This window comes from Callospermophilus lateralis, unplaced genomic scaffold (genome assembly GCF_048772815.1).
Source record: "Callospermophilus lateralis isolate mCalLat2 unplaced genomic scaffold, mCalLat2.hap1 Scaffold_52, whole genome shotgun sequence".
Taxonomy (NCBI): domain Eukaryota; kingdom Metazoa; phylum Chordata; class Mammalia; order Rodentia; family Sciuridae; genus Callospermophilus; species Callospermophilus lateralis.
In genome coordinates this window covers 2,281,170-2,425,348 of record NW_027514454.1, presented here as the reverse complement: position 1 = coordinate 2,425,348, position 144,179 = coordinate 2,281,170, and the positions used below count along the sequence as shown (strand labels likewise).

Sequence of the window (144,179 nt, the reverse complement as noted above, 5' to 3'; positions counted from 1 at the left end):
TGTCCTTTTTAATATTTTTATTGTAATATGCCATTTTTGGGATTTAATAGGGACTTGCAAGTTTCTTTGCTTCAAGATTCTATTGCTATGGAGAAAAACTGAAGGCATTCCCTCTAAAATCTGGAACAAGACAGGGATGCCCTCTCTCACCACTTCTGTTCAACATAGTTCTCGAATCACTGGCCAGAGCAATTAGACAGACGAAAGAAATTAAAGGCATAAAAATAGGAAAAGAAGAACTCAAATTATCACTATTTGCAGATGACATGATTCTACACCTAGCAGACCCAAAAGGGTCTACAAAGAAACTATTAGAGCTAATAAATGAATTCAGCAAAGTGGCAGGCTATAAAATCAACACGCATAAATCAAAGACATTCCTGTATATCAGCAACAAATCCTCTGAAATGGAAATGAGGACAACCACCCCACTCACAATATCCTCAAAGAAAATAAAATACTTGGGAATCAACCTAACAAAAGAGGTGAAAGACTTATACAATGAAAACTACAGAACCCTAAAGAGAGAAATAGAAGAAGATCTTAGAAGATGGAAAAATATACCCTGTTAATGGATAGGTAGAAGTAACATCATCAAAATGGCGATATTACCAAAAGTTCTCTATAGGTTTAATGCAATGCCAATCAAAATCCCAACGGCATTTCTTGTAGAAATAGAGAAAGCAATCATGAAATTCATATGGAAAAATAAAAGACCCAGAATAGCAAAAACAATTCTAAGCAGGAAATGTGAATCAGGCGGTATAGCTATACCAGACTTCAAACTATACTACAGAGTAATAGTAACAAAAACAGCATGGTACTGGTACCAAAACAGGCAGGTGGACCAATGGTACAGAATAGAGGACACAGAAACCAATCCACAAAACTACAACTATCTTATATTTGATAAAGGGGCTAAAAGTATGAAATGGAAGAAGGATAGCATCTTCAACAAATGGTGTTGGGAAAACTGGAAATCCATATGCAACAAAATGAAACTGAATCCCTTTCTCTCGCCATGCACAAAAGTTAACTCAAAGTGGATCAAGGAACTTGATATCAAATCAGAGACATGGCGTCTGATAGAAGAAAAAGTTGGCTATGATCTACATACTGTGGGGTCGGGCTCCAAATTCCTCAATAGGACACCCATAGCACAACAGTTAATAACTAGAATCAACAAATGGGACTTACTCAAACTAAAAAGTTTTTTCTCAGCAAAAGAAACAATAAGAGAGGTAAATAGGGAGCCTACATCCTGGGAACAAATCTTTACCCCTCACACTTCAGACAGAGCCCTAATATCCAGAATATACAAAGAACTAAAAAAATTAGACAATGAGATAACGAATAACCCAATCAACAAATGGGCCAAGGACCTGAACAGAAATTTCTCAGAGGAGGACATACAATCAATCAACAAGTATATGAAAAAATGCTCACCATCTCTAGCAGTCAGAGAAATGCAAATCAAAACCACCCTAAGATACCATCTCACTCCAGTAAGATTGGCAGCCATTAGGAAGTCAAACAGCAACAAGTGCTGGCGAGGATGTGGGGAAAAGGGTACTCTTGTACATTGCTGGTGGGACTGCAAATTGGTGCGGCCAATTTGGAAAGCAGTATGGAGATTTCTTGGAAAGCTCGGAATGGAACCACCATTTGATCCAGCTATTCCACTACTGGGTCTATTCCCTAAAGACCTAAAAAGAGCACACTATAGGGACACTGCTACATCCATGTTCATAGCAGCACAATTCACAATAGCAAGACTGTGGAACCAACCTAGATGCCCATCAATAGACGAATGGATAAAAAAAATGTGGCATTTATACACAATGGAGTATTACTCTGCATTAAGAAATGACAAAATCATAGAATTTGGAGGGAAATGGATGGTATTAGAGCAGATTATGCTAAGTGAAGCTAGCCAATCCCTTAAAAACAAATGCCAAATGTCTTCTTTGATATAAGGAGAGTAACTAAGAACAGAGTAGGGAAGAAAAGCATGAGAAGAAGATTAACATTAAACAGGGATGAGAGGTGGGAGGGAAAGGGAGAGAGAAGGGAAATTGCATGTAAATGGAAGGAGACCCTCAGGGGTATACAAAATTACATACAAGAGGAAGTGAGGGGAAAGGAGGGAAAATATAATTGGGAGAAATGAATTACAGTAGAGGGGGTAGAGAGAGAAGAGGGGAGGGGAGGGGGGAGGGGGGATAGTAGAGGATAGGAAAGGCAGCAGAATACAACAGACTCCAGAATGGCAATATGTAAATCAATGGTTGTGCAACTGAAGTGATTCTGCAATCTGTATATGGGGTAAAAATGAGAGTTCATATCCCACTTGAATCAAAGTGTGAAATATGATATATCAAGAACTATGTAATGTTTTGAACAACCTACAATAAAAATTAATTAAAAAAAAGATTTTTTTAAACAGTTTATATGTGATATAAAGAGTTTGTATGTGATATGCATAATATATTCATCTCCTTAGTTTGTAATAATACAAGTTATATTGAACAGACTTTAAAGTTCTACAACAGAAGAAATCTCTAATAAATTCAGTATTTCTGACAAAAAAAAAAAAACTAAATTAGAATATTAAAAAAAAATCATATGTGTTCTGTGCATCTAGCCATACATATCAAAGAAACCTCAGGCATTTAAACAACTGTGTAAAAATGACCACTCTGCACATTAAATCCCAACTATGAAAAAAATGAATGCAAAAAATAAATTATACCCCATTTGATTCAAATGTATGATATGTCAAGATCGTTGTACTGTCTTGTGTAACTAATTAAAACAAATAAAAAATATATTAAAAAAAAAAAGATTCTATTGCTTTCATCTCCAAATGCCAATATTTTAACTATGGAGTGAGATACTGAGATCGCTGCTGATATTTATGGTTATAATCATTATGATTTGGACTACTTTCAAGCAATTCTAAAGGTACAAATTTAAGAATAATTATAGCTATCTATCTATATGGTTTCTGTGGAAGTAAAATACAGTGAAGTATGTGGATGAAGCTGGCTGTGATACAGGGTGAAGGAGTTCATTATGGCACCAACATGGGGTCCCTACTTGACACCCTGCACCCTGAACCCTCATATGGTACACCACGGCTCAAGGGTTAAGGCCACTGTACTTAGCAGGCCTAGATTCCGTGTTTCACCATGCCCTAGCCATGTGGCTGGGCATATTATTTCTTAGATTCTGATCTATAAGGGTGGATAATAGACTCTATTCATAGGGTAATTACTAGAGAGAGAGAGAGAGAGAGAGAGAGACAGAGAGAGAGAGAGAGAGAGAGAGAGAGAGAGAGAGATTGTGTCTGGCATATGAAAGGTGTTTAATAAATGTTGAACATGGGTTCACATGTTTAGTGTAACCATATTCCATATGATTTTATGTTAATAAGGAGAAAAGAACATCTCCTTCAGGCTTCCTTCAATACAGCCAGAGGTACCTAATGGCATACATGTTGGTATTATTCTTTTCTACCTTACGAGAACAATAATATTAATATTATTGGTTAATATTCAATAATATTAACCTCTGCATTCTTTCTAAATTCAGTCAGTACAAAACCTCAGGTTCCTTCTCAACACATGATGGACAGTTACTATTAATCCAATCCAGTGCCCAAGAGACCAATTTGCATACTAACATAATTCTTAATTGCAGCTCATCTGGGGAGTTAAAGTGGAGGAAAGATGGAGATGTTGGCTAAGGTGGCTAAAAAGGACAATTGACTGCTATGATGCCAAGTAAGTTTATCCCCTGTGGAGAACATTTATTTTTCATTTACCCAGCATGCTGCTTTACAGGACCTTAAACTAGCTCATTTTGTAAATTTGCCAATGCAAAAATCTAAAAAAAATATGTCTCAGATTCATACAGGTTGGTTCTTTAAAATGAAAAAGGAGTTTATCTGTGCAAGTTGTGGAGGGAATAGGCAGAGAATGCCAGCTGGCAATTTTCCTTAATGAGGTGGGAAATATCATGAAATTTATTCTTAGGAGGTGGTTGATTAACTCTCAATGCAGATAATTACTGGATTAATTCTGGCTTCACATTCAAGGAATGGGATTTGGTGCACAGCCTCCAGCTACACTCCTTGATCTGAACAGGATGTGGTGGGAAAACTCTTTTCTGGTTCTCCAAGAAAATTCTTAACCCAAAGTAAAAATAAAATGTTTTCTGATTGGAGTTGAAATTTGGAAAGAACGATAGAAAAGTCTGTCACCCTCTCTTTCAGAAAGGCAGTGAATATGACTATATGTTTTTTTCTTTCTGACTTGGATCATTTCTTGTCTTCATTATATCCACCCCCATCAACTGATTGCAACAAAGTCAACAAGTGAAAAAACCTGCCAGATGCTAAGTTTGCTCTGTAAAGTGGAAAGCCAAGGGCCACGTTTAGCTTTTGTCCCTTTAAGCAACTCTTTCTTATTGCCATTTTGTAGTATGTGCTTGTTCCCAACAGTCTCTGTGACCATAGGATAAAACTGACCCTCTGGCTTTGTCTGACAAAACATTCTTTGCACCTGTTGTAGATGAGTCATTGATGGCTTTTATCTGCTTGGTGTTTTGAATGAAGACTTAGAAGATGGGCACAGTATGTGCTCATGGGAGGAACTGTAATATATGCATTTAAGAATTGCAGGGACCCATCTTCTGCAGAGATAAAGATTCTGTAACAGAGAAAAGGGAGAGAGAGGGGGGGAGGGGGGGAGGGAGGGAAGGAGAGAGGGAGAGGAAATAAAAATGTCCTGGTTTCATGAAATTTTTCATTTTTCAAGATCTAGAAAGTTCTGGAGTCTGGCTGCATGTTTAGTCAGGATAAGTCAGATTGATTCTGACAGAGGCAAACACTACTGATGAAAGCAATTATTTAGTCCTTTCTTTTTTTAAGCTTGCTTTTCCTTTTATAAAAAATTATCACATTAAAGGGTGTTGGCTCTCAACACTCACCAGTTGATGCTGTTTTTCACTATCTTCACCCTTTAGACATTAATCTCACTTTTAAAGAGTTTTTCTAAACTTCAATTAACAATTCACAGCAATTTCTGCAGCTCCTGATCAGGGATCTTTATGAGCACCACACATTTTGACTCCAATCTTTCTAACCTAAGTCAAGATGAGACACAAGATGGACTCATTATCTCTCCATACTTTCCTTCTATAATCCTTTTCATGATTAAGCTGCTCATTCTGAGCATCAGGAATAATTCTCATGGGTGTCCCAGGGTGGATTTTATTAATTCCATTTTTCAAATGAACACACAGAGGTTCAGGAAATCTAATGCAAAGAGCTGGCACATTGAAGGCTTGGATTTTAGCGGAAGACTTCCTGTCATCCTAACCAAAGCTCTTTTTAGGACCCTATCCTGCATCTTGCTCTCCCTTAGTGTAAGGTATTAAAACTTGGATTCATTATTCCTTTAGGATTTTTTATAAACATTGCCAAGAATCATGTTAGGCACTTTTGTGTTTCACTCTTTTCTGATTCTAGAAGGAATACATTTATTCACATTTTAAAGATGAGAAAACTTCACTGTATTAGTCATTTCCATTGCTCTAACAAAATAACTGAGGATGAGAACTTTATAAAGAAAACAGATTTATTTAACTCACAGTTTTGGAGGCTCAAGAAATTTTCCTGGTCTCTGCTCAGCTCTGGTTAAGGCCTCCTGGCAGGTGGCATCACAACGTTGTGAGCACATGGGAGAAGGAGAGTTTGCAGGGCAAGACAGGAAGCCAGAGTGGGCAGGAGCCAGTCTTGCTCTTTGGTAACAACCTTTTCATGACAGCTAACCGGGGTTCCTTAGAACTACATCAAATGCCCCCAGTGACTTAGCTACTTCCCACTAGGCCATATTTCTTAAAGGTTCTGTCACCTTCCACATAGCCACATGGGATCAAGCATCTAACTCATGATATTTGGGGAACACACTCAAACCACATCCAAACCATAGCACAAATCCTGGACCTTGTCAGAGTCATAGAATTTATACATGCAAGGTAGGGTGGCACAACCTGGATCTGTCAGGGTGTCCTCCCAATTCACAGAAGTTGCTCCAGAACTTCTTTATTTCCCAGCCCAAATCAGCATGTGTCAAACTGGGACATGTGGCCTAACTTTATGGTACTCTCAAGGCCACATGATTTGATGCACTAATTTAGAAAAACAGAATGGAGAATGAAGGGTGAGAGAGAAAGAAAAAGGTACCACTACTAACAGTTTACAAAAAGACCTCACAATTCTTGTGGTAAACAAGAAAACTTCAGATCAAAATCATCTCCCAGTCCTAAGAAAAACTCATTAGGATGGCCAGCTTGGCAGTTCCCTTTCTCTCCTGATCATGCTAAACTCCATCTCCCAGACTGAAATTACTGAAATAAGAGAATGGCTTCAGCTCTTACTCCCTCAACACAGGTGATGTTCATTTCAACCTGATTACACCTGACTGCAAGTCAGATCGCTGCAGGACTGATTCATAGGTCCCAAGATTTCTTCCTGTCCTCCCTGCTCCTCCCTTCTTGACAAGCTCGCCCTTCCCTCCCTCCCTCCCTCCCTCCCTCCCTCACTCCCTCCCTCCCTTCCTTCCTTCCATTTATTCATTTTCTCCACCACCAATCTCATTCGCTCCTCCCTACTCTTCTTTTTCCCTAAATGTCTTAAATGAGAGACAGAAAGAGGGGGTAATAACCCATTCCTTCTTAAGCCTTCTCATGCATTCCTTAACATCCTATTTCTGTAATAAGAAGTGACCTTACCAGAATATTGAAGGACACTGTGAAACTTCTAACTGCAAGGGAGAATCTTTGTTCAGACCCAAAGATATCAAAGAGATGCAGTTTCAGATGCTATTGTTTTTTTTTGGTCTCCATTCTACCCCCCCCCCCCACACACACACACATCTACCTGGTCAGAATCTCTTTCTATTCTGTGAATCACTTTCTTCCAGGTACCTGGCTTGCTCATTCCCTGTGCTTCAGTGGCAGCCCTTATATCCAGGATAGTGGTGGAACCCTTTCTTCCACATAAGATCTGTTCACATTTAATTGGAAGCTTTTCTCAGTCTCTCTGCCCCTCTGTAATAGTGATGAGAGCACCTCCAGGATTCACTGTGCTCTGAGGACACTTGAGAACAGTTGGCCCTCAGCAGAGACCTCCAGTTTCCCACTCGCACAATCTCTGAAACATTTTCTTGTCACCATTCTGAGTTCTGTCCCCACTGAGCTTCAATAAAGATCTCTTCCAAGGAAGCTTATTTATGTCCTCACAAGTCCTGAGACCCTCCTTTAATTACTGCCTACACAGAGCCCAAGATCTGTTGGGAATGATAAAGTGTCATTCTCATTATAAACTCAGATTACCTCTCTTCCACCCATGACATCAACTTTTATTAGTCTAAGTTATGACCATGGGGGGAAAAAAAAGAATTGATGAATAAAGGTTACTTTCATTTAAGATGTGAAAGCAGGAAAATCACTGCCTTTTGTTTTGGTGTGGGATGAGTAATAGAAATTGTCACCCAGCAGTCATAAAAAATAATTCAAACCCTCTAAGAAGATAATTTTCTAGATCACCTATCATTTACCCAGTTCATCGTTAGAAGATTCTCTTTGTGAGATAAAAACTAATGAGGAAGTGAAGGGGGTGGGCAATAATCAGGCAATGTGAGTGATTGATTGGTGAAGGTATGTATGGAAGGGATGAGAGGAAGAAAGAAAGCGGAGGTAGCTGCTCTCTTGAAAGCAGCAGTAAGTGAAATTACCCTGATAAAAGAAACAATAAACCAGTAGTGCATGTTAAATAAATGTTGTTTTGCTATTGAAAAATGCATCTCTTGCTAGTTTCTAAGGCACTTTAATGTTTCTAAACAAGACAAAGTAGAAGAACAGTGATTTTGGATGTTTTGTAATAAATATTGGTGTTCTTTTGATTTACCTTTTATTTAGAACTCCCTAAGTCTTTTGCTCAGTGTAAACAAAACTACAAAATTTCTCTTTCTAGGGGAAAAAAAAAGAAGTTAAAATTATTCATCTGGAAAGTGTCATATCCACTGCTTGCATGAATTCATCAGAATCATGTCTACTTCTGATTCTTGGTGCCTGGATTTTTCCTCAGCCTGATTCTGTCCCCTGGTGGTAGCACTCTGATTTCTACAGCTGCAGTCCTTAGTGGTCTTCCATATTCATCAACACCTACAATATGACCTGCTACAAAAATATGTTTAAAATCATTCTATGTTTTCTGAAATACATCAAAAAAGATCCGTAGCAAATTGCACACAGGTTCTAAATTCCAGAGACAGCCAGAATTAAACCTGGAAAACCGAAATTCCAACATCTTTATTTATGGGAGTTGCAAATGACTACTAAAAACTCAGTCACCAATATGCATGCATGACTCTAGACTATCAGTCTCATAAATTACCTCTCATTGAAAAATCTCCACTGGTGTCCATCTTCGTCCCAACCCTGTAAGAAGTCTATTTAACAAGGTTGACACAGAAGGAGACAGTACAGACAGAAACCGAAGGGAAAAGGTGGACACTCTTAGAAAAAGTGGCCAAGTCAGCATGCTCTGCACTCTGAGCAGAGTGATGAACACTGAGTGACACAGGCTGGCTATGAGCATAGGGAACACCCCAGGTTTTAGAAGTTCACGCTCAGTTAATATATGACTGATGATATATATTTCATGGAGTACTGTTTTCTAACCATCAGTTAGAAGAAAGCTTCAGAATATTCCTTTTATAAAATCCATCTTTTCAGGTTATAGAGAAGTCCTGCTTTGCTATGGATCTAAAGTAATTTTAAGTTATAGTTGTGCAAGGAGAATCACTGTGATAAACTTAGTGCCAAAATACCCCAATTTCCTGACTCACCATGCAATCATGATGTTTGCAAAGTGATTTCAACTTGCCTGTCTCTACCATGCTGGTGGAATTTATTGCCCACCTTTTGTCCTTATTATGCTTCTATCTCTAATTGGTTAATAGAATGCAGCAGAAGTAACAGCATGCCAGTTCCAAGCCTTGTTCTCAGGAGGCCTTTCCTGTTCTCACTTTAACTCTCTGACCCTTGAATTTGGCACGTCTGAGTTGATCTATTGAATAGTGAGGGACTTGGAGCAGAACAAAGTTATGTCAGACAAAATCATCTTAATCCTGTTACCCCAGACCAAGGCAACCTTAATATTTCCTTCAGGGTTATACAGGTTTCTTTCTGGTTCTAGGTTCCTGACTATCCTTCTTTTAGCACATTCTTCAGGAAATACATAATTAAATTATTTTTCTGTAACTTTGACATATAAACCTTTTTTAAAAAAAGTCTCTTGCCAATTTTATAACACAAGAATATCATCCTCAAGGAAATAAGAACCAAACCTTTGAAAAGTAATTGTCAGGGAACACTGAACTCCTAGCTCCCAGTCTTTGTAGCCTAACTTTCTTGTCACCTACTCAAAAAGTACCTGGAGTCATAAAGAGTAAGCAGTTTATTTCTCCTTTCGATAAAGCCAGTAAGCAAACACAGCTGACTTGTGACTTCCCCTTACCATCCTCCAGTATTTTCCATTAACTCACCACAGAGCTTAAAATTCCTCCCACACTTTAGTAAAGTTGAGTTTAGACTGAACTCTTCCTTTTCTCCTCTGTTGCAGTAACCTTGAACAAAGTCCATTTGCCCTTTGAGCATTTTTGACACCTCCCAAATGACATACCACCTGACTATAGATCACAGATAGGTGAAGATCAGATTAAGTCAATTGAGCCTGACATAATTTAGCAAGACCTCCTAACCAACCTACATATTCATAAGTAATAAGAAACTATTTTTGTTTTGAAACTAGAATCTGAGGATTTTTTGTTATGCAGCAATAGTTAACTGAGATCGAAAATGGTAGTGTTCTGTGAGATCCCTCCATGAGTAAATAAAATACCTAGTAATGTCTTTGAGTCCAAGCAACAAATATGGGCTGGGAATATGATGAGAAAATTGCTATACATGGTGGGAAATATGTCATCTTATGTTGCACAGTAGTGAAACTATTGGCAAATCAATCATCTGCACTAACTTAGCAGGCAGAAAATTTATTTAATAATCTTATGGACATGAGTCATAAAAAATTTCAGGAAAGGATATGAAATATATGAGAAAAACATGAAAATATGAAAAATATTAATTATAAAAGAAAGAGATGAGCTAATAAAGGAATTATTGAATTTGTAAGTGGAGTTTAGAGGGAGCATAAAGGAGATAAAAATTCTTTTGAAAACAAACAAAAAAACTGTATGCCCTCTTTCAATATTGTACTTGGGAAAAAATTCTCCAAGTCTAATGAAGACTGGGAGCCAAAGATTAAATCAAAGATACGACTGAAGGGTTGTTTTTTACAACTTATTAAATAATTAACATGTATCTAATAAACACCTGAAATGTTGATTTTATGTCAACTTGGGTGGGCCAAGGTATCCACATTAGTAGTAAACATTATTTTGAATGTTTTTAGGGGGGAACTTTTTGATGAGATTAACCTTTAAATCAGGCATCTTTGAGTAAAGCAGATTGCTCTCCATACTGTGAGCAAGCCTCACCCAATTACTTGAAGGCTGACAGAACAAAACACTGACCTACCCAAGCAAGTGGCAGTGGCAGATGGCATTTGAACTTGAGTGAATAAACAGCTCTTTACTGAATCTCCAGCCTGCTGGCCCACCCAGCAGGTTTGGGCATTTCTGGCCTCAATTATCATATGAATCATGATTCTAAAATAAATTCTTTCTCTGCATATGTATTTATCAGTGTTCTATTGGTTATGTTTGTTCCTCTAGAAAGCCTGGATTCATACAATACTTTGGGAAAAAAAATCCTTTATAAGGGAATTTTTCTATAGCATCTTGTCACATCCAAGGTATTTACAATATGTTGGAAGTAGGTTTAAAACATAGCCCAAAGTATATATTATATTATAAAATACCACCTTCATAAATGACCAGAGAGGATGAATAAGGAAATTAATTTCAGAAGGCACAGCCCAAAAAAGTGGGATGTGTACCAAAACACTGAGTATCAATGGGATACATAACACTTGCAGGGAGAATAGGGCCTGATCAAGCAACACTCTTAGTCCCAAGAGTCAAGGTATCTAGTAACAGCTGGATGATTTTGGAATTGCTTTGAATTATGATCTTCTCATCCTCCATTTTTGTTCTTTCTCAGTGGTATCATCTATTGTACACACCTTGCCCCAGCTTCGCACTGAGTTTATATTGGGCATGGAGTAGAGGAACCTGTGTTTTGGACTCATAGCTCTTCATTAAGAGACACCATACTCAGATGTGAATTCGATCAAAAAGTGCTGGATTTTGAGTCTGATCCATGACTGTATTAGTCTTTAGGGTTCTTTGAGAGTGGGTAAGGATATATTTATGTGAGAGAATGTGAATAACTATGATTGATAAGTTGATTTATTGCTAAAATATTGCAAGTTCTCCACTCATCTCTGTATATCCATGTCCTTTGGAGTATGATTTTGCAGAGGTCCCATTAAGCAGTGAGTTCAATTTCCCCACCCTAAGTCTATGCTGGTGTTGTGAATTTTGCTGGCCTCTAGAATATGACAGACATGACAATGTGCACCTTCTGGAGGCTGTGCATGCTTCTGCCTTTTTCCTTGGATAGCCAAGAGGAGAAAGGTGAGCTAACTAGACTGCTGGAGGATGAAAGATGACTCAGAACACAGCCAAGTTATCTTAGCAGGTGCCATCCAAAATATCCAAGGCATTAACCATCTTGCCAGCTGACAGAGACTCATGAGTAAGCCCAGTTGATATTTGCCAACCCTAGTTTAGACTGGCATAGCTGCTCAGCTTAGGAGATTCGTGAGAAGTAATACATTGCTGCTGTGTTCAGCTGCCAGTTCTCAGAAGGCCTCTCATATAGTAGTGGCTAACTGATTTAATTATGTATCATATTTCTACCATGAGAATATAAGGCCATCTCTAACTCACTGTCATGTCAGGGACTATGCTCACCACCTCCTCCAGCCCTACTGGCTGCCTGGCTTTTCTACAGCACATTGGGCATGTTCTTGCTCCTGGCCTTTACTATCTCCCAGATTGGTTTCTCCTTTACTATTTTTTTTTTAGCAATTTGCTCAAATATGTCCAAGTGATAACATTCTTGACCACATTATTCAAAATCTTTCTCTCTCTCTGTTTTCTCTGTTTTACTTTCCTGCATGATCCTAATCATTGTTGAACATACATCATGAGACACAGAGTCACATGATGCTAAAATGGCTGTATCATAAGGCCAGAGATTATGTCCTGTTTACAGGGATATACACAAAGTAAACTACACACACATAATAAGTAAACTTTTTTAAATTAGGTGGAAAATAACTTGAGAAAATGAAGAAGAAAAAAATGAAAAGAAGGAGGAAAGAGAAAAGACAAACAAGTCATCATAAACTATCAACATGTAACTCTAAGATATAACTTATTTATTCATGCATTGTAAGTATCCATTTCTGCAGTTCATTTCTATGAGTTGTGGTGGTAAAATTGAGGTTTTGATTGTGATAATAATAATAATAATAATCTTAAAAGGGTACTTTTCTTGAGAGGCACAGAGGAGGGAGGGGCTGAGATTTAGAAAGGCTTCCCAGAAAGGTAACAACTTGATTATATTACACCAGCCAGGGAAGGTCATTTCAGACAGAACTTAAAACACTTACAAAATCAGAATGTATCAACAAACAGGTTATATTTGGGAAATAGAATATAATTGTAATTCTTGGTGGTTATGTCAGGTCAAAACAAAATCATAAAAATTTTCATATAGGTTGCCAGAATTTGGAAAGTAAGCTACAGGCAATATTTAGCCAAGAAATATTTAATCATGGGGGAATATTTTTGATCCTATTTAAATCTAATGTCAATTTGCAATGTAATCCAGTTTGGGGAGAATAAGTGTTTCCAAAGAAACAGATTATTTGGAATTTGATACAAAGGGGGTGTAATTCTTCTGATGAAGCCATTTAATTAAGTCCTACATAGAGCAAGAGAAGCAATCAGAATGTACTCTTTCAGTTGTTTTGGGAATCCAGGTTCTTACTGTAGCTGAAAGAGGGCTGGGGGTTCTGGTCAAGCCTCCAAAGCACCTTGTCTGTCTGACCATGCATGAATCATGCTCTAATTTCTAGTTGTTTTTACTTTAGAAATGACATTCCTGAACTCACCATGAATAAATCAGAAAGCTTAAGTCCCCTTTCCAGTAGGATAAGTCCTTAGCATTAACCTAAATATGCTTTCTCCATTTATTCACAGAGTGACAAAGTGATGACACTTTATGAAGTGATGGGAAAAAATTTAAGTTGCAGTTCAAGACCTTGGAGGAAATTAATTAGGTCACCTGGGCATGGAACCCTTTGCTCCACACTGCCTCAGACCTCAACCATATGCCACTCAATAGTGTGTCTGAAGCAGTGTTCTTCCATTCCTTTGGCTGTAAATAGGTAGAAAAGTACCCGATCAGGCAGGAACGTCTAAATTTTCCCTATTGCATAGGTTGTAAGCAGCAGAGTGGACAGAGACTGCTCCTCTCTTTGAGATTTAAGATAGAAATGTTTCACGAGATCCTGAAAAACTAATCCATTTTCAAGTCTCAGCCTAGTGCCCTAAATATTAAAAACAAAAAGTTCTGCTACACATTTTTAGCAATGCATCCTTTTTCTCTTCCCTGAATCTTTCTATGATCACTCCATGGATATGTTCTATTAGTTCCATGATGAATTGAGCCGCCACCTTGCCTCAGCCTATCTCTCTGTGCCTCCCTGGTAGTTGACAAGAGGCATCCATGAGGTTCCGATGACCTCAGGAGGCCTCCCTTGCTGCTTGAATGCCCACATGTAAAAAAAAAAAAAGCAGCATTAAGGGACATCGATGAATGAGTGATTTTTCCTCTGTGAGGGTCCTGTGAAGAAATAGAGCACCTCATAGAGAGCACTGGAGACTGTTGCAGCACTCAGGGAAGATCTCAGCACTTGGTGAACAGAGGTAGATGTAGGGGCTAATGGTGGGTTTGTAAAGGGGTAGGAGAACTAGGGGTTCCTGGCAGAAGGGCGGTGTGCCCTGTTTCAGGTGGCAACTGGGGTCAGGGAGCACACAAGCACACAAGTTTTACTTATGAAAATGGACTGGGGCATAAAGCTGAGAGGCCTGAATCATGGAGTAGAGCTTTGTTTCTGTCTGCCCAACATCCGATCCTGTTAATGGCAATTGCTTCTTATTTATTTATTTATTTTTCAATGAACCACCCCTACCCCTCAATCCACATTGCTGAGATGAGGGTCTGGTGTCTCCCACTCAGCTCCATGGTTAGAAATGTAACTGAGATTGATCATAACAAGGTGTGGATTTTTATTTGGTGGAGAATACAATACAACCCATCTAAGACAAGGAGACAAAGAAATCTAAGTCCACATCTTTTGTTAGAATTGCTGAGAAAGAGTATCTTTTTTTCTGCTGAACTTGAGACTGTTTTCCTATAAGCAGGCCATCATGCACAGGAATAATCTTCATGGTTAAGCCACCAAGGAAAAGAAGCAGAGCAGGAAGAGGAGACATAGCCTATGACTATTACAATGATCTAAGCCCCTGGATCCACACTTGCCTGGATTTATCAGCTAATTTGGCTAATGAGTCACTTTGTGTGTATAAACCAGTTTGGGTTAGATTTCTATAGCTTGCAGCAATCACTGTGACTTTCACAAAGCATCAGGATGTTGGTTTTAGGCTAACAAGCTCCCAAACGTCACACCTACATGCCCAAAATAAGGATGATGCACTGGAAACCTATTCAGAAAATCAGTGAAAAGTGAAAGAGAGAAGAAGGGCAGACAAATCTAACAGTGGGTCATCGAGTTTATCACCGCTGTCAAAGGGGGCTGGATCCCATGAGGAATTTTATGAGAAGTCACGTAGAATGAGCTTTATATTATATTACAAGGAATAGAAAAGGAGGATATTTACCCATTGGCACCTGCTCTGATGAGTCATGCATTGGTCCACATTCAGACATGTGCAGACACCAGAAATGGCTGAGTGTATCCCTGCATGGGTTCTACTAAGCAGGGAATAGGAAATACCTGGATAGTCCTTTTGCTTGGGCAGCTTAGGTCCATTTGTGCACCCATCATGCTTAATTCATAAAAAGACTCTTAACCCCCAATCTCTTCAAAAGATCTAACACACCAGGGTTAGAGAACAAGCTACACAGTACCTTTGTCTCTGAAAGTCACCACTGAGGAACCAGCTAGAGTTGACATTCTCTCAGCATAGGGCAATATTTTTAAACCAACACTCATTATATAGCATTGTGAAGCCAAGAGCTAGATCCCAATATATGAGTTTTGGATCTACAGGATGAAGACAGGTGATTCCCAACATACCTAGCAAACACCTTCTTCCTAAGGAGGAAATACCTTTATGAAGAACAATGTGATAAATTTGTCCTAGGACTGTCTAGGACTTAAAATCAAGAATCCAGTCTCTCAGAATCCCCTTCATTTCTGGTCAAGCTTCGGTGAGTGTTCCTCTTAACCAGGAGATATAACATGAATTTCACTCACCTTAAAAATTGCAGCTGCACTTGGTCACTTTTGTCTTCTAATGGCAGCAGATCAGCAGGAAAATTAAAAATAAATTGTCATATAAGCAATTGTAATTGACACTGATCCCCAAAAAGTACAGTGTGCTTCCTTGTCAGGACATGGTAGACTCTTTGACACTTGATACACTGGGATGTCTACTGGCACTTTCATGTCCAATTTTAACAGTACATTACCATATCCTAATGAGTGCATGTAACCAGGGACCCAGACCACTCAGGAATAAGTGCCTGGGTTACTCATAGGTGTATATTTTCTGCAGAAACACAAATCAAAATTGCTTATGTGTACAATGTAACAAACTAACCTAATTAACTGATGAATTTAGGAAACGTGTATGTGTGACTCGAATGGCTTTATGAGTAATTGGCTTGTTTCCATATTTTCTTTGTTCTCTGATGGCTTCCTTTAGAAGCGGGTTCAACTGTATGATGACTGTTTCCTATTACAGGTGTCCAGCAGGTAGGTCAAGCTCAGAAGCAAGCAATACAACTTTTCTCCCCATTAATTTATTAGAAAATTTAGAAATGACTCTTGGTTTATATAGTTTATTGAGGCATTGTTTAAGCTAGATTCCTCTCTGAAAGCATAATCTGAAATGAGGGCATGTATATAGATGGTTCTTTGGAAAGTAATCCCATAGAAAAGGAATGAGGACTGGTTCTGTCTCTATAGGCTGAGACACAAATAGTAGGTCTCTGCCAGGTGCTATATCCCAATTATGTACTCAGATGTGAGATGTGTCATTAAACTACTGATCCTTTTGCAAGATTAATTTATGCCAGTACTCCATTTAGGATTGATCATAAACCCACATTCTAGGTTCCACAATACCTCTACTAGAGCACTGGTATCAATATTGATTCAGAGGCCTTAACAACAACAATTGCTAATGGTGGATATATATCTCTCTCTAGAGTACAAATTTTTTGGTAAGCACCCAAAGGTCTGATAAGGACCTTTCTGGTTAAGGTACCTATGGCAAAGTGATGGGATATTATATATTAAGTGTGTAAGCAGTGGTACTGTGGAGTACTTCCTAAAGGGGACCCTGCCTTGCTTTCAATAAATGAGACCTCAACTACATTAGAAAACTCAGTGAGAAAGCATGGTTTTTCACTGTGGCACCTGCTATCAACCTTCTGTTCACTTTTGTCCATTTCCTACGCAGCCTTACATTCAGCCTCACTATCAAATACCCTCAGACTCATTCTAACATAGTATACTCTGCTTTCTTCCAGTAAATAATCAGATAGCTCAAAATATGGGGGAGGGATGTATACACTATTTTCTCCTACAATGTGCATTGTGTTTCTTTTCTTGGATTGTGTTGACGATAGTTATCATCATGGATGCAGTGAGGGAGGTTTTGGCCAATATTTTGATCAGATATCCCAATTTAGATATATAAATTGGGAAATATTGACCATATCTCAAGGCCACTACTTACAAGAAGGCTGCCACTTCTTCTGGATGAGGGGTTTAGAAGATTAGAGCATTCAATTTACTTATGCTGATAAATTCAAAGTTCCCCTTCTCGAGTCTGAGGATATCACTTGGTTCCTCCCATAATACTAAAGGTATTATCACAGATTTTTTTGAGGGTTTGCATTTACTCAACATTGTAGCTTAAGTAGTTTGGGCTCAGCCCTGAGTTTGATATTCAGCACAAACACCCTGTGGATATTGGCATTAGGTGTCTATTTAAATATGTGCAGAGAGTCATTCTAACTCTTGTATTATGCCTTGAGTTGACAGTTGCCTAACTCTGAACATGCCATATTCATTTCTCAAGGCCTCTAAAGCTACCAGTCAACTTGATATCATTTATAATTTAATTGCCCAGATATGGTTTAAATATAGCTATCCTGTATAAGCTAATGATTCAACTTCCTACTTTATCTTATTCCATTGTACTATGTGACAATTCCATGATGCTTTTTTAAGCCAAGCACTGTCTACCATCACTCCATTTACCACCAGTGTTACGAGATTTATAGTGTTTCAATATTACCAAAGCACTGCTTTCTAGAGCACTTACCATTCAAAATTCAAAGTTTGGTCCCCATTAAAACTGGAGCTAAAATGAAGTGTGTGTGTGTGTGTGTGTGTGTGTGTGTGTGTGTGTGTGTTTCCAGGAGGAAACAGGAAAGAGTGGCCCCAACAAATTTGCGATGGGAATTTCTAAGAGTGAAAAAATGGAAAGAAAGCTAATTGAAGGATAAATTACTAAGTTTATCTAAACTGTGGATTAATTCCTCTATAGATCCTTTGAAGTGTCATGTAAAACAAAAGTGAGAATTCTTGAACCAGGGTGCACAGAGGGACTGTTATCCATCGCTTCTCTTTCCCACCAATTGCAGTTTCTCATTGGAGTGTTAAATCCCTTCCAAACAAGTTGGAAGAAATGAATATGGCATGCATCAACTGGTTGAGTGTGTGTCTATAGGTATCCAATTGAGAGTCAGCAGAACAGTTTTGAGACAGAAACCTCAAAGATGGTGTTGTCAACTCAGACCTTGATGCATTGGTAACAGGAGCAATGCCTAGAATATAAAAGCAACTAATAAGTGGTGAATTGGAGTAAAAGCGATATCCCATGGAGCATATCTCCATTCTGTGTAAAGTAGTGGGATAGAAGCCTTTCCCTTGAGGTTCTTCATAAATGAAATCCTCAGTGCCTCCTCGAGAAGTTCACAAATGCCTGCATGGTTTGAGATCAAGAACCACTCTCTTGACTGCAGCCTGAATTTTTCGTTTTTATTTTTCTTAGAATATCCACTCCTTTATAACTATTGGCTTTTTCTCTAACCAGTGTTCATTTATCCATAATGCTTTGTTCATAAGTTATTCACAATGAATGTTTTCTGTGCATTGATGTTGAAGTAATTCAGCAGAGATCAGCTAGAGACATACCTTACTTTCACAATACATTTGAAAGAAAATAGTATTGGCACTTTCATAATTTTCATGGTTTCCTCATTATTAATTCTAGAAACAAGTTTGGCATCCTTGACTTATAGGATACTACTTTGGAGTTTTAGGGATTAAATCAGAAAATAATGGTGTCAAGAATGAAATGGGGCAAATTTATTCCATGCATGTATGATTATGTCAAAACAAACTCCATTATTATATGTAACTATAATACACTACTAAAAATATTTTAAAATAAAGAAATAAAGGCATGTTTTAGCATCTCAGGGGTCTAATTAAGTCTAATATACACTAGACTCTTGATAATAAGTTGGAGAAAATTTCCCAGGTATTGAAGATAAACAAAATCTGAATTAAAAAATCTAGGTCCTTTGTGAGAGTAGCAATGTAGAAGAAGATCAGGAAACAAACAGTCTTGAATAATTTTCCTTTTAATGATAGATACATGTAATTTTCAGAGGTTACATTGGAACTTTCATCTCTTTTCAATGGTTTTAAAAGTCTAATAGTGATTTATATGTTTTGAGACAGAAATTTGTTTGCCAAATATTAATGGCTGTTCATGAGACAGAAAAATGAGCTAAAAAGTAGACTCATCTATTGCGAAATGCCCAATGAAACAAGAAAGAGCACTGCATGGAGAATGTTAGAGGCTTTAGTTTTTCTTGAACTTACAAAAGGCAGTTGATCCCAAGAATGGAAATGAAGGGCTGGCGTTGTGGCTCAGTGGTAGCACGCTCGCCTGGCAAGTTCAGGGCTATGGGTTTGATCCTCAGCACCCCATACCATCAAATAAAGGTACTGTGTCCAACTAGAACTAAAAAATAAATACTAAACAAAAAAAGAAGGGGGATGAAGACCTTTTTTGACCCTGGGTGACCTCTGGCAGAGATCAGAGACCTAAGGCAAGAAAGTCTAATATGTGCCAAATAAAAACAGGTGATTAATCTACCTTGACCTCGTACCAAAAGGGTCTGTGATGCCTAGAAGGTTATGGGTTAGAGTCAGAGATTCAATATTTCAAATGGCAATAAGGAAAATGAGTCTAATACATATGGGAACACGTGGCACATAAAAATCTTCCACTGTCATCCACCACAATGCCTGGACATTACTATCACCCCAAAGAAGACACAATGAGAGGAGAAGAGGAAAAAAATCTGTGAATACATATCTGGAATTGGAAATTCTGAGGAGCTCACAAACTTGGGTGTGGCAGAAGAGATCCCAAAAGTAGAGGACAGGGTAAACATTCCACAAACATGGAACTTTCCTGGCCTAATGACTTCTTGACTATCTGCCTCTGTCATTCGTCCACTAGAAATATAGCTTTGTGTTTTAGCTTCCTTTGTAGTGAGATCATGAAAGCTTGGTCTGAGTCTATGTGAACAGGAGGACATGGGTTCATATTTTCCAATAGGAACAGGAGGCAGCAGAGCTGAATCCTATCTATGCAGGTAACTGTGGCCGTTGGGGTATGAATGACTCCCTGGGTGCATTGTGAAGCCTTTGGCTCAAAGCCCAGTTTTAATGGCATTTCTTACAGCTTCCCTGGAAAATTGGTGTTTGTTTTTGAAATACTAAAAGGTCAACCAGGACACAGTGCTGGAGGGAGATCTGCCACGTGGGGTGAGTCAGGGTCTGAAGGCAAAAATACAAACTGGACTGCTACCCCATATATCTTTCCAACTTGAGCGTAGCAACTTGTTTCTGAGCATCGCACCAAATCCTCTCCTTACAACAACATACCTTTATATTGTCGGGTCTCCTGGCTGCACCTTGTCAGTCACATGTCATTTGGAAGCCAATGACAGAACCACAGGGGCCCCGCAACAGATGTTGGAGCACTCCATTGCTCCAGGCCCAGTTCCCTGCTGGCTCCTACTCACTAGCCTCTCTGTTCTTCAATGGTCATGAATTCCGCTCAGTCAAAAATGGCACTCGCTGGTTCAGTCATGATGAGCAACAGGAGATCTAAAGGTTCTCCAGGGATTTCTGGTCATGGGATTCTCAAAAACTTCATGGTATTGGCCTAGCCATATTTCAAGAATGAAGAAGTGGACACTGTGGGTTTTAATTCATTCAGGAGCCATTGAGTGTTGAGGAATCTCCTTTCAGTAAAAGCTCTGGAGACCGCATGCAGGCAAGGTTCCCAAGGAGTGGCGAAAGGTCACAGGAATCCAGGCCCATTAGGGTCTAAAATATGAGGTTCCTCTGAGTTTTGGCTCTCAACTATAGCTGAGAAAGCTTTAATAACAAAATCATGTGAAATCCTGGCTGAGATTCCCAGTGCTGTGGAGAAAGCCACCCTCGGCCTAGATCTCAGTTTCCAAAGGCTCCTCTAATGCCTGGCCTTCTAAAATCCCAACACAATTCATGGCAATAGTTCTCTGAGATCAGTTCCAAAACTCAGTCTCTAATGGCATCACATCAGAGTTCAAGCTGAGGTGGACCCAGTCATCTTTTCCAACCACCACACAAAAGACCACTATTCTAACAAAAACACTCCCACATGGCCCTCATCTTCTTCCATACAGACACTCATCATAACATTCTGGATGGGGGTTTCAATAGGATGAGCAGTCTTAGATGGTGTGCAAAGAAAGCTCTCATGCCCATCATATGCCAAAGGTAATGGTGGCCTGGACACCCTTCCTGAGAAACAGGATAGATAAAATGGGCCTGTAGTTAATACTTCTCTGCTTGTCAAATTAGAGGCCTCCAGCCTGCCAGGGGTATATTCTTTATGTGTACTGGACTCATGAAAAAACCCAAACACCTGTGTGCTAGTTACTGGAGGGCTTGCAACAACTCATTAGACCCAGAGGATCCCTGTTCTGACTTCATAGGGGTCAGGAGCCTGACCAGAGGAAGGCCAGAGACTTCATCCAATATTACACTTATTTTTCATCCTTTTAGATTGGGATGGACACATGGGATTTTTCTTGAGTTTCCTGGGTGCTAAGAATGTAATTCACAGCCACACAGGGCCAAGAGTCTGATTCAGACACAACTTTTACAAAGCACTTTACTTCAAAGGCACAGATTAGGCCTCTTCATTTCCATTTGAAACTGTTTTCTTGAGGAGTCCCAAAGGAGTGCCCTAAGGCAAACACGTCCCTGACATTCAGGGGATCAGAACAATAGGGAAGAAAGAAGCCTGGAGAAAAACTTTTTTTTAATTGAACACTGTGGCACTGACAGCTCCTGATCATGCTACTTGGGTTACTATCTATCCAAGCAGGGATTCTCCAGAGAGATCCTTACCAGTCCTGCTGAGATGCTTGGCATGCCCTTCAGCAATCCAGTTCATGGCCATGTCACAGAGCTTGAATGTGGTACACATCTTGGACAGAAAACCTTGAACCCCTTCAGAGAGTGGCCAAAATTCAGGAAGAATACAGGAACTTAGGATCTTGGTAGGTGTTGCCCATCTGCAAGGCAAGCAGCAGTCCATTCATAAATTGGTCATGAGGAGTCCTGCAAAGATTTCCACTAGACTGGACACATTCATGGCTGCATTCTTCTCTCTACTCTCTTTAACCACAAACCCAGTGGGATCCACTGACATAAAAAGGCTCACTAGTTAACAGTCCATTTCAAACCAACAACAACAAAAACAAAAAAACAAAAAACTTTTTTCCTTCATGTTCTCAGAACATGAGACAAAAGGACAAATTGAAACACACACCCACTGAGACACACAAACCACCCCTGTATTTGGTCTGCATCTATCCACTCTGTCCTCTGACTGGTGGGTGAAAATATGTTCCTCAGCAGTGGCCTGTCCTGTCTCAGCTCTGGTCTCCTTGGCCATCTCTGTGTAGTTGTCAGGAGCCAGCAATGAGCCAACACTTCTTTCTCAGGAAAGGCCCCTGTTGAGACCATTCAAGGCATTTGGCTATACACACATCACTAGGTACCAACAAAGAATGACTCTGGCCTTGGTACAGACAATCAAGTGAGCCCACTGGCAGTGGAACTGCCTCTGGATGCCTCGCCTCCTGGATTCCACGTTCAGAGAGTTCCATCACCAAGGAAGTGAGGTGAGGTCACTTCCTTCAGGGAAGTGAATGAGGTCACTGCCTTGGCAACCACTTTGTCCTAACAGTTGTTTCCATGGGTCCCATGAGATGGAGGCTGCCCCACCTTCCTGTGACATTTTCACAAGACATAAAGGTCTATATACCCTAGAAGCCCGGGATCAACATTCCACACAGACCTGATTGTGTCCATCTTCCCTGCATTGAGAAGAAAGAGGCTGATTCAACCTCATCCCTTTATCCTCACTGGGTTTTTGGCCATGGAGGATGACTTTAGACCTCACAGGTCCTACCTAGCTGCCTACATTTGCTCCAGGGATCATTTCTGCATCTACTTTTGAGCTTCTCAGCAGCTGTAGGATTCCCTACATAGCTGTATGGCAAGATCAACTCAGGACCTGCTGTTATGTGAAAATAGATTGAGGGAACAGAGTATGGTTAAGGGACATATCATGTTCGATTTGGGTTAGGAGTCATTCTGCTGGATGAATACAGGTATTGGGCAACTGGGATATTTATACGAATGTAAAGTGAAATGTAAGTATAAAAATAGAAAACTAGGTAAGATCTGAAGCACACACGTTTGTTGGGCCCTTGATTTGGATACATAGTTTTGAATTATGTTCTGCAGAGATGAATCCTCTAAATCCATAGACAATGGCCTAAGATCTTGTACCTGGGACTACTGAATGTAAAAGAGAACTTGCAGTAAAATAGAGAGAGTAGGCAGGATTCCTGTAGGGTAAGGATGAAGAGTGAGTTTAGGATTTGGACCAAAAGCCCTTTTTGCAATCCAATGAATTTCTATTAAAGTGTAAATGGGAATGTCAGCACATGAACTTTGTGTCATAATGTATAAGAAAAGCTGCTTCCTTACCCCAAACCAGACATCATTGGAATAACCTTGTGTAGTATCAGCATATACAAGTTTAGAGGAGGACTTTTGCATCTTTTCTTTTTTACTTCCCATGTACAACATGACTTATTTTTCATAAGCAAATTTCTATGCTTGTTAAACCTCTCACACATCTCAGAATTTACTAGGAGGGATCCATGACAATCTAGAAACAAACGCATCAAATATGGTTGTTAAAGACTTTTTGGAAACACCGAAATTTATTGTAGTAATTTTACATTGAAAAACGATTAGCAAAAACAATTCTAAGCAGGAAGTGTGAATCTGGAGGTATAGCGATACCAGAGTTCAAACTGTACTACAAAGCAATAGTAACAAAAACAGTGTGGTACTGGTACCAAAACAGGCAGGTGGATCAATGGTACAGAATAGAGGACACAGAAACCAATCCACAAAATTACAAATTTCTTATATTTGATAAAGGGGCTAAAAACATGCAATGGAGGAAGGATAGCATCTTCAACAAATGGTGCTGGGAAAATTGGAAATCCATATGCAACAAAATGAAACTGAATCCCTTTCTCTCGCCATGCACAAAAGTTAACTCAAAATGGATCAAGGAGCTTGATATCAAAGCAGAGACCCTGCACCTGATAGAAGAAAAAGTTGGCTCTGATCTACATATTGTGGGGTCAGGCTCCAAATTCCTTAATAAGATGCCCATAGCCCAAGAGTTAATAACAAGAATAAACAAATGGGACTTACTTAAACTAAAAAGTTTTTTCTCAGCAAGAGAAACAATAAGAGAAGTAAATAGGGAGCCTATATCCTGGGAACAAATCTTTACTCCTCACACTTCAGATAGAGCCCTAATTTCCAGAATATACAAAGAACTCAAAAAATTAAACAATAAGATAACAAATAACGCAATCAACAAATGGGCCAAGGACCTGAACAGACACTTCTCAGAAGAAGACATACAATCAATTAATAAGTACATGAAAAAATGCTCACCTTCTCTAGCAGTCAGAGAAATGCAAATCAAAACCACCCTAAGATACCATCTCACTCCAGTAAGATTGGCAGCCATTAGGAAGTCAAACAACAATAAGTGCTGGCGAGGATGTGGGGAAAAGTGTACACTTGTACATTGCTGTTGGGACTGCAAAATGGTGCGGCCAATTTGGAAAGCAGTATGGAGATTCCTGGGAAAGCTGGGAATGGAACTACCATTTGACCCAGCTATCGCCCTCCCTGGACTATTCCCTGAGAACCTTAAAAGAGCATGCTATAGGGATACTGCCACATCAATGATCATAGCAGCACAATTCACAATAGCCAGACTGTGGAACCAACCTAGATGCCCTTCAATAGATGAATGGATAAAAAAAATGTGGCATCTATACACAATGGAGTATTATGCAGCACTAAAAAATGACAAAATCATGGAATTTGCAGGGAAATGGATGGCATTAGAGCAGATTATGGTAAGTGAAGCTAGCCAATCCTTAAAAAACAAATGCCAAATGTCTTCTTTGATTTAAGGAGAGCAACTAAGAACTGAACAGAGGGAAAGAGCATGAGGAAAATAGTAACATTAAACTGAGACGAGTGATTGGAGGGAAAGGGAGAGAGAAGGGAAATTGCATGGAAACGGAATGAAACCCTCATCCCCTCATCGTTATACAAAATCACATATACGAGGTTGTGAGGGGAAAGGGGGGGAAGGGAGAGAACGGAACAACAACAGATGAGGTAGAGAGGGAAGATGAGAGGGGAGGGGAGGGGGGATAGTAGGGGATAGGAAAGTCAGCAGAATACAACAGTCACTAATATGGCATTATGTAAACATTGTGAATGTGTAACTGATGTGATTCTGCAATGTATATTTGGGATAAAAATGGAAATGCATAACTCACTTGAATCAAATGTATGAAAGATGAAAAAAATAAAAATTAAAAAAAAAGAAAAAGAAAAACGATTGTTACCTTTAAACAAAACTATTCATTGCAATACATTTGAAATAGTTCTTTAATATTGCAGAACAGAAAATTGGTGGCATTATTCACTGAATGCCAATATTTTCAAATAACACCCTAGGGGTACTTAACAAAATGGATAGATAATTAAAGTGTGAAATGAGACCCAGAAACAACTAATTATAGTAAAATTTATTAGTAGCTTATTTCAAATACTAGTGCACCCTTTTGCTTTTTTTCCCCAAAAGTTAATTTTTTTAACCTTTTGGTATGATATTTTACTTCATTTATATAACATGATAAATAATATGTTTTTTTCATATGCACTCTCTGATGCATCCTGAATATATTTGCATACCTCAACACCTTAGCAGATTTCTATATACCTTATTCACTAGAGAAACAGTAGTTACTTCTGAAATCGATATTGTCCTTTTCAAATGAGGTCTTGCAGGTTTTTTTTTTTAAATATCTGAAATAATTAGTATGAACTTAGTTCTAATTAGCATATAGTAAATTCCTGATAAATATTTGTGAAAAGGATGAAGAAATAATACGAGAATATATATAATCTGTATAATATGATATGTGGTATTTCATGTTTTTAGCTACAACTTATTGAATATTATAACAATCTTACTATGTGGGTATGATGAACCAATAATAAATAAAAATTGCATGCTGCATTGTTAGTAATTCACCAAACAATTTTTTTCGAAAACATACACTCTGATGTGTGGTTTTTATCCACTATTATATTATGAATGAATGAAGTTAAGTAAATGAATAATTGGAACTATATACTTGCTTAGGGTGCCTATAATTCATTGTTAAAAAACCTTTAGCTATATAAAATTTTAATACTGTATCTCACATTGTGATTTAATGGAATTTTGATAAAATGTGCATTAATAATGCTGAAGTCTTTTATTGAATCTTACATCAGTTTATGAAATAAACATGCAATATGTGACTTCCTCAATTCTAAGTGTCTTATGTTTTAAGAAACTGTATGGACAATTCAAATTAAAGTTAACATACTAATATCAATAGCAGAAGCACCACAGGAAAAAAGAAAACAAAGAATTGGGAGATCCCACCATTATAGAAGTAACTTTCTCAGCATCTTTTCAATGTACTTAACCCAGTATTGATACCAAAATTAATGAGCAACCTCTTCTCATGCTGAGTGTGCATGATGCTATTATATAAAATGAAAACAATTGCAAATGTTTCAGATATGCATTTTACAACAGTATCTCACTGTGTTTGACCACAGCAAATACCTTCTCAGTGTTCAAATGGGTAAAAATTTAAAAAAAATTCAACTAAAATTTATGTTAAACAATAACAACTATTTTTCATAAGAAAACTGTCAATTTTTAGAGAGAGAAAGAGAGAGAGATGAGAGAGAGAGGAGAGAGAGAGAGAGAGAGAGAGAGAGAGAGAGAGAGAGAATTTTTTAATATTTATTTTTTAGTTTTCGGTGGACACAACATCTTTGTTTTTATGTGGTGCTGAGGATCAAACCCGGGCCACAATCATGCCAGGTGAGTGCACAACCGCTTGAGCCACATCCCCAGAACCCTGTCAATGCTTTTTTGAAAAAACATGACAATAAACTGTGCCCTATGACATAAAGGAAAGCAATATTTCTTCATTTTATTCTTTGAATATGCCAAATATTCTTTGGCAAAATGCCACATATATATTTTTTTAAATTTCACAGGTGTGAAGTACATCTGATTTTCTCTAAATTGCTACTTATTTAATATAAATTTGTTGAGAAATTATTTCTGCATGTGCTGATTAGTGAAATATAGTGAGGAATGGAAGTCATTTAAAACTCTATGAATTGCAATCTCAGAATGGTAGGAGGAAGCTGTATATAATCATCAGAAACATATTGATTAATATTAATTTATTCCAGATATTTATTTCCCTTAGTATCCACTTTTCACATAAACTAGTGATTTTAAATTGAGCTATTAAATATCATAGGAAAAGCCATCAGAGCAATCAGAATAAGAAATTTTAAAGAGAATCAATCAAATCTAAACATCTGGTTGAAACAGCTAGCCAATTGTTGAATCTTAGCTTTTGACTTTACTAAATTTCCTCCTATTTTTTGATGATGACTAAAAGAAAGGTACTACTATTAAGAGCATGACCAGAACAATTTATGGCAATTTGTTTTTCTGAAACATATAAAACTGACTTTCTAACTCAGAATACAATCTATTGAGTATATTTTTATGGTAAAAAAAATGTATAACTACACAACATGAAGATTGGCCTTTTGAAAAAAAAAGAATGTGATGGTGAAAACCAATTTGGCAAGGTAGTATTGAATATTTTATAACAAAGAAAAAGCAGGGATATTTAAAATAGTTTTGATTATTAGATTTGTGTAAAAAAAATAAAATGTAGTGTCCAGGCTTGATATGGTGGTACACACCTGTAATCTCAAAAATCATAGTGTCTGAGGCAGAAGGATCAAAACTTCAAGGCCAGCCTTGGTAACTGAGACCAGGTATCAAAATAAAATACTGAAGAATTCTGAATATATATGAGTTATAAATCACCCCAGGGTTCAATCCCAAAGACTATATAAAACAGTAGTTTCCAAAATTTACACCCAAATCAGTAGCCTCCACTCTATCTGCAACTATGTAAAGTTCTAAAAGGCAACTAAATTTAGCAATACCTACTACTAGTTTTCTGATATTGATCATAATTTTGAAATATATACATAGAAGACCCTTCACAAAGTATTAAGGATTCCCATTATTTTCTCCAATTGCAATGAGAGAGGGAGGAAAAACAATTTAGCTTATGGGGTCATTTCTTCTCTTAAGGTCAAAGAGTCAAATATTAAAAGGCTTTTTAAAATTTTATCGTTTATGAAAATCTATTTTTATTTATCATTAAAGGACAGTCTGCTTCAGTTTAGAATACCAGATTAAATACTAGTTTTCCTTTAAATCATGAGGTTATTCTGTATTTATCATTTATAATCCATCATTAGTGATAAATACTTGGGTTCTATTCTTGCTTTCTTGAAGCTGACCATGGTTTTTCTTTTCAGGATATTCTCTCTTTTTTTTTTTTTTAAGCGTAGCTACTTGAGAAATTCTGGAGATATATTTAGCATATTTAAATTTTATTTTCTTGAATATAGCATTCAATCAAAGTGGAATATTTCCAGACCTGATTTTCTTTCCAGTATATACTTATAGGAAACTGGGTAAAATATGGAAAATACTATGTTTATTTTTCAGACACCAAAAAGTGGCATAGCAGGGGAGTGAAGCCATAGCAAGTGCAGACTGGTGAAGTGAACTATAACTATATTTTTAAAAATTGTTCTTAATAAGTGCAGTTTGATAAAATGCTGTTAAAACTTTTGGGTAAAGGGGAAGTAAAAATAATCAAAGTATACCACTGTAACAAAAACTTGAAGTCTGGCACCTGAAAGCAGATTGTGAGGGAAACTTCATGTTATGATACAAAAGAATCCCCCACTTTCCCTTCACCCTCTCACCCCCTTAACCTCATCAGAAACCACAAAGATACTTAGAATAAAAGGTTTCAAGTTCAAGAGTCACACTCTCTTCAAATACAAAAAGAAGTTAAAATTCAACTAAACACAGAATCTTATGGAGATCTGAAACATTCTTAAAAAGTTAGGTTAAAGATGATTCTGTGTTGTTGGTTTTTTTTGTGTGTATGTGTGTGTGTGTTTTGTTTTGTTCTGAGGGTGTGGCTATTCCTTGGTCACCTGAACTCAGCAAAGAAACTGTTATTTTGATGAAGTATCAGTGGCTGAACCACATTAAATACAGACAAATATTTTTAAAATATTTAAAAAGCCTAATTATGAAAAAAATGTTGCTGCTTTCTCCCTGCACATTTTATCAAAGTATTTCTTAAAGTTTTTGATTTTTTTAGTCTTAAAAAATAGTGAAAAATTTTGTAGAATTTACAACCAACTGCATAAGGGTCTGGGAAGCTGAGAGGCTGGAGGAGGGCTGGGAGGAGTAGCCAGAAAAGGGTCTTTCCCTTAGTTACTGGAGGCCAACTATAACTAAAAAGAGACAAAAATCCATAAGTGTTTGTAAACCAGGAAATGATACAGATTATCAAGTTAGTATCAGTTATAAAAAATCATATAATCAAGAAAATAGAGAAATCATGAACAGGATTAGAAAAAATAGGTGTAAATTGTATTTTTAGAAAGTTATTGGTGATACATAAAAAATAAAGATGAATTTTATATTTTGATTTTAAATGGAAGGCAGATATTAAAGTCAAAAACCTTACTTAAGTTACAAAGGTATAATCAATTGATAGTTCCTACTTATTTTACTGTATATCTTCCTTGGCATTTCCCCTGAGGTCACACTTGTAGAGTGTGACCAATAACTAAGTAAATAACTAACCAAGATGATAGTCACTGAAGTTACAATCTTTTTCAGAAAACCCCAATCAATTTCAGAGCAAAGAAATGGTACAACACCTATTCATTTCCTTCTTTGGAAAAAGGTCCCTTTTGCAAATCAGATAGAAGAGGAAATTGGTGAACCTTTATAAAAATATTACTAGAAATAAATATGAGTTTTCTTCATTTAGAAGTAAACTGAAATAAAATAAGACCATTGTACAGTATCATTCAGGGTTAGCCTTAAAATATGAAAAAAAATCGTTCTAAAGAGCAGAATACTTGGCAGCACACTTCATCCTTAATTTTATGTGGATAAAGAAGTTACCTCAGGTAATAAGGTACATAAACTAATAGGAAGAAACAAGACTTGATCAAGGGTCTAGAAGAAACTTTTGATGACTATAAAATTTGGGGGCTACAGTAATAAGGAGAGAGACAATGCAGTGTAAATCATGGGATTTCATGCTATCACATACGAAAGCACATACATCATGGACATTGAACAAGACAGCCAAATTGACAACTTGACTTGGCTAGTTATTTTTATCCAGCCTCGGATGCTGCACAGGATGAATGAGGACTGAGTACCATAATGGTTTCCATAACTGCATTTTATCTATCAAATACCTCTTCCAAATATCCAGCCAGCTAGGAGGAGAGGTCTATCTCTAGGTTCTTGTTACAGCATAATTCTTTTCATCATTCTCTCATAATAAATTAACAAGTGGACCTCTTAATTGAGAAATAATTTTAACCAGAAAAACTCAAACTTTTTTTTTTTACATTTTGCTTTTAGAGACAATAAATGCTAAGCAAACACCACTAATAAAGTGTCAAGAGACTATGCCTAAAATTCAATCAGACTACACTTAACAAAAATAAAGATATTACTATTGGTCTATGACCATGGTATCAACTCTATTATCATCTACAAAAGAAACAAAAAGCTACTGGCATGGTAGAATACTGGAATATTGAGTTCTAATTAGGGCTCCCCAGGAGGTAGATTAAGACCATGACTTAAATTTCATTATATCAGTTTGTGCTACCAAGAGATAGACTACATACATCCAGGAGCCAGAAAGTCAAAGTTGAAGAGTCCTCACTCACGATCATTTCCATTAACCAACTGGGCAATTATATTTTCTTACACCATTCTTCTGCATCCTTTAGTTTTAGAAATTCTAATTATTTAAGAAGACACTTTTCCAACAGGATGTCTATCAAGATTCCAAATAAAATTTAAACTGCACATGAGAACTCTAAATTCTATGTACTAAGAAAACAGAAAGGAAGAGAAGAAATTACAATCCTAGCTAGGTCACTTCATTCTCCTTAACAGAAGGACATTTATTCCATGTTGCAACGAAGACAAAGATCAGATAATGCAATCTGAAAACAGATGATCCTATTTTTTACTTTTTAGTACTCACTTGCCCTACAGGAATGGTTAAAAAAAAGAGTAGTAGTTGTTTCTTGAGAAAATTATGGTGAGGAGGCTCAAATAATTTGGGGAAGAGTATAAGTTTCACTCAATCAGCTAAGTTATAGAGATCAAAAGAAATATTTTTAGGGGATTTAAAATGAACAACAGAAGAGACATAAGATGACCATTAGTATGACATTCAATTAACACAGTTGTCAAAACTGTAATTAATTGCACTCTTTTCCCTTCTTATAAGTTTTCTTCAGGAATAGAGTCTCACCAGTACCATGAACTAAGTACAGAACTTCGACTGAAAAGTGAATTTTTGTGGTGTCACTATAGGGAACTGTGCTTTATGGCACCATTAGGACTGAAGGACTCATTTGCCAGACAATTGCTGAAAATGGTCTTTTAAAAATACTTTCATCAGGAGAAGAGAGTTTTGTGGCTATGACCATTCAAGGCTTCCTACACTCAAGACTGTTTGGAACTCATGTAAATCACACTCCATGTCTCAATGTAGGAACAAATATGAGAGCGCAAGACAGCTCCAAAATTTCACTTTGAGTAAGCAGAAGCCTCCTTTGAGATCAGACTGAAACCCCAGATTCTGTGCACCCAAATGTGCTTCCTTCCCTTTATTTCCATTGTGCTGATCTGAAGCATACTCATTCATGGACTTCCAAGATGCCTAGTCATGGTCTTAGTCTACCTCCCTGGGAGCCCTAATTAGAACTCAAATGCATCCTTAATCTGCCTCCAGACTTTTTTGTTTTCCAGAAGTACTTTGAAGTCTTTTGTCACTGGAGATCACCTCCTCTTTTCATTGTAGATGTTTATCTCATTTTATGTTTCTCTTTGACTGTTACTTTAATTCATTGTGGGTAAAATAGACTTGTATATTTGAAGATCTGGGTCATTAAGTAAAATACTTAGCTTAGTTTATGGGCTTATAATACACAATCAAAAATGTTCAATACATTTTAATATAAATTTAGATCCATGATTAAAATTGAGGAAATAAAATAGGCTTTATAAGGATGTAATTCAGCACTACAAAATTATCATTGTTTTTTACAAAGGATAAGAATTTTGGAAGATAAAATGGCACCAAGAAAAAGAATCACTATTTTTTATATATGGTTGTGCTTGGAAGAGAATAATAATGTCACCATAAATTGATGATATAATATAAAACAAAAAGCTTTATGAACAATTTCTGTTTATTTTTGACAAAGTATATTTGAAGCAAAAATTCCAAAGCCATGAATCTACCCAAAATACTATAAAGATACAGTGAATAGCATTTCTACACAAATCATGTAATTTTTGTTATATTATATAAATTTTCTAGACATAGATGTAGAAGCAAAATACACTAATATTCTTTCTCAAGGCACATTTATAAATCTGCAAATATAATTAAACTTTTTTTATTATACACAGATCAGTACATCAAAAATGACAAAATACCTGGAAATAATTCCTTTGACATATTCCTATTTCCTAGACAATAAGGTCAGCTTTAATATAATATATCTTCTACCTTTTCAGTGACACATAATTTTAAGTAAACTTCTCCTTTAGGCTCAAAATTCACCATATAACTATGGTACTAATACTATGAGTGATGGATGTTAGAAGAAAAATTCTTAGTACTTTTTAGAGATTTGTTTGAAATGAAACACTAGATCAACACATGATCCTTCAAAAAAATTATAATAATGCAAGCACAGCAATAAATTTGAAATAAAGATGGTATAGACATTATTAGCTACAGGACTTTGAAACCTCATGCTTTGGACCTAAAAGGCAATTATTTTGCTTTGTAATTACAGCACTTTCACGTAGGCACTAGAACACTAATTATGCCCTGACAACCTCTTTATGTCCTATTCCTCTTACTACCCTTCGTAATCCCCAACTGTAATGACTACTTTATGTTTTCATCTAATACTATTAAAACATTTTAAAGAAATTGACTCCCTCTTTACTCATTAATAGGAAAGCCCCCCCCCCCTTATAATTCTCCTCTTCCACTTCTATATTTTTCTCTCTTTAGCTTGACTTTCTTTCAATTTTCTTTCTATTATTCAGATCATTTTTACTAAATAAACCATTGCTATCTGGTCTCCTCTATGTGATGTTTGGGCCATGTTTGGACTGGTGTGAAAACTGAGCCTCAGTGTACTGATCAAACCTCTTGCATTGTAGGGTGTGGTGGTAGATGGAGAAAATTTTTCAGTTGGTAAATGTGGCAGTTTTAGGGGCAAGTTAGAGCATTCTCATAGAATATATATATTTTTTCTCTTCTCTTCTGTCTACAGGTAGAATTAAGTGTTCATTGCGTAAGCCTGAATAGATAGCATCACACCATGTTGCAACATTGCTCTATCTTTAACCTTAGCACAGCAAATTCGACAATTTTTGTCACTTAACATCTCTGTGACCATTAGTCTCTTTTTGTGTATGTTTATTTTTTTACAGTTTGGTAAATATACAATATTCTCTTGGCTTGAATTTTAACTTCTTTAAATAGTATAGCTTTATAGTCACATATTTATTTATTTATGTATTTATTTTTCATTTAAATATTTTCTCTTCTTTGGAATATTTTTTGAAACTTCTCTTCTGTGTTGTACTCTGTTGTGATGTCTTTTTCCCCCAAAGAAATGAATAGTACTTCATATATTATCAACTATAAGCACTTTATTAGAAGAGTTAACTAAGTATATCTCCCACTCTAGATCTTACCTTTGGACTTTGGAGACACACTGACTTATAAAAACAAAAGTAGATTTTTTTTGACTGGGGATTGAAATCAGAGGCACTCAACTACCAAGCCACATCTTCAGCCCTATTTTGTATTTTATTTAGAGGCAGGCTGTCATTGAGTTGCTTAGTGCCTCACCATTGTTGAGACTCATCTTGAACTCATCATCCTCATGTCTCAGCCTCTCAAATTTCTGTGATTACAGACATGTGCTACCATCACTGGCACCAAATTAGGATTCATGGAGGCAATCTCCTAAAAATTTACCAGGTTGAATTTAGAAAGAATGAAATAACTAAATGAAATACCTGAAGTATATAAGAACCCCCAGAGATGTTATGAAAAGGCACATCATATTGGGATTAGCAGGGACATCCACACAGGTTGAAAATGATCTTAGTTGGGGTGATCTAGTCAATATTCACCTAGGAAAGTTTCTCAAAGTCAAGTTAAATACATAGCCAATACCTGCTATCTTAACAGGGCTGTATCCTCTGCTGTGCTTTTGAGTTTGACTATGTCCAATGAGCATATTTAGGTTTGATGATCTCTGGATTTTTTAATATTTCACAGGTAGTGTTCCAAGCAGCTCCCTCTTCATTCCATATTTTTGTGAATCTGTTTCCTGAACTGCTTCAGTTTGAAGGCCCATGGTGCCATACCTTTCTTCCTTTTATTGTCCTTATAGCTTCATTTTCTTAAATTCTGGCAATTACTGTAAGCAAAGACAAGCTCACAGGTATCTGCCATCTTCTGTGCTAGGGACATAGACTGTGTGAGTTTTGATGGTAGCTGTTTGTGTACCATCATGTACTATTATGTTATTTTTTAGTGTTACATCAGAACAAAAACAAGAAAATATTTTATGATCATAAGCAGAGCAATGCCCACAATCACTGGAATCTAGAGTAGTTTTTTTTCCTACATAGTTTTGAAGGAGTGTGGCTCTGTAGACAAAGTGAGAGTATTCTGTTGTCAAGATACTTAAACATTCTTCACTTTCAAAGAATAAACTCCTATTATTTTAAGCATTTACATTTATGTTTATGTTTCAAGTAGCAAAGTAAGATTTTTTTCTGAAATTTAAATTAACTATGTGACTAAATGCTAATAAGAAAAATAGATGTTAAAACTAAATAGTAGTTGTCAAAGCTGTGCAAATCTTTTGCAAAATATAATTGAAGATTACTATTTTTTGTCAGAAACATCAATGGTTTGGTCATAAAACTTCTTTAATCTAAAGTTCTAAGCTTCTATGTAATGGAAACTATGTATTATGCTATTAAGAACATTTCCAACTTTGCTTTAGACTACCTCTCATGATTTGTACCTGAAGAAATATTTTCAAGCAAAATATGACATGTTTTTTTTATTTGCATTGAACAACCCTTTTCTATATAAGGGGAGGTATGATGCTTAAATTAATGTCTTTGCAATTATTATTTTTAAGTTTTTAAGATTGATGGGATACTTTCTTCATTCTATCTCCTTCTAGATTGAGATAAGAAAGATTTGCTGGCTACTGTATCTATCATCTACTGTGTCTTGAATGTGTGTTTGTGAAAATTTGTTGTCTTGCTTTCTGACTCATAGTGATTACAGATGGCTGAAGATTTCAGCAATATTTTTGCCTTTGTAAAAATAAGAGGCATTGTAACTTGCTTCTGTCTCTTACTGCCTCAATTGTTTATTTTTTTCCAAATGAGGTATTAGATAGAAGTGTTTTCAAGTGGATATTTTAAAAGTAAAAATTTATCACGAAATTTTAATATCTATAAGTGAGCTCAGAAAAGTAACAAGATTAAAGATCAATCAGTTGTTAATGTATATAAGAATATGAATATTTATATTTTAAATTAAAAACCATTTTCATAATAATCATATCAAAAACAAAATACTTAGGATAATTTTTAGAAAGTTCTTAAAAGGTAAAAATGAAAAAATAGAACACATGGCTTTCTTTTACCAGATCTAGTCACATCCCTAAGTCCTCTTTTTTTCCTAAGGCCTTTATCTTTAAAGAAAGAGGGCAGAAATTATGTTTTATCACTGTGGTACTGCAGATTGGGCCTAAATATGTTATATCAGTGAGCTATATTACCAGGCTTTTTAATTTTATTTTTAGACAAGGTCTTTCTAAGTTATTGAGACTCAACTAAAAGCTGTGATCCTCTAGACTCAGCCTCCCATGTAACTGAAATTAGACTTGTGTTCCACAAACAATGGCAAGGATTGCATACTTTACTTTCAAATAATTAGAGTTGGATCAGGATGAAATTTAGGGTTGCAAATATGTAGTAATTTTGCCATTTTTTATGTGAAAAGACGGAGATGCAAAACATTGTGTTATTGGCCTAAAATGCCACTGCTCTCAATTTCAGCATCTCAGATTGTTTCTTTATGGAAATTGACAGTCTGATTCTAAAATTTATACATGAAATCACACAGGCTTTCAAATAACCAAAACAATCTTGAATGGAAAAAAATCTAGGAGGACCATGCTTTTTCTCTATTTGAAACTTGCTAAAAATCATCAGTAATCAATATAGTATGGTATCGACAGAAAAATATATATGTGGAATTAAGGAATAGAGCTGAGAGTCTACAAATTTGCCTATTCACAAATTATTTGAAATGAATAGCTTTGAAACAGGTGTTGCTAAAATGATAGATATCTAAATACAAATAATTAATTTGGAAATCCATTTATCCCATCTACCGAAACTCAAAATGGACCAAACTCATAAATGTAGAAAACAATATTTGAAAACTAAAAGGAACTATAAATATAAATATATATTTTAGAGGATATGAGGAAAGAACTAATCAGTGATTCCTGATCTCCCCATAACACTTAAAGGAATCAGTGAAAGAAGAGCTGATCTGAGAGGTGAGTGCCAAAACCAAAAGGAGATGTCAGTAGTATAGAAATGTGGTAAGACATGGGTGAATAGAAAGTTAATTAGGAAGAACCCTATGTATGCCCTGTGGTTGGTGGTTTGGGCTCTACAGGCAGACAAATATGGCTGTGAATTTCTACTCCTGCCATTTAAGAGCATTGTGCTCTTGAACAAGTCACATGACTTATTTGTGCCTCAGTTTTCTGGTTTGTACAGTGGAGATGATAATAATATGTGCTATATAGAATAAAAGTTAAATGGGTATATATATATATATCACAGTTTTTAATCCATTTTTCTACTGAAGGGCATCTAGCTTGGTCCCACAGTTTAGCTATTGTGAATTGTGCTGATATAAATATTGATGTGGCTGTGTCCCTATAATATGCTGTTTTTCAAGTTCTTTGGTTATAAACAAAAAAAGGAGAGCTGGGTCAAGTGGTGGTTCCATTCTCAATTTTCAAAGGAATCTGCTCCAACTTGCAGTCCTGCCATCAATGTATGAGTGTAACTTTTTCCCTACATCTTCACCAAAATTATTGTTGTTTGTCTTCATAATAGCTACCATTCTGGATACAGTGAGATGATATCTTTGAGTATTTTTGGTTTGCAATTCTCTAATTTTTAGAGATAATGAACATTTTTTCATATATTTGTGGATTGATTTTATATCCTCTTCTGAGAAGTGTCTGTTCAGGTCCTTGGCCCATTTATTTATTTATTATTAATTTTTATTATTGGTTGTTCAAAACATTACATAGTTCTTGACATATCATATTTCATATATTTGATTCAAGTGGGTTATGAACTCCCATTTTTACCCTGTATACAGATTGCAGAATCACATCGGTTACACATCCACTTTACATATTGCCATACTAATGTCTGTTGTATTCTGTTGCCTTTCCTATCCTGTATTGTCCCCCCTCCCCTCTTCTCCCCTTCCATCTTATCTCTCTACCCCATCTACTGTAATTCATTTCTCCCCCTCTTTTTCCCCTTTACCCTCACTTCCCCTTATATGTAATTTTGTATAACAATGAGGGTCTCCTTCCATTTCCATACAATTTCTCTTCTCTATTCCTTTCCCTCCCATCTCTCATCCCTGTTTAATGTTAATCTTCTTCTCATGCTCTTCCTCCCTGCTCTGTTCTTAGTTGTTCTCCTTATATCAAAGAAGACATTTGGCATTTGTTTTTTAGGGATTGGCTACCTTCACTAAGCATAATCTTCTCTAATGCCATCCATTTCCCTGCAAATTCAATGATTTTGTCATTTTTTAGTGCTGAGTAGTACTCCGTTGTGTATAAATGCCACATTTTTTTTATCCATTCATCTATTGAAGAGCATCTAGGTTGGATCCACAATCCAGCTATTGTGAATTGTGCTGCTATGAACATCAATGTAGCAGTATCCCTATGGTATGCTCTTTTAAGGTCTTTAGGGAATAGTCCAAGAAGGGGAATAGTTGGGTCAAATGGTGGTTCTATTCCAAGCTTTCCAAGGAATCTCCATACTGCTTTCCAAATTGGCCACACTAATTTGCAGTCCCACTAGCAATGTACAAATGTACCCTTTTCCCCACATCCTCGCCAGCACTTGTTGTCGTTTGACCTCATAATGGCTGCCAATCTTACTGGATTGAGATAGTATCTTAGGGTGTTTTCGATTTGCATTTCTCTGACTGCTAGAGATGATGAGCATTTTTTCATGTACTTGTTGATTGATTGTATATCCTCCTTTGAGATGTGTCTGTTCAGGTCTTTGGCCCATTTGTTGATTGGTTTATTTGTTTTCTTATTGTTTAATTTTTTGAGTTCTTAGTATACTCTGGATATTTGGGCTCTATCTGAAGTGTGAGGAGTAAAAATTTGTTCCCAGGATGTAGGCTCCCTATTTACCTCTCTTATTGTTTCTTTTGCTGAGAAAAAACTTTTTAGTTTGAGTAAGTCCCATTTGTTGATTCTTGTTATTAACTCTTGTTCTGTGGGTTTCCTATTAAGGAATTTGGAGCTCGGCTCCACAATATGTAGATTGGAGCCAACTTTTTCTTCTATCAGACGTAGAGTCTCTGATTTGATATCAAGCTCTTTGATCCATTTTGAGTTAACTTTTGTGCATGGTGAGAGAATGTTATCCAGTTTCATTTTGTTGCATATGGATTTCCAGTTTTCCCAGAACCATTTGTTGAAGATGCTATCCTTCCTCCATTGCATGCTTTTAGCACATTTATCAAATATAAGATAGTTGTAATTTTGTAAATTAGTCTCTGTGTCCTCTATTCTGTACCATTGGTCCACCCGCCTGTTTTGGTACCAGTACCATGCTGTTTTTGTTACTATTGCTCTGTAGTATATTTTGAAGTCTGGTATCCCTATACTGCCTGATTCACACTTCCTGCTTAGAATTGTTTTTGCTATTCTTGGTCTTTTATTTTTCTAAATGAATTTCATGATTGCTTTATCTATTTCTACATGAAATGCCTTTGGGATTTTGATTGGCATCGCATAAAACCTATAAAGAACTTTTGGTAATATTGCTTGGTCCATTTATTGATTTGGTTATTTGGTTTTGTTTTTGGTGCTTAGCTTTTTAAGTTCTTTATATACCTGAGAGACTAATGCTTTATCTGATGCATGAGAGGTAAAAATTTGCTTCCAAGATATAGGCTCTTTATATACCTCACAGATTGTTTATTTTGCTACAAAGAGACATTTTAGTTTGATTTTTTCCATTTGTTGATTCTTGATTTTAATTCTTGTGCCACAGGAGTTTTATTAAGGAATTTGGAGCCTAATCCCACATGATGAAGATTAGGGTGTACTTTTTTTCTACTAGATGCAGAGTCTTGGTTTAATTTCTATGTCCTTGATATATATTGAGTTGAGTTTTGTGCGTGGTCAGAGACAGGGGTTTAATTTTATTTTGTCACATATAGATTTCCAGTTTTCCCAGCACCATTTGATGAAGAGGCTATCTTTTCTCCAGTGTATGTTTTTTGTCATCTTTGTATAATATAATATCATTGTAGTTTTTGAGTTCGTCTCTGTGTCCTCTATTCAGTACCATTGGTCTACTAGTCTGTTTTGGTGTAAATATCAGCGTGTTTTTGTTATTATTGCTCTGTTGTACAGTTTAAGGTCTGATATAGTGATGCCACCTGCTTCACTCTTCCTGCTAAAGATTGATTTAGCAATTCCGGGTCTCTATTTTTCCAGATAAGTTTTATAATTGCTTTTTCTATTTCTTTGAGGAATGCCATTGGGGTTTTGATTGGAATTACATTAAATTTGTATGGTGCTTTTTGTAGTGCGGTCATTTTGATAATATTAATTCTGCCTATCCAAGAGCAATGCAGATCTTTCCATCTTCTAAGGTCTTCTTTAATTTTTTCTTTTTTAGGGTATGTAGTTTTCATTGTATAGCTCTTTTATCTCTTTCATTATGTTGATTCCATGTATTTTATTTTTTGAGGCTACTGTGAATAGAGTAGCTTTCCTTATTTTCCTCTCAGAAGATTTGTCACTGATATACAGAAATGCGTTTGACTTATGGGTGTTGATTTTATATCCTGATACTTTGCTAAATGCATTTTCTAGTTCTAGAATTTGTTCTGGTGGAACTTCCCTGGTTATTTTATGTATAGAATTATATCATCAGCAAATAGTGCTAATTTATGTTCTTCTTTTCACATATGTATCTCTTTAATTTCTTTAGTCTGTCTAATTGCTCTGTCCAGTGTTTCAAGAACTATGTTAAATAGAAGTGGTGAAAGAGGGCATCCCTGTCTTCTCCCATTTTTTAGAGGGAATGCCTTCAATTTTTCTCCATTTAGAATTATGTTGACCTAGGGATTAGCATAGATAGCATTTATGATGTTTAAATATGTTCCTGTTATTCCTAGTTTTTCTAGTGTCTGAAACATAAAGGGGTGCTCTATTTTGTCAAATGCTTTTTTTTTTGCATCTATTGAGATAATCATATGGATTCTTATCTTTATGTCTATTCATGTGATGAATTACATTCATTGATTTCCAAATGTTGAACCAACCTTGCACCCTACTTGATCATGGTGCACAATCTTTTTGGTATGTTTGTATTTGATTTGCTAGAATTTAATTGAGAATTTTCACGTCTATGTTTATTAGAAATATTAGTGTAAAGTTTTCTTTTTTCTTTTTGGTGTGTCTTTGCCTGGTTTTGGAATAAAGGTAATATTTGCCTCATAGAATGAGTTTGGAAGTGCTTCCTTTTTTTTTTTATTTCCTGGAATAAATTGAATAGTATTGATAGTAGTTCTCCTTTCAGGTCTTGGTGAACTTGGCTGTGTATTTCTCTGGCTCTGTGCTTTTCTTGGTTGGTAGGCTTCTGATAGCATCTTCTATTTCATTGTGTGTATCTTCCTGATTCAATCTGGGTAAGTTGTATGAGTTAAGAATTTTGTCAATGCCTTCAATGTCTTCTATTTTATTGAATTATAAATTTTCAAATTAAATTTTAATTATTTTATGTACTTCTGTAATGTCTGTTTTGACATTATCTTTTATGAAATATGTTGGTAATTTGGGTTTTTTCTCTCCTCTTCTTCAGTGTAGCTAAGGATCTGTCAATTTTATTTATTTTTTTCAAAGTACCAACTTTTTGTTTTGTAAATTTTTAATTTTTTTATTTCATTGATTTCAGCTCTAATTTTAATTATTTCTTGCCTTCTATTGCTTTTGCTCTGGATTTGTTCTTTTTCTAGAGCTTTGAGATAAAAAGTGGGGAAATTTATTTGATGACTTTTTGTTCTTTTAAAAAATGAACTCCATGCAATGAACTTTCTTCTTATTACTGCTTTCATAGTGTTCCAGATATTTTGATATGTTGTGTCTATTTTCTCATTTACCTCTAAGAAGTTTTTTAATCTCCTCTTGATGTCTTCTGCAACCAATTGTTCATTAAGTAGCATATTATTTAGTCTCCAGGTTTGGGATTAATTTTCATTTTTTTATTTAGTCAATGATTACCAATTTTATTCCTTTATGATCTGATAAAGTGCATGGTAGTATCTCTCCTTTTTTTTTTTTAATTTGGTAAGAGTTGCTTTGTGGCATACTATATGGTTTATTTAGAGAAGAATCCATGTGCTGCTGAGAAGAAAGCATATTCCCTGGAAGCAGGTTGAAATATTCTTTATATGTCAGTAAAGTTCATGTTATTGATATTATTATTTCTATAATAATATAGTTCTATAGTTCTATAAATATAAATATAAATATAAATAAATATAGTTCTATAGTTTTTTAATTCTACTTTTTTTGAAGATCTCTTCAGTGGTGAGAAAGGTGTGGTAAAATCATTCAATTCTTTATAGCAGATCAGTAAAAGAACAATAAATATTTTTGTCTCAGGTGACAATAAATATTTAAATATTTAGTTGGGGAAAAAGCAACAAAATTAGATAGGGAGAAATAAACTATCTCTGTTTACATATAATACGATCCCATTTATAAAAGATGCCAAATAATGTAGGTTAAAAATATCACTGCCACAGACAATATAATGAATTCAGCAAAATTACTGGTTACAAGATAAATACTGAAAAGATCATCTCATTTATATAACAGTAATGAACAATTTAATGTAAAAATTTAAAGAAATTATTTATATTTGCATAAAAATAAATTCAGAGAAAAAATAACCAAAATCAAAAAAAAGCTTGTACATAAAAGTATAAAACTTTCCTAAAATAAAATCATGCAAAATATTTAAGAAGATATTTCATGTTCACAGATGATGTAGTTAGTTTGACAAAAGGGAAATGGTGAACAAAATAATCTACAGCTCTAAAATAATCTTTGTCAAAATCCCAACTACATTTTTTTATTTCACAGAAATAGGACAGCTTGTCATCAAATTCAAACTAAACAGAAAAGGCACACAAATAGCAAAAATAAAATATTTTTAAAAGAAATAAAACTCAGACTTCGTAATTTTAAAACTTACTATAGAAATTTATAGAAATTACAAAAATGTGGTACTGGCATAAAAACACACACACATTGATGAAAGGAAAAAGTAGATAATCAAGAATTAAACCAATGTGTCTGTTGCCTATGAATATTTTATTAGAATACACAATGTTTAGAGGACAGTCATATCACTGATGGCGCTTAGACAAATGGATATACAGATGCGAAATGAAAATGTCGTTGGAGGGCTGTGAATGTGGCTTAGTGGTAGTGCACTTTCTTTGCATGTGTGAAGCACTGTGTTCAATTCTCAGCACTATATATATATAATTGTTAAAAAGGTTATTGGAGTCACATCACACTGCAATCAAAACTTAAATGTTAACTTTGAGTTGTGCAGAGGGAAATAAGGGGAAGAAAGTTGGATATGGAATTGGAAAAGATGGTGGAATGAGACTGACATTATTATTCTATACATATGAATGATTACACTACTTTTGAGACCCTACACTATTGACAGACAGAAGAATTTTTTTTTACACTGTGTAAAAATGCATCCAACTGTCCTGTATAACTACTTATAACAAATAAGAAAAAAATGAATGTTTTAACCATACAGAAATATGAGTCCTGTTTAAAAGACATTCAAATTTTTTACACCATATGCCCTTGGACAAGATAGAATTTCCACTAAGTATAGAACTTTTTTTCCAGCTCTAGGATAAGATATGTCATTCCATGCACCATTGAAGATAGATCCACATAAAATTCAAGTCTTATTTGAGAGAATGAGGTGTGGGATATATAAATGGAGGACAAATAGGATAACCACAATTATTTATGAAAGAATTAAACCACATGATTAAGAGAAGAGTGGCTCACTCAGGAAAGTGATCTTTAACCTACCTTAAATTCCAGGGGAATTTTTCCATTAGTCCATGTATTCCTTCCTCTCTTCTCTTTCTTTTTTCTTTCCGACAACCCTCACTGACTTCTGCCTTCACTTTCTTCTTTTCTTGGCAGTTCACTCTATACATTTTCTTTTTTCCCTACACTTGGGACACCCAGACCAAGACATGCAATGATCTCAGGACAGGGCAGCATAAGTGGGCCACAGGTGGGTATGAGACCATCTTCTCAGTCTCCTAAAAGTGGCTCCTAGCCACTCTTGGTCACTTACATCTGTTATTGCCTCCAGTTCTGCACCTGTCCAGGGAGCTGGCCTTTCTTGCACAGGTGCTGACATGCAAAGAGCATCCCCTCTATGACAGGACAAACATTTTAAGTGAAATCACACATTCAAATTTTGTTTGTATAGGCCAGTTCCCTCTGTGCTGAGCCTGGTGGAATCAGGGGGAGGAAAGGCAGTGACTGTTTATGTTGCAAAGGCTCATAGTGGTATTACCCTGGCCCTACTATTTATAATAGTCATACTTTTTTGTTGTGTTTTGAGGTGTTTATGCATCATGTAAAGTCCACCAATCAAAAAAGAGCAATGCTGGCTGGATTCCTTGTGGAACAGTCAAAGGGTGGAAATGTGGGGACAAGTGCATGGAGTACTGCATACATGGCATACATTAAGGGTGACTGAGTGTGTTTGTCTGATGTGCCCACCCTGCTCAGGTTCACAAGTGCAGATGGCTGGTTGGGCATGGGTATTTTTTTCATCCCTCATCCAGTATCTGAGAAACGAGAGGCCCAGAGTTTTTATGTCCTGCTCCAAGTGACACCAGGCAGGTCTTGCCTCAAAAAGCCTCACTCAGAACAGATGACCTGATGAGCCATTTGGTCCTAACTGTGCCCTAAACATGGATTGAATGCACAACGGATCTCTGTATGAGAGGTATTTATGCATCAGTATCATTGATTCTTAGCATGGCAAAGGGTGGCATAACACAAGTTTGTGCATAGTGGATGTGGGTATAGTTTGTCACAAAGACAAATCCATCATGAGGGTCTGGACTTAATATAGATCCATTAATCCAGCCAATTGCTGCCCCTTTGATGGGCTCAGCAGCCAGCAATATTGGCGTAATATCCATCATGCCATACTGATTTCCTGCATAATAGTTGGTAACTGTTTGTCCCGTTTAGCAGGTACTGAAGTAGCTCATGTAATTTGGGGGAATTTCGTATAGGGAGCTGTGCCCACACAGGTGCATAGATGTTGCTCTTCCCCAGAGGAATTCCTCTTATGAAGGAGATAAGGTATGCAGTGACATATTGATTCCATGGGATTCTATCATTATCTGAGGGGGCTTTCCGAAAAGCATCATTGGGCATGTTGGCAGCAAGGTTTTCTTGCATTTGTCATGGGGGGATCAATATGGTTGGAATTATTAGAGAAGCTTAGGTATGGATCCTTCCCAATTGGCCACTACTAAAAGTGGTGGCCTAGTGACCAAAGCCCAATTTACCTGACAGGAGGCTTCACTGTAAGCAGTGAGTACTGAACACATTAAGACCATCATCATAGGCCTGGGGATGAGGTTGCCACCAGGCAAAGGTGCCAATCTGATGTCTTGGTCAACAAGACCTTTAAGATGAGCCCAAGTTACTTTACGTGAGGTCCGTTTGCCTTGTTGAGTCTTGCTTGTGGGTTTTCTCCTCCAGAGTTAGGTCCTTCATCTTTTTTGATGGTGGTTCTGGGGGTTCAGGGCTTGACTTTCTGGCAGACACCCTGATGGGGTGAGGCTCCTCTTAATATATGCAAACCTTCGACCAATGGTTAGACCATCCCATGCATTTGTTATGGGATCCTTCCATGAGACCATAGGTAGATGGGAGGGCCCCCTGAGGGGAGGCCTATCTTTATGGACTGCTGTTTATACAGAAAATTTTGACATTGAGAGAAAATTGAAAGCAAATAAGGTTTTGTTCAAGGCATTGTGAGGGGACTTGTTATAATTTCCCCCCTCTGTTTTGTAGCATGATCTTTAATTCCTTGTGTGTTCTTTCTATGATGCCTTGAGCCTGAGGGTTATAGGGTATCCCAGTTAAGTGCTGTATATGCCAATCATTACAAATGGTTTGAAATGTCTTGCTAGTATAGGCTGGCCCATTTTCAGTTTTTATAGACATGGGAACCTCCATAACTCCAAAATATTTAAGTGGATGGGAGATGACCCTTTTTTGTGGTTTCTCCTGTGAAGGCTGTGGCCATTATACAGCCTGAATAGATATCAGTAATTACATGAATATATGTTAAATTTTCAAAAGTTGCATAATGAGTGACATCCATTTGCCATAAACCATTAGATGTTAATCCTCAGGTATTCACTCTAGCAGATTGTAAAAGACCAATGGGGAGAAAAGGTGTACATTTTTGAGTCTCTGACAAGCTATTGGTAAACCTGCTTTTATGCAACTGCCATGGCCAAGGCCAGCAAGAGGCCTGAGCTGCTTGTGTCCCTATTACCTGGGTGGCCAAAATCCAGTCATAAAGTGTGCCATTTTGCACTGGCACTACTGCTGCTTTATGTTACTTATTGAGTTCATCCCAGATCAATTCCTTGGCTAGGGCTTCCCTAGCTCCTTCATGAGACACCTTCCCTTCTACCGCCTTGTTTTCTCTGTCAGTAAACTGTGGCAAGTCCTCAGTGGCTTTTTGCCTTAAGCCCTGTAGAGAAACTGTGCCTTCCCCAGCTTGGAACTTCATCCAGGCTCTCAGAACACAGAGCTGCACCTGATCAAAATAATTTTGTGAGCCTGTAGCCTGTACCACAGGGGAACTGTAGATTCCCTCTTCCTGCAAGCATTCAGCTGGGAGGTTAACATTTGTGATGTGGTTATGATCCCCCTGCTGTTCACATTCATCATAGAAGAGTGTCTTCCACTTAAAAAATGTTGCAGGCTCAAGAGCTGCTCTGGGTAGGTCTTTCCAAACTTGAGGGCAATTAAGTCCAAGACTGAGTGATTCCAACATTTGTTTTAAATGGCCCATGGGGCCCATCCTCTTTTACTTCCTTCTTGAACTCCTTCAGGGTACCCTATGCATGTGGTTACCAAGTGGCAGGGTGCCATATTGACGGCGAATGCTTGCACTCCCCTACCCCACTTCTCATCTCTTATCTTACATAAATCTTCAAAAGGATCTCTGGCCTCCTGGAATGAATTTCTGGGAGATCATGGCTTGGGCATGTCTGGTGCGATGGTCATCTCTAAGCTGTCATACTTCTTTGATGGCTGTGACATTGCCTCATAAGGAGGCAGGTGCCATTGACTCAGGAAAGGATACAATCTTTGCCTGTCAGTAGAAAGTGCACTTACATCATTTGTGGTCACCTCTTCCTGTACCATGAAGGCTAGCAGTACTGTTTCCTGCCTCTCTCACTTTTGCACCTGTTTTGATTGCTTTCTTTGAAATAGATTGTCATCCCTGCTTTCCTTTGCCTGCTGTGTTTGCTTGCTCAGAGGTAGATTGTCACCTCCACTTTTTTTTTTCCTTGCCTGTCTTTCACAGCCTCATGTTCCCTCAGAGCCATCATTATATGGTAAGGGTCTGTTGCAGGGCCCCCTCAACATTGCTGAATGGCTGTCACAGTAGGAAAAAACATGTAGTGGTAAATTATACCACTGTCTTACTTCAGCTTTCCACGCATTTGCCATTATCTTGTCCCATATCCTAGGATAAAAAACATTAGCAGCACTTATCCATGGACTGGTATCAATCACAACTCTTATTCAGGGTAGAAACTCTGGTATCTAAGAGAGTGGTTATCACTTGCATCTGTGAGACTTTAGTGGTTCTCCCTTTCCCCTTCCTCACTGCTCTGTGAGGAGTCACACCCTGCCTTATTGGATTACCTCAGGTCTCTGTCCAAGTGCCAGCTCCATGGGCTCTCTCTCATCCAGCAAGGAGGTTCACAAAACAGGATAGAGGAGTGTGTAGCTGTGGAGTTGCTAATCAAGACCTCTGGAGACCAAGCAGGAAGTAGGTTTGATTTTAATGTGCAGTTACCATGTATATATACTCAGGCAGTAGCTAAGCAGATTACAGGCAGCCACCAACACCAATTCTGGCCAACTGGCCTTGCAACGACCAATAAAGAAGCAGGCTGTGGGGCAAGTGCAGGGACTGCAATATGTGGCCTCAGCTCAGGGCTGCGCCTATGGGGTAAGCAGTTTGCATTTTATAGGCCTATCACAGGGGAGTGGTTGGCCACTCAGATGCCCTTAACATATGCCGTGTATTCAGTACTCCATGCACTTGTCCCCACAACCTGTATCATTGGTTAGTGGATCATTATGTTCCTAGAATTAAAATAGACAGACAGGATGTCTACTTCTTCTAATTGGTACTTTCTCTATATAGTGGAAGAATTCTAAATCAGCTGAATTAACGTCCAATTTAATAAAAAATGTAAAGTTATTGTTAATAAATTTGCAAACCCTGAGCCTCTTCAATAAAGGGGAGTCTGGATTCTTTGAGGAAGGTCTATGATTCCCTGTGAAAATGTATACTCTTAATTTTTCTCCCAGAATTCCCTGAAGAGACATACAGCCTTTTCAAGGGTAAATGCTCATATAGGGGAAGGAAATAATACTTTTTTCTAGGATTAGTAGAAAATGGTTCATAACTGAGATTAAATCAAGAAAATTTAAAATGTCACTGTGCTCTTCCAGAGTATTGGCTTATATAAATCAGATTATCCATAAAGTTTTTGCTTAGTGTCATCTCAAAATAGGTCCAGTAGTTTCCTGAATTGATTCTAAGGTCATTTCCTCAAATATTAAATGTATAAATGAAATAGAATTTAAGGCATTAGCCTTAAATTACCCAAAGCAAACTTGCCTGTATGTTGGAAGCTAGAGAAAATGGAAATAATACAATTATGTAAATAATTACACAGCACTTATATGCCAGGCATCATTCTCAGAATTTGCACAAGTCTATTCCCATTGCTACATCAAACTACCTGAAACTGGGAAATGTTTAAAGAACAGAAATTTGTTTCTCACAGTTCTGGAGGCTGAAAGTCTAAGGCCAAGTCACCAAGAGATTCACTGTCTGGTGTGCATCTTCTTCCTGCCTCTTTGCTGGGCAGGAGGGATGACCACCAAGTCATCACATGCCAGAAGGACAAGAGGGCATAGCTACTTCCTTCTAGTTCTTTTATAAGGTAATTAATATCACTTATGAGGATATTGTAAAGGCTTAATACCATTCTAAGACCTCACCACTTTTTTTTTATATTGGTGCACTCAACCACTAAGTCAAATCCCCAACCCTATTTTGTATCTTATTTAGAGACAGGGTCTCACAGTGAAGACACTGTGAAAGTACTTTGTAAATTGTATTGTTCTCATGAATTTACATGTATTTGATGATACTTCAAATTTCACAATTGTAGTAGTGATAAAACTATTGCACAAGAAATACAAAACAAATTGTTCCTCCTCTTTGTTTATGCCTGAAATATGCCTAAAATAATCCATATGATACCACTTAACCCCATACTAGCTCAATTCCAAATACAAGAGTAATCTTTACATATTTGAACTTAAGAAATGTAACTGTAAAAGCAATAATAGCACAAAAGTATTTCTTAAAGACAGTAATTTCCCAAGAATAAGTGTCCATTAAACATTTGTTGAATATAGAATGATTTTACTTTTTGTTTCCTATTAATAACTAAGGGACAGCAAGGATTCACAATAGCATCTTCATTCCAAATCACCTGACAAAAACATATATACAAAATAAAGTGAAATCCAAATTAAGTATTTGGATGTTGTCTTTCTGAAGTTTCTTGGGAAATTGTGAGAGTATTTGGAAAGATCTGTTGCCAACTTTAGGAAGTCTGACATTGCATAAATACAGTTAAAACACCTTTCTAAATACAATGCACTTTTTTTTGAGGTGGGGGCATAGTTAGAAGCCCTTTTTCTTAAATGCTAGCAGAATTGATGAAGTCTTTCTCTGAGTTATTGTACAAGGCACCACCTATTAGTTTTATTGGTCTTACCCTCAATGTGGCTCCAGCCCTTCAAGTGTGTCTTTGGAGCTCTTTTTGTTTGTTTATTTAGAACTTTTTTTCCATTTTGTTTTAACATGGAATTCTTAGATATAATGAATGCCAAGAAGAAGAAAAATATGGATTTACACCCAAGGCTAAACTTTCCCCAAAACCTCTCCCACTTTTTTTCTAAACATCACCAGTTGCATTCACCTTTATTTGAAAAAAAATTTTCTTACCCCCTACACAGCCACTGGCAGTGACTGCCTCTGGCTACCTCAGCTTTTGAGACTCACATTCATTCCTTCAAAAAATAATAATGGGAGTCCTAATGCTCGGAATGCTGGAGGGATTCAAGATACCGATTCAAATGTTGCCTGTTATTATTTTTCAGGACCTCTGATCCAGAGAATTTATACACACTGGTGAGTGAGTGAAAGTAGCTACCCTCTCCCAAAGATGAACTGATGGCTCTCAGCTGCCTTGATTCACAGAACTGGAGTTACAGAAAGAGGCATCAATATGCTATGAACAAAAGACTCCAAAATTGCCTTATTCCTTCCTGCCCAGTCTTTCTAGTCTGCTTTCTTCAGTATTAATTAGCAAATGAACCAATCCAAAACCACTTAAAGGTTGGCTATTTACACACTCATCCTCTTTTTTGAAGAAAAGAGGTTGATTAAATTACTTTAAAAAGAAGGGAGGTGGTGGTGCCAACATACTTAGTTTATTAATTTATATTTAAAAAGAAAAAAGAAAATAATTGTTATTCCTCCTTGCCCCCACATTCCCCACACCCTCCATGCTTTCTACTTTCTCCCAACTTTGTATGGGATTAGTAAAAGGGAAAGAATGTTCATGAAGAATTTATTACTATAATGTGCTGATTGTTACATTAATTCTTCCCTCCTCCTCCCCAGCTCTATTGCTTGGCAGGAATTTTGGAATTTACTCAGGAACTGCTTAGTGAGATTGTCGGTGGGTGGGGTTAGTTTAATCTCCTCTCACAAGCCTCTAAGCACTGGGAGAGGTTGTCTTGGAGGAGGAGCAGGGGTAAAATGGGGAGGGCAGGGATGAGAAAAAGAAAGGTTGCTGATGGCCAATGGCAAAGTTTTTTTTGTCTTAGAATTAGATTTGAATAGTGAGGAGAAGTGAGGGAGAAAAAGCGCAAGGTGCCAGGCATGGTGGTGAATAAGGGTGTTAAATTTGGATGGGTTGGGATGATCTCTTCATGATTTTTTTTGTGTCTGGAATGCCTCCAACTCCTGAGATCAATGTACCAATGAGAGAGAAAAAAACTGGGGTGGTTAGGTTGACGATTAGAATCTACAATTAAAGGACATTAAGCAAAGGTGAATAAAACAAGGGAAATTCTGGATATGAAGAGAGTGTGGGGGTAGAGATTTGACACACTTGTTAGGGTGTACTTTTTCTGTCATTAGAACAGGCTATGTTGTGACCCAGGAAGATTTTAATAGAGAATTCCTAACTTCTTTCCCTTTAATCAATTTTTTTTGAGAGTCTACATAAATTGAAATGCATGAGTTTTATGATACAAAGCTTGTAAAATGTTTTATGAACTCTTCTGTGCAAAAGAAGTACAGAGTAGTTATCACTGTCATTGATTTCTCTGGACATGTCTGAGACAAATTCAATTTATATATTGAGAAGTGAAATATTAATTCTTATTTAATTAAAAACATTAGTATATACCACTTTCTATCCCAAAGAACATAAATGAAATTTTTAAAAAAATATATATTTTTTGTTACACATGGACACCATACCTTTATTTTGTTTATTTATTTTTATGTGGTCCTGAGGGTAGAACCCATGGTCTCACATGGGCAAGGCAAGCACTCTGCCACTGAGAGAACACCCCAGCACAAGTGAAATTTTGTTGGTGAAGACAGTATGCTTCTCTTCATATTTTTATAGACAATGGGAATAATTTTAAAAAATTCTCCTACAGTTTTGAACATAAATAACATTAAGTACAGACATGCATTGCTTAATGACAAGGGTATATATTCAGACATGTGTTAAGTGATTTTCTTGTGTAAACATCGCAGTATGTATTTATGCATTTATACAAATCTAGGAGTATAGATCAATCACCAGATGTGGTGTCTTTCTTTTTTCTTTTTGAAAGTTAAATTTTTTTACTATTTAAAGGTCATTTTATCAAAATCAAGCAATCGAATAAGAAAAGTAAACTAATTTAGTGAATGTGAGCTATAATGAACATAAGATCCTGTTGTCAGTGTAACACATCAAACTGTTTTACAGTAAAATTTTTCTTTATTAGCAGAAGTACACTATAAAACTGCAAAGATATAGTAAATACATAAACAAGTAGCATTATTATTATGATTATAAATCATGTTGTTATCATTATAAATCATTATGTAGTATTCATAATTGTATGTACTATATTTTCATATGACTGTGCAATAGGTTTTATTTAAATCAGTATCACCACAAACGTGGGTAATGTATTGTTTAATGATATTAAGTGCTATGGTGTCAGTAGGAAACAGAAATTCTTGGCTTTATTTCAAATTTATGGAAACATTTTTATGTGTGGTTTGTTGTTGACCCAAACATAATTTAAAGGTGCATAACTATTAAAGATGAGTACAAATTTTATTTTTGATCAAAAATAAAATAAAATCCAAGATACTCTCCGAAAATTATCTAAATTTGAAAAGTATGAAAAATGAGAGGTTGGCTGGGCATGGTGGCACACATCTATAATCCCAGAAACTTGAGAAACTGAGTCAGGAGAATTGCAAGTTTGAGGCCAGCAGCAGCAAGAGAGAGAGCCTATCTCAAAATAAAAAATGCTGAGGATGTGACTCAGTGGTAAAGTGCCCTGAGTTCAATCCCCTCTAACCACCACTCCAAATTGAGATGTTGATTAAAGAACATATTCATCTTTTATATTTTTCTACCAGTTACATTTTAATATTTACATTTTGTTTTTTTCGTCCAGTTGATGAAGATTTAGATTTAAATTCATAAACTGACAGGTATATTGCACTCTTTTCCTACATATTTCTGGTAAGAATTTCTAGTTAATAGAACACACTTTTTTTTTTTTAGACCAAAGTATCGTATAGGTATTTGGATTTTTTTTTTTTTTTAAGTACAGTACTTGTCTGGACTTAAAGGCTTGGGTTAGCTGAAGCAAAATGCCTTATCATAATAAATGATGCTTAAGAGTTACTAAATTTTTACCAATTATTATTTTTTTTTCAAAATATAATGCCAGATTCTTTATATAAACAGGCAAGTTTATTTGTTATTAAAGGAACCAAAACACATCAAAATGGTATAAGGATTTTATTAAACCAAAAACATCTGAACAAACAGAAGCCACAGGAAGAAACTTTATCTCAATTTCCCTTTCCTGACATCCAAAACCACCCAAACTTACAGCTTCCATAAATCCCCCACTGAGGGAGGTTCCTGTTCAACTTTTAGACTAATCTCTATTACTGGATGTGAATAATCAGCTGCTATAGTTCATCCATTTGAGGAGTTCCTGGCCAGGAAGAAGGCTGCCAATCAGCACTGGTATGAAAAATTGTGTAAATGAGCCCAGCAGCCCTTCCAGACTTTCCCCCTGAAACCCTTAACACCCTTTCCTTTGTTAAGTGGGTAGACAAGCACTTGCACCTGGCTGTTTGGGAAGCCACTCCTCACAGAGTACTGCACCTGTGTGAATTAAACTTTTATCCTGTATGACTGCTAATTTTTGTACCTTGACAGAGTCACCAGGTAAAACATAATTCTGAGTATTTCTGTGGAGGTGTCTGACATGAGCTTAACATTTTAGTTAATTGATTGAGTAGAGCAGATTGCTCTCCATAATGTGAGTAGGCCTCTTGCAATCAGTTGGAGGCCTGAATGGAAAGAACTAATCCTGCCTGAAATATTAATTTTTCTGCTTGGCTGCCTTTACGCTGAAACAACAGTATCTTCAGGCCTTCGGACTAGAGCTACATTATTGGCTTTCCTGGTTCTCAGGTCTTCAGACTGAGCTCTCTTTTGACTGCCCTGAGTTTCTAGCTGGTCTATTGACAATCTTGAGACTCGTCAGTATTCATGATTGTGTGAGCTAACTCCTTATAATAACTCTCTTTACCCATAAAAGTGCACACTGATTCTCTGGAGAACTCTGATAAATCCTGCTAATCTATTTATTTATTGTCAATTAAATTGTGGACCCTGATCACCCAGAAGTGATTTAGCAGGGAAATATTTTCCCTCCAAATGTTTTGAGAACAAGGAAAGTTCTCAAAGTATGGTCAGGACTTCCTGCTTATTCTGGAGGCTGCAGATAAAATCTAGGGAACTCTGATCAAACTGAAAAAGGTAAGCTTTCCCACAGGTCATTCTGCTGGGTCTCTGCTCAGAATCTGGTGGAGCAAGGTAAAAACAATCTTTACTTGCCCTTTACAAAAGAGGAATTTCCAAAATTTAGATTTACAATTTTTTTATTGTTGTTGTTTAGAACAAGTTCTTTGACTGTTCTGACTTGGTTTGATTAGTACTTCAGAGGCTTCCAAGAGATAGCCACTGTATCCATTTGTCTCTCTCTTGTGCTATTTTTCTGTCTTATACTAAGTGTACTTTGTTATAAAAAATGAGAATCAAAGGTACTATATGTATGTTGTTTTAGTTGGCCTCACAGACATATTATCTAGAGGAAAAATACAGACCTATTCCATCAGTAGCCCCCACAGCTCTTTCTTGAGATGAAATTGAAGAACTGGTTTAATTATAGATTTCCTTTTACAACAGGGTGTTTTTATCCTCACCTTTTCATGCCACACTACTTCAGTCTTTTCAGTGAAGAAATAAAGGACATTGGATTCAGAAGGAAGTCAAATCTATTAATTTGTGCAAAAAGTATGAACCATAAACTCTTTCATGATCCCTCACTACTCCATGGTCTTTGCCATGGCCCTTACTTCAATCCAGCTCTCATTCCTCTTCAGTGATGGAGATCCCCAGTCTATTCCACATGATTGCCTTACATCTATAGAAGTGTGCTCAAAGCTGAAAAAATTATTCTCTCAGACACTTCCTTAGACTTAACCCTCTTCTTCAATATCCCTTGCAAATGAAATTTTTAGGGAAACACAATCTGCTGGCTGATTCATGGATCAACTTGTTTGGACCAAGAAACACCAAGATTGCTGCTAAAACATTATTTCTTAGTGTCGGTGAGACTGTATCTAAAAGAAATAGCATTTTAATTGGTAGTCTGACAGAAGAAGATCGTCTTTGCTGATAGGGGTGAACATCATCCAATTTGTTGAGGGCCCAAATAGTATAAAAGGGTGGAAGAATGAATTTGCACCCTGTTTAAATTAATACATTCATATTCCCTGCTCACAGACACTGGAACTCTGCGTTTTCAGGCCTATGGACTTGAATTGGGATTGACACAACTGCTCCCCCACCCCCAACACACATTCATACACCATTTTCAAGCCTTTGGACTGGGACTTAGACTTAGATCCTTATCTCTCATGGTTCTTGGGCCTTTAGACAGACTGAATTATACTGTTGGTTTCTTGGTTCTCCAGCTTGCAGATGGCAGATGATGGTGTCTCCGGCCTCTATAAACTTGAAAGCCAATTCCTATAATAAACACCTCTCTCTCTCTCTTTCTCTCTCTCTCTCTCTCTCTCTCTCTCTCTCTCTCTCACACACACACACACACACACACACACACACTTATACAGACATGGACTAAGTAACATATCCATCAGCAGTGAACCATATATAAGGCAACAGTCCCATAGGATTACAATGGAACTGAAAAATTCCTATTGCCTGCTGACATTGCCGCCATTGTAACATCATTGAGCAGACACACATGATGTATTACTTGTGTAAACAGACCTTCTGCCTTCCAATTGTATAAAGGTATAGCACACGACAATTATATACAATATAAAATATGTGTTAATGATAACAACGAGGTCACTGGCTTATGTATTCATTATTCTATATTTTTTATTGTTATTTTAGAGTGTACTTCCTCTATTTAAAGAAAATACTTAACTGCATCTATCCTCAGGCAGGTCCTTTAGAAGGTATTCTAGAAGACATTGCTATTATAAGAGGTGACAGCTTCATGCATGTAATCATCTCTGAAAACCTCCCATTGGTAGAAGAGATAGAGGTAGAAAGCAGTTATAGTGATGATCCTAACCCTGTGTCTGCCTAGGCTAATTCATATCTCAGTTTAAAAACCAAAAAAAAAAAAAATAAAGCTAATTGAATATGACAAAAGAATATTTTTGTAAAGACGTGCATTGTTTTGTTTTATTACAAAAGTCAAAATTTGTAAGTTTAAAAAAGTAAAATATTTTGATAAACTAAGTTTAATTTATTTAGCACTAAAGAAAATTATTTAATACATATACTGTAACTTCAATGTACATGGTTAACAAAGTCTACAGTAGTGTGATGGTTTGAATGTGAGGTGTCCCTCTAAAAGCTCTTGTGTGAGACAAATCAAGGTTCAAAGGAAAAATGATTGGGTTATGAGAATACTAATCTAATCAGTGAATAATTTCCCTTGATGGGATTAACTGAGCTGGGAAAACTGGGTGGGAACTGAAGGCATGTAGGTTGTGGTTGGACGAGTGTGTCACTGGGGGCATATACTTTGTATCTGGTGAGTAGAATCTCTCTGCCTCCTGATCATCATATGAATTGTTTACCTCCACCACACTCTTCTACCATGATTTTCTGCCTTATCTTGGGCCTAGAGGGATAGAGCCAGCTGTCTATGGACTGAGACCTCTGAAACCATGAACCCCTAAACAAACTATTCCTCTTCTAAAATTGTTCTTGTCAGGTCTTTTAGTCACAGCAGAAAAAAAAAAGCTATCTAAAACAAGTAGTCAATGGTAACAGCCTAGGCCTTCACATTTACTCATGAACATAGTGCTCACTGAGTCACCCAAAGCAAATTCCAATCCTATAAGCTATATTCATTGTGTCTTAATAAATGTAGCCATTTTTATCATTTGTACCCTGCTTTTACTGTATCTTCTCTGTATAGACACAAAAATAACATTATGTTACAATTGTCTATAGCATTAGGTATTCAGCCTAGCATGCTGTACCAGTGTATAGCCTAGGAGCAACGGTCTATACCATATAGCCTAGCTATATAATAAGTTATTCCATGTATTTATTTGTACACATGCTCTGATATTTGCACAATAATAAAAAATGCCTAATTACCCTTTCCTCAGAATGGATCTCCATCATTAAAGGACATATGACTATATATCTGTAGATAACATATATTCATACATTTAGCCACACATGTATCCTATTGGTTCTGTTTCTTCCATATACTCTAATGTATATAATAACTGGTTACACAATAGTTTTTTCACAAGAAACACCTGAGGCATACTCTTTGCCTTCTCTAAGATCAGCTCATTGTCAAAATCCTAGTTTTACTAGCTCTTATACTCTGTCAAAGGAGAAAATTGCCATATTTACTGATTCCAGACATAGTTTTGAAGTTTTGCATGTTATTGGGACAATTACAAGTCTTAGATTCTTGGCCTTTGCCAGCACTCCTATTGCTAATGGACATAAATATGCTGACCTATGATAGACTGTTCATCTTCCTACTGAACTTGCTATTGTTCAGCACACACCAATAAAACTAATAATCTCTAAGAAACAATGGAGCTTAAAAAGCTGCTGAAAGTATCCTGCATTTGTCCTTGATATTACTATCAGGCAAGTGTTGAACAACCTGAAAAAGACAAATGGCTATCAAAGGCTGCCAAACAATGATTAGATGTGTTTATTATACATTGGAACAAATGCACATGCTGTAGCCCCCTATCCTTTGACTTTTATCTCCCATCTAATAGGACATATGTAAAAAAAAGAGGAGGTCAGGAAACTTAATGACATTTGGTTCTGTCCTAAAATCCCAAACATTCTGACCAAGCCACTTCCCAATGCATTGTTTGTTAATCTCAACAAGTTTCTGGAAGTTATCATCATATTTCATGGAATTATTTAAGACACATTCTGCTCTTGGCAGTAGTCAAAGTATACTCTAAAAATTTATCTCCAGCCTTTGCATATTCTCACTCTTTGGTTATTGTCTGTCTGTTTGGTGGACTAACTGAAACTATCAAACCAGATATGCTGATTCTAAAATAGTGGTGAAAAAAAATAAAAACTGAGGTTTTCCCTTATTTTGGCATTCCTTTATAGATCAAATCAGATCAAGCCACTTTACTGTAGAAATAATTTTGATGGAAAATACTAGGGTAGTCATTGAAATTTGATATCTCTTATCATTCTCAAACCTCAGAAGCAGAGAAGCATTACCTCTCTCCTCTTTCTCCTTTTATAAAAATCCAGTCCAATGCTGGGTGTGGTGGCACATCCCAGCAGCTCTTGAAGGTGAGGCAGGAAGAACCCAAGTTCAAAGTCAGCCTCATCAACTTAGTGAGGCTGAAACAACTTAGCAAGATCTTGTCTCAAAATAAAGAAAGAACTAGGAATGTGGTTCGGTGGTAAAGTGCATGCCCCTGGGTTCAATCCCTGGTACACTCACACACATGCAAATCTAGACTACCCAAATAGGAGACACGGATTCACCCTGTTTGAATTAGCTTTTGGTTGCCCTATAGCCAGGCATCTCTAAGCCTCTCATTCCAGGATTAAGCAAGCATTATTGGATTTTCAATGAAGAGTTGTTATGATGTCTATTTATATACTATATAATATATATATGCTTGGAATATATCATCAACAGGTATAAAAAGTTTGGCTTCTACCCACTGACAAATCCTGCCATCTTTTTCAATGAGGAGATAGAGTACACATCAAAGTTTCTATTTATTTATTTTAAATAAATGTTATAGTGTATATTTAAAGCATACAACAGAGGGCTATGGGACACATAGAAATGGTACAATAATTACTATAGTGAAGCAAATTACTGTATTCATCATCTCATAGTTACCTTTGTGTGTGTGTGTGTGTGTGTGTGTATGGCAAACTCTACTCATTTAGCAGAAATCCCTAATGCAATTCAATTTTTCCAACTATGGTTTTTCATGTCGTACACTAGTCTCCAGACTCGTGCATCCTAAATCTTTGTAATTTCTATCGCTTGACCTATATCCATTGTTCCATTTCCTCTGAATCCTAACCCAGGTAACTGTTCTCTAAACTCTGTATGTTTTACTTCTATTTTGGATCCCACAATCAGAGAGATTATGAAATATTTTTCTTTTTTGTCTGGCTTATTTCATTTAGCATAATGTTTTCCAGGTCCATTCACGTTGTGACAAATGACAGAGTCTCCTTTTTAAGGCTCAGTAATATTCCATATTAAACATACACACACCACAGTTTCTGTATCATTTGTCCACCGATAAACACTTAGATTGTGTGCATATCTTGGATATTGTGAATAACGCTGAAATGAACATGGGAGTACAGATATCGCATCAAGGTGCTAAATACATTTCCTGTGGGTGTATACCTAAAAGGACAATTGCTGATGCACATGATAGTTCAATTTTTAATTTCTTTAGGAATCTCCTACTTTTTTTCCACAATAGCTGCATTAATCTACATTATCACCCACAGTGCGAAAGGGTTTTTTTTCTCCACATAGCTAATATTTGTTCTTTCCTGATGTTTTGGTACTAGCTATCCTACTGGCTGTGAGGTTATATCTGACAGTACTTTTGATTTGCATTTTTCTCATGAGTAATGTTAAGCACCTTTTCATTAACATCTGACTATGTTAGTGTCTTTTTAGATAAATGTATATATTAAAATCCTTTCCCATAAGTTTTTTTTTCTGTTATTGAATTGTATGATTTCCTTCTAAAATTTAGACATTGGCCCCTTTTTAGATATATGGTTGTAAAGAAATTTTTCCCAAATGGTAGATTACTATTTTATTTTATTGACCCTTTCCTTTGCTATGCAGAAGCATTTTAGAAGTACTGAGTATTGAACGCAGGGGTGCTCTCCCACTGAGCTGTATCTCCAGTACTTTTAAAAAAATTTTTAGATCTAGGTACTAAGAGTTGAACCCAGGGGCACTTTATTCCAGTTCTTTATTTTTTATTTTGGGGCATTGACCCACCAAATTTCCTAGGCTGGGCTTGAATTTGTGACCCTGCTACTTTGGCCTCCCAAGTCACTGAGATTACAGATGTGCTCCACCATCTCAGCATGGTCTACATTTCATTGAGGTAAAATTACTGGAAGGAAATTTCTTCCTTTGAATTGAAAACATAAATGGCATTGAACTGTTCTTAAGTAAAAAATACCAAAGAAATACTATAATCATTCTCTATAATTTGACTGCAAAGTAGGTTTCTTTCAGTTCTCTAATAATATCACAGGGAAAGAGAATGACATTTAGATGGATATTTGCTCAATCACAGAAAAATATTCCTGGGCTTAAGGCTCTACCAAGGGAACATGGAATAGAGCTTACCTATTCTTATCTTTCCTGGTGACCAGAAATATAGATGAGTACATTTTAGATCTGGAGTATCCTGATGGGGTAATATTTCCTCTGTGGAGGCTAAGCTGAAGGTTTCCTCTACCTTCTATTTCTCAATTTGATTTTGCTATTGTAGCCTGATGGAGGTGCAGGGAATACGGAAATATATAGATGCTAATACAGCTGATGATAAATGTCATAAGTCACCAGACCTCATCCTTGTGGGTCACAGTTTCTAGCCTGACCTTGGTCATGTTCAACCTTGATCTCTTTATTTGTTATGACAATGAAGTATATAAAAGGTTATTACTCAAGTGGTCAGGGCAATGTAGACTCAGATACCTGGTGCCACTTTCTTCACCAGATATCCTGCCTTAAATGCCAAAGTGTGAGGTCCTTTGTACACAAACATCACAGTATACATGTACCAGGTAAGTTATCCTAGAAAACTTACTTTTGAACTGAAACATCAAGTTTCATTCAATAATGTGGATAGTTTTTCCAAATTGAGGACTTATGATTTAGAAAGAACAATTATAAGAATTCACAAATCAATTATCTAGATATTTAATGTCTCTATGTGGTTCTTGGAAGCTTCCAGTTGTACTCTGAAATCATCCCATCTCAGATACACTGACTACCCAACAAGGAGAAGGTTGTGGAGTCTGTAGTGAACACTTCTGATTGTTTTTAAATCAGAAAGGACAAGTAGCATCTGATTTACACCATTTCAAAGATGGTAATATTCTATATCACATTAAGGAGACATAGCCATTTAATTGCATTGACCCATTCCCAGAACTAGAAGACAGCTTCAATGGGGGTGGGGAAATGTGTTTAGATTTGTTCCTTCTTGCTTATTCATTCTTTTAATCTATATTATTATTTTCCTTTTCAGATATCATACAATATAAATATGAACTTGTCTTTTCTTTCCATAGCAATTGGTTCGGCTCTTTGTGAAACTTCTTGTGAAGTTTCAAGTAGGGGAAATGAAGTAACCACCAACTCACCAGCATGGCATAAAAATGACTTTAAATTGAAAACATATGAACAAACAACAGTCATTGAAAGAAACCTTTCCAAGCTTATCTTCATGGAGTTAACCAGAGCCTTATGAATGCACAGCTGCCAAAAATCTTCCTCTTTGACTCTTAGCACTGGAAGGTGAGAGTTCAATTGCCATAAATCCTTCTGTGGTGAGCTCCCAGCCAGGAAGGAGACTGCCCATCAGTGTCTGGGTGAAAAATGGAAGGCTCCCAATGGAACCTGCCATATGTTACCACTGAAACCCCAAACTCATTGTCTTTAGTTAAGTTTGTATATAAACCTTTACCCTGGCTGCCCTTGGAGCCACTTTTTTTATAGAGTGTTCTCATATACTCTAAACTTTTCTGTTAATCTGTCTGTTTGGGACTGTGATCTAACTTTAATTGTAGAAAATTTTTCTTATTTTGCCACTTCCTCATGCATTAGATATTGATTTATAAAAATTAGAAAATATGAGAATATGCATACTGTCTAATTTTGTTCTCATATTTAAGATTCTTGCAGCATAGTAGAATGGGTTCAGGCTTACTTAAAAGTGAACAGATTTTGAGAGGGAGAGATTAAAAATTGGAAAATAAAATCCCCCAAGTTAAATAATTTTAATAATTCTTAACTCAAATATACAGCATTGGGGAAAACTGATAACTCAAAATTTTATAGGATGGTGACAGATATTTCCAGGGATATTTTATATTTTTATATATGTATTTTTTTAGTTGTTTAGATCTTTTATTTTATTTATTTATGTGCAGTGCTGAGGTGCGAACCCAGGGCCTCACACATGCCAGGGAAGTGCTCTACTGCTGAGCCACAACTCCAGCCCGTATTTTAAATTTTTTAATAATGAACTACACCATGGTAAAGGTGACTTTTTAGTCTTCCATGTGTTTCAAGTTGGTTGACTTGTTCAAGTTAATACTGAGATACTGTATTAGCTTTTTATTGCTGTGAAGAAAAGGTGCCTGACATGAATAACTTAGAGGAGGAAAGAATCATTTTGACTTATAGTTTCAGAGATTTCAGTCCATGGTCAGCTGGCTCCATTGCTCTGGGCCTGAGATGAGCAGATCATCATAAGAAAGATCATGGTGGAGAACAGCTGATCAACTCATGGCAGCAGAAGGAGGAGGAAGAGAGAAAAAGAGAGGAAAGATAGAAAGGGAAAGAGATAGGGAGAGGGACAGAGAGAGACAGATAAATAGATAGATAGAGACAGATAAAGGGTAGTATGGGGAGGGAGATGAGAGAGAGAGAGAGAGAGAGAGAGAGAGAGAGAGAGAGAGAGAGAGAAACTGGGACAAGATAAATCCCCAAGAGTAAATCCTCAAGGATGCACTCATTTTTACTAGGTCCCACTTCCTACACTGTCCACTACCTCGCAATAGTCCATTCAAATCATTAGTCTCTCACTTAACCCACAGATGACGGCAGAGACCTCATGATATATTCACATCCCAAGGATTCCCACTTTGGATACTGCTGCATTTGGGACCACATCTTCAAACACATGAGTCTTTGAGGAACCCAACATATCTAAATCACAACGTGCACTTTCCTGTCTGTGATGGAAGAATTTAACAAAAATATCTTGCAGTTCTAACATTTTAATTAATGTAATAGTATTTCAAGATATATTTCATACACAAAGCTATTCTGAATTGCTAAGAAACATTTTTTTTATATACTTCCAATAATACCAATCACAACAAAATAATTTAGGTTTAAGGTAAGTTACAGAATTAAAGAAAAGATTGAGGTGAAGGTGAAGCTAAGCTTTTTAAAGATATGCTATTTCCTAATTATGCAGAAGCCATTTTCCCCTTTGGCTTGATTCTAAATTGAAAAAAAAAATGTGAATGTAAAACGAGAAGAGTATGTGTTTCAAAAGCCAAAAAAACATAGTTAAAACTACATAAAGCACAGGTCAGGTTTTCATATTGATCAGATTAAAGTAGATTAATGTTTGTTCTAAATTCTACTATACTTAGTTAAATTCAGTTACTCCTTTTGTTAAAAACAGATCTTTATTCTTTTAAACAGTAAGTATCTATAAAGTGCTATTCAACATGCAAAAGAAACATCTAAGCGTGGCCCTTCCTACTAAATTTGGTGCTCTACTCACAAAGGAGTTGCATGATTCTTTCAATTAGCTTTAATAAATATAATTCTTGTCATTCTAATTTATGGTGGGCTATAAAATTAACAAAAATGTTTAAAAAAACCCCAATTTGTTTAACGTGTATTCTATCTTCTAATATAAATGAACCCAAAATAGAAACATTTTTTGGACAATTAAGTATTAGATATCAAACATTAATGAAATATCATTCTATTTACTTATTAATTATCAAGATTTAAATACATTAAACATATCCTCTCAAACCTGGCTGGCAAAAGAGGTAGATAATGTAATACTTACATAGCCAACTTAATGTTCATTATAAACAAGTAAGAAGTAAAGAGGCAAGAATCCCCATTGAACTCATATAACAAGTAAATGACTCAAAAGCCAATCCCATGATAATAATCTTTCCTTTGGTATCACTGTCATATGTCTTCATTTGATAAAATAAACCTGAAGTACATTAAGGCACAGAAACAACTTGAGTGAATGTAAAAAATAAAATGTTATTAACAAAGGAAACAAAGTCTATTTATAACATATTCACTAGGAACCACATGCAACTCTTAAATATTTGCATTACTTTCTTTTGGCAAATCTAATGTTCCTAATTACAGCCTAATTGTACTTGAATATTATATTAACAATATAGAGAAATCACAGTACCTTATCCACAAGTGTTCAGTAGCTGACTTTTAGTTAATAGTTTAATGAAATTTCATCATCAGTACTAAAATAAAACGATACAAAGTATATTTTTTATTGTCAATGGGTCAAATATATTATGACATACAAAAGTAGTACATTATATTATTTTTAAAAGCTTTTATCATTTGAGGCAAAAATTGAATAGCAAATCAGATAAGTCATGTTTTCATATATTTCAAAAAAGACAAGACACTCAAGAAATTGGTCAGTTTTCTTTAAACAGAATTGAGATCAATGAAGATACGTATTATCTGAAGGTAATACTAATATCTTTTCTTTTTCTTACATTTTCGGAATTTTTGGCTGAATTCATTTCCTCTATTGTTTTCTGTGCTACTATCACTGTCACTGGTTTTCTTTTGCCTCTTTCGGGTATTCATCTAATAAAGGTCAGAGTCACTTGGTTGTTGGATAGTCCATTCATAGGAGCTAGGTCCAGCATCTAGATCTGGAACATGACTCAGTGAGGAAGACCCAGACGTGCTACTGGGAAGTTGGGCTGTCATCTCATAGTAAGGAAGCTGCAGCACTGGATTATGTGCATGAAGCTGCTGTGGGGAAAAATAAAGTCAACTTATATACCAAAACAAATCCAAAATGCTAAGTTAAATGCACATTAAAAAGTCTAATGCATGTTAAAAGTAACATGAATTATGCAAATAGTCATGAGTAAATCAAATTGTATTTTGGTATAAGAAAGGCAGTGACTTCATAGTAGGAGTGTGGGAGCTTCCTTAAATCCTTAACATAAACATTTAAAGGTTTATTAGTTTACTACAATATAGATTATCAAAGAAATATAATGCAAACCACATATGTAATTTTAACTCTTCTAAGAGCCACAATATAAGAATAAAATGAAACAGATAAAATTTTTTACAAATGTATTAATCTCAATATATGATAGACACATGATAACTAAAATTTCTAACTACTCACAGCAGATTAGAAATAAACTGTGATACCTTGAACTTGTCTTTCAACTCACTTCCATCTCTACCAGAGGCGGGGGGGGGGGGAGAAAGAGAGAGACAGAGAGAGAGAGAGAGAGAGAGAAAGAGAGAGAGAGAGAGAGAGAAGAATAGAATGGAATACGTTGGGAAAAATACTTTCATAGTTTCAGGTAATGAGTGGTTGTTCATTAATATTAACTATATGAGCACCAAATACTATGAATGTTTTTCATGTTATTCATAAATTTGTGTCATATATATGCTAAACTAAATGGGTATCAAACTTACCATTTTCTGAAAGAAAAAATATTCTTGAGGTAAAGTAGTATTATTAATGGAAAAAAAACTGCATGGGAAAGGAAGATCTGCCCAAGATTTCTTCATTCCTTTTGAGAAATAAAATGGAAAGCAAAAAAATCCTTAAAATTCTTAGGTACAAATATTCTTTTCTCTTAGGAACTTAACGAGGATTGTCCATAATCAGAAACAGAGACAGAAAGAGCTTCTCTGGTAGCAGTTAGAATTAAATATCTTAAACAAAAACATGCAAATAATGTTATTATATTGATAATGTAGTGTCAAAACAATACATTAATTAATTATTTCATTACTAAATATTGAAATTTCAACATTCAGAGTCACATTTGGTTTTCTGATATGAAAATGTTAGACCAGCGCTTGTATTTATATAAAGACATACAACATTTAGATAGTAACAGAACAATAGCAAGTCATTAATCATCACTGGACATACACTTCAATCTTCTACAGATATAAAAACAAAGAGGGAGAAATTATCATCAATTTATTTTTAAAGTATCTTTACTATGTAAATATATAAACTGTACTCCTTCCTAAATGGACTACTAATGTTAACATAAACATGTTGACTGATATCTTCCAGGCATTAAGATAATCAAAACATCTCTAATTAAAAAACTGTGGTGTTCCCCACATTTCATTTATACATGTGATCGTTGCTCTTATGGAGAATTTATAAATCCTGGCTAGGTTCTGCAGCTACTCTTCAATAGTCTACTAGCTCTATAGTATACCCTAATTTTAATGCTAACCACTAATCCTTAGGCTAGGAAGCATACTCTAAGGGAGGCTGAAATCAGCACTGGCAGATGGGAAGAAATGACAGAATGTAGTCAGATGGATGGGGGAGACCCCATTTATAAATATTGAAAGTAGTATCCCAGAAGTCAGTAGAAGTCAGAAGTCCATACTTCATTAAGAAAGAAATTAGAAAAATATAAGTTGTTCCATAGGGGTAAACTGAATAAACATTGAGGCTGCTGAATGGCTGATCAGAAAGTTCTCATCACCTTAAAAAGAGTAGCTCTCATATAACAGTGGGGTTAAAAAATGAACAGGAAGAAAGGATGTGAAAGATAAAAATATTTATTAGTGAGAGGAAGAAGAAAAATATGGGAGCCCAGTTAGGAGACAAGGTGAAAGGTGAAGGGAAATTACAGAGTAGGGAAGACTCCGCAGCAGAGGTGAGATAAGCTGGATTATGAAAACAAGTGTCAATTGTCTAAAACCAGTATTTTTCCCACGTGAATCTTTGGACATATAGTTGTCTGCATGGAGGAATCACATGTAAATTAAAAACTGTATGGATTGATACATTCTCTTCATTTTCAGTTAATGAAACCCTTAGTACCTTAGAATATGGCCATATTTGAAAACAGGATCATTGCATATATCATTGGTTAAGACATGTTAATACTGGAATAGGATGGATCCATAACCCTTTATGACTGGTATTCATATAAAAAAGGAATATTTGCAGATGAAAACAGAAGAACAACATGTGAAAATAAAGGCAGAAATGTGGGTAAAGCTTCTGTCATTCAAGGAATACCAAGCAATGCTATCAAAACAACAGAAGAATAGGGGAGAGGCATGGGATAGATTCTTCTTCATAGCTTAGAAGAAACCAGTGCTTCTAATATTTTGATCCTGGATGTCTAACCTCCGAAATTTTAAGACAATTAATTTCTGTTGTTTAAGCACTCTATAGTACGTTGCTACAGTGGCTCTAGCAAATTAAAAATTAGTTCAATAAAGAGCAAGGCATAAGAGGCAATAAGAAGTCAAAAAACCCATTTACAAGGAAGACTACTGAAGACTAGATTACATTTGCACATCACAACCAGGACATGATAACTCATTCTGATACTTCCTTTATGAAATACCAAATACTAGAAAAAAGTACTACCAATGAAATGTAGTGTCATGGGATATACATATGACTTTTTTGACATTATAGTCTAGACTCTGAGATGATTTACAAACCATGTATCAAACATAAGATAGTTATACTGTAATCTTCTGTTGCCTATCTAGTCTTTTAAACTCCAAATCCTACAAATATTTTGTTCTTTTCCCAAACCCAAAGAAAATGAAGTAGTTTTTTGCTCTTGGTATTAAAGAAGAGGGGAAGCTATTACATCACATATATGGCTCAATCCATAAGTCTATAATGATTTCCCTATCTTAGTAGTAATTTTCCTTTTGTTGAATACTTACAATATATTCAGTATTTTAAGTACCTTGTATTTATTATAAAATTTTATTCTCATAAAACCTTTTTAAGTATTATTTTAATTTTAGAGATAAGGATACAGAAAGATAAAATAACCTCCTCAGAGTCACAGCATTAATAAAGTGGCACTGGCAGTATTCAAATCCAGGCAATCTGATTTTATTACCTACTTTATTAAGTTCTCTTTATTCTCCCCAATATAGAAATTTTGGGGAGAATAAAAATATGGAGCACACTTATTTGGGGTTTAATACTTCTGCCAAAGATAATTCTGGGTATTTGCCAGTCCCAAAAGGTCACTCTCCCATGCCTTAGGGGGCTGATACAGTTAACAAGGGATAGGATGTTTGGTTATTATTAGTTTATTTGAAAATATTCAGTTCTGCCAAAGACAACAAGAAAACAAACAGGATGAACAAAATTCTTAAAAATGCTTAGTGTAGATTGTAAGTAAGCTAGCAGTTTATTAATAGCAATGGAACTGTGAGGGATAAAATAAGCAAGAAACCTAGGAAGCCAAGATAGAATTCATAATATATACTAATGGATAGTGAATGATTTAGATCTTATAACACACAAGAGAGATGGATACCTACTCCTGATCATGCCTAACAGTTATATTTCTCTTCTTCCCTTCATTCTGCCAAGATAATCTGAGATAAAATCTACAGAAAACAAGCTGATGAACCAGGATGCTCCTCATCAAGTAAGTAATATTAGTTCCAGGAACTTTCCATCTGAAGGGATAGCCTTGCTCAAACATACACTCTCGTCCTCATCACCACACTATCGGTAGGGAAGGTTGACAGCAGGGAAACAGTGTCTGAATGTTAATATCACCAGAACTCAGTTACTTCATCCTTCTGCCCACTTACAATCTATTCTAAGAAGTGTGCTAAACTATCTACCAAACTTGCTCTTACTTTTCACTCTGTTTTTTTACACTGATTTAATAAACACTGTGATTTTGGAATCTTAAATTGGTTTGGCAGACTTTAGGTACCATAACCTCTGGATGCCTTGCCAGACAGTTTACTGGAAGGTTATCACTGCATCAATATATCAGGCTACACCAAATCCTAGAACACAGAGAAGTTCTAAACATTAGTGAAATAAATAATTAAATGGCTTAACATCAGAAGACTTAGTTTCAAGGCTAGCACTTTATCATCCTTGTGACCTTGAGAATTGGTTAACCTTTATGTCTGCATTTACTGAAGCATAAAATATGGATAACAATATTTCTATGATCCATCACAGCAAGACTTTGTATGCTTAAATGATTTAACAGCTATGAAAAACATACAGAAAATCATAAAGAATACCTGAAACGTAAATCTATGTCACTTACTACTTTAAATATTAAAACTGACCTTTAAATGAAAATATTTTCTCCCACTTTCCATGGGTTCAGAAGAAATAAACTTCTTAATCTAATCCTATGTATAAATAGTAATATTCTGTAATAGTCCAGAATAGGATAAAAATCATCCTCTCATATATTTATTATGTTTCATTAATATAGATTATAAGAACATATTTATTTTCTTTACCTTTATGAAAAAGTATATTTCTAATTACCTGTAGGTATGTGAGTTTATCTTAACAAAGCTCTCAAAATTTTGGTTAGCTGGTTCTGAAGAGCGAGAACTTCCTTTGAAAGAAATACAATGATTACTTTAGGGTTCAACTACTTGGAGTTTAAATATTAAAACATAATATAAACCAATCTCTAAAGATATAGTAGTGACTTAAAATTCCACAGTTACATAAAATATGTGCATATCTATCTCTCAAGTCATATTTAAAGATTTTATATATTACTGTAAATGAATGAAGTATAATCAATATTTATCCAAAAGCAAGTCATAAATAAGAATAAAATGATATGGAACTATATACGATATATGATGTTGTTTTGTAATACTTACCTAGAAACTAATAATTACAAATGTCAGCACTCTTTGCCTCCATGGTAGAAGGCATGAGTTCTCTAAATTGCTCAAAAGCCAAGTCAACTTTTTATAGGATGTGTCAGAATATAATAAGCTCTGGCCTATTTTATCAGCCTCTGTGAGTTAACTGGGTAGAATCAAAGAGCATGATGCATCCATGCATTAAAGTAAAAAAGAAAATGTGAAATTCAAAGATAAGAACTTTTACTATGCAAGAAGATATTGCTTTTTTAATTCTTACTTTTCATTTTTAGTGGATCAAGAAAAATAAAAACCAGGGCTGGGGATGTGGCTCAAGTGGTAGCGCGCTCTCCTGGCATGCGTGCGGCCCGGGTTCGATTCTCAGCACCACGTACAAACAAAGATGTTGTGTCTGCCGAAAACTAAAAAATAAATATCAAAAAATTCTCTCTCTCTCTCCTCTGTCACTCTCTCTTAAAAAAAAAAGAAAAATAAAAACCAAAGGAGTGATACATCAATAAGCCTGAACGATTTATGGCAGTGATACATCAATAAGTCTGTACCATTTATAAAATGCTTAAACACAATATTCTAAGAATCACTCAGATGGTCTCAATTGGTCCCTGAAAAGATGTGAGGCCAAGTGTAATAGTTTTCTGGGCAGCTAATCACATATGCCTGGTTCCTAGCATGAATTCAGGACAAGGATTTGAAGCCATTGAGTCAGGAATCTTTCCTCCCCTTCTAGCAAGGCTCTACAGGTACCTTTGTCCACTTTGTTCTTATAGGGGCTTAAAACAGCTCCAGACAACAGAATGAGTTATTTGGAAGGGCTAATTTATCCTCTTATCTTCCAAATAGTAGGTATTTGGTACCATACATTAGCAGTGACAAGAAGATTGGCAAACAACCTTGCTACATAAAAGCTATTTATATACCTTCAGTTCATATAATTTTGATCAATTTTAGTCAATAGCAACCATCATAGCTATCTCCTGATTTTAAAATAGTACATTTTAAATTTTACTTAGAAGAGATGCTACAAATTTGGTAATATAACTGGCAATACAAATTAACTATATAGTATTATAAATTAGATATGTGTTTGAAAAAATCAAGAGACTACAGAGACACTTTTATTGTCTTATACTACAAGGAAAACAAAATGCTTACAACTTCTGAGAATAGCAGCAACCACAAAACACACTTTGAAAATTCATCATTGAGAGAACCTACCAAATCGATACTGCACATTAATTGGTCTTCCATATAAACGGATTCCATTCAGCAATGCTGTTGCATAAGACACTGATTCTGGGTGCTTAAAGCAGACAAATCCAAAGGATTTCGGCTTTCCTTCTCTATCTTTGCATATAGTCACTTTGGTTAGTGGCCCAGCCTACGAGAAACTTAAAAATTATTTTCTCATAAATCCAAAGATTTATTTTTACACTCAGAAAAAATAATTAAACTTTAAAGAAAAAAGGTTAGCAATAGTTTTATGTAGCTCTGCTAATAATGCATTTTCCTTACAAACATCACACTTACTCATACTTCCTCTATATTTTCTTTAGCAAATTCTCCATGGGCAAAAACTAAAAACATAAGCTCACTTCCTGATCTATTACATGAGGTTTACATTTCATTTAAGTGGAAAAAGGAAATCATTAAAAAATGAGAAGATAATATATATTGCCTTGTGGGTCCAAACAATTGATAAGAATCCAGTCCTTATGGACTAGAAATCATATATTTTTTGTACAGGTAATTGCAACCCCACATTCATCTCTCCCCACCCATTTTTTGGGGGGGCGCTGAACATGAAAAACCCTTGTTGAAGACAATAATTTTACATTCCTTTCTTCCTTCTTGTGGTAAGATTCAAATTATATTGGTTAAAATAAAGATAAGGTTTACAGGTTTTGTTTTAAAGGGCAAACTTAAAAAGGTAACAAATTAAAAAGATAAAGTCTTAAAAATATTTTTCAAATAATAGAAAGTTTTACATTTATGAGAAGAAACTGTGGTCCTGAACAGAATGTTCTCTACTAACCTATGTGTATCTATTATTAACATAGAGACACTTTAGTTTAGAGATAAAGTGGGTCCTTCAAAACCAAAGAAATTCTTTCACCTCTGGTACTTATACTTAATCCTAGACATTTAGCTCTGCTATTGTCTCCCTTGGAACCTTCCCTTATTCTGACAGGAGGAAGTTACTTTTTATTTCTGTTAATGTTAGTTAGCATTACTACTAATACAGGCAGCAAACACCTAGTAAATGCCAGCTATAGCTTTGGTTTATTTAGGTTAGCTCATTTATTCATCACAATTACATCATATTATTCTTCAGAGTCTCATCATATTGTAGATAGTATTACTCCCATTTGACATTTGAGGAAACTAACAGACTTATGTACTGGCCAAAAGTCACACTGCTCACCTAAGAGCCATGCTTTTCCCATACTATATATCCCCGTCTTTGGTAGATTACCCTAAATAATGGTAATTAATGTTCATTTTCCCTTTTAACAAAGTGTAAGGATGGTTTCAGGATTCTACGTAGACATTTTCTACATGTATAAATATGGGTCTGTCTGATTTATAAATTTTAATCTGCAGTGTGGATATAATTAGGCTAATCCTACATGGTTAGGCATTTATATTTTTCCATTTTTTGGCTATTATACCAATGCTCTGATGAACATCCTTGTTTGGATACATTTGTGCACATGTGGATTATTATTACTTTGGAGGACCTTGGATTTTTGTAGAAAAGTATCCTGGTGTTAAAAATACCTTGATGAATGAAAGGGTAAGATTACTAAACATTTTGACACATTGCTAAGTTAAATAAAAGGTTGTAGTAAAGTGCATTCTGATAAATAGTTACTTTGCCATCACTATAAATATTATTCAACTATTATAATTACCTCACAAGCAAGTCTGGTGCATAGAACTCAGTTTTCTTTCTTCTTAATCATTATCATCACCATTATTGTCAATGTCATCATCACCTTGATGTTCTTGTTCACACTGTATGCATGTCAGCCATTTTTTATATCCAAGGAAAACTAGATAAGTATACAAGTAAATAAGGACCTATTAAACTATTGGCATTTTATATATTATTTTGTCATTTCTTTATAATTTGCTATTTAATCCAATAGGCTTTAATAACCCCAACTTTCCCAATTGACAGTAAGTATATGATAATTAATACATGTATTTTGAAACTCTGCTTTGTATTGTCCTATATGAAATGCCAAGTTCTTATGATCTCTTTAGAATGATAAAGATGAAAATAATGTGTGAGGGTCATATTATAGTATTACCTCAAAAGCATGAAGAAAAGGGAAATTGTAAATAAAATAGGAAATATTTATCTTTTAATTTATTCAGTATACATTTGTTAAAAAATGTTTTACATGAATAATGTGTACATTATCTTTCTCCACTTTCTGAAGTGATGTGGTTTATTTATATCTCTGTTATATCCCAGTGCAGTTACTACAGCTCAGTGCTGTGGAAGGACCTACATTATTTGGTGGTAAACAAATTATAGTAATGACAGCCTTTCAAAATAAAGCCTCACATAAACATTCAGAGATCAACATGTCAAAATTATGATGCTTCATCAGCAGTTAAATTTTCATGATTTTAAAATGAATATTTGTTTGTGGACTTCTGAAGCATGATTCCAGACTCAGATGAGTTTCTGCTGATCTCTGATGTACATTAAACACTTCTGTTCTTACCGAATCTTTGGAAGTTACAGAGACATGAATTTTCTAAAAATAAATTTAATTTTTGAACTTATAACCCATGTACTTAGAAAACTCTCAATTTTCTTTGCTGAAGTTCATAGCTGGGAGGAAAATAAGACTTAAGTCAACATGTAAAAAGAAAGCTTGTAATAATTTAAAATTACAGTAAAAGCAAAAGTATTTTTTTTTATTTTAAATTTCTAGCCTTAAGAGACAAGCCAGAATTTTAAATTTAAAATAGCCTCTGTGTTTTGGATGCAAAATGATATAAACCTGAAAAGCCCATAGTTTACACTTAACAGCTTCATGGGTTTGGATTTCATTATTGGTTTTCTGGTATATAAAGACAACTTAGTTTGTAATCAAACTGAACATAAACCACAACTCTTTCTGACTCTTTCCATTTCTGGCATTTTCTAGCAACACATTTTTTTCCCCTTGGCTTTCCACAATAGATTCTTCTAGACCACTTCTGAAATCCTGAGGCTAAAAGAAATAAAATATATAATTAGCCTTTTCATTCCCTTAAATTCAACTTGTGTAGTTGAAGCTTTGTGACTTATTACAGAAACTTTGACTTGAATATCCTTCTCACGACCTCAAGTGAAAAAGGAAAAAGAAACTACCTCACCTTTTCAACAAAGAGGGAGGAGCAAAAGTCAGTTTTACAGTAAAGCCTGCCAGCTTGTGACAAGCCTATCAAAGAGAAACCTTAGTGAATTACGGAATTTCTTTTTTTTTGTGTGTGTGTGTGTGTGAATCTGAGTGCTTCTTTTACTTTTTCAGATTCCAAATGAGAGTATACATTTTCCTGTGTTTGATGTGCTGGGAAAGATCTGGTAAAATACTTATTAATGATTTGTCTTTAAAACTGCATATAAAATAATTAGTACAGTTTGTATTCTGGGATAAAGAATGCTATGACATCATAGTATGAAAAAAATATGCTATGATCATAGGTATATTAAACCAGATTACTATGATGATTTATATGTATATGTATACTTGTGTGTTTAATATTGGAAAATTGATGTTCTGTATTTTATTTACTTTTCAGATAATTAATAATTAGAAAACATTTTACAAGAAGACTACATAGGGAATAAATTTATAAAGAGAAAAATAATTGAATAATAGAGAAATTAATTCAGTGATGAAAATCATAACTTAATAAATGTTGTATTTTAATTTAATTAATTCAAATAGCCCTCCTTTTTAGAAAACTTTTTACACAGGTAAATTATGAATTGCAAAGCAAACTAATCATAAAATACAACTTTCTTCCTTGTTTAGCATAATACAAACCAAAGCTGGTATATGCTCATAAGGAAAAACTTTATTCAATCCTGGTTTAGTGGTTTACGTTAACAAACTTTACTAATTATAGTAATTTACTACTTTATTAGTTTTTATGGCAATAAAATAGTATCAATAATGTAGAACAGTTTGTTCTACTTTATGATAGTAAAAACAGCAAGTTCAAAATTCAAAATGAAGAGTTTTCTGAGGAATTTTGTGAAAGTAGATTATTTTCTTTATGTTTTAAATGTTTTCCTAAAATATTCTTGCATGTATACTAAAAATAAAATATGAAATAGAAATTAGCAAATATTTTATTTTATATTTTCAACTGCATATTTAAACTAATTATTACTTCTAGAAACATTTAAATTTTCAAAACAGAATATAAAGAATAGTAGTGTACAGTTTATCATATTTATTTTATCATTTATATTTATATTCTTTTGCATAAGTCTCTTAATAAGTGTTTTGTTTATGTAGTACTTAACTTGGGCACTTTAAAAGTTAGGGAAATTTGAACTCTGGGCTCCTAACCTAATGTGTCATTTCAATGTCATAGTTTGTGATCATTTTTATATTGTAGTTTCACTATGAACTGTTGGGCAGACTTCCTGAGATTGTTTTCATTAAAGCTTTAGTCAGTTGCCTGAGTTTTTTAATTAGGAAAACTCAAAGAATATTACTCAATATGTTTCTCTGTTGACAGTTTCATTCATGTATGATAATGATTAAAATATAATAGAACCTTTATATATTAACAATAGCAAAAAGAAAATAAGGTAATCAAAAATTTTGGTGTGTCTTGAAATCATTTTTAACCCATGCAAACTCTTAAGATTTCTCTCATCTTCCTTGAATCTATACTTGATAAGTTGAATTTTCAGTAGATTATTTCACATGATTGTTTTATTCAAATCATACCTGCTCTTCCTAAACCCCTAGATATTTACCTCTAGGATGGCATGCTTTGCTTTTGTTGACATGAGAAATCATTGATTACATCTGTCTTTTAAAAAGGAAAAAAAATCTGATAAGTGAAACTAGTCAGGTGTTTTAAGAAAAATGAATATTATGGAAGTGGAGAGGTAACAATAAAAACAATATATAATTTATATGTCTCTCTGTGTATATTCTAATTATATGCATATATATTTGTAGTATAGTTGCTGACTCATACTACCTGTAAAAATGGCAGTTTTTGTTGTTGCTATTATTTCTGCAGCAAAGGTTAGCAAATATTTCTGCAAAAGGCCAGAGGGTAAATATTTTAGTTTTTGAGGGTCATCTATTCATCTCTGCCAACATAGTATAAAAGGAGCTGTAGACAGTATGTAAAAAAAAGGAGTGTGGCTATGTTCTAACAAAACTTATGGATGGATGCTAAATTTTATATTAGTTATAATTTTCACCTGTCACAAAATATTATCATTTTGATTTTTTTCAGTCATTTAACAATATGAAAGCTATTCTTAGATTTCTGACAGTATTTGTCTCATAGGATATAGTTTCCCAAATCCTGTGTTCTAATATTCTGGCAAAGATGTAAAAGATAGATCAATTCAACTTTCTCATTTCATAGATGTGAAAAGTGAAATATAGGAAATTGAGTCATTTTCCTAAAAATCATGAAACTTGCATTTATGGTAAAGTACGCTTAGCAAACTTGGTAAAATGCAAATTCTTATTTATGGGCTGGAGAGGAAGCCCCAGTTTCTGCATTGCTAATAAGCTGTTAGGTGATACATGGGTACGGAAGCACACTTCAAGTAGCAAGGGAATAGCATAGCAAGTCATGCAACCTTAATAGCCAGTATGTAGGACAGTGACTTTTCCAAGACCCATGGGATTCTGAGCTCATTGTCTCAAACAAAATTATTATATTTGTCTAAATTGTACCAATACTCTTCTGATGTGTCCAGTAATTTATTACTGTTGACTTATGAAAATCAAGTGCATACAAATGACTAATTTACTGTACTAAAGTCACTTTAATACAAGGGTGATGTGAAAGAACATGCAATGTGTAATTTTAAATTCATGTCCTGGTGGCTAGATATCAGGGCTAAGTGACTCAGCCTCCATGAATTTCAGTTTGCTCATTTTTAATTGAAAAGAATAGTTACAATACTACCTCATAGAATTGTGAAGCTCAAATGAGATAATGTAAATGTGTGATGTGATAGATTGTAAAGCAATAATCCACTGTTTTCCCTTTAAATGCATTTTCTTTTAATTCTGTCAGATAATTTCCAACTGTAGATCTTCTCCATGCAGTTTCATGGACTACTTGAATCTCCTAGGTTATACATTTAAAAATGCAAATCTACCTACCAATCAGAATCTCTGGAAATTGCCCCAGGAAACCACATTCTGAACAAACGAACCCAGTATTTTTTCACACTGTTTTTTAAACCTATGCTTGGGAAATCCTAGTTTGTTTTGCTTGTGTTAGTCAGATTCCTTGTGAGTCATTGTCCACATATTTTTATAAATAAGTGATTGAATATCTTGATTTTGTATAACACATTGAATCAATATTTATTTTCTTAATTTGCATTGGTGGCTCAGAACTAAAATTTAAAATACATTTTTGCCTTTACTTTTGCTTTTGGCCTCTATCCTTGAGGGATCTTAGAGTTTCACCCATACAATTTTGTTTTAACTGCTGCTATAACCACATAAACACCTGTCTTGGTGACATTAGTTGGTCAATTGTTTCAGGTTTGGGATTCTGCTATCCCCAAAGGCTCTTTATTCTTGATACACACAAATAGGCAAATGGACTAGTGAACTTCTGATGGGGGTCTTATTTGTGTTGCTCAAATGTGTACAAAATAGCTTATACCATAAATATGTTGCTATGGCTTTTTGGATTTCACCTGAAAATGTTCTGTTGCTTCTTATTTTATGACCTTAGTTCATTTAATCTGTTTAATCATCACTTTATTCATATGTAGAATATGTGAAGAGTAAGGAAATATAAAACAACACAGGACTTGGCATGGAGTGAGTGCTAAATAATCATATGCCATATGATTATTGTTGATATGAATGCTGTTGATAACAAATCCATTTTGTTTTCAGAAATAGGGAAAGAGAAGGAAGGAGATTTTCAGGTACACTTTTTGGGATGAGATTGTGGTTTAAGGGGATTATCATAGAACAATGGATTAAATTTAGCATATGTGTGAGGACTTGTAACTTTTTATGCAAGTGTTGGTCAACACTGAAAGTCAGAAGATAAAATCATTTGTCTTAGTAGTTTACCAACCAGGAAAATGTGTTTGGAGTCAAATAATATTATAGAAGTAGAGGACATTTGTCTCAACTCCTTCCATTTAAAGATGAGGGCATTATTATATTAAGTGAGTAAGTCAGAAAGATAAATGTCTCATGGCATCATCTTATTCATATGTAGAATCTTAAAAAAGTTATCTTGTAGAGTTTGAGAGTTGGATAGTGGTTACCAGAGAATTGGGAGGGGATGTGGGAAAGGAAGATCAGGGAAAAGTAGGTCAACACATCCAAAGTTACAATTGGATAAGAATAAGCACTGGTGTTTTATCACCTGTTAGGGTGACAATATCTAATAATATATTGTATATTTCAAGATAGCTAGAAAAGAGGATCTAGACTTATCACCAGAAAGAGGTACTAACGATTGAGGTACTATATATGCCAATCTGATTCAGTTTTTTTTAAAGGTTTAGTCATTGAAACCAGGGGCACACTATGACTGATGTATATCAATAACCTTTTTTATTTTTTATTTTGAGACAAGTTCTCACTAAGTTGTTCAGACTGATCTTGAATTTGTAATCCTTCTGCTTCCGCCTCTTTACAGGCATGTGCCAGTTATTCAGTGTATATATGTGTTGAAATGTACTCCATAAACATGCAATTATTATATGGTTGATTACATAAAGTAAGGCAATAAAATATTTCAAAAAGTGAAGAAACCCGGGCTCAGGGTTGAGAGGCATAAGAATTTGTTCAGAGCTGTAAGGGAAGTATGAGAGGGACTAGAGGCCCTTGGGTTTTAGCTACTCATGCCAAGGGCACTGTTCATTCTTTGGAATGTTGTGATCATTCTGTTCTCATTATTACAGCCATTGTAACTGTAATGAGAATGTATTGGGAAGATAGAGTTGCACAGTGTAGAACAATTTTCCCTAACTTCACCATGTATCTGACATTTTTTTTAACATTTTTCTGCTACTTTATTTAAAATTTGAAACCTAAAATGATTTTCAGCATTCTTTATCAGTGTACCTCTCTTTTGACAATTTCCAGAATCATTATCTTCCTAAGAACTAGCAATAAACTCCTATATTGTTTCCCAATTCTCAATTTTTAATCACAATAATGTTACATAATCTAATCCTCAGACCCTCAGTTTGTTATTCAAAAATTAATATTTCTTTTTCTGCTTTGATTTCTTTGACTTTTTTTTCCAATAACATTACTTTTTGGTGTTTTCAATTTTAATTCAGTGGGGTCTATTTAAACCATTTTTCTTCACGATAACACCAAAACGTGAATATTTTAGATTCAAAAATCTAAGAAAATATAGAAATACAGGAAATAGAAAAGACAAAAGTACAAATAAGGAGAAAAAAATTGCTGTAATAGTAGCATCGCCATAAACTATACTTTATGGATCTGTATCCTGGTTCTATTACAATAAATATGTATGGTTGTGTATGTGCACATGTACATGTGTATATTTGTATTGTGCATACACATACATTAAGTATTACAGATGAAATTAGGACTATACCTATGGACTACACATAGAAATATATTTATGTGATTTATTTATATGTTTTTGTAATCTTGCTTTTTATTTTATTTTATATAAAAAGTTTTATAATTTATCACTAGTTTTTATAAATGATTTTTAATTTGTTTCATAGCCTTCATCTTAAGGATCCACTATAATTTATTTTATTAGTCTCTCATTGCTATAATTTAGTTGATTCCTAAATACTGACCATTAAAATTATAATACATTTTGATGTATTAATACTAATAAGGTCAATTGGTATGATAGTAAAAATAATATGGTAATATTTTAGTTAAATTTTATTTCTTTGATCATATTTTAATAATTTTGTGAGCCCTTTACTTTGGATAGTATCTGTTTTTCCTTTGCTTGCAAGTATCATTTTTCTTTACTCATTTATGTTTTTTTAAAAAAAATGCATATATATTTTTCTTTTCTACCTTATATTGAAAATATTTTTCTAATTTATTTTTTATATTTTAGCTAGTTTATAGTTTCTATATACAGACATTTTAAGTTTATGTGCTGTGGAATATGTTGGCTTGTATTTATATTTCCACCTTTGTTTTTATGCTTAAGATCATTTCTCAGTCTGTAATTGTATTAATTGTATCCTTCTAGTTCACACAACTTGGCTTTTACATGGAATGATTTAGTATAGCTAGACTCAAATAATCATCTTAGCATTGTTTATTTAAAAATCTACTGCCTTTGACTGTTTTAATTGCCCTCGTTTTCATAGCTAACATGATATACTTATTGGTGTCCTCATTTTGTTTCATCTATTAGTTCTTGATTCAATTTCACAGGCCTCTTTATTTATAATATTGGAATAATTTTAACCATTCCCCTTATTATCTTCAAAAGGTCATTCTTTTTTAAATACATTTTACCCTTCCTGTGACATCTTATTAAAATCTTAATTTTAGAATTGTAAAATTAACTTGAATAAAAATTATTTCATATTAAATCTTCCATTCTGGATTGTGGTATATCTTAGTGTTATTTGAATCCATTCTATTTCTATGTACAGTTTCTTTGGCTTCATAGCTTTGTTTTCATTTAAAAAAATGTTTATTGTATATATTTTTGTCTTTGTTTTTTCCTTTCTTCCTCCTTTTCTTCCTCTTATTCTTTTTTTAAAGGTTTTGAAGTATTTATTTCATTGCACAAAATATACATTGTTATTCATCATTATAAAATTTGAAACCATAACAATATCTACTGCCATAACATTATCTACTGATTTTTTAAAAAATGGTAATATTGTTGTGGAAAATGACTTGCTTTGTTCTTCTTTTCATCATGATTTCTATTTTCCTGATCCTTACTTCTTATACTTATTGCACACCTGCCTTTATGCCTTATTGCTTTTTTCAACTGTTCTTCTATAAAGATGGCCCTCTGATATTAATACCTCATCAAGCAAAAAAAGAATCACCTAAAATCAATCAATTAATCTATCTATCTGTCTATAATGTTTTGTTGTTGTTTTCTCCTAATACCTCTTATTCTTTCTCGTTTCTCCTTACACTCTGCTTCCTCTTCTTTTTTTGAAAGAACTAGTTGACTTGCAAATCATAGAACCTTGTTCAAACTAGGTTAAACAAAAACATGAGTTTATTATCTTCTATAACTTAAAGAGTTTTGCATGAAATACCACTGAATACAAGTACTCAGGAAATAATAGCTTCAGGATGTATTTCCTTCTAGCTTGAGCTCTCAAAAGAATAAAGGCACTTTTTATTTCAATGCCTCTCTCAAAAGGTTCCTAAGTGGGTCTGCTTAGATTTCACACACTCCTGTGGATCCAATCCAATACTCTGTTTGAGTATTCAGAGTTCACTGAGATGGAGAGAAAATACACCTTTGCAAATTAGCTTAAAAAATCATTTAGGATTGGGAGAAGTTTCCAAAAATGTAAGGCAGGAGAGCTGAAAAACAAATTATACAGATAGTAATATTAATTAATATTTTTTGTGGTTCTGAATATTTTTAAAATTATATTTTATATTGACTACTGTTGCTGTCAGCCAAGTTATTGACTTTTATATATAAACACTAAAGTTTCTCACTGGATTACTTTTTTAGTTGCCATCTTCATATTTTTGGTAGAATATCATGTCATATGCAATCATAAAGAATAATATCTGCATTCTTTTGATTACATCATATTTCTTTTTCTTATTGCTAATTTAAAAATATCAAAAATGCATAATATAATAGTATTTATTTTTATATTTTTTATATTATTTTAATGGATATATGCTATTATTATTTCCTCATTAATAGGATTATGACTCTTAGCATGAAATTCACAGGATTTTCTCATTTTAATAAATAATATCTGTTTTAACTTATGTAGAATACTTTGTAAAATTTATTTGCTCTAATTAGTTATGCATGCAACAGAATGCATTTCGTTCATAGTACACAAGTGGTGCACAACTTTTCATTTTTCTGGTTGTACAAAATGTAGAGTCAAACCATTTATGTCACCATACATGTATGTAGGGTAATGATGTCTGTCTCATTCACCATCTTTCCTATACCTATGCCTTCTCCCTTTCCCTTCTTTGCCTTTGCCCTATCTAAAGTTTCTCTATTCCTGCCATGCCTCTCCCAACCCCCATTAAGGATCAGCGTCTACTTATTAGAGAGAACATTTGGTCTTTGCTTTTGGGGGATGGGCATAATTCACTTAGCAAGATATTCTCCAACTCCATCCATTTACCTGTAAATGCCATGATTTGATGATATTTTCCAACTCCATCCATTTACTTGTGAATGCCATGATTTTATTCTCTTTTAATGCTGAGTAATATTCCATTGGTATATAAATCACTGTTTATTTAACCATTCAACTGTTGAAGGGCATCTAGGTTGGTTCCACAGTTTGGTTATTGTGATTGTGCTGCTATAAACATTGATGTGGCTGCATCACTGTATTACGCTGATTTTTAAGCCCTTTGGGTATAAACTAACAAGCATCATTGTTGATCCATTAAATGTTTTTTTTTTTTTAATTTTTTAAATTTTGTCTAATGCTGTGTATTTTTGTCAATATGTTATTTAGGCATTTTGCTTTTAAGATGTTGCATGACTTAGAATAATTTCTAATTCATGTATCTCTGTGTGTGTGTGTGTGTGTGTGTGTATGCATGCGCTTTGTGCATGTGTGTCTTTGTCTTATTTTCATGTTTGGTATTAAGGTTATTGAACTTTTTAAAGTTATTTTAAAAGTTTTTTTTTTCTATTTGCTGCTAAAATTGGGTACTTACTATGACATTTTTATAAAATTAAGGTTATTGAGGTATAATTTAAATACAGTAAAATATATACTTTAATTATATTTTGATGAACTATGAATATATATGTGTACGGTTTTATAAGTCTTAGTAAAAACATATTAAAATTTAAACATTTATTTTACCCTAAAAGTTAGCTCTTTGCAATTAATTCCCTTTCCTTCTCTGATTCCTTATAAACTGGACATATTTTCTGACATTCTAGATTCAAGATCCTTTTCTAGAATTTCATATAAATGAAATCTTCTTTTCTATAGGTTTTATAGCTATAGTTTTTCTTAGAATATATTTGTTTGTGATTCATCAAAGTTGTTCATGAATAAATACTCTATTCCTTTATATTGCTGGTGGCCTTACATTATATAGATAATCACACTTTGTTTATTCATGCACTTCTTGATTAGCATATGGGTTCTTTCCAATTTAGAGTTTATATGAAAAAATACTACTGAGTGGTACATGCCTGTGATCCCAACAACTCAGGAGGCTGAGGTGGGTGAATTGGATGTTCAAAGCCACCTCAGCAACTTATTTTGAGTCCTGTCTCCAAATTAAAAATAAAAAGGGCTGGGGTGTTGCTCAGTAGTTGAACATTTTTGAGTTCCATCCCTTGTACCGAAAAAGAAAAGAAAAAGTGCTACTATAAAAATGTACATGTTGTGGTGAGGACATATTTTCAGTTCTCAAGGGTTAATACCTAGGTGTGTGCTTTTTGTGGTTATGTAATTTCATATTTAGCTTTATAAAAAAGCTATCAACCTTTTTCCCCAAAGTATTGTATTATTTTGTCCTTTTTCTTCATTAATGTAGAATGGTTTCAGCTTGCTTTTGCCAGTTTTTTAAAATTCTAGTGGGTGAGTAGTGGTGTATTATTTTGTTTTTAATTTGCATTTTTTGAATGTCTAAAGACATTGAGCACCATTTCTTGAGATTCTTGGCCATTATTACAATCTTCTGTTAAATGTCTTCAGTTCTTTTGCCTATTAAAATATTGGTATGTTTTATTATTATATGTATATTCTACACACACTCCACACACAAATCGTTTGAGCCCAAGTACTTGTCAGATATACATATTGCAGGTCTGCATGTTTGTATCCTTGACACTGTTATTTGAGGAGCAAATTGGTTTCATTATGAGAAGGTCCAATATATCACTTGTTTCTTTTTTGTTTCATTCTTGCAGTTTCTTATTTGAGAAATCCTGGCTTCACTCAAGATCATTAATGTTTTCTCTCAATTCATATACATATTCTGCTTCCTGCCATTAAATGAGACTGAATCAAAGCAAGTAGAGTTGAAAACATGAGAGGGCGAAAGGGCTTGTCGAAGTTATCTTTTACTTTATATGTGGTTTAGCAGCATGGCAACTAATGTCTGACTTTCTGGGGTCTCTAGAGGATGGACATGCTTTTCACTAATGTCCTTCTACTCTATCTAGTTAAGACATTAGTGTCTTCGTTCCCTGCATGACCTCTGGAGTTGTTCAGCTTGTAGCTCCTTGTGCTTCATTCTATGCATGTGTAGGTTTGTATACAGCAACAGACACAAAAAAAACTGCCCTATAGATTTCAAAGCTCTTATTCTTCATGGCTTCTTCCTCTCTAGTATTCTGCTGTTCAAACTTCAATGGCCAAACTCCAGCTTTCTCCTATGTTAGCACGATCTCCATGCTCTAACTGGATTCACCCTTCCTACACTGCAGTCAAGAAAGGACCTCCTAGCAGAAAGAGATTATAGGATTCAAATAATTTGTTTCTCTTCTTTCAGGGAACACATTCCTGTGATTGTTGTTGTCAAATTTTAAACTTATTTGTTCCAATTCTTATCCAGTGTTCTGTTTTTAGAGAAATATCTGCAATGGATATCCATAATGACAGGAATTGGATTCTGTAAAGCATTTACTTATCTATTTATTTTTGTTCTTAATTGAGGTAAAACACATAAAAAATTTACATTTTAGCCATTTCAAGCGTATAATTCTGTGGCATTAAGTATAAAAATATTGTCATGTAACCATCATCACTAACCATCTCCAGAACTTTTTCTCCTTCCCAAACTGAAACAATGTTCCTTTGAAACATTAACTCCCTTTTACCGCTTTCTGTTCAGCCTCTGGAAACCACCATTCTACTTTCTCTCTGAAATCAACTATTTTGGTCATTGAAACTAGGTTGATCATGTAAGTGGAACCATAGAATATTTGATCTATTTTTGACTTTTGTATTTTCACTTTATCATATCTAGTCAAGGTTTTCCCATATTGTAACATGTGTAAAATTTTCTTCATTTTTAAGGTTGAATAACATTCCATTGTATATTAGAGATTTCGCTAATCCATTAATTTATTGATGGGTATGTAGGTTGTTTCCACTCTTTAGCTATTGTAAATAATACTGCCATAAGCCTCAGCCTTCAATTATTTGGTTATTTACCTAAGAATGGAATTACTGGATTTGTTTCTCTTCTTTCAGGGAACACATTGTGGTAATTCTATTTAATTTTTTTTTTTTTGAGAAGACATCATATTGTTTCCACAGCAATGGTACCATTTTGCATTCCCACCATCAATGCACAAGAATTCCATTTTTCCATATCTTCATCAATAGTTGTATTTTTTGATGTTTTAAAAAACAGTAGAGGTTCTAAAGAGTTGGAAGTGATATTCAATTATGGTTTTAATTTAATTTTCTTAAATTTATTATTTTTAAATTAGTTTATTGACCATTTACTTTTCCTCATTGATATGTCAACCTACTCCTCTGCCCACTTATTTTTTTAAATTGAGTGTTTGATTTTTATTTGTTACATTGTGGTATTCATCTGAAAATTATCTGCTTTTTGATGAATACATTTTCCCATTCTGTGGGTTGTCTTTTCACTTTGTTGATTCTGTCCTTTAATGCACAAAAGCTTTTAATTTTGATAAAACTAAACTTATCTATTGTTGCTTTCATTGCTTGTGCTTTTTAAAATATTTTTGGTATTCTTTGAGAAATCAGGGAATCAGTGCTAAATACAATCTAATAAAGTTTTCTATTTCTGTTTTTTTTGGAGGTTTTATTGTTTAAGCTTTGTAGTGTTTTTTCTAATCTTTTAACAATTTTTAATTTAAAGCAATTTTGTCTGGTATTAGTGTAGCATTTCTACTCTCTTTTGAATTGAATATTTCTTTTCATCTTTTGACAAAATGAGTCTGTTATAGATAGAATATAGTTGGAGGCTGTATTCTTTGTTTTGTTTTGTTTTGTTTGTTTGTTTCCCATTCTGCCAATGTACACCTTTAGATTAAGGGTTTCAATACATCTACATTCACCTGCAGTGATCTACTCTTTTGTCATTGTTTTCTACATGTCTTCAAGTATTTTTTGTTCCTCATTTCCTACATCAGTGCCTTTTGTTGTGTTTAGTTGGCTTTCATACTGACATGCTTTTAGTCTCATTCCCTTTCTTATAATTCCTATAGATAGTTTTTATGAGGTTACCATGGAGACCACAAATAACATACTAAAATTATACCAATCCAACTTAAACTGATACTAACTTAAATTCAATCCCATAAAAATATTACCTCTCTAAAGTTCCACTCCACCCTACTTAATGTTACTGATGACAAAACTTTTTTCTTTATACATTGTCTACCCTTGAACATGCAGTTACAGTAATTTCTATTCATTTGTCTTTTAAATCCTTTTTTGTTCCTCATTTCCTACATTATTACCTTTTCTTATGTTTAGTTGATTTTCATACTGACATGCTTTTACAGAAAAGTAAAGTTATAAACCAAAATTATGATAGTATTGTTTTCTATATTTGTCATATTTTCATGACTTCAAATTACTGTCTAGTGGACTTTTATTTCAATTTGAAAGATGCATCAGCATTTCTTACAGGGCAAGTCTAGTAAGTAAAGAAGCTTCCAGCTTGTTTGGGAATATTTCAATTTATACCTAACTGTTAAGGATAATTTTATGAGGATTCTGATATATTTTTGATGCCTAGAATTTTATTCTTCTTTCTACTCCAAAGATCTAGAATTAAATCAATTTAATGCTCTTTAAGTCTAACAATACACTATGTTTACTCTTTTGTATTATTTGGTATCTCTTGTTTTCACTCTCTTTCCTACAATATTATAATCAGGCAAAAATAAAGCCAAAACAAAGTAAATGCTAACATCCTTTGTGGCACTTGATGTGAATCCATTATTCTCACCTGTGGACTCAGTGAACATAATAAGGAACAATTATTATTCTTGCTTTTGGTTGTGGTCACCAGCATGTCTGACTGTTGAGTGGCCATCATCTGGACTGACTAGTGCCTAGCACAACTGAGGAAATAAGCTTTTCCACACATGTCTCATCTTCTAGCTGGACAGACCAGGGTTGTTTTCATGTGATGGCAGAGGTGTGGAAGTGTAAGTCGCCTGGTACAAGTCCATTTCAAGCCTCTGCTTCCTTCAAGTCTCCTAAGGTACTTTTGTCAAAGAAAGTCCTATTTTTGTTTCTTCATTGTGGGTTTGGGGCAAATCACCCCACTTAAATGAGAGAATACCTCAAAGTGACACAGTAAATGGCCCAGACTTGGGAAAGGGTGATGAATTGGAGCCATCATTGCACTCTAACAAAGCTGCCTATGCCCCTTTTGTGAGAAATATACTTATCTGTCCATTTATATTCTTATTTATTTTTAAAATATTTTAGTTGTAGATGGATACAATATCTTTATTTTGTTTCTTTGATTTTTCTATGTGGTGCTGGGGAACAAACCTAGCACCTCATGCATGCAACGCCATGCATGCTAGGCAAGCACTCTTACCACTAAGCCACGACCCCAGCCCTGTGTTCTTATTCTAGATGTGTTATTCTTATTTATTTATTTATTTTTACAAAAGCTGAAATTGATTATTTTTAATAGGCCAACTTTACAGTTACATGTCTATTTACATATCATATATTTTTTCTCCCTAGTGTAACTTTATCATTGCCTTATGTTTTCTAGTTTCATTACTTCAATTTTCAAATTTTCTTTTATTTTTGTATATATATATATATATATATATATATATATATATATATATACTGTTATATGAGTAAATATTTAATTTATATTCTAAATATTTTTATATTTAGAAATTTATGTGTTATGTTTTGCATAGCATAGCAGTTGACATTTGGGTTTTCAATATTTTTTAATACACTATTTTTCTATTTCTACAGTTAAAATTTTTGAATTTTTACAAATTCCTCCTCTATTAAGAACTTTTTGCACTAAGCCCACTTCCTCTATACTCCTTTTAATATTTGCTTCTGTCTATTAGTTTAATTTGGACATACAGAAATAACTTTTGTTATTGCTTTTCTGTTTTATCCAATTTTGTAACATTCAACCTAAATCAGTGTTCACCTTATTTGCACATTCACTTTCAATCTTTTTTATACTATGAAATTCTGTCGATCTTATCTCCAATAAATCTAACATTTTTAAGTAACAATGATGATTCAGAAAGTGTGCTGTATTATTCTTAGTAGAGTCCTCTAGAAAGACATAGACTTCTTAGGCCCCAAACTTTCCACTTATAACTTTTGTCTGTCTGATGTATTCATTTAAAGGAAAACATGAAGTCATCATTACTTCATTCCTCTGTTTGTAACCTATATTTTCTGCCTTACTATTTTTAGGATATTTCTCTCTTTCATGGAACTTCAAACGAATTTCTAGGAAACCTCTTGGTGAGTCTGATTAACTGACTTTCTCTGCATTGTAGTGAACCTTCTCAGTTTGCAACTCCTGGTATGCAATTACCTTAATTTTTGTAGTTTCTACCCACCCCCTCCCCAATGCCCCAGCCCATGGAACAACAACATTTTAAGATTTGAATCATCTTTCTTTCTCTTGAATGTATGTTTCCCTTCATAATTTTAATTTTTCTTGTTTTATTTCTTGCTATAAGAGAGTTCCATGTTTGTTATAACATTTATAATGTGCATTTTAATTCTGCAATTGCTTTTTTTTTACTTTCATAAACTAGAATATTTCATTATTCTGTTCTCCATGTGATGCTGTTTTTTTTTTTTAACCTCAGTTAATTTTCTCTTAATGGCTTCCTGCTTTGTGTTTCTGAAATGAGATTTTTCTTCGCATTCCAATGGGGATGCTATCTCTATAGAAATTATTTCTGCAATTATTTGTACATCTGGTAATAAATAATATATTTGTCTGCTGGTGGTTTTGGATGATAGTTTCTTTCCTTTAATTTTTTTCACAGTAATCCTAGTGAATAATTCCCCATTATTCATTCTAGGGCCATGTAACAGCTACCTAGAGTTGGAGTGGGTCAGCAGTTTGGATTCATTGATTGCATTTGGCCCTTGTTCAATTTCTGCTGATAAGATAAGGTGGAGGTACAGAATTTCTTACACAACTTGAACAGTGTAGCAAGCATTCATAGGCACTATGATTCAATCTATTCCTTCTCTTACTTCCTCATTCTCTAGTACTTAAAACATATAAAGAATCAAGGTTTTAACTTTCCAAGGATACCCTAGTTTTTTTTGCCTGGGAATTGAATGTATAACTTGCTTCTCCTTCAATGTCTTTCTCCTTTTACTGTACCTCAGTGATTATGATAATATTGCAAATATATATTCACAATTAAGATTATTATAAAATATATATGTCCAGTAATAAAATAATATTTGTTAGTTCATTTCTTTTTGTTTTTTTCTGATAGATTCTTAGAAGTAGATTTGCTGAGATAAAATATACTAACACATTTGTGAATATTTCATATATGTTGACAAATTCTCTTCCAAATATTATAGAGTTAATGTTCAAGAAGGAATATAAGCACACATTCTCATTAAAAGTTTATTTGGAAAAAACCTTTTGGGACTATGTTGTTATTATGAAAAGAGTTACAATTCTGAGAATCTATGAAAGAGAAAATAAAAAGCGCTGTTGTTTTACTATGTGGCAATGAGCATTTTTAATCTTTTTTAGTTATTTTATTTTCTGCCTTGGTTTCTTCTGGGAATTATAAAGGGAGAGAAAAAGAAAGAGAAAGAGAGAGGGAGAGAGAGAGGGAGAGAGAACACATATAGTTTCATAATGACATTTAAAGTGATTTATAATTTTGTGCCAAGAATAAGTGTGTGGTGCACACATATGGAGATACACACATAAATATAAATTTTTCAAAGAGTGTGTCATTTTATATGTTCTCACTGTGTTTATCAGTCATTTGGTATTTACCCTTATCAATGGTATAGGAAGATTTTTCTATTTTTATTTGATAGGAAAATGTTATCTTGTTTTTATTCATATTCATTAGAGAACTGGTCAAGTAAAATGTCTTTTTACCTAAAGCTTATTATTCATATATAAGTACTATTCTATAAAGCTATTGTTAAAGTTCATAATTCAAAATCAATTTATCTATCTTATTGGTGGTGGGCTCATCACTTCTTTATTAGCAATATTCATGACTTTAGTCACAAACATTGCTATAATTTCCTATTTTATACAGATAAACAACTCATGATTTTTAACCAATCATATTTATTTATATTGTCTATTGTAACTTTTTTATTATTTCTAGTTTAGAAATTATATTTTTTTGCCTGATCAGTGCATTACTTTGAACAGTGCAGTTGATTAGTGAATTATATTTGATTGCTAAGAAAATTTTGAAATCCCCCAACCCTCATATTCAATTTTGTTCTTTATAACAGCATCAAGAATCCAATAATATCTAAGTTCTCAGCTTGATTGACTTTTTAAATTTTAATTTCAGAGAATAAAAGACCATGCATTGAATTCTCTCATCTAAGTGTAAAGGATTCCTGAAAAGATTTGTTTATTCCCAGATTAAAGATAGTTCTGATGACCTATACAAGGAACAACCTGAACTGTGCTGAGCCACTATTAGGGCTCAATAACTCACTCAATGTTAATTTCAACACACAAAAGAAAACAGTCTGGCTGATTCTTGGATACAGACCAATGGGCTCCACCCCATCATGGCTTTCAAATTTTATAAGGAGTTTATTGCATAAAGAAGATATTAATGTAATTATAGTAGACTGGAACCATGGTGCTACAACTTTTATTTACAACAGAGCAGTTAAAAACACCAGAACAGTTGCTGAGACTTTGACTGAGTACATTCAATATCTTTTGGTAAGTCTGGAAATTTTATCATTAATCTTGCTATACAATATATAATGTGTTATGTAATACTACTTGTGATAATAAAAGTAATACTTTTTTCCCATAACCATTTAGAATTATAGCTTTGAAATTCTAATTTGTGCAGTCTTATTATCTTTGCATCAAAATATAATTGTATATCTAGATTTGCCTTATTTTAAAATAATTCTCATAAACATTTATTATGATTAATTTAAAACATTGTAAGACTTTTTGACTCTAACTAAATTAACTTCAGAATAAAGTAGTGATCCTAAGTGGGCAGAGGGGATAAAGTATATAATCTTTTCATTCTTTGGATATTCTCCCTAAAATATGTCTTAACATGTTTACATTAATCAAATATGAATTTGGTAAGAGACAGGGGAAAACAGTCTGAAAAGTAGATTAATTTTATCAATATCAAAGGAAATTCCATTCAGGTTTGCTCAAAGTGGGGACGGGTCAGGTAAATTTAGGCCAGTTCTGGGTCATCTATAGTTTGAATGAGTTTTCTTAACCATGTCAACCTTTATGGAGACTCATGTTTGTCCTGAGAGGTGGTGGGTTATGGGTAATTGAAAGACAGAAGGGTTAATTTGGTCTGTGGTACATTCTTGGGCTTGAAATTGCACATGTTGTGCTGAACTTCCAAGTCTTTGCTGAAATTAAACAAGCATAGCAAATCCAAGAAGCAGCTACATATAGTGGCTAGAAGTCAGACTCAGTGGTTCAAAGTCCAGATCCTTCACTAACCATCACAATTCGTTAACCTCTGTATGTGCATTTCCTTATTTTTGCATTTAGGATAAAATTTTATAATAATGTTTATAGAAATATTAGAAGAATACATAGATATATAAGAAATGTTCATGTGTATGTATGTGTTTAACCAATGAATACCATTTAGTAATCGTTGAATACAATCAACTTTCATTATTATTTTTATGTTTCCTAACTTGGAGAAAATCATACCATCCCTATGAAAGGCAAAGGAGATAATTGCCTTACTCATTGCTATCAGTAGGTTATAAAAGTGCACAATCAATTTTTTAGTGGTTATAGATTTTACATAATAAAAACGAACCTCAAAGTATGGAAAGGGTGAGAGATAACTAGAGAAACTTGGGAAAATTTGAAGCATAGATAAATTTCTAGCAATACTTCAATGTTCAGTAACTGTTTTAAAAAATAACACAAATTGTTCAGTAGCACTAAACTTTGGAGAAGTATTTCCTTCAAGTTTTGGGGCATTGCTCTGAAGTATTTTAAGAATTTTATTGCTTTGTGCTGGGAAAGCCTGTCTAGTTTTCCCTTAGTGGCAATTTACATCTTTCTGTAAGCCTTCAGGCATGTCAACATGTAGACTAGACATGATCTGCCCACAAGTCTTCTATTATTTCCTTATGAATATGGTGGAAGAAATACACCCTCATGTAAGCTCCTAACACCTCCATCTTTCCACCTCTACCCATTGACTAACAGGTTTTCAAACCGTGACCTTGGCAGATTAGATTCCATCACTATCCAGCTTGTGATAGGGGAAGCCACTTAAAATCCATAATCCTCATTTTATCATTTCTGAAGTAGAAATGATTATTACATTTTCACCAGCTTTTCTAGGATTTTTGATAGAACCTAAACAGAGAAAATGGAGAGACAGATTAGCATAAACTTTGGAGTCAGATTGATCTGGGGTATGTCTTAATTCATTTGAACTGCTATAACAAAAAACAAGCTATACATAGTGACTTACCTTTAAATAAAAGTTTAATGATAATTAAATAAAAGTTTAATGATAATTAAATAAAAGTTTAACTTGTTTCAAAAATTTAAAAAGTTATCTTCTCTTTCAACCAGAAATGAATTAAGCCATGAGAAAAAAAAAAAAAAAAGAATGAGTTTTAGAACATGGTTGTGTGAGACAGGATTTGTAAATACCCAAAATGAAAATTGTGACATTCTTAATTTCAATTGTAGACACATGGAGCATCTCTTGACAATTTTCACTTCATAGGCATGAGCTTGGGAGCTCATATTAGTGGTTTTGTTGGAAAGATATTTCATGGTGGACTTGGAAGAATAACAGGTAAAACTATTTTTAATAAATTATTATTTTAGCACACTTTAAAGTATCAGAAGTTATTTAAAATTTAGCAGGTACAAAAATGAAGCAATAGAAATTATGTATGCACATTTATTTTTCTGTACTCGTCTTCAAATATTAGATATAAGTAAGATTCTAAAATATTTTTTAGTTCTGAAAACAGCTCATATGACTTGAGATAGAAATGAGAGCAAAAGATCTATCCCTGTATTTCTATCTAAATTATTGTTGTAAGAATACACAGGAAAATTCAGCACATTAAATTAAACTTTATTGTACTTCATGTATGCTGAGATAAGAATGGTGAGAATATGGCGATGTACTTAATTTTCACAAAACTGTATTTCAGTTTTTAAAGTGTTATACTTGAGTGCTAGAAGAATCAAGAGTCAGTATCCAAGTTTGAGGAGTTCTGATTCCCAATTTCCCACATATTCCCATGACAGAGTTACTGTATCCACAAAACTCAGTAACCAAATAATGCCAACATAGACTTTCTTCCTTCCTCTAGAAGTGGTGGTGATTTTAGAAGAATTACAATATCCTTCCTTGAACAATTTATGTTATTTTTAAAACAGTTATTTATATATATATGTCTGTAGAATATTGATAACATTTTGAAGTATTAATAAAAGACAATAAACTTTTAGTTGAGTTTTAGAAAAGAGGAAAAGGAGACGAGAAAAAATTTGTATGGATGGATATATATTTCTACCTATTAGTCAAATTTAATGGCTCCATATTGGGACTATTTAAATAAAATAAGAATACTAGAAGGGCCCAAGATGAGCAACATATTTTTCAAATAAATTTTTAAGATGGTACTTTCTTCCACTGCATAGATGCTTTCAAGGAAATTAATTTTATCTCCCCTGACTTTTGATACAATTCAGAAAGTCATGAGTCTAGAATTTTATGTAAAATTTAAGCTACTCTATAAGTAATACTTATATTACATAGAAATTTTAAATATTTTTTTTTCTTAAGAGAATGTGTACACATACTATTTATTATCTTTTCCCCTCCAGGAGAAGTTATAGTTGTTATTAAACACAGAACTTCTAATTTGCTAACAATTGTTACCTAAACTAAAATTCTAGAAATGTTTCAAAATGTTGTGTGTAGGTATCTCTAAGGTGGTTTAGTTTGACTGTCTTCAAATGTTGATATTAAGTATTCAAATAATGAAGATACATGCTATTTATCAAGTTTTACTTACCTTTAAATATGGTTTTGGGGCAGATTTCAACTTAAAGTGCTTAGTATGTTTCTAATGTAATATAAATAATACAACCATGCAATAAATGAGCATCAAGTAAGACTTGATTAGATTAATCATTCCTTTCTTGAATTTCAGGTCTTGATCCTGCTGGGCCAAAATTTACTGGAAAACCATCAAATAGTAGATTAGATTACACTGATGCAAAATTTGTTGATGTCATCCATTCTGATGCCAAAGGTAAAGCAGTGGCTTAATGATTTAAAAATGAAAAATTAAATGTAGACCCTGGAGAAGAGGAGATAATAAGAGGAAGAAGGGATGTGGATAAGATGTTTCATGTTAATGATTTCCTGCATTGTCGAATGACACTGCTTGTCTCAGTTTGCCTCATTCAGGTTTCAAGAAGTAGCACATCATCCTAAAAATGAAAATTTTGGGTAACATAATTTGTTCTATTCAAGCCATTAATAGTCATTGATTTGATCCTCTTCCCCCCTTTTTTAAACCTAAATTCCATCTTTTAAAAAATAACTAAGTATTAAATTAATTTGAAATAAAAAGGGCTAAGTATTGCTAAGGCAGTCTTGAAGAAAAAAGGTACATATTTTTCACAGATGTCAAATTTTATTTTGACATCTGTGAAAAATAAATTTTATTATAAATTTTATTATTAAATTTTATTATAAACTCATAGAAATGAAGACAGTGTGGCACTAACATAAGGAAGACAAAAAATTCAATAAAATAAAATAAGTTTTTTGTAAAACTTCTGAGATTCAGGGCAGGTGGGGCACAGCTGGGCAAAATGAAATGAAAATGAAATTTCAACAAATAATTCTGTTTCAACCTGTTAATTATTGAAGTTGGGAAAAACCCTCTAACTTACATATAATTAAAATCCTGTCCACACTGTGCATATAGTATGGAAAAGGAAAAGCAAATAGTTTATGTAGTATCAATTTTAAAATCTTCATAATATTGGAGTAGAGAATAGTATTTTTTCCAAATCACACAAAGCTCATAACCCAAGTCAGAAGACTTAAATATTTGTTTACATAAAGACTGAGAACTTAATAAAAAAAATTTTAGAAAGTAAAAAGCAAGGGGTTGGGGTTCTGGCTCAGTGGTACAACACTTGACTAGCATGTATGAGGCACTGGGTTCAATCCTCAGCACCACATATAAATAAATAAAATAAATTTCCATTGAAAACTAAAATATATGGAAAAAAAGAATATAAAGAGGAAACCAAAAATATGGGGAGAAAGAGCTTTAAGACAAGAGTGCATTAATAATAAGGACAAAAATAATCAAATTTTAAAAATCAAGGCTTCGACTGGGTTTGTGGCTCAGTGGTAGAACACTTGCCTGGCATATGTGAGGCACTGGGTTCAATCCTCAGCACCACATAAAAATAAATAAATAAATAAAGATATTGTGTTCATATACAACTAAAAAAATATTTTAAAAAAATCAAGGCTTGATAAGGCATTTTTATAAAGGAAAAATTCCAAATAAATAATAACCATATGGAACATTTTTAAAGTTAGTAAAAAGAAAAATGCAAATTAAAACTTGAATGAAATACCACATGCTTATAAAGAGACCCAAAATTCAAAACCCTGGCAAGACCATTTGTTAAAGAGGTTATAGAACAACAGAAATATTCAAATGTGGTTGATAGAGGCTCAAATTGGTGCTGCCATTTTGGAAACACTTTTGCATTATTTATTAAAACTGAAGATATTCATGGTCTATAAAACAGCAATTCCACTTCCAGTGTACAGTCAATAGATTTGCCTTTGCATGTACATGAATATATGTTCAATACTCTTCAGAGTATGAATGAATATTATCCTGAAAATAGAAGCAACACAAATGTCTCCCAACTGGAGAGGACAAATAAAGCTGTGGAATACTCATACACTGAAGGGCTACGTAGCAGTAAATAACCTTCACACCTGATCATGTGGAGTAACACCACAAACAGACTGATCATTAGAAAAAACCAGACACAAAAGCATATGTATATGTTTTATGTATATGTAGTGTCTTGTATATATTCATAGCATATAAATTTATATAAAAAATGATTTCATTAAAGGAAAGGATGTTGGTTATCTTTAGAGGATAGATAAAAGCTTGTGACTGAATAAAGGCCAATGAGGTTTCTAGGTGCTGTTTCTTGACATGAGTAGGTACGAGGCTACTTGCCTCATAATAGTATATTTGTAGCCCTTTATTTTATGTTACTTTCTTATGTTGTTATAATTTACAATAAAAAGAAAATGGAAAGGCCATATTTGTTCTCCCCATCATTCTTAAAATCAAGGGAATTAATGATCTAAACTGACCAAGCCGCCCAGCTCCCTGCATCTGATAAGAAGAAAAATAACATGCCTGAATGAAGGGCTGTTTCTAAGTTTATAATAAGTATCTTTTGCTTCCCCTTGATCCTGGAGCTTTCCTGTTTGGGTCAACCCCAGTGGCAGATTGGAGAAATAGCAGGTTCCAAAATTAGAACCCAACGTTGCACTTAGATGTTAGGAAACTTCAGAGATCTCCAAATTGTTGGATTTCATTTTTGCTTAAATGCCATAAGCTGAGCATAAGATGAGATGTAAAGAGGGACTCGACTCTTCTTTTAGTCATACAATGCAGAAGCTGCCCTGGAATCTGGTGACGTTAATTAAAGTCATCTAAGTTGTCTTTTATATTTCCTTATATGCTAAAGGTCCTCACTTCCCCACCATTATGTATATCACCAGTGCTCTCATGTCTTTCTAATACCTCCCTAGCTGTTACTGTGTTCTCTTAGTATTATATACTAGTTAAATTTGCTGGATCTTAATCTTTGGCATTTTATTTTTTTGTACCAGAGATTGAACCCAGCTTAACCACTGAGCATATTACCATAGATAAAGATAAAATATAGATAGATATATTTTTTAATTTATAGAGAGGGTCTCATTAAGTTTCTTAGGACCTCACTAAATTGCTGAGGCTGAATCTTTGGCATCATAATTCTTAATGTCAGACTCAATTATTTTGTTGTTATGCTAAACATTTTGCTGATTTCTTCCAAGTGTTAACTGTGTTAATTTTTTGTGCCTTAAGCCAAAGCATTTCAATCTTACTTGGCAACAGGGTTTTATAATTGTAGTCCTGAATTTTCTGAGCTTGCTACCCTTTTTTTCATTCTAGTGACTCCCTGGGTATTAGACTGCATATTGATAATGGACTTAGAATTTCAACTTTCACCAGTGCCCCAAAGATCTACAGATCTACAGAATCCTGGGACTCATAGCTTTATGTTGCAAGCCACCCTGACTCAAGTCATACCAGCTGAGGCAGTGTGCTCTTTAAGTTTTACCAGTTAGCATCAGCTGCTCCCAGGCATGATAACCCCAAATGAGAATAAATCCTCACCCTGACCAGAAGGGTCATATATGGTGTGAATTCTTGTCTTCTGATGATCCTTCTTACATGTTATGCTCCAGCCACCTGGCTTCCTTAAATACTCCAAGTCTACTCGCACACATATCACCGTGGCTTACTGCTCACATCCTCCATATCTTTACTCACTTTCAGCCTTCTCAGTGGGAAGCACAAACTACTGAAAAATTCAGCTACCACCTTAGCTAGGTGTGCTCTGCGCCCTGCTCCACTTGCTCCACACCACTTATCTTGAATATTATATTTTTATTTGTCTCATAATTTTCTTCCACTAGAAAGTATATTCCACTACAAGGATTTTTGCTCTATTTTTTAAAAACTTATTTATGTACCAATAGCATAAAGAACTATGACTGGCCCATAGTAAACTGGTGACTGGTAAATATATAAAATCAATTAAATATAATCTCACAAAGAATTAATTTGAAAAACTATCATGATAGAAACTCATATCTGAAAAACAGCTTTTATTTTATTTTCAATTTAAAAATTAGAGTACTTTTCAATAGATTTTGTAAGCAATTTTGTTTTAAGTGATTGTTGCCTACCTGATTATATACACTTTGTGATTCTTGGGTACTTTTCTTCTTAGGTTTAGGTATCCAAGAGCCATTGGGACATATAGATTTTTATCCAAATGGAGGAAAAAAACAACCTGGATGTCCTAAGTCAATTTTTTCAGGTATATGAAATAGTATTTGCAAATGAACTATGCATGATTGGAAATGGTGAAAGAAAATAATTTATTTTTTCTGTTTTAATCTTTGGGCAATAGTTTGATTTAATCTTTTTTCCCCAAGATTCAGGATAGTTATTGATCATAAATACTTTAATTTGACCCTGAGTCATTCATAAAGATTGCCAGTAGTCATATCATTTGGTTATGAATGAGACCTATTATGTAATGTTTCCAGTGATTTTAGTTCATCATTTTAAATGTTAGGAAAACTTTTAAGTTATTGAGAAAGCACCATGTAGCTAAAGTATCATGTAACACACATTTGATCTCAAAATTCAATATTCACCATCACCATTTTATTGTACAAACAAATATTCTCAATTCTTGATTGTCTAATATAGAGAGATAGATGAACAGCAGCTACAGGTATGGGATTTGGCTCATCTTAGAGCCATGGTGATAAATATTCTTAGGTTCACAGCAGTAATGAGTAAGACATAACACAGGCGCAAAAGCTGCTGAAGATAGACGAGTTTGGTCAAAGGGAGAGGATGCTAGACCTTGGGATAGGAAAGAGAGATCATAAAGTTTCAATGTCATCTGCTTCCATAGGTATTTCTAATGCTGGATGGAAATCTTAGAGGTAGAGAATTAGAAGAGAGAGATATATACTAGTTATTAAATGTGCTAGCTTTGTGTTTTTACAACCTGCTTCTATTGAAATTAAACATCCTTGCTGTATTAGTAATTACTTTATGAAAAATATTATTAATTTTCCTGCAAAAGATATGCTAAAGTTAAGTTTTTAATGGTACTGTTTGTTAAGGGGCTTGAGATATAACTAAACTGTAGTCAACAATTTCATATTTATGAGGTGCACAGAATTTAGTAGAACTTAATCTTCAGTTTTTCTTTAATTAATCTCAGTTTAATACATCTATAGTTCTTTTGCTTTTTTTCCCTAAAGGATTGGAATATATTAAGTGTGACCACCAGTGAGCAATTCACTTGTTCATGGCAACTTTGGAAACAAACTGCATTTTTGTTTCATTTCCTTGTTCTTCATACAGAGATTACAAGGCTAGCTTATGTGTGGACTGTGGCAGCTTTAAGGAAAACTCATGTCCTAGGCTAGGTAAGAGGAATTGGTATAGTTACTGTAATTCCTTTTGAAAATGAATACCCTAATTATTAGTATTTTCTGCTGAATTTAAATCATAAAATCAATTATTTGTGTTATGTGTTAATTTGCTAACATTTTATGGAAAATGCACCTGTGGAGATGTGGTACTGTCAGAATAAATATTTTATTTACTACTAAATTTTAAAAGATAATTAATGAGAGAAATAGATCAACTGCCTTCATGTACTTAATATAGAGGGCAGATTTCAATGCCCTCATTATGACCCATGTTCTTGATAGCCAAATGGATCTAACTATTTATCATCAAATTATATTTACATTTAAATAAAGAAACTTGCCCATTCTTTGCAGCCCTGAGAATTTGTTTTTAATGTGAAGTTTCAGGAGCAAGTGAAGAGGTGTGAACTACAGATAGATTTCCATTTGGTATCAGCAAGTAGTCATGAATCCTACATGGTTCACACCTTCAAAATCAATAAAGCTTGGTAAGAGCACTTAGGCATTGCAGCTTCTGAAAATTAAAGTCTTCCAGTGGAAAATTATAAAGCAAAAAGAATGCATATGAAAATAGAATGTTAGAATTTCAGGGACTGTTCAGTGTTTTCCAAAGAAAATACTAGAGCCTAGCATATAAACGTCCAGTCAGTATCAAAAAAAAATATTCCAGAAATGTTTCTAAAACCAAAGGAGCTCTAAGAGTAAGTAGTGATTACAAAGGCTGAATCCAATCATATGCAACCAGTTTTCTTTAGCAGAATTAAGATATATGGAAAATCTCTAGGCAGGTATGCATTACACAAAATTGTTATTATCCTAGTTCACGTCTGCCCACATGACATCATGTGGGTTCATTTTCTGCAGAGCTCTTTTAGTATTGTTTTTTTGGTCTTACTGTTTTTTCATATTTGACCCAGATTGGTTAAGAGCGTAAGTGGGGGCTGGGGTTGTGGCTCAGCGGTAGAGCGCTCATCTAGCACATGCAAGGCCCTGGGTTCAATCCTCAGCACCACATAAAAATAAATAAATAAATATATTGTGTCCAACCAAAAAATAAATGTTAAAAAAAGAGAGCATAAGTAGGAACTAAAGTTAAACGTGTGAAATCTCCACTAAGCATTCTTTCTACTTCATTCAAATCTCCATGTTGGAGGTAGGAGTTGAGGAACAAAGAAGCATTTGAAATATGTATGTGCATATATATTTAATAAATATTTAAATTTTATAAATATGGAAATCTGTTTTATATAATACAATTCTATATGCATATGTGTACATTTATTAAATATGTCATCTACTATGTGACTGTGTATAGATGCCCTTTATGCTATTAACATATTTATATTGTACATCATATATATACATGCATATCATATGTGTATGTATGTGTGCATGTGTATATAGGAAAACTGAGGGCTATACCCAAAGAACTAAATTATATGTTCATTTACTACATTGTATTCTGCAGAACTTACTAAAGAGTTACAAGTACAATTATTAAATCATAATATAGTAGTAAAACCTATTATAAATAGACTATAAGTCTTGTGACATGTTAAATTCTGATTAGACTGTTAGAGAGTGGATTTATTGATGAATCCTGAATTTGAGTTATTATTGTAGTTGAAATAAGTAGAATACTATACTTTTTTTTTTAGTTGTCAGTGGACCTTTTTATTTATTTATTTATATGCAATGCTGAGGATCAAACCCAGGGCCTCACACATGCCAGGCAAGTACTGTACCACTGAGACCAGCTCCAGTTACCAATACCACATCATTTGAAAAATGTTTTTTAAATTATTAAAATCTATGACTGTGATTATTGCAATGATTATGCTTATTAATTCTTTAGTTATATTTTAGTGATTTGAAATATGCATGTTATTTAATAGAAGTTCAATATCCAATGTTCTGTTTCTTAAATCTTAGGTTATGAAGCTGAGCTATGGAAAATTGGCTTAAAAGGAAGAGTGGAAGGATGGACTCATAGGACCATTGTGTATTTGGATACTAGTAGTACAAGTCCATTTTGTAGTAAGTTGTTAACATTTTTAATAAATGAAAAAAATATTATTTTTTTGTATTTCTTTAAAAAGTTTTTTTTGCACCAAGGATTGAACTCAGGGGCATTAACCACTAAGCCACATCCCCAGTCCTTTTTTATGTTTTATTTTGAGACAGGGTCTTCCTGAGTTGCTGAGGGCCTCACTAAATTGCAGGGGCTGGCTTTGAATTCAAGATCCTCCTGCCTCAGCCTCCCAAGCTGCTGGGATTATAGGCATGTGCCACCGTGCCTGCTGTAGTCCTTTTTATTTTATTGAAAATATGCTTTGAACTCTCGCAAATTCCATCACTTTAAAAAGTTTGTTACAGATAGTTGAACAAATTTGACTAAGGACTTTTTTTTTTAGATAAGTTGATCAGATGCTTGTATAATATTTTCCCAAAGAAATGATCCTAGCCTCCTTCAAAATAACATGATTTGTTTTCCAGAAATCATTTCAGCATATAAATCTTAGGAAGCCTAAGACTTTTGTATATATTATTTATACCAAATTAAGACTTAAAGTGTATACATCTGAAAATGGCAAATAAGTAATAATCTCCCTAATATATTTAGAGTTAAATGAGAGAAAATGTGTAGAACTGGAGAGAATGTTATGCCAGTTGTATTACATAATTAACTTAAAGAGGACCCATGTAAGATAGCACAATTATTTTCTTTAGAGATGAAAAGCTGGAAGTGATTTATAAAGAAATCACTTTATATGGATATTATGAGGTTAGTTTCTAGTTAGTGGCATTGACTTTGGTGTCTGAGGAATTTAGGAGGGCCAGTTACTGTTAAGGTTTTGAAGTTGTACTCACTGTCAGTTCAAGACATTATAATTCTTTAAACCTTAATTGTATGTCCTGTTATACTGAATTGAGTCTGTCCACTAATGAATTAAAATTTTTATTTATTAATTTTAGATTTGCAAATAGAAGAACTAATACAGAGCTACACACCTTTTATCCAATTTCCCTCCATGGTAACATTTTATAATACTATAGGTAATATAATTTCATTAGCAGTATATTGATGTTTGTATAGTCCATCTTCTTTACTCAGATCTTTTCCTAAATTGTGTATATATGTGTGTGTGTGTGTGTGTGTATGTATAATATGTATACAGATTAGTCACATGTATATGGTATGTCTCTACCACTACAGTTAAGATACTTAGCAGTTCATCACCCCAAGGATTCCTTATGTTGTGCTTTTATAACCATATATGCTATTTCCCAGCTGTCTCTGACTTCTGACATCCATTAAAATATATTTCTAAAGTTTTGTCATTTCAAAAATGTTATATAAAAGGAATTATTTAGTATGTGATTTTGTTGTTGGTTCTTCATCATGCAACATAACCTGAAAGGTCATTCATGTAACATGTAAGAATAATTCATTCCTTTTCTTCTGTGAGTAGTATTCCAGAGTATGTATGCACTATAGTTTGACCATTGAGCTGTTAAAAGAACATAGAGGATGAATTTAGTTTTTGGCTATTACAAATAATGCTATTAAGAATTTTGTGTACAAAGTTTTGTGTGAATATGTTTTCATTTTTGTCACAAGGCTCAGGAGTGCAATTGTTGTATCATAAACTAATTGCTTGCTTAAGTTTATAAGAAACTGACAATTGTTTTCCAAAATGGCTATATCATTTTGTATTCCCCTGAGCAAACTATGCGTGATCTAGTTTCTCTGATTCCCACTTGGCTTTCTCATTATTTTTGAAATCTTACCGATTCTGATGAGCATATACTGACACCACATTTGACTTTAACTTGAGTTGCCTGACATGTGATTATATTGAATATCTCTTTATAAGTCCTTTTTAGGTGAAGAGTGTGTTCATGCCTTTTTGGCATTTTCCAATTGGATTATTTTTTAACTACTGAGTTTGAGATTCCTTTACATATTGTAGAAATTATTACTTATTAGTTATTTGGTCTGAAAATATTTTCTCAGGTTCTGCAACTCGTCTTCACAGTTTTTTACTGTTTCATGTTAGTTATACATGACATTAAGATTCATTTTTACATAATTAAAAAAACACGGAATGTAAGTTACTAAAATTCTGTCTCCAGTATTTCCCCTTCCTCTTGCAGTTCCTTTCCTCTACTCTATAGACTTTTCTGCTATTTATTTTTTAGGTTTCTTTTTGTTGTTGTTGTTAGTGTTTTGTGGAGATACCTGATGGTGAGATTAACGGTGATATATTCATATATAGGCATAGAAAAGTTAGGTTAGATTCATTCCTTTATTCTTCCGTTATCCTGTCCCTTCTTCTTCCCCCTTAGTCTCCTCCACCTAGCTTACCCATCTTTCTTTTATTTGATGGGATCCCCCCACTGTTTCCCACTCTGTCTTCCTTTCTTTCTCTCATTTTTTCCTCCTTACTTTGGGCTTGATTTCACATATGAGGGAAAACATTGGGCCTTTCACTTTCTGAGTGTAGCTTATTTCTTTTAGCATCATAGTCTCTGGTTCCATCCATTTACCAGCAAATGCTGTAATTTTATTCATTTTTATGGCTGAGTAAAACTCCATCGTGTATGTGTACCACATTTTCTTTATCTACTCATCTGTTGAAGCTGAAATATGGTTGGTTTCATATTTCAGCTGTTGTGAATTGTCCTTCTGTAAACATTGATGTGGCTGAGTCACCATAGTATGCTGATTTTAGTTCTTTTGAATATGTGCTGAGGAGTGGTATAGCTGGATCATATGGTTATTCCATTCCTAGATTTTGAGAAATCTCCATACTGCTTTCCATACTTGTTGCACTAGTTTGCAGTCCCATCAACAATGCATGAGTGTACTTTTTCTCTCATATCCTCACCAACACTTACTGTTATTTGTATTCTTGATAATTGCTATTTTGACTAGAGTGAGATGAAGTCTCACCATAGTTTTGATTTGTATTTCCTTGATTACTAGCAATGTTGAACATTTTAAAAATAGATTTTTTGGCCAATAGTATTTTTTCTTTTGTGAGGTGTGTGTTCAGTTCATCTGCCCACTTATAAATTAGGTTATTTGTTTTTGGTGTCAAGTTTTGAGTTCTTTATATATATTCTTAATATTAATACCCTACCAGAGGTGTGGGTGACAAAGATCTTTATTGTGTAGGCATTCTTATTACTTTCCTTTGCTGTATAGAAGCTTTTTAATTCAATGAGATCTTACTTATTGGTTTTTAAGTTTATTTCTTGCATTTTAAGGGGCTTGCTAAGCAGTAGTTCCTATGCCAACATGTTACAGTGTTGGGTCTACATTTTCTTTGAACAGTTGGAGAGTTAAAGACCTAATTCTGAGGTCTTTGATCCACTTTTAATTGACTTATGTGCAGGGTGAGAGATAGAGGCCAAGTTTCATTCTTCTACATATAGGATTCTAGTTTTCCTAGCTCCATTTGTTAAAAAGGCTAACTTTTCTCCAGTGTATATTTTTAGCAACTTTCTTTTGTTTAAGATAAATGTATCTACATGGATTTGTCTCTGTGTCCATTCTGTTCCATTCATTTTCATGTCTGTCTGGGTTGTCAGCACCATGCTGTTTTGTTACTATAGCTCTCTAGTGTATTTCAAAGTCTGGTATTGTGATGTCTACAGCATCATATTTTTTTTTCAGGATTTCTTTGACTGTTCTACATCTCTTATTTTTCCAAATGGATTTTAGAATTGCTTTTTCTAATTCTGTAAGAATATCATTGGCACTTCAATGGAGATTGCATTGAATCTTTATATAATGCTTTTGGTAGTATGGCGATTTTAATAATATTGATTCTGCAGATCCAAGAACAAGATGTAAATTTCTTTGGGATATGTACTGAGGAGTGGCAAAGCTGGATCATATGGTAATTTTATGATATTTACATCTGATGCATTAGAAATTTTCATATTCTAAAGTCTTCTTCAGTTTTTTTCTTCAGTTTTCTACAGTTTTCACTGTAGAGATCCTTGACATCTTTTGTTAGATTCATTTCCATGTATTTTATTTTATTTTCTGAGGTTAATGTGGATGGGATAGTTTTCCCAATTTCTTTTTCAGTGGGTTATTATTGGGTTTATTATGTGTGTTGATCTTTTATCGTGCTGCTTTACTAAAACTTTTTATTAGCTCTAGAAGTCTTCTGGCTGTAATTTGTCTTTTCATCCTTTTCACAGTCACTTGCAGAGCAAAATGTTTACTCTGATAAGAAATGAATTCTATATGGATGCTTGAAATAAATTTATGTTCTTCTTTTGCTGTTTGGAATGTATATAGTGCTGTTATGTTTTCCTGAATATATTATATATCATATTAGCTTCTTTTATTTTTGCTTTATATGTAAAAATTTATCTTACCCCCATGGACTATTTTATTAGATTATATTCACAGCAATAATTTACCTCACAGATTCTTTGAATCTTGTCTTTTTAACTATCTTTAATACTTTATTCTGTGGTATTTTGCTTCCATTTATTTAATACTCAATATTAATTATAAATATTATTATTGCATTAACTATTCAATTTTTTCCCCAATTTTTTTTATGTTTGTGCCTAGAGTTCTCCTGATCCTGTATTTCTTCCTTTCAGTGTTAACTTTTTCCTGACATATACCCTATCAGTGACTTTTTGCTAGTGGTCTCTACCAGTTTTCTTTTTTTTTTTCCATGAAAATATTCTTATTTTTTTCTCACTTAGAAATGAAAACATAGTTTGAGATAAGTTCTGCATCAACATTTTTGTTCAGCTTATTGAAAATATTAATTCTCTTATGTTCATTCAAGCTGCTTCTTTTTTTTTTTTTTTTTGGTTTTATGAACCTAATTATTTCCTGAAGATAATCTATCACTTTTCTCTTATTGTATTTATTAATTTATTTTGTTTTGGTGTTATTTTTCAATATTGATGCTCCCTTCAAGTCTGGATTAATTGTTAATGAAAAAATCTGTGCTCTTTTAAATCAGAAATTCATGTGTTTCATATATATAGAAAATGCTCAGCAGCCAGCTGTTTTTCAAAATTCTCTCTCAGAGCACATTGGACTCCTTTTTTCTAGAACTATATCATTACAATCCTAGAGGACTCTTATGTAAATTGTTTGGGGTTCTTCATTAAATGACTTGTATTAATTTAAATTTCATGTTATCATTATTTTATTAACCTTAATACCTGCTGGGTTTGTACCTCAGTGGTACAATGCCTGTCTTGCCTTGGGTTCAATCCTTAGAACCTCAAAAAGAAGTAAAGAAATGATTTAAAAAAAAAAGATTCATACAGGCACAGAACCAGGAGAAGTAATTTCCCCTTTGATCACTTCAATGATGAGGCAGGAAATTGAGGTCTCTGGATCTCTATAGGGACCTGCATTTCAGCTCTGTCACTTAGTACCAGGTCTCTTTTTCCTTTGTGGAGGTTGACACTTCAGCCTCACTTTCCTTCTTTCACCCAGTTCTCAGGTCCCAGGGCTTCAAACCTTATGGCCTTGAATGTTTTTTTCTTCATTTGTACTTCCTCCTTTTGGGCTTGATTTTGTATTAAAATATATATTGCTCACCTACCACTTCTACATACTTATAGTAGGATGGTGGCTTATTCTGTAACATTTTAATATACGATGCTACCAGAAATTACCTGAGCCAATTTATGGGTGAGGTGGGTGAAAATACTCTGCTTGAAGCTGGGCATAAACTTCAGAATAAGAAGTGTTCCTTTACATCTCTTGCATTAGAAATTTACAGGATGCAGTCATAAATGCATTACTTTATTTGAGGTAATACTAAGCACAATGAATGATGTTACTTCTGGCTATTTAGTGGAAACGATTAACAGGAGCATTTATAACTTTTGTCTATCTCACAAGAAAATTTACAGATTTCACATTATGTTTGAATATGTATATTGTCTTCTAGGGAAGACTCAAGATAACTGGCAGAGTCAGGGCTTCCTGTGTAATCCTGAAACTGTTCAGAAAATAGGGGTGATTTCAGTAGTTTTGCCTCTGGAAGGTATACCATACTAAATTTTCATGAGGGCATTTTGAATAGGACCTACTGTGAACTTGCCCTAATACGGTTATTTAATTTAATAGAGTCACTTAATTTAATCTTTCAGCAGCCCCAAAACTTGGGGGTGATGGTAGTCAAGCAGATATAGCTTGGACTATTAATCAGATAATTAAGAAACCTTATCATATTTCCTTAGAAATCTTATTGAAAAGTACAAATTGTTTAATTGGCCTAAATTTTGAATGTTGTTTATTTTTTGATTTGCAGATTAATTAGAATTTATTAGGTATTTGGCCAAATCCTAACCACAACCATAACTAGGTTCTTATTCTTTGTTTTTAAGACTAGTCAAAAGTTGACAAACAAGTCAGGTGCAGTGGTACACACCTGAAATCTGAGCAGCTCAATAGCTAAGACAGGAGGATTTTGAGTTCAAAGCCAGAGTCAGCAATGACAAGGCTCTAAGGAATTCATTGAGAGACTCTGGCTCTAAACAAAATACAAAATAGGACTAGGGATGTGACTCAGTGGTTGAGTGCCTCTGAGTTCAATTCCTGGTATTCCCTCCCTCAAAGAAAAAAAAAAGCTGAGAAACAAGCAAAATATATTACTTAAGGACAAAAAGAGAGCTTCTAATGAATATCATTTAACATATATAATATAGGACTAAATTAAATAATATATATCTCTGTGTATTTGTATATGTACCAAAATTAAAGTTTAAAAATAATGTGAATGGCCTTTTATATTTTTATTTTGTAGCTTATTATTTTGCTCTCAGTATAGTTGCTGTGGGTGAAGCTATGAGTGATGGCTATATTTCATTTAGATTATTAAACCAACTTGGAACCATTGAAAATCCAAGGCTCTATGAGTAAGTACCATTTCATGTTTTCTTCTTTCATACATTAAATGTTTGCTATCTTGAGTATCCAGTTTAGAAGATAGTCCAAACAGAGTAAATTTCTATCCAACAAGTATTAAAATGTTAGATATTACAAAGGTCCTATGTGTCAACTTTGGATTCTTTCATTTTAAAGAGGAAGATATTGAATATGAGGCTGAATAGCTAATTAATATTATAGAACTGGTTACTAACTCAGTTACAAGAGTACAAGAAGAAATGTTTTGTTTTCTCTTTGTCTTTTCATTCTTTTTTTTAAAAGTTAGATGTGGGCATGATACCTTATTTATTTTTATGTAGTGCTGAGAATCGAACCCAGTGCCTCACACGTGCTAGGCAAGTACTCTACTGCTGAGCTATGGCTTCAGCCTCATCTTTCCATTCTTAATTCCAGTATTCTTTCTAACAATTTTGCCTTCCCAATTTCTTCAGTTTTCATGCAACATCATGTTTACAGTGGCGAAAGTGAAGGTCCAGTGGCATCAGTTAATAACAAAGTGATGCCATTTTAGTATTTCAGAAAACCATGCTCAGCCACAAATTTCCTAAATAATAGGAGAGGGATGTTTTTCTTTAATCTTCTATTTAGCTTCTTATGCATGTGCAATTGTATATACATTTCTAATGTTATCTAATCATCTCAAAGCCAACTATCATGTGGGTTTCTTGAATTCCTGTGTGTTTAATAAATTCTTAAAGCAGGAAATTTATTTTCTCTCAAAATATGACAAATAGGTACATGTTAGAGTTGAAATTATGACTTCCAATATAGTGTGTTGGACTTCTGGAAAGCGATTTAAAAACAGAGTTGCTTTCAAAAGACTCACAGTTACCATGTCAGGTGATTAAATAAAAGATAAATTTTATTTTGCTATGGCTGCACTTATAATAGTTTGTTTTAACTTTTGAATGGCTATTGATGATATTGAAGCTTCAGGGGGTTTAGTTAGTATCTCAAACATTTGCTCGTGTCACATTTTAGGTAGTCCTAGTACCTGAATTGGCAAATTGATTAAGTCTAATGTGTGAGGGACCTCGGACCTGAGTATACAGTGATATATAGATTTATTCAGCCATTAACTATGAACTACGAAAAAGTTCCTGCCAATTTTATTTGCACAACAATAGCAGTGTCTTTAATATTATTGTATTATTAACATTTAATTAAAATAAGAATAACATTAAAATATAAAAGGAGACACACTTTACAACTGATACAGTGTTTAAGACAAAATATTTTAGACCATGCACTACACAAAGAAAATGATTTTTAAAAGTTCATGTTGATAAAAATCACTGAAAACCTCCATACTGAAGAAAAGTAAAGACCTTCCATCATGGGAAGCAATGATCATCCTCAGGAATAATATTCTTGGTTGAGAGTCAGGCAGTTTTTAAAAACTTTTGAGAAAAATGAATTTTTTAATATTAAAAACTCTAACATTAATTTTCTAAAGTTAGTAAAAGCATTGCAGATAATTTAAAGGTAAAATGAATGTAGTAGGGCTGGGGATGTGGCTCAAGTGGTAGCGTGCTCACCTGGCATGTGCCGGGCACTGGGTTCCATCCTCAGCACCACATACTAATAAAAATAAAGATGTTGTGTCCACTGAAAACTAAAAAATAAATATAAAAATTTCTCTCTTTCTCTCTCTCTAGAAAAAAAATAAATGTAATAATAATGCAAGAGTACCAATTATTCTTGTTCTTTTCCTTTTTTAAAGCTTTCTGTATTCACTTACAAAAGAAGATAAAAGAAATCAAATTAGAATTTCAATCCAGATTTTTTAATTTTATCAAGCCCAGGCCTTTTATTATAAAAAGCTTTAAAGCGTTATTTACCTAATTTTGAACATTGGTCAAATGTGTTGTCATTGTATATATTATTGCAAAATAGTTGACTACTTTTTTGTAACATTGTATGTAATTCTAATTTGAGTATGTATACTTATGCATATTCATATAGTCAATTATTTAGTCTTATCAGAAATATGCTTTTTTAGCTTTTGTATGAATTTACTTATCTAACACATTATTCATCACAAATCTTATTCAGACATTTTACAGAGTACTAAAACTCAAACTGAAATAGTTTTATTGTTCACAAGGAAGTCACAGAATACTGGAAGACTAAGCCATAATTGCATCTCTGAGAATTCAGTTTTATGATAGAATATCACTAAGTTACTGTTAAAGCACAGAGGAGAAGCAAGGGAGCATTTGAAAATAAGGTGATGGACTCCAAAAACAGAGAGAAGTTATTTTCAAAGATAGGGAGATGGGAAAACAAATAATTTAAGAATAGTGCACAGAGTAGAGTTCTCAAGCAGTTGCTTTGAATTTTTCTGGAAAGCAAACTTATGTCTTGATTTACTTTGTAAACATATGGAACACCATGGAGAAATGTAAAATATGGGAACATTCCGTGGTAAAATCTGCCCATCTAACCCTGGATAATGGCTTTATTGTTTATATATTAATTATTATTGGGGATTTGAATTACTTTTTAGATGCTCTGGGAATCAGAGAATGTTAATGATCTTTTATTTGCCTTTCCAAAATTGAAACAGGAATATTTCCTTACTGTAGAAAATGTGTCATTTTATAGACTGGAGAATGAGAATTGCCTATAATCGTATCACCCAAGAATATTCACACTTAACCATTTTTTAAAAAAAATAATCATTCCACCCCTTCTTTCTCCTCTTTTTCCCCTTTCTTGTTCTTTTCCTTCTCTGTCTTCTTCTGAGCCTCTTTTTTTTTGGTGGTTGTTGTTTTTGCTCATGACACTGTGGATATATTTTTTTATTTAGCAAAATGTGTATCTTACTGAAAATGTGGTCTGCATCCTGATTGTTATACTTAGTGATATATAGTGTGGACACATTTCCCTTGTGACTAAAAATCACTTAGATCTTATGAGACCAAAAGTATGAATATGCCAATGCAGGACTTTAAACAGGAAATACCAGTAATACAAGTTCAGATTGTAACAATTCCCTAGATGGATGAGCAGTAGGTAGATTAGAGGGAATGAGATTGGTGCCAAGAGTCCATAGATAGAGCTACTGCCATATTCCAATAAAAGATGAGGGGGCGTGGATCAAGCCAGTGGGCATAAAAAAGAAGTGTGAGACTCTAGAGGTTTTAAGGCTTACAAATAGTTATGTGGTGTGTTTTTATGATTAAATGAATGTGAAAATCAAGAAAAGAAATCTATTTAAAGTAACTTCGTGTGTGGAGCTTGGTGATTATTTAAAAAGTGGAGTGCTATTCCATAGTGAGGTAAGACTTATTTGGGGATGATCCAATTTAATCATTAAATTAAAAAATGTTGAGAATTTTCATAGCCCAGGAACAATGCTAGGGATGGGAAAGAAACTCTTGGACAAATTGGATCTCTGCCCTTATATGATTTCAGCACATTGGTTTTAAATTAATGATAGAAAGAACACAAGTAGGTCCATCATCCCTATTTTCAAACAATTTTATGTACATTGAGTCAGGCCCTCTGCTAAGTGTTTAGAATATTGCAATGAGCAAAACAGAGTTGATCCTCTCCTCATTAAGCTTGCAGCATAGGGAGGAATAGAAAGATAGACAAATTATAAATAAGATAAAAGTAAAATCTGTCCAGGAAAAATATCTTGAGACAAATTTATACTCATGTATGGAAACTTAAAGTAGGGAACATGAATTAGTGGGGTCATTAAAACATTTTTGTGGGTATTTTTCATTAGTTGAGATCTAAATGATGAATAGGTCACGGCCCCTGCTGCATTCTAGGCTGGGGACCCACAAATGCAAAGAACTTGATGCAGAAAGCAGCACAAGCCACTCTGGGACCTGACAGGAGCTCTGTGTTTCAGAATAGAGGTAGAACAAATGAGAGGGGTGGGGAGGGAGAAAGATGAGAGAGAGAGAGCTCCCAGATATCGCAGGAACAAAAATTCATAGGCCATGCTCCAGAATTTGTAATAAATTCACTGGACAAATGAAAATCACTGAAATGTTTTCATTGGGAAGTTTGACTGGGGCCAAGACTGTATTTTTATTTTGAAAAAAGAATAGACCACATTGGTTAGAGAGGAAATTGGAGAAGGGATTGAGTGCTATTGCAAGTATATATATAGGCAAGATACAATGGTCTCCTGGGTAAGATGATTTGCAACAGAGATAGAAAAATGAGATTGGATTCAAAGATTCAAGATATTTTTTAGGTAAGATTCATATTAAGCATTTATGATACACTGGATGTGGGGATTGACAGGAGAATGGTATTAGTGATGAATCCTGATTTTTGGGATAAGACAATAGATGGTAGTATGAATTAACTTATCCAACACATTAATTTACTTTTCCAACACCATAAAGATAATAATGCCCTTTAATATCATTAGGAAATGTATGTTTTTGTTTAGATTTTATTTTCTTTTTGTGGTCAGGGGAAGGTGTTGGGGAAGATGATTCATTTAGATTTGAAACTTCTAAGCTTTAGGCATCCTTGTGATATTCAAATGTCAAAGTGAAAACTGGTGGATATATGTTTCTGGACTCTCAATTTGAGGTTGCTACTTGGTGATTATGAGCAACCTGTCAGCATTTAAAACCACTGGGGTGGATGCAAATTGGTGGGAAAGGTAACATGTTTCTATATGGATATGTTGAATTTGAAGTATTGAAATCCAGATAACTTCTTGGAAAAACATTAGGGAGATATTCAATAACATATTCTGTGAAAGAGGAGGAGGTGGCTCTGCTGGGAGTGAGATGTGATAAACCTTAAGGATAATGATGGCATCCTTCTTTGGGCCTAGCTGTTGTAAAGGAATAAAACAGGAGGGCAATAAAAAATAAGATATGGTAGGAAATGTTTGTTCTTCAGTGTTTCTGTATGAGATTGTCACCTTGGTTTAAAGCAAGTCTTTCTTCTCTCAAAAGAGGAGCTTCTTTTTTATAGAATTACTTACTTACTTACTTACTTAATTAATTAATTAATGTTTTTACAGATTTTATTTCAATAGACTTTAAAAAACAATTTTCTCCCTTCTCTTCTTTCCTTTCTTCTCCTTAACTTTCTTTTCTTTTCCTCTCCATCCCTTCCTTCTCTCATTCTTTTGCCCTGTTCCCTTTTTCCTCCATTTTGATCCTCCTCCCCCTCATATGCTGCCTCCAGTTTTTCTTTTTTTTTTTTTTTGCTCTTAGTTTTATCTAAAGAGACAAAATGCAGTGGAGTAGGTTGAGTCTCTTTGCAGACATGCTAATTCAAACAATTCCAGGGACACGGAAATGAAGAATTGGCAGAGAAGCACCAGTGAGGCTGTTGACATCCCACGTGCTTGTCTATCAGCTGTGTGACTTTAAGAAAGGCACCTGGATGCTCTGCTACTCACTTTTCTCATATATATAATAGTAATGCTCAGAATTCCTAATAAAAAGAGTTGTTGAAATAGTCAAATAAGGTCTAATATGTGGAGCATTGTTAGAATTCTGGGTACACCATGAGTGCTGAGGAAATTGTACTCACTAAATATTACCCTTAATTTTTCTTTTGAATTAGTTGAGATCTAAATAATGAATGGGTCCCGGCTTTTATAGATTATCACTTTAAGTATGAAATCTTTGATAAGATTGCATAGAACAGTAGGGTTATTATTTGAACTTCTAATCTGTTTAAGGAATTGTGATATTGAAGTGTCCAAAGAAAGAAATGTAAAACAAATAATCTTAAACAAATGCATAATCTAGGCACTCACTCAGAAAAACAAGATATATCACTTTTTAAAAAATTTATTTATTTGCTCTTATCAGCTATACATGACAGCAGAATGCTCTTCCATTCATTATACACAAATGGAGCACAGTTTTTTACATCTCTGGTTGTACCCAAAGTAGGGTCACACTATTCGTGCAATCATACATGCACATAGGGTAATGATGTCCATCTCATATCACCATCTTTCCTACCCCTGTGTCCCCTTCCCTCCTCCTCTTTGCCCAATCTAAAGTTTCTCCATTAATCCCTGCCCCTGCACCCCATTATGTATAAGCATCTACTTATCAGAGAAAAACATTTAGCCTTTGTTTGTTTTTTGGGGGGAATTGGATTACTTGGCTTAGCATCATGATATTCTCTAACTCCACCATTTATCTGCAAATGCCATAATTTTATTCTCTTTTATTGCTGAGTAATACTCCATTGTGTATATATACCACAGTTTCTTTATTAATTCATCTATTGAAGGACATCTAGGTTAGTTCCACAGTTTAGCTATTGTGAATTGGGCTGCTATAAACATTGATTTGGCTATATTATTGTAGTGTGCTGCTGTTAAGTCCTTTGGGTATAGGACTATCCAAGGAGTGAGATAGCTGGGTCAAATGGTGGTTCCATTCCAAGGTTTTTAAGGAATCTCCATATTGCTTTCCAGATTGACTGCACCAGCAGATTGGCTGCACCAGCAATGTTTTATTGTACCTTTTCCACCACATCCTCGCCAACTCTTATTGTTATTTATATTCTTGATAACTGCCATTCTGACTAGAGTGAGGCAGGATATCTCACTTTTTTTCCTCAAAAGTATTCCCCCAATATATCTGTGTTAATGTATTTATTATTATTATTTTATTAGGTTTATAGTAAATTACTGTTTAGATTATTTTAATAAATATTTAACAAGTATTTTATTTGTCCTTTTCCATATCAAATTGTTTTCTAAATCCTGCTTCATTAGGATTATACTGATTTTAGACATAATGTATGTTTAAAATCATTAATATGCAAATTTTTTATTTAGGAAGAGCAAACCATTTTATAGACTTCAAGAAGTCAATATTCTTGCTCAATTTTTCACTGATGTTGTAAATATTTCAAGCATTGGTTTGACGTATTTCCAGACCTTAAATATACAATGTTCCACATGCAACTACAGGATCCAGAGTCTCATGTTAAAATCACTCACGTACCAAGAAAGGTAAGACCACTCAATTTTTATTTCAATGTGTCATCTTTAACTTGAAAATCCCTTGTTAAGTAATGTTGTAAATATTCATGTATAAATATTCAAGTATCTGTTTATTGTTGATTTCAGACTATATTATATGTAGATATTAGAGTGTTAAAAAGGTATGAAATACATTTTTTTGGCTTGGATAAAATTTATTTTGAAATTACATTACCTAAGCAACGAAAATGCACACACACAGTCACTTCCTGAGACACAACAAACATGAAAAAGTGAGACAATGTGTGCCTTAGAGGTTTATCTATAGTTTCTTATTTATAATACATTTTCACGGAGTGGTTGAGAGCTGTCCTTTAGGTGGTGTCCAGAGGTTGAAAACTATGATAAAACACAGGGTCACAGCAAATGCAGGCCGTCATGACTTCTAGCCACTCATTCTTTCTCCCAATTTTATTACCCTTTGGTTGGGGAAGGAAGAAAGTCCATTTTCATTTGATGCCCCTAAGATTCTGGAGATAACTGGAGATTCAACACAAGAACAGAGTGAGACTATGGGATGCATACCACAACAGCATGAAGAGAAGCTGACTCTACACACTTTAGTTTTATAATCATTATAGTCATCTGTCTTGTTTGTCACTTATGTCACTGTTGCCTCCATTTCTATTGAAATGTGACACCATCATGACCATCTCGGGTATATTGTCTTGGGAATCATCAGATTAGCAGTAGTTTGCTTCATCCCACTGACTATTCTTGATTTCTTATACTGACATCCACAGAGAACTCCTTGTCTTTGTGGTGGTGATGAAAATGTTCACCAAAGAATTCATATCTTCATCAATAACACTGTTGTGAAGGTATTAGGAACACTGAGGAGCTCCTTTGTGAGTTGGTCACCTGTCATTTGCATGTGTGAGTGTTTCCAACAGTAAGCATCATCTGAGAGCCAGTAGAAAAGCCATGTGTGGATTGCTGGAAATCTCCTTTCTTTACTTGTCTATGATGCTTTCTCTTCATTTATCTTTATGTACTTGTGTATTTATATATTTGATTTCCCAATTACCTTCCTATGAATGTTGACAATAGTAAATATGAATTTGTGGAGAGTAAAAATAAAAATGATAAGAATACAGATTTACGTGAAATCTATATAAACAGAGAGGAGTTGGGAAAATTCTCTGAAGTATAGGTCATTTTATAACTTTGGGGGTAATATTTAGACACTAAAATGTCAACAAAATGCCATTATAATAACAAAAACTAAGGGTTATTTTATTGTCATTTGTCTTGGGTTGAAATGTCTGTAAAAAATATATGGACATTTTTAGCAGGAACATTTTGCTTTATCATTCTCTACCAAAGTACAAGGTAATGATGGTGGTGAGACCATGGCTTGAATGACTAAAACTGTAAATATTTAAATCTTCAGCCAATCTCTGTATTTACTTTGTTAAAGATACAAGGTATCCACTAAACACAAGCATAGAAATTGTATTTGCAGTCCCCAAAGCTGGGCTTAGAAGAGGTCAGAGTTGTTACAGCATCTACTCTGTTCATACCTTTCTGAGTTTAAAGATGGAAGATATAATTTCAGAAGTCTGGCGGTTGTAATTTTGCATTTTGTCTATAGACTTTAAGGGATTCATATTGTCCAGGAATAGTCTTTTTTATTTGGTATCATAAATGGAAAGAAAATGAAGAATTTTCTTTTCAGTCCAGAAGAAGCACCCAATATAAATCCTGACAAGATACCAGGTGTTTAACAAGAATATTTGCATACAGAACAGCACACAAGCTCAAGATGAGCAAAAGGAATTTTGTTGCAAGCATGCATACAATAAAAGAAACCACTCAGACTCCATTCTTTGTGAGCATGGGTAAATATGGGGGTATACAGTCCACTTACTGTTTAAACTGAAATGAACAGAAAACATAAGAACATAGGTTCTAATAGAGTGTTGAAAACATAAGAAAGAAAAATTTACAGTCAAGCTTTAGGAATAAGTTTACTTTAAAAATATTTATCAAGGAAATTACATAAAGTATTGCTCAGGGTTCTCACAATATTTAAGAAAACAAATTCAGGAAAAAACAAGTGAAGAATGATATGATGAAACAAATGATAGTGGTTAAAAGAGATTTGGCTGAGATAACTGAAATCAATGTCAAAATTGGTATTGGTATTGCAAACAGTAAAGAAAGGTTCAATAATGTAGAAAATACATTATAATCTACTGAATAAGGAGATGTAAATAATTGAGAATATCGGATAATATGGACATGGGAAAATAATTGAAATGGAAAGTGAATACCTGATGTCACTAAAGAGGAGACAGAAGAGAAGAACTCCATTTGTGATAAAATAAATCTCACTTCAGTAGAAGAAAAGAAGATAAAGATCTCAAATGGAAAGGCTGAACTAAAAGCAGGAAACCAAGATGCCAACATTTAGACTATTCTTATAAAATTTATTTTAAAATTTTGATGATAAAGAGAATTTTTCAAATATTCAAAGAAATCTTCAGGGAGTAGAAAATTCAATGTTTTAGCAAAGAGAGTTTTTATTAAATGCATGTGCAGGTTTAATGTGAAGCCAATAAAAATATAATATTTGAATCTTCTAACCAATCTGAAATTAGAAATATCAAGATGAGCCAAGAAAGCTTGAGTAATTAGTATAATTTTTATAACTTTAAGTGTGAAGCAGTAAAGAGTTTATCGTTGCTTCCATGCAGCAATAATTTAAAAAGTCTGAAATTGGCAGATGAATTTAAATGTAGTTTAATGAATAAATGGAAACCTCCAAAATCTTATGGATGTTGAGGATAGCAGTGAAATAATGACACTATACCAAATGATTGACAAGTAAAAAGTTGGACATTTTCTTATTACACATCAAAATTAGTTCCAAATATAGTAAAGTATTAAATGTAAACTGGTAAACAAAGAACAGAAAGAAATTTAGAACATGTTTGTGTTTGCACTAAATTAAAGCTGAGATAGAAAACAAAAAAAAAAATGTTAATCAGTTTGCCTATATAAAAATTTAAAAAAACAAGTATGTATATGTCAAAGATACCATTAACAAAAATAAAATAAGCTTAGAAAATTTTATAATGTATATGATATTGGATGACTTTAAACTATATGTAATAATTTTTACAAAACCTATTAAAATGCATCTTAGTTGGAGTATGGAGTAAAGGACCTTAAAATTATTTAAAACCCAATTTCTGAGTCTATCTTCATTTATCATAGCCTAGATTCTTTATCTTACACTCCACATCCAGTTTTGGTATTCCTTGTCCCTACCTTCTAATCATTCTCAGAATTCATCCATTCTTCCTATCTCCACTGCTGCAAACTCTATTAACCTGGACTCTAGAAACATTTTAATAGCCTCTTACCTGTTCTCTTTACCTTAGTCAAATATCCTATAATTTATTTTTTTCTTTTCCTTCACCACCACCCCATTTTTCTCCTTTTCTTGGTTGGGTATTAGGGTTGAACTCAAGGATGTTTTACCACTGAGCTACATCCTCAGCCCTTTTTCATTTTGAAACAGGGTCTCATTAAGTTTCTGTGGTTTTCACTAAGATTTTTGAGGCTGGCCTTGAACTTTCTATCCTTTGGCTTTGTTTTCCCCAGTTTCTGGGGTTCTCGATGTGCATCACTGTGCCTGGCCTATAGTTTGTTTTTAAAACAGTGCCCAGAGTGATCCTGTGAATGGTGACTTAGGTTCTGTTAAACTGACTCACTTAGCTCTTCTCAAAGGCTTTCTTGATGTCCTTGGATACCCTGGACTGATACTCCATACTGTAACTTCTCCCTTCATGCTATTCCCCTGGTTGGTTCCTCTACCTGGAAATTTCTGCTGCTTGATATGCCCCTGGCTAACTTTCTTGTCTCCAAAATTTTTCTCAAACATGGTTTTCTCAATGAAGCCTACCTTACCATTCTGTTCACAGTGTACCCAGCAGTCTAACCACTCCTAACCTGTTTCTTTATCATTGTAGCACTCATTATTTATGGTGAACTCTATACTTATTCCTTATTTTTGTTGTTTGTTTCTCCCTGGTAGACTGTAAGCATCTTGAGGGCACTGATTTTATCTCTTCTGCTAAAAATATTTCAAGTGCCTTAAAATGTGCTTGGGACATATTGGTCACTAAATGAATGGTTATTGGATGAAGAAATGCAGATGTATATTGTCATAGAACAACTTTAAAAGTTGAAGTAACAAATGGTTAATAGTCATTTTAGAATTAAGGCAAGAAAACATAGCATATTTTTCCCAAGTTGGCAAAACAAAGTCTGTTATTGAATTCATACTGAAATTGCCTTTCTGTTTTACTGCTGGTAGGTATGTAAGCTTTTACACATATTCCAGAAAAAAATTAGTAAAATATATCAAGAACTCCCAAATGTTAATATATCATTTAGTTTTTAAGAATTTACATTTCAGAGACTTGGGGTGGTGTTTATGAGCATCAACTCTGCAGTCATGGTGTCTGGGTTTGATCATTTAATTACTATTTTTCTCATCTTGAACAAATGAATTAATCATCTGTGCTTTAGTGTCCTTATCTGAAAATAGGAATAATAATATTTTACTTTGTAGAATTAAGAAGGTTGAATAGTATAAAGGAAATCTATAATAGATACAATATTTTAGATATTTAAACTATTGCCTGGCTATAGTAAGTGCTATGTAAATGTTTGTTAAAGAAAATATCAGAAATATATATAAGTATTTCTATATAAGAAATGTATGCACAGTTTGATTTACAATACTAAAATAGAAATAAATTAACTGCATTTGGTGGGATAATTGATACATTTATTATGGAATATCTATAGTATGAAATGTTAGGTAGTCATCAAAATGGGCCAATTAACACAGTATATTGTTTAATGACTTAAGTTTTTCAAATATAATCAATGTATTCCACAATTAGGAAAAAAAATTAATGAAATATATTTTTTTCTCTTGGGGGGACTTGATGAAAATAATTTAAGTATATACTAATATAATAATTCTGCAAATTTAGTCTAAATATTTTCCTTATTTCATGTTAAATTCTCTGGTTACTTAAAAGTAGTTTCATATAGTTCAATAGTTTCAAGACTCTTTTGGAAATATACATAAGGCTTAAATTTAATGAAGGGTAAGCATTTGAAGAAGAAGAGTCAAGAAGCTGTCTTTAATTTAGAAAATAGCCTCAGAAAGCCAATTTATAGTTACATACTTTGTGGTGAAATAGAGATTTCATATTTGTCCTTTAAACTTCATGCCCAAAACACCAAAGTACTCAGAAATTGTGGGAATTGTTACTCCAGATCTCTGAGGTGTATAAAAGTAGCAACTTTTGCAAAACCTCTGAAGTACATTTTTCCAAAATGTGTTCATACAATCCGAACCTTTCTAACCTCACTATCCACTCCCCCCCACCCCTGGTTCTCAAATGATGTGATCCAGTTCCAGGGGATTGTGGACAGGTGGCACAGATAAAGCACCCCAGTGTCAGTAGTGTGAGTAGTGTTTTAGTAGTGTTTAGTAGTGTTTTAGTAAGCTTTTTGCTGCTGGGAATAAAATCCTCAAGAAATACAATTGAAGAAAAGGAAAACTTTGTGGGCTCAGGGATTCAGGGATCTCAATCCATAGACCTGAGCAGGCTCCAAATCTCAGGCTCAAGGTGAGGTAGAACATCATGGCAGACAATTTTGGCAGAGAGAAGCAGAACTCACTCACATGATGATCAGAAAGCAGAGAAAGACTCCACTTGCCAGATACAAATATATATCCCAAGGCCCAATAGCCCCAAAGCCCAACCTTCTCCATCCACACCCCATCTGCCTTTAGCCACCATTTAATCCCATCAGGTGATTAATTCACTGATTGGGTTAAGGCTCTCATGACCCAATCATTTCTTCTTCGAATCTTCTTGCAATGTCTCACGCGAGAGCTTTTGGGGGACACCTCACATTCAAACCATAACAGTGCATTTCTGTATGGAGTGTAAGGCACACCTCAACAAAAAGAATCTAACAGGTTTAGGAGGCCTGAAATGGATGCTCCTCACATGCACCAGTACAGTCATTATTAAATAAAAAGAAAATTAAGTCTAATTATTTTAAGAAATACAATTTAATAATCATATTAAGGGAAAGGGCATTTTATTTATATTTTACTTCTAATACTATTTGGTTTAAATCATTTTTTTCCTGTAGTTACATTACATAAGATTTTTTTTACACCAAGTGCATTGGCACTTGCCTGTCATCTGAACCACACAGCTGGTTGAGATGGGAAGACTGTGTGCCCAAGGCTAGCCTGGGCCACTGGTGAGACCCACATCTCAAAAACAAAAACAAAGAAACTAAAAAAACAAAAATAAAATGAATGATTTTTAAAATTATGAATAATTGCATAAAATCATAGAAAATAAGAAATTCCACTGAACTATTGCACAGCAGGGTGACTATAAATAATGACAGTATTCTATATATTTCAAAAATCTGAAGAAATTATTTTGAATATTTCTATCATAAAGAAATGATGTTTGAGAGCCAGGCACAGTGGTGCATACCTGTAATCCCAGCAACTGGAGAGCTGAGGCAGGAGGTTCTCAAGTTTGAGACCTGTATCAGCAACTTTTTGAGACCCTATTTAAGTTAGTGAGACACTGTCTCCAAAAATAATCAATAAAAAGGGTTGGGGGATATGGTTCAGTGGTTAAACATCCCTGGGTTCAATCTCCTTTACCTTGAAGAAATGATGTTTGTGGAGACAGACATGTTGATCCTGAGTTAAACATTACATAGTTTACATATGTTTACACACAGTACTCCATGAAACAATTTTCATGGTTTTGTTTCTGTTAAAAGAACTTAATTTAAATTTAAAAAATAAAATAAAAATGTCTCTCGTTAATTTGCCTGGAAGTTATTATGAAATAATTTATGGTAGTAATTGTGTAATTGCACAGTGTAATCAACAATTTTAAGTTGGTAATCTTGAAAACTGAAGCATGTATATTTTAACTAAGTATTTTAAAACTATTATATTATTGCATAAATATTAAATCGTCAATTAAAATCTCAATAAAATTTTATTAAAAGTATATTACATATGTAGATAAGTGTGTTTAATAATCAGTCCTTCTGGTTCATAAAATAATTGCTTTTCTTACTATATTTGTCTTGTAATTTGTTACATACATTTTCAGTTACATAATATGTGTAAAGTATATATTTTGTCCATAGTGGATACTCCATCTTTTCTTCTAATTTTCTTCCTTTAACTGTTCAGTCCACAATTTACCTTTCCATACACGTCCTTGCATCTGTAAATACATAGTTCAATCAGCAGACAGACCAAGATAATAATTATATGAAACACATTTTCCCAGTGTTAAAACTATCGATAAAATGATTTTCAACCCTATTCCCAATACTTCTGTTAATAGGTTTTATTGCATAACCATATGAATTCTCCTAGCTTCTTGTAAATATTGCAATTATTAGAACACTCTTGACTTCTTATCAAGGCTCTATTCTCACTTCTACCACTCTGGTAACTGCAGTGCTATGCATTCTAATCCAAGAGAGTTTGGGGTGATATAGGAAGACTGAGCAAAACTAAGAAATTTGGAAAAAGAAATCTTTCATTGATCGAAATTGCATCTCATAAGGTAGAATTTATCTTCAGAGTTATTTATCCCAACTTTAGTTTAACCTCTTCCTGCAGAAAATTGAAGGGACTTTTAGTTTTATCCAAGGTGTAGGTTTTAGACAACACACGTGATTTAAATGCAATATATTGTGCACCAAGGATGGATAATTTTAAATATTTGAGCACTAAAGATACATTTTTTGAGAATTTTTATATGATTGAACTGCTTTATAGGTAAATAATCATGTGAACATTTGTATATAATATGCTAAATTGCAGATGCTATTTTTTTGTGATATTTAACACAAATCTTTGAGATATTTTGTTTTATTTAGCAAGGAGACAGAAATTCACTAGTGGAAAGAACATATCTAAGCTTTATTAGCTACTTAATATATTCTAATATTCACTGCAGAACTTTTGAAAGTTTTAATTATATCATCCTTCAAATAAAAGATAACAATTATTAATATTTTGTCATATTAAGCATATAAGTATAAGCATGCATGCTACAATTAAACCATGCATTTAATTTTTTATATCATGGTAGAAGCAGGGTCTATTTGTGAAATCATGCAGTCTATTTATTGACTGCAATAGAGTCAGGTATTCACTGTTCCTGGGGACATCAACATGAACACAATGTATCCCCTGTACTGCACTGTGGACCAGGCTATCAGCCATTTTTTTTCTTTCTAACTATAAGTTAATGGCTACATTGTATTTCACCTTTTGTGGAATATTTAACCTTATATTTCATTATTTTCAGATCCTTCATTTTTTACAATGTGCTATTATGATAAACAATGAATATATGTACATATATAACTATTTGTATTTTAAGCAATTTTCTTCTTAAGTATTCATAGTTGAGAGATTAAGAAGGAGAAACATTTTCAAATTTTTCATTTCACCCCATAATGCTCATACCTTTATTCAGACTGTTGGAGAACCTACAGGTAATCCCTGTTCTCCCAGTGTATTTCCTTCTTTAAGGTCACTTATTATAGTTGGTAAAGGAAACAGAAGAGGCAACACAGATAACCACCATTATATTTGATTCATTATCAAATACTGTGTAAAATTTATTCACAGGTTAAGAAGTAGAGTGAAGTTATTGGGATATGCCCCAGTGTAAAAAAAAAATGCTCTGGTTTGTAATTTTAAATTTAATGTGAAATCTAAACCATGGATAGAATATGAAAATTCACTATGTTTATGAAATTTGGAAGCAGTTGTTTCTACTCAGGAAAAAGATACCTAAAATACATTTTGTGGGTGTGTAGCAAAACTTAACATTCCCTGCTGGCTGGAGATTGCTAACAGATGCTTAGATGAAAGTATGCTGTAAGTTTAATTACCTAGATAATTGCTATAACCCATCTAGTGGATTTTTCTATTTAGATCTGTCCATATAGATAATGTGCAATTAATGAGAATTAGCACTGCCAAATTATTGTAAATGTGAGTTATAAAAATGTGATGCCTTATGGTCTAGATTAAACTGCAGGCATTCAACAATAATTATTTCTGTAATGAGTGTGATAGAGACTACAAGCACTCTTTCCTTCCAGACAGTTAAGTAGGACCTTAGAATTTAGGGAGTGAAGAATATACATGGCAGATGTGACCTGGGATGCTTTCTGGAGAATACTTAGGCTATGTGTTTCCCAAAACTCATGCTCCCAAAAGAGAGTACAGAAATCATTAGAAGTAAAATGATTAGATCACAAGAGTCATAACCTAATTGGTAGATTAATCCATTTGATGGATTAATGGGAAGTAATTTAGGCAGATAGTGAAGGAAGTAGGTCATTGGGGGCATTCCTTTATAGTTTATGTTTTTTCCCCTGGCACCTCTCCCCCCCCCAGGACCCCCAATCTTTTCTGACTCTACTTTCTGTCTTGAACTGAGCTGCTTTCCTCTATCACACCCTTCTGCTATGATTTCTGCCTCAACTTTGGCCCAGAGCTATGGAGTAGGCCAACCATGAACTGAGGCTTTGAAACTAAGCCAAAATAAACTTTTCCTCCCCTAAGTTGTTCTTGTCAGGTATGTTGGTCACAGAAATACAAAGTTGACTAAAACAGTCACAAAACTCCCTGGTACTGCCCCTTGGTTTTCCACCCCATTCGCCATCCATCCCCACCCACTGACAACCAATCTGGTCTTGTCTTTTCCAGATATAAACAAAATATGTTATATTATGTAAATGGAATTGTATAATATGTTATCTTTTAGGTGTGGCTTCTTTCATTTAGCTGCTTAAAATTTATCCATATTGCTGCTCCCATCAATGGAATGTGTAGATGAATAGTGTTCTATTGGTGCAAATAGACCACAGTTCATTTATCCATTTACCAGGTAGAGGTCATAAGGCTTCCTTGAAGTTTTTGTTGTCTATTAATAAAACTGCCATAAATATTTGCATGTAAGCTTTAATGTGAACGTAGTTTTTGTTTCTCTTGGATAGATATCTCAAAAAGGGATTGCTGGGTGTTATGTAAGTGTGTATTTAACTTTATAAGAAACTCAGTGATTTTCCAGAGTGACTATATACCCAGAAGTTTTATTCCTCTCCTGCACCCAAACTGTATTTTATCAGTTTGTTGTGTTGTTTTGCTTACTTGTTGGTTTCATTTTAGCTCTACAAATGGATGTCTAGAGGCATGTTGCCATTTTAAATTTGCATTTCTCAAATGAAAAAAATGACTTTGGTGATGTCTGACATTTAATTGAGGGTATTTACATATTAATTTAATGCAATAAGTGATATGGCTGGTTTTAATTCTATTATCTTGCTGTTTTTCTAATTATTTTTCCACCTGTTGTTTCATTTTTCCTTATTATCCGTTCTTCCTTTGGATGAATTGAGTAGTTTTATGGTACCATTTTATCTCTTTGTGGGTTGTTAGATATGTATCTTTGTTTTATCATTTTGATATTTTTAGGGGTTTGCATTATAATATCTTGTTCATTATAGTTTATCTTCAAGTGGATTTTATCATTTCACATGTACACAGTAGCATACTTCCAATCTCTCACCCAGCTTTTATGCTGTTGTTGGAAAACATTTTCCTATACATATGCTAAAAACCTCCATAATACATTGTATCATTGTTGTTTGAACAATCAATTGAAGAGATATAAGTAGCTGGGAAAAATCACATATAGTTACCCACAGAGTTTCCAAATTCGGTCCCTTCAGACCCCTATGTAAGTACACGCTTTTATCTGGTAAAATTCTTCTTCCAAATTGAAGTAGCTTCTTTAACATACTTTAATACTACAGGTGTCCAGGTGGTAAGTGATTTAAGTTTGGGGTGTCTGAAAACATCTTGATGTTGCCTTCATTCTGAAAAATCATTTGAGTACAGAATTTACATTCATTATTTTAACATTTTTATACAATACAGCATCTACCAAACATTGATCCTAATGAGAAACCTATTGCTCTCCTTTCTTTTGTTTCCCCTGGTGCTAAGGATTAAACCCAGATCCTTGTGCATGCTAAACAAGTGCTCTCCCACTGAGATACAGGCTCATCCCTGCTTGCTAATTCTTGATTAACTGTCAGACATTGTGCATTTAGTCATGTGGATTTTCTATGTTTGTGTTCCTATACATTTTCTTGAGGTTTATTTTCAAGCTTCTGTTAAGTTATCTGTAATCAATATTCATTTCTGGTCTTCTTTTCAACATGTAATTAGGCAGCCAGGTCTGGCCAAGTGCTCAGTCTAGGTTCAATAACTTGCACTACTTAAAAAAAGACTTCTTTGTGTGCTTTATCTTGTGCCCTTGGATCATTGGTTTTTTCCACTTGGCAGGTAGGAACTGGCACTATTTTTGTTCCTGTCTTAGTGTTTAGAATCTTATCCTAAGAAAAACAAAAAAGTCTCAAAAAAGAGATTTTTTAACTGAAAAAAAAATACATTCCTTTCTTATAATTTAGTGTGATATATATGGATTAAAATATATGGATGAAAATTAAAAACTATGTTGTATTTAAATTTTAGGGGCTATTTATTTCAGGACTTCTTCCATTACATTCATTAAAGTTTATACTCTGTCAAGGTAATGTGCTCATTTCTGTGAATTTATGGTCAGAAAAACATTGGAAATATAATGGTATACTTTTTGAGATTAAAAAAGTAAACACAATATTCTTTTCAATGTAGTTTCACATAGATCATACATTATCTTCTAAATTATGATGTTTTTCATTTCATATTGTTTGGACAGAAGGAACTATTGATAATAAAATAAAAAGGTAGTTATACGTTTTGGTGAAATTTAACTTTGGCAGGCATTGCAAACCTGATTAAGCTTTTTTAATGCTTTCAGAGGCTTTATGAAGTGTGGGATCTTTAATAATGGTGTGTATTTACTATGTTAACAAAAGAATACATATCAATGGTCATAAGATTGTGCATTTTCATTCTATTGTAAAAAAGAGACAAAAACATACATGCCTTCATATTATATTATAGATATGAAACAGAAAAATTATTAAATGACAAAGGTAATATTTCTAATGACATGTTTACTGAACTTGATAAATTTAAAATGAGATGAGTCTAGGAAATTCAGTGCATTGAAAGTACATTCAGTGATAAGAATAGATGACAAGTTATCATAATTGTATATACATTTGTATGGGGAATAAAAAAATCATTCATCTACTTATTTCTTAATGGAGAAGGATAACATCAGATTTCTCAATTATATGCCATTATTCTAAAGATAGATGTGCACATTTTACTCTCTGATGGCTTACCAAAAAACTACTTTGCCAACATCCAAAAGATCTTCCACATTGAAACATTATTATTTCACATTTACTGTTAGAGTATTAAAATGGAATTTCAAATTGCCTTTATTAGTTCAAATGGAAAATACTGTACTATCCTTTATCAACTTCCAGAAATGAAGATAAACATCTATCTTTTATGACTTTTGTGACTTCTAAGCATGTGTAGAAATTTAATTCATTTTTTAAAAAATGAATGATTTAAACTTAAAATGCTCTTGAGTGTTTACAAAATGTGTTCAGTGGTATCTTAACCAAGCTGGGAGGACCCTGGGAGCCATGGACCTTCTGAGTGAGAGCTGTCCATGCCACATTAAGGTGAGCTGCCACCACCTCTGCAGTCCCTTTTCTTTAACTGGTGATGGTTGCTGATACAGATTTTTTAAAATTTATTTTTACTATTTTACTTTGTCTTTTATTGAGATTTTACCACCTTTTTTTATTTTAGCTGATCACTTTTTTGATAGTTTTTCAAGACATTAAAAGGAAAGTTTATAGCTTGACAAGATGCCTTATCTTGCATTTGAAGATACACTCTTCACGTAGTATACATAAAATCTCTCCAAAAGAGATTGTATTGTTATGTCCATTTTAATGGGTGGCAAAGAAAAAAAAGGTACTGATTGAAGAATTTAGGCAAAATTTGCCTATACAATTAACTTCACTCTTCTTTTGAGGTAGTCATGAGAGTGGCCTGGCCACTTAGTGAATACAGGTTAAGCTATTTCAGTGTCCAACTATGTCTCCCATACAATGTGAACTTTCCAGTAAAGCAAAAAGTACATATGCTGAAATGGAGAATTTCTTCTTCATCAGTGTTATATCTTCTTCATCCCTACATGACTAAAGGAGATGTAATGTCTTTGAGTCTGTAGGTTTGTTGGAAATCTGTGCATTTGGAGAACTAGTTAGTTACAGGCATAGACTATCCTAATACTTCTAAAAAAGGGAAATAAAATTTGTTCTTTTACTAATCAATATCTTTCTCTCTTTTTTTTCTATTTTACATACCACCACACTGCAGGTATAATTTTACACTTAAAGAAGGAAAAGAAATATTTCTTAAACTATGTGCATGTACAGCAAAGAATATTTAAACTCCTTCTCCCATCAACTGTAAACTTATTTGTTAATTACAGAACTTTTAAATTAGAAAAATACCATCATTCTTTCTTTTAGAATGCATTGTTCAATCAGATGCTTTGAGTTCTTAAGTAAAATTTTAAGAATCAAGAATATTAAAAATAAAAATGCATATGAAAAAATGTTCTGAATAGATTCTAAAGCAGTTTATTTCTCTTTACCTCATCTACTTCCTAAATCATATACTTACCATTGAATGTTTACCTCATATGTTAAAACATTTTCTAAAGGAAAAATGGTGAAGAACTTAGTGGGTTCCTTCTAATCAATATCATTGTACAACTCTGATTACAGTAATAAATTAATTTTTTAAAAAATTATAAATTTGGGCTAATGTAATCTTTGTAAATATAAATACTTGGTACTTTTGGTAAAGTTTTGTAAATAAAGTATTTGCTAGTATGGAACATAGTAAATAAATAACATATAGGCCTCTAAATTTATGTTTAAATCCTGTGTTCATTATTTATTAATGTTGAAATCCTGAGTAAGTTAATTTATTTTAACATGTCTCAATCATCTAAGGAAATTTTGTGAAGATTGACTTAATAAAGAACTTCGAATAGTGTATGTCTATAATAAGAAGAATGATGATAGCTATTACATATATTTATCATTGTGTTCTTGGAAAATATTAAATAGTTTAATATTACAAAAACTCATGAAGTTAGTCTTGTTTTCTCCATAGATGAAGAAACTAAGGCCTAGAAATGTTCACTGACTTACCGAGGATCACACATAGAACGAGAATTCAAACCTAAGAAGTTTGGGTTTATAGTTTTTTTTGTTTGTTTGTTTCTTCAAAGTTTGATGAGTGTTAACCATATTAGTAGCCATATTTATTAATTATCACATTCAAAATAATAATATGAACACGGTTGAAATTTTCCAACTTATCTGTTCAGTTCAAGAATTTCTGGGCAAAGTTCCCTCTCACTTTTGTTTCAATGCCCTGTCTTTTATGTTTTTCTCTGAAGCAGACTATCACCAATACTCAGTATCTATAGTATTTATTGTCTACTGTTATGGTTTGCATATGAAGTGTTCTCCAATAAACTCAGGTAATAGACAATGAGGAATGGCCAAAGGTGAAAGGATTTGATTATGTGAACAGTGACCTAATCAGTGGATTAATCCATTTGATGGATTACTACTTTAAAAGGACTACTTACTGGGTGATAACTGGAGCATGACAGGAGGAAGTAGGGCTCTGAGGCATGCTATTAGGGATTACATCTAGTCCCTTGGGTTCAAGTTTCTCTCTCTGTCTGCTTCCTGGCTGCTATGAGGTAAGCAGCTTTCTTTCACCAGTCCCTTCTGCCATGATGCTCTGCCTTACCTGGGCCACAGAGCAATAAAATTGGTCAACCATGGGCTTAACCTCTGTAACTGTGAACACAAAACTAATTTTTCATCCTCTAATTTGTTATTGTCTCGTGTCTTAGACACAGCAATGAAAAGTTAACTAACATACCTCCTGTATTAGTTTTTCATAGATTCCAGAACAAAATACCATATATTGAGGGGTTGAAGCAACAGAAATGTATTTTCTCAGCATTCTGGAGCCTAGGAGTGCAGGATCAAGAGTTGGCAGGCTTGGTTTCCTGTGAGGCCTCTCTCCTTGAAATGCAGATAAATTCCTTCTTGTTGTGTCTTTTTAAGGCCTTTCTTATGTGCATATAAAGTGCAAACCATTTCAATTTTTATCCCATTCTTGTGCAGGTATACTGGTCATGTGTTCATATGCACATTGAAAAATCATGTGCAATTAATTCTACTCTCCTTCTTCATTCCACCCCTCCTTTTATTCCCTTTTGTCCAATTCAGTGAACTCCTATACTTCCCCTCCCTTGTTATGGGTTAGCATCCACATCTCAGAGAGAACATTTGGCCTTTGGGTTTTTTCAGACTGGTTTATATCACCTAGCATGACAGCTTCAGTCCCATAAATTAACGAGCAAATGCCATATGTTCATTCTCCTTGAGGCTGAGTAATATTCCATTGTGTATATATACCATTCTTTCTTCATGGATTCATCTTTTGAAGGGTACCTAGGTTGTTCCAACAATGTGAATTGTTGATATTACTCTATTACACACTTAAAATGGCTAAGATGTTATTTTAAAAGAATTACTATTTGATTTTTTAAGTATCATTTAAGAAAATTTATTCCTAACTGAAAATTATCGATTTAAAATACCAGCATATTTTAATACAAAACAACTATTTACATATCTAACTTAAAAATGTTCAAATGGCATTACAAAATGGGATACTTAATAGAGCTTGGGACTGTAAAATAAAATATGCAATAAGCCTGTCACTCTTGTAAGTTGTTTATTTTAAATTATAATTTGAACAAAACTAATCTGTCAGTCTATAATAATGGCTAAGATGGTAAAATCCATTATGTTTTTATTACTTGCAGTAAACATGAGGGAATTAATGTTGCCCCTTAACCAATATGCTTGAAGGACTTATATATAAGATAATGAGAAGTGAGGGACCTGTGAAAACAGAAGGAGATTTGAGTGAGGCAGCTGCAAGCTGACAAAAATTGAAGAGGATTAATGGCTATCACCAAAGCTAGGAAGAGGAACGAATGGATTTTATCCAGAGTCTCAGAAGGAGCACAGCCTTGCTCACACCTTGATTTCAGATTCTGACAGCTAGAATTTTGAGAGAATAAATGTCTGTTGTTAGCTACACAGTTTGCGGTATTTTGTTATGAAACTTCCAGAAAACTTACATAGCCCCATTCAGGGCTGCTCTGTCACATAACTCTAAACCACACATGGGCAGAAATAATAAATAAACCATAAAGAGATTACAAATTGAAAAAATAATTTTGGATTTTTAAAAAAATAACATTTACCTACTATTACTACTACTACTAGAAACACTTTTAGTTATTGCCAGGAGTTACCATGGAATCTGGATAGAATAAGTATGTTATTAGATATTGTGAAAATTTTGGCTAGTATGGTGTGGATTTAGGTATTTTCATTGTTATTTTGGACTCGTGCAAAAATGAAAAGAGATCAAATCTTTGAAAATATATAAAGATATGAATTTGAATTCTAATTTTAATACCTTGCTTTTTTTTTAAATATTTATTTTATTAGATGTAGATGGACACAACACAATGCCTTTATTTTTATGTGGTGCTGAGGATGGAACCCGGGTCCTGCCCATGCTAGGCGAGCACTCTACCACTGAACCACAATCCCAGCCCCAATCTTGCCATTTTGTAACATAACAGGTAGTTTTTAAATTAATTTAGAAATCATAGTTTTCTTTATTTCTATTAGTTTATGCTGTATTGAGAGAAATACATCCATTTTACCTTGCTGATTTAGAATTTAGTGTAAGGAAATCTGAAAGAACTCCCTAGATACTTCTGTTCTAGAACATCAAAACATTGCTTTATATTGTGTGTGTATGTGTACGTGTGTGTGTATATATATACACTAAAATATTTACATATATGATTATATGTATTTAATGTGTACATAATTCACAGTGTTCTTTGAAAATTGCATATTACACATTGTAGCTAACAAAACAGTATTTTTTATTACTTTTCACAAAAATCAACTTTTTCTTATAGATGCACATCTGAAAATAAAATGGAAGTAGGTATAAATATGCAATTTTGTTTTAAAATGCCATTTTTAGGAAAAAATATAAACTAGCCTGATCTCTTATTAATATTGAATTAGCATAATATTTATAAAAATGTTTTAAGGATTATACAAAGTTTACTAAAGTTTTCACTGTGATGAGACAGGAATAATATTTCTGCAAAATAGTTGAAATTCTAATGTTATATTTATTGTAGGAAAATTATATATTAATTACATTTTTAATGATGGCAGATAAAAAACTTCATAAAAATTACTGTCATCCTGAATTAAATTTGCATTCATTCTGAACTTTACTAAAGAAACAGGTGATAATGTAATGGAGAAGAATTTACCTACAGCTTGTTCTTCTGCTGCAAGGTGCTTAATGTCATGCCTGTAAGAACTTGAACACCAATGTGTTCTACTGTTTAACTTACAATGCATGTACTCATCAATAAGACGTCACACATTTTTTCTGTAAGTTTGGACAAGATTTTTAGAAATGAAATTAATAGTATAAAAATTTCAAGTTCTACAATTAACTTATTAGATTTATTTTCAAAAAATTAGAAATTTTCTAGTTATCCATTTTTATTCTCATATAATAGACCTGCTACCTTGTGTCCACACTATAATGCTTTACTAGAGTATAATGATACAGTTAAATATTTTGTAGAACTACTCATTTTTATTTTCCAGGTATCTCTATTATGATTAGTTATACTTGATGCACACTTATGCATCCTACACAAATGTTTTTGTTAAATTTAAACTATTTAAGTATTATCCTTTATAGTTTAAATTTATAACTTATATTTTATTAAAAATATCCTGAGTGTTTATTTTTTTTCTCAAAAACAATAATAGTGCTATTTATTTCAGTGAAGTGTTGTAACATTTTTTCATATACCTTAGATCACTTTTTCAAATTATTCTCAGAAATACTGATGCAGATATCTTAAAAATTTTTATTTTTACCTTGTATCTGACTGCTGATACTGAGGATTTTTAGTATACTATTCCCTTCACAAAGATGTGCAACATGAATTTCTTTTATTTTTAGTATTTATTTTCAGTGCATAAAAGCATGTTAAGTTCTAAGTTGCAAGGAGGAGAAAATAACTGACAGATTCTTCATTAAGTCTCAATAACAAAGAGAAGATGATGCCACTAAAACATGATTCATCTTACTTCTGCCAGTCTCTTCAGCAGTTAAACTTGGGAAAACAATCACCCATATTGAAGAATCACTGGAAGGACTAAATTAGAGAACTTCTATAATATGTTTAGCTTATCAACTAACAAAAAGAATTTATTATCATTATGTTTATGTTAGTTTCTTTTTTGTTTGTATTTTTATCCTAAATGTACATCTGAAATAATGTGACAAGAGTGAATATTTTTAGAAAGAAATTTCTGATGTAAGTGAAAATAATAGGAAAAGCTACAGAAGATAGGTGTCATGAAGACAATTGGGGGGAGGGGGGCTCTTAGTAATAACATTTCAAATAGCTGCAGTTGAATGTGTTCCAAAAATGTCACCCTACAGTGTATGAACAATGCATAAAATTTTTCAAACACCTGTGTGGAAAAGGAACCATTCGTCACCAACTGATTTATGATTAGCTGTCACTATTTAGATCACAGAGAATTAATGATACTGTCAGGGATTATATCTCTCTGATACTTCAACACTGTTGTGATATGACAACAAAGGACCACAAGATAGATGCCAGTGGAGAGAGCGGCTGCTATTTTTGTTGGACACTGTCTAAATGGCAGCTTGTCTCCACATCATTTATTTAAAACTAATGGAAATTATAAACAAGCTGCTATATTTATCGCTATCTTTTAGATAGAGAAATAGGAACAGAAAAAAAGTAAATTGCCTCAGTTCCCAAATAGCAAATGGTTCAAATCTTGATGACTTGTCATGACAGAACACCCATCTTGGAGTCCTTTGTAGAGGACAAGGTGACCTTTTTCCTCCCTTGTCATATAAAAAGAAATCATATCAAATTGCCTTTTCAATCTCCAATCAAACATGTAAATAAATAAATGGATAAACATATAGATAGACTCTTATATCAATCAGAGAAAGAGAGAAAAATAAACATTTTCCAAAGTCCTTGTTATTATTTTCATAGTTCATTATTTGCCACTCACACCCCAGCTTCAGTAAGCCTCCAGATTAAGATTTTTAAGCCATATTTATGATTAAATGTTTTATATCATCAAAGAATGGTGGCCAAACCATGCCCACTATACACTAGATATAACTAGCTGACAACTAGTTATTAACAAAAAGAAATATAAATAACTAAAGTAATATACCAATTTTTCAGTAATTTAAAATTATCAAAATAAATCCCATAAGTCATAAATATTATGATTAGGACAAAATAACCTTATCTTTTTGTTTGTTCTACCTAAATAAAAAAAAACAACCTTTCATGTGTTATCTTATAAAATACACATTCATTTCATGAAATTGTTATCAACTAATTGGTTCTTTTTTTTCATTTATTTTTATTCATTTATTTTCTAACACTGGAGATTGAACCCAGGGATGCACTACCACTGAGCTAGATCCCCAACATTTTATTTCAGTGAAGCAGATGAAACCATTTTTGAGAAAGGATCTCACAGAGTTGCTGAGGCTGCACTTCAACCTTCAATCCTCCTGTTTAATTGCCATTATGTCCTATCTTTTCAAATTAATGTTATTCTCTAGTATGTATATAACTCTATATTACAACCAGTACTGTGATTAAGACCTTTAAAAATTTCAACATTGAAATATAGAGATATTACCTCCCATTACATGTATTCTAATAAAATAAAAAAATCACAACAATATACAAAGAGTTGAAAACATTTGTCTCAAACTTTAAAGATCATGTAACATAATGGAAAATACATTATAAATTTTCTAAACAATTTATTTAGGTAGCTATAGTATATGAGAAAAAGAGGTGGTGATAGTTTATACTTTGCAAAGAGTGAAAAAAAAACTAAGATAAAACTAATAAAAGAAAAACAAAATGGAAACATAGCTGTTATTTTGAACTTCTCAAATGCATTTAATATTGATGATCATCCCAAATAATTAGTCTCACTGTGTACTGATATTATCTGATCAATATCTGATATTAAAAGATCAATTACAAAATAAAGAATGTACCAGCAAATAATACTTTTTCAATTTTCATTTTTCTGTTTATTATCAGATATTTCATTTTTCTGTTTATAAACCATTTATATCAGATATTTCATTTTTAAGTTCAAATTTTATAGCAAAATTATACCAGAGTATCCAAATATATTTACCTAACATAGAAAGTCTTTCTGCCCCTCTCTCTCCCCTCTCTCTCTCTCTCTCTCTCCACACACACACACACACACACACACACACACACATACGCACACACACAGTCATACATGTTTATGCACACAAACATACACACACACAGAAATATTCAGAAAATGCTGCTTTAGCTGGAAAACATTAAGAATTAAAGGGGTCTTGTATAAGATGTATTGAATAATATAATTTGTGTTAAGAAATAAGGGGAAAATGCCAAGATATGATAATTTAAAAATTTGATGCTCAACGGTGAACATAGATTATTATATGTTTAATGGAATTGTTTTACTTCTCTTCAATTTGTTATTACCTTTGTAGAATATTTTTGTTTATGTGATTCATAAATACATAACTTAAGAAAACGTGTTGATGAAATAAAAATAGATTATGCATGTCAAAATATTTCTACATATTAAATGTAAATCTTGAGGAGTCTATGATGCAAGTTGTGCAGAATACCTCAATAAATTAATACATTAAGTCTACTAGAAATCCTTACAATGCCAGCAAAAAAGAAAAGATTAACAAAAAGAATTTTATTTAAATAATGCAGCAATAGTGATGTGTGACTTTTCTTAACTTTAGCACCAAATAAAAGCCAAATATTTTTAGACCTTACATGGATATATATACACTGCCTAGATAATAATGCATGTGCTCATTTTCTTGCTGACTAGGTTGATTATTTGTCTTAAGTGCTAGAAAAATAGACATTTTAATTATTGGTAATATCTTAATTTATATCATCATTATTGATATTATTCTTGAATAATCTCAACTTATTTTTTATTCATGACTCGTGTGGCCATTTTATTTATTCTTGCATCTCAATACATAAATTTAATGGTATCTATGAAATTCCCCATTTTTATCATATAGTCTGTGGCTGGGGATATAGCTCAGTTGGTAGGGTGCTTTCCTCACATGCACAAGGGCCTAGATTCAATCCCCTTGGGATATAAATGTAAAATTGAGCTACTATTAACAAATATGGTAAAGTAAAAATGACAAATCAATTTTATAATAACATAGTAAACACTTAAAATTAAGTATACTGGAATGAACTATGTAAATTATTGAGAAAGTTAAAGATATTGTTGCATAAAAATTTAGTAAACTTCCAAACAGAAACTGTCATTGTGTGTTTGAGAAACAGTTATAAAAACTTTTTATTTACATGACAGTATTGAGGACAGTGAGATAACAGTTTGGCTAGGTAGATATTCTCATACTTGGAAAGGCATAATATTAGGAAAATATTGGGATACATGTGGTAGGCAAGACACAAAAAACATTTTTGAAGAGTGTGATGGTTGCAATGTAGTTAATTTAGTTATTATAGAAGAAAGTATGGAGAGTCCTCCAAAAACTAAAAATAGAGCTACCACATAATCTTGAAATTCCACTATTGGGGGTATACAAAAAGGAATGAAATGAGCATGACAAAGAAACACCTGCACTACCCTACTGATTGCAGCACTCTTCATAATAGCCAGGAAATAAAAACAACAGATGTGCCCATAAACTGACAAATGGATAAAGAAAATGTGATATATACAAAGAAATATTATGCGACCACAAAATTAAAAGAAGTCCTGTCATACGCAACAACAGAGATAAACATGGAGGACATTAAGTTAAATAAAATAATCCAGGAACATAAAAACAAATATTACCTGATTCCATGTATATGTGAATTCTACAAAAGTCAATCTCATAGATGTTGAGAGAATAGTTGTTACCAGAAGCTGGGAAGAGTGTAGAGGATTGGAAGATGGAGAGAAATTGGTCAACCAGAACACCATTACAGTTAGGATGAATAAGTTCTTGTGTTCTATGGCAGAGGAGGTTGAATATAGCATTGAATAACTGAAACTAGATAGAAGGGAGGATATTTAAAATATATTTACAATAAAAAATGATAAAAGTTGATATAGATATTACCCAGGAATCAAAGTAATTACATTGCACATACTAATATGTACTTATGAGGTGTTAAACAAAATAAATCTTTGAGAGAAGAAATATTGCCTGGGAGGTCAGAATAAATGAGAAGAAAAGCCAGGCACTGTGGTGCACACCTGTAATGTCCATTAGTTTAGAGACTGAGATAGGAGGATGCCCTCTAGGGAAGAATACAGGTGATTTGGATAAGGCAGAGAGGAGTGAAGGGAGTGGAGGAGGGTAAGAGGTTAAGAAGAATAGTGGAATGAATTTGACATTATTACCCTATATACATATATTATTACATGACCAGTGTGAATCTACATCATATACAACCAAAAGAATGAGAAGTTATACTCCATTTATGTATGATATGTCAAAATACATTTTATTGACAATTATAACTCATATGAACAAATAAAACAATCAAGTATGCATCCCTTTTCTCCATTTATACCATCATCATTCTAAACAAACCACTAGTCGGGGCTTGGAGACCCTGGGGTATGTCACAGAACTGCTGTGGGAAACCAAAATTTACACATTTAGTTTCCTCACGAGAGCCATCATTTACATTTTGAGGTATTCTAAATAGCAAAAACTATGAAATTAACTTATACAAATATAATCAACACTCAGAAAGGTATTCTACATAATTGAAAATCAAAAGTGACAGGATTTCAGAGCACACACACACACACACACACACACACACACACACCACGCATATATGTTTAGGTGTAGCCACAACCCCAGCCCAGGAATTCAGGGCTTAATATTTCCATTAAAATATGTAAGCTTGGTTGCATCTAGGCATATTTATTAAGCTGCTACACTTAAAAATACTTCTAAGAAATGATACTCCTCATATAGTTCTCAATCCCACTGTGAAATCCCAAAAGTAAAAAAGAATTAATTATAGTAGTGCTGGTTAATGTTTATATTCTGAATTGCCTACTTTGATGCTAACTTGTAAAACCCCTAAATAAAAACTCGTTATGACAAATGACCTTGTGGTAAAAATAAAAATTAGCCCTAACTTTGCTACCAGCTTCTTTTATCAGGATGGTGATCATAATCAATTCCCACCTATAGAACATGAACAGAGGCTCAAACATATTGAATGATGAAGTGAAAAAATAGAAAACCTTTTTTTACTAAAACTGGTTGTATGAACAAAAAAATTGACATGAAATATGGGTGCTACTATAAAGACATGTGCTTACAAAATGCATGTCTCAAAAGAGCAAAATGTCATGTCAACAGAAGACAAATGCCTTAAAAACCTGACCATTTCAACAATAGTTTATCTCCCATTTTAAGACGAAAACAACTGATAATTAAATTTCCATGAAGCTTGAGTAAGACACACTGGACAAAATACACATCAAAGTATTTCAGAATGAATATACCCTTTGCACAGCAAAAAGGGAAATGCCAATGGATGAGTAATTGTACTTACTGGGAAATAGTGAACTAAAACGCAAAGAAAATGAGGACTTACAAAAATGGTTTCCATAAAAATGATTGATTTAAAATATGAAAGTCATTGATATATAAACAATGAATCATTACAAATCACCTAATTGTAATAAAATATAAGGTACAAGAAAAACACATAAATTATACGTACAGAATGTAGAGAATAGACTTACACTGAAAACTTGTAATTTACTCTTTTGGGGGGACAAACAAAAGAAAACACTGGCAGATAAAGTTTAGAACACAGCTTTTAAAATGATACACCATATGCACAACTTTAAAAATGATACATGTGTACTGCCATTTAAACCAGGTTAAACCAGGTGTTCCTCTTTCTCCCTTCAACATTCTCCCATTCAGGTCAGCCCCCAACCAAAGTTTCCCTTCACACTTACTCCCCCAACAAGGTCCCACTATTGAAGCCAGGTACTGGCCCTAAACCTCCACCACACAAACTCAGCTGCCTCCAGGAACACCCAGGAACAGCACCCAAGTGCCTCTGCCCCACTGCCCTGCAACCTCTGCCACACCCACTCAGCTCCTGCCAAGAGCACCCAGGAACAGCACACTAACTCCTATGCCACACCTCCCTACCTCAACAGGCCTTAGCACTAGTGCCCCCTCCAGGCACTCCCTCACAGCATGCACCCACTACCCCACTTAGCTGCCAGTCCCCCTGCACCTCTCCAGCCAGGGTTTCACCCCCAGAGGCCTCACGACGTGTGTCTGCTCCAGTCATCACCTTGCAGTCACAGGCACTGAGTGCCCCCACCCCACACACTACCCCACCTAGCCTCTGGTACCAGGACACCTCTTCTGCAAGGATCCAACCCCAACAGGCCTCAGAAAGAGGGCCCTCTCAAGGGGCCAGCACAGCAAGCCCCCTCCACACACACTACCCCACCCAGTTCTAACTCATCCAGCTCCAGTCCCCAATGCCTCTCCAGCCAGGGCTGCGCGCCCCCTCCAGGCCTCAGCATGAGTGCCCCATCAAGTAACTGCCTCACAGAGACAGGCACAGTGTGCCCCATCACCACACATTACCCACCGAACTACTTCACCACCCAGCTCCGGTCCCCTAAAACCTCTCCACCCAGGGCCATATGCCACATACCACTAGGGACACTGGAGTCCTCCCTACCTGAGACTGTCCTCATAAGTCCACAAAGACCAACAAGAGGTGGTAGTGAGGGCCATGCTGCCCCTGTGGGAGGCCCAACATCCTCACCAGGAACCATGAATGAGAAAGGACGGCAAGGACACCTTCCCAGAGGGTGACATAGTCCAGGGGCAAGACTGGAGCAGCCTAGGCAGCCATCAGTAGAAAAGATCTCTGTGATTTGAAGGCCCTAGCCTCTCCACAATCTGCAGTATACTTTTAGGCTGCCCAGAAATCCACTGTGCAGATGCAGTTTGGGATAAGTTCCTGCACGAATCAGTGAACGTGTGCAAACTGCATGCACGTGTGTTGAGGGCAGGGCTATGTGCAGGGATGTTCCCAGGCCCTACCTCACAGTTATAGAAACAGTTCATCCCTCCCAAGGTACTACCTCATCCAGCTCTGGTCCCATAAGACCTATCCAGCCAGGGTTGTGCCCCCACAAGCCTCAGGACAACTGCCCCCTCCAGCTACCCCCTAGCAAGAACAGGCACAGTGCACCTCTCTCCACAAAAGTTTCTACCCCATCAAGCTCCACCCCATTCAGCTCTGGTCTCCCAATAATTCTCCAGCCAGGACTGCACCCCCACAGGCCTCAGCACAAGCATCCACTGTAGGCATTGCATTGAAGTGACAGGCACAGCAAGTACCCTCCTCATGTACTACCCCATCCAGTTCCTGGTGCCCTGACACCTCTCCAGTGAGGGCCTTGTACCCACAGGCCTCTGCAAGAGCGCCCCCTCCAGGCATCTCCTCACAGGTAGAAACACAGTGTGCCCCCTCCCCACCAACTACCTCACCCAGCTCCGTTCCCCTGAAGGCTCTTCAGCCAGGGCAATGCCCCCAAAGGCCTCAGCATGAGCTTCCTCTCCAGGCACCACTTTACAGAAACAGCATGCCCCCTTCTCACACACTACCACACCTAGCACATACCCCATCCAGTCTGGTCCCGCCAACACCTCTCCAGCCAGGGCCATACGCCACATATTGCTGAGGACACTGGAGGTCTCCCTACCTTGGCTCTGCTCCCAGGTTCAGCAGGAAGGATCTCTGGTACTTGAGGAACATGCTTCTCCACTGTCTACTGGCCACTTCTGGATGCCTGGAAACTCAGAGCACAGAAACAGTTTGCAATTTGCCCGCCCAAACTTGTGTGCCTCATGCACCTGCCTGTGTGTTGAGGGTGGGGTTTTGCCCAGGAATGTTACAAGGTAATGCCTAGCAGCAACAGGCACAGTGCACCTTCTCCCCAGACACTACCCAACCCAGCTCAGATCCCCTAAGATCTCCATCCAGGACCCTTCCCCCACAAGCCTCAGCATGGTCACCCCTTTTGTCACTGCCTCCAGAGATAGCACAGAGCATCCCCTCCCCTGCACTATCCCACCCAGCTCCTACCCCACGGAGAGCCTACATCACCTACGTCCTACCCCTCACACCTCCTACCCCACCATGCTCCTGGTTCCCTAAGAACTATCCAGCAAGGTTCCTATTCCAAACAGGACTCAGCAGGGTCCGCGCATCCATGAACCACCTTACAGGGAGAGAGACACACTTTGCCTCTTTCCCATGCATTATTTACCCAGCTCTGGTCCCATGAAGCCGCTCCAGCCAGTGGTGCACCCCACAAACTGCTGGACACACTGGTGCCCTCTCTACCTGAGGTTCTCCACTGGAATCCACAATGTCCAACAGGAACACAGTGGTGAGTGCCAGGCTGCCTTTGTGGGAGGCCTCACATCCTCACCAGGAACCGCAAAGTGGAAAGCCAGAAGGGACTTCATCCCAGAGGGCGACAAAGCTTCTTGGCCAGGAGCAGAGCAGGCCAGGCAGCCTTCCAAAGGTAGGTCCTCAGCTACTTGAGGACACGTGTTTCTCCACCATCTGCCTGAAACTTCTAGGCCGCAGGAAACCACTGCACAGAAGTAGTTCGCAGTGCGTCTATGCCTGTGTGCTTGCGTGTGTGCTTGCGTGTGTGCGTGCGTGCACGCATCTTGCATTCACTTATGAGTTGAGGGCAGGGCTGTGCCCAACAATATAGGGGTGGGGCCACATGATGTGCAGGGAGGGCAAGCGCTAAGCAGAGTTCCCGGGAAGATGGGGAGGATGACTTGTGTTGCAGGAGGGGGCACTGCAGAACTTGCCCAGGAGGTGGCGTAGGGTGCCTGCTGGTTCCTTGTCTGGGCCAGAGTGTAGGAGGCAGTGCAGGAATGTTGTGTTGTCCCCCCCCTCCCCTGCAGTTGCGCTTGAGGTTGGGGTCAATGCACAACTTTTGCTTTTTGGAGCCAAGGGAGTTCTCACAGCCCTCCTGGCTTCAACTTGTGGGAGGACTGGAGTTCTGGCCAATGCGGTGCTCAGCACTAAATAACTCTGGCCAAACATGGAAACCTGCTGGTGCCAATCCAGGGACCTGGTAGTGATGATGCAATTGCTTGGCTGCACAAGACTGCTGAGGTCTCCTGTCAGTTATATATATATATATATACACATATACACACACGTACATATCTGAACCAGTAAGCACAGCTAGCACTCACAGGCACATATATACAACTGATACACCTGATCACATGGATTTATGTAAAATTGGTTAATATGTAGAGGTAAGGTTAGGGTTAATATGAAATTTTGGTTTGAGTTTGTGGTAGGGTTAAAGATTAACATATATATGTGAAAATATGAACAGTCCTAAGAATTTACATTAAAAATGAACCAAAACATATATAAACATACATGATATGACATAGAGAAAAATACAATATGAGTCATGTGATTACACATGTTGTATACAAGTGGAGGTGAGGATATAACCTATAAATGACATATATTAGTATAGATGCAGATTTATCATTAAACAATTAAAATAGAAGTCAAAATACAATTTAAAATTTACTGGACTTCATGGATTCAAGTCAAACTGAATTTAGATAAAAAGGTAATGTAAAAATAATATAAAATTTTGGTTTGAGTTAGGATTAGGGTTAAAGAATGAACATGTATACTGGGAAATATCTGTATTCATAAGATGAATGTGTGAAAATATGTTAAAAAATATATAAAAAACATGCATGGTATGACATTAGGGAGACTGCTATATGAATCATATGATGAGACATTTTGTAAATAGGAAGTTTCAAGGATATACCCTATAAATTATATACAGTGATATGTATGTGAATTTAATATTGATCATTGAAAATAAAAGTCAAAATACACTTTAAAATTCTTATTGGTGTACAAGGATTGAAGTAAAATTTGCCTTTCTTATAG

The 144,179-nt window shown here is 34.4% G+C and overlaps 2 pseudogenes; one reads left to right on the top strand and one right to left on the bottom strand.

Annotated features, from left to right (window-relative positions):
• Positions 1–64,660: 64,660 nt before the first annotated feature.
• On the bottom strand, positions 64,661–87,288 carry LOC143390285 (splicing regulator RBM11-like; annotated as a pseudogene).
• Positions 87,289–90,789: 3,501 nt separating this feature from the next.
• LOC143390283 (lipase member I-like) lies at positions 90,790–143,277 on the top strand (annotated as a pseudogene).
• Positions 143,278–144,179: the final 902 nt, after the last annotated feature.